General features: G+C 36.0%; 2 protein-coding genes across 9 annotated transcripts; one reads left to right on the top strand and one right to left on the bottom strand.

The window, feature by feature from the left end:
- Window positions 1-54,561: 54,561 nt before the first annotated feature.
- Window positions 54,562-104,083, bottom strand: aspg (asparaginase homolog (S. cerevisiae)). Of its 6 annotated transcripts, none has more exons than XR_016091589.1 (19): window positions 104,018-104,083; window positions 99,882-100,167; window positions 95,060-95,189; window positions 91,941-91,976; window positions 85,479-85,590; window positions 83,642-83,767; window positions 80,953-81,036; window positions 79,147-79,273; window positions 75,913-76,025; window positions 72,907-73,092; window positions 71,549-71,662; window positions 70,102-70,221; window positions 68,251-68,346; window positions 65,907-66,070; window positions 60,609-60,695; window positions 58,076-58,175; window positions 57,449-57,514; window positions 56,712-56,856; window positions 54,562-55,933 (listed from the first exon to the last, which is right to left on the bottom strand). XR_016091589.1 is itself a non-coding variant. In XM_088925358.1 (19 exons), the coding sequence occupies exons 3-19, from the start codon at window positions 100,162-100,164 to the stop codon at window positions 55,877-55,879; spliced, it is 2,001 nt and encodes a 666-aa protein (XP_088781484.1). In that variant the 5' UTR covers window positions 100,165-100,167; window positions 102,397-102,555; window positions 104,018-104,074; the 3' UTR covers window positions 54,562-55,876. The 6 variants fall into 6 exon arrangements, 5 of the variants coding, with proteins under 5 accessions (XP_088781484.1, XP_088781483.1, XP_088781485.1 ...); XM_088925358.1 differs by lacking the exon at window positions 56,712-56,856 and adding an exon at window positions 102,397-102,555 and having other exon boundaries at window positions 104,018-104,074; XM_088925357.1 differs by lacking the exon at window positions 56,712-56,856.
- Window positions 104,084-109,766: 5,683 nt separating this feature from the next.
- Window positions 109,767-143,856, top strand: LOC148828348 (C-1-tetrahydrofolate synthase, cytoplasmic-like). 3 transcript variants are annotated; one of them, XR_016091567.1, is made up of 29 exons: window positions 109,767-110,038; window positions 116,958-117,042; window positions 117,671-117,730; window positions 118,209-118,262; window positions 118,762-118,898; window positions 120,176-120,276; window positions 121,241-121,377; window positions 122,003-122,114; window positions 124,315-124,442; window positions 124,928-125,025; window positions 125,450-125,623; window positions 125,890-126,026; window positions 126,391-126,437; window positions 126,694-126,801; window positions 127,544-127,618; window positions 128,668-128,770; window positions 129,862-129,938; window positions 130,257-130,397; window positions 132,813-132,881; window positions 133,885-133,996; window positions 134,378-134,517; window positions 134,915-134,956; window positions 136,462-136,562; window positions 137,421-137,598; window positions 138,362-138,469; window positions 138,906-139,058; window positions 141,046-141,156; window positions 141,444-141,615; window positions 142,369-142,705. XR_016091567.1 is itself a non-coding variant. In XM_088925227.1 (28 exons), the coding sequence occupies exons 1-27, from the start codon at window positions 110,001-110,003 to the stop codon at window positions 141,133-141,135; spliced, it is 2,805 nt and encodes a 934-aa protein (XP_088781353.1). In that variant the 5' UTR covers window positions 109,767-110,000; the 3' UTR covers window positions 141,136-141,156; window positions 141,444-143,856. The 3 variants fall into 3 exon arrangements, 2 of the variants coding, with proteins under 2 accessions (XP_088781353.1, XP_088781354.1); XM_088925227.1 differs by having other exon boundaries at window positions 141,444-143,856; XM_088925228.1 differs by lacking the exon at window positions 142,369-142,705 and having other exon boundaries at window positions 141,449-141,508.
- Window positions 143,857-144,179: the final 323 nt, after the last annotated feature.

Below are 144,179 nucleotides of genomic sequence, written 5' to 3'. Positions count from 1 at the left end.
AAAGATGTCCCATAGAGATTTCCATCCAATATACATTATGTAGAAATAATTTTAGTGTTGTCTAAAGCCCCCATGCTGTTATGACGTGATTGCCAATTTCTTGGGCTCTACGACACCATTCGAGGGCTATCAATGCCCCTGTGTATATTCTCAGTTCATGGATGAGGTACTGTAATTGTACAGCTGTTTTTTTCTATTAAAGAAAACATTATCAGGTCTCTCACATCTAAATCACTTATTGAAAGCCCTTTTCAGGATGCGACTGTATGTGAGGTTTATACGGTGTATACGATTATGGGGATCAGAGGTCAATGGCTTATCACGCATCCAGCAAAAAGTTTTAACGTGAACCCCTTCTGTTGATACCCTGAGAGCTCTTGTTCTCTAATCCTGTCTATCCATTTGAGCTTCTTTTGGGGATCTGTTGGAAAGAAAATGAGACGATCTGCCCAGCTGTCCCTCTGTGTCACTGAAATCAACCTCCTGTCATGAGCATCACATAGATGATGTAATAAATTGATAGAACTAAGCTTTAAAGTAAACTCTGCCCTACTGCAATCTTGCATCATGTTCTCATTTTTGTATCTATAGTTTAGGGCTGCAAGGGAAAAAGAGAACAACTGAGGAGCATAAAACAATTATTCCATTATCAGATTGTGTCTTCTGTTAGAGAGAGAAAATGACTAACAGAGTTGATTAATCCCTAAAACTGAAGAAAAGCACCAGGAATTAGTATTGATTTCTTAATCCTTTATGAGAAGACACTGCTTCTTCTGGCAATAAGTGAAGGGGGTTCTTCACAACATCTTTTTCATTTGTTGTTTCTAATCCAGTATTGAGTTGTTTAGATTAATAAGGTAGTTTTATACCGATTGGACACTTGGAAGTCACTGTTGGCTAACACAAAGACAGTGATGCATAAATTCACTCCTGTCAATCATATCTGTCACCTCCTAATATGGAAAATCTTATTAAACCACCATAGTCAAATAATTAGCAAAGGGCAACAGAAGAACTAATTAATCAAAAGGAAAAATATTATTCATTGGAATAACATTGTTTATTGTTTAAATTTTGAAATGTAGAAAATAAAATGAGTAGATGATTTAGTAAACATGGGTTGTGGGAGGAGGGTGAAGAATCTCTGAATACAAGGTCTTTAGGGACCCTACTCGTAGAGCAAAATTGCAGAAGATTTAGAAAGCATAATTGGAGGTGCAGAACAGCACAGCAAACCTAAAGATATATAAACCTTACATGATAAATAAATGCAGGAATATACAATATGATTAAGGCATTATTCAAAGCTTTTCCTTTTTTAAATCCGATCTGAAAACTGCTGGTATTACCTCAGCTCCAAGACAAACATTCTGTAACCTGCTATAGAACATAACCTCTCAGTAGCATTCTCTATGAACTTCCAGCTGTTGATTTGTTTTTCAACAGTTCTATTGCCCCATAACAATAATAGCGTATGAGTAGGGTGGGGCTGCCCCAGGCCTATCCCGTTTTCCTGTGCTCAAAACACACAGCCAGGAAAAGACTGTCCTCTCTAATCCAGTTTTCTACAGAGCCCGCCAATGCACCAGCAAATACATCTCACTGTAACTGAACTTCCGCTGTTTACGCACAGTTAGGCATGCGGCATAGCTGCACTGTATAAATCTCTAGCATTGCTGGAAACAGGAATTTCCTCTTCATCTTACTTTCTCATGACCGAAAGAGTAAAGATTGATGTTGCTTGCTTGCAGTAGCTGAAGAGCATTTCACTGCTTTGGAGAGCACTAAACAGAATAACCAGTGGAGCCTTTCAATTCTTGGCCCATTCATCCTCATTATGATGTTGTGGGGAGTGAAACACAGGGACATGAAAAAGGAAACAAGAGCAAAATATGTTTAGAGATTGATCCAGACATTGATTTTTACTTATACTAAATGATCTTGATGATATTCTTAGCAGTAACTTCGGCAGCCTGACAGTCCTCAGCAGTACATAAATGCCGTCATTCATTCAAACCCACACAATGGCTATGGATTAAAGCTTGGCAAATTCCTGTTAAGAGACCTTATCTGCTGATTCTTGTGGTCTTTAAACTAAACCAGAACATTTTTTTAAAAATGGAATGTTCTGGCATCTTACTTTCTTAAATGCAGCATATAGTGTATTACACCTGAGCACATCACAGAATACCTAAATTTAGTGCATATAATTTTGCATGAGATTGTTAAGGAATCTTCACAAATCCAGTTTCTTTAATAAAAGATTATCTACTGTACACTTTAGGGTAAGGATTGGAGTACAGGGTCCACAGAATTTCATTTCAACTGCACTCTTAGTTACATAAGTAAATAATTAAATACATTATTTGGACCAAATAAGTTTGCCTGGCTCTTAAGCTACTGATGATATAAAGGGAACAGGCTTTACTGTTGACCTCCATGACTGCCACATCCCTTGCTCTAAGATATAGTGCTAAGCATCATTTCACATTTCATCTTCATACTATTAAGTGACATCTTTTACAGATGTCTGAGAGCAAACGTCGTTAAGACAGTGCATTCCCAAGTTTCAGTGAAAATGGTATGCATCTAAACAAGAAACATAGAAAAGGGCATTTATCTAAATGGAAATATACAATTTACAGTTCACTTTTTGCATTGGGGAGTACCCATACACAGCCACAATGGTTATCTACAGATTATTTTAATCAATGTAAGTTTGTCGCTACAGACAATACATATATATTATATGCTTTTTGTGTATGCTCAAAAGATAATACTGTACATTACGTTCTATCTATATCAAGGTAATTATAACATAAATAGCAAAAAAAAAACAAAATTGTCTAAGTGACTTCTAAATTAAACAAGGGCAGGAGCATGTTCAAATTATGAGTCAGTAAATTAGAATTCCACACAAACCTGGCTGGTACACCAACTACATCCTTTTTAGTCAAGTGTAGAACTTTTCTTTTTTTAACCCAGTAATTAGCTGGCTCTGTAATTAAATGTTTGTACATCATTCCGCCTATGACTCTTTAATTTGGCACATTAGTTTTGTTAAAGCGGGTCTTGATCTAAACAAATAATGGACATCAAAGACTATTCTGTGACCTTGCATCTCATTAAGACATTCTCCTAATTTCTCTCATTTGTTTTTTTATCACGTACTGTGACTGACAGATGTCTGAGCTGTAATTTTAATGGTCCAACATGCTTTTGCACAAACTGATATAACAGTTGCACAATACACTCAAATACATCTTGCCTGCTTATAAACATTCATACATATTGTATACACATCCATATTGAAGTTACCAAGGGTCCTAAAGATAGCCAGAGCACACTGGAATGATGAATAGTTGTGCACTGTGCACAGTGTGTGCACTGTAAGAAAGTGTGATATGAACAAGGAGAGTGCAAATTTCATTATTTGATCTAGAGATTATGGATAGAGCCAAGATGATATAGGGGACTTCTAAGGACCCTGGTTTGGAAGGAGTGGTCATGCCTACACCCGCAGGCATGAAAGTCCTCATGCCACTCTGATATTCCAGCTTCCAAGAAGTTAAAACATGAATCCTTTTGTTAGATCAGGGAGTTCAATAGCTGCAAGTGTGTGAGGTATGTATCAGTGTTGCGTTCCTTCTGTACCTTCCTCTCTCCTGGTGAAAAAAACAAAATTCACTCATCATTCTATTTAAGATCAAACTCCTTTCCAGTCCTGATAACACAGTCACAACATAACCGAGTTCAATTACTATATATTCATTAATTAAAATATATTAAGAACATCATATCACTATTTTTTAGTCCCTAGGGCAGGTTATGACCAGAGATTGGAGATTTAATTTTTAATCCAAAAAATGCACTGTAATGTATATATGCAATATATTTTTACTTATATTTATTATTAATATTATTTATACCACAGTATATGCAATCCTATGCACTATAATATGTCTTAGTGTAGATATTGACAATAAAAAATAATTGTTTAGCATATGTTTTTAGCTTTTATCCAGGGCAAAATAGAATTACTAAGAGGTGAATTATGCATCATTAACTACTGCTGCAGGGTTACATGCAATTGGACCTGAATTATACATTTCATCCTAGAGACAGAGCACCAGGTGGTTAGGAAATTTGCTCAAGGTAACATATAATGAGTCAGTGATAGAGTCACAAAATTTGGAGCTGCATTGCAGTCATTTCTTTGCCATACTCAGTCAGCCTTCGAGATCTAACTAAAAACATTTTCACCATTCAGTTTTTGCAAACACCCTTACTTTAGTTCTAATGTCCAGGAACAAATTCTGTCATCTGAAATGTATCCTGAATTCAAATAGGCTGCCCAGGAAATTTCTGAAAACAAAATAGCTTTCTGGTTTTAGGCCCCTTAAATCTTAGATGTTATATACAGTCTGAAGTAGTTCAGGTGGGTAGCTGCATTATCATGCGTAGGCTGCGAAGGAACAAGTAATAGGTTTATTCCATGCTAAAAACAGAAGAAAGACAATGTTTCAGCTGTGGAGCCTTCTTCAGGTGTAAGAAAGATAGGGCAGTCAGCAAAGATAACATACTGTAGCATGGGAAAACAAAAGCCAGGAGAGAGGAGGAGGAGGAGGGAGCAGGGGAGAGGCAGAGTTGCGAATCAAGTGGTGCGAGGTCGAGAGAGGTGAGGAGAGGTGTGAAACAAAACCTACAAATGAATAGAGAGAATTAGAAGAAAACAAGTCTGTCATTGAGAGAAGGGGGAAGGTGTGAACCAAGTTTAGTTTCTGATGTCTTTCTGCTATAGGAGATAAGAAACCCTACTTTGAGAACACAGACTGAGAGATTAGTGGGATCATTAGATAGATAGATAAGACTTTATTAATTCCATAGGGAAATTGATGAGAAAAAAAAACCCGTCATAACTCCGAGAGGAAAAAAAAACACAGAAACAAAAACGAAAGTAAACGATATCCCAAACTAAAACTAATATAACTACCGGTAGTAACAACAAAAAGGACACACAAATCACAAACTAACTGGAGCTGCTGCAACAGGCTGCCGCACTCACGGCGCCATATTTGATTTGATTATATACAGTCTATGATTTTCCAAACAATATGCTGTATAAAAATCCAACATGATTCTAGTAGGCATTTTCTTTTAGATCACAAACAATAACAAACTAAAATGGCAGTCATCATCATTAAGGTGGAGCACATTCCATATCCAACTGATTGTGTTTGGAATGCAGGATTGTTAAAAAGCATCAACAGCTGGAAAAAAAAAAGATTCCCCGTTTCACTATTTGGGAGGGTGATAAAAATAACACAAATCAGGTGTCCTGCTGCGGTTCCTGTCATTTATGGCTTTGTTTTTCATCAAAAAAGGTCACTGCCAGATGGGCAGGCCCTTCAGTAAACACATGTCGATATAACACTTTCCTATCCTCCCTTTCACCATTGTGATTTCCTGTTTTGACGGGAAGTTGAAAATGAGACCACCTCCTCATAAACGGAAAAGAGAAATTACTACCGACACCAGGAGAGCTCTTCTGTAGCAAGAATTTGACCTCCAACTTTGCTCGATACAATGTGTGAATGAGCACAGAGTAATGTGTCAGTGAAGCTGGTCTTTTAAGTACTCGGTGAATTGCGTCATTTCAATACCAACCAGAACTGATCAAAACCAGTTCATTTTAAGCTTTATTTTGTTCATTTCACTTCAAGTTTGCACCATTGTTAGACTTTACATATTTTAGAATTGTGTAACTTCTAGTTGAATTGTGTATATTATTTACATAAATAACACTTTTGTGCTATAAATCTTAATTAGCCTTGTTCAGTATCAAAGTGGTATTCTGGATATGATGCAAAGCCACTTGTTTATATATACTTTGGTGCAGTGTAAGGGCTTGGTGCATATTATTCTTTTTACTTTGCAATGTCGAATTAATTTCAGCTACCTTGTCTCATTGCAGTTTGCATGATAACAGTCTCCATTCTATCCCTTTCATCAAAAGTGGTCATTAGAACGACCACTCTTCACTATTTGTGTGTGAGTTAAGAATAGCAGTTGCAATGAACTATAGGTATGAGTATGAACAAGCTTTCATCCAATCACCACACTACAGATGATGGACGTGTAAGGCGCACACAAGGAGAATGAGAAGCTGCAAGTCACTTCTGTCTTCTCTACTGTTGTGATTGGAAGAAGAACTAATTCATATTCATACCCATGACGCATTATAAAAACTTTTACCACTTGAACAGAACTAGTCAATTCAATATAAGAGGTATACTGAAAGGGCCAGTCCCAGTCAAGTAATTTATGAAATCAGAAACAGTCCCCACTGATATCAAGGTTACATTTAAGAGGTAATCTAGACAAGGCAGGAACTGCACCACAAGCAGTAATCAATACCATAAAATGTCCTTCTCAAACAAAATTAAAACCTAAAAGCAACAGCAGGAGTACAGGAAAACAGCAAGACGTACATCTAATAAGAAGTCAGTGGAAGAGCAATGTCAATATCTGAGAGGTGTTACTTTGAAGTAAATGGGAGGGTGTTGATGGGTTCCGGCTCCTGTTTGAGCAATCTTGGAATGCTCTTTGTATGTATTCAGGAAGCTCAGAGCAGTAAGACACAACAAGAGAAGTCACAAGGGTATGAGAGCCTTTTGTGTGAGTGCCAGCTCCTCAGACAACTGAGACAACTCCTCAGATTTTGGTAGTCACATCTCTCTCTCCAGTGTTTATGAGCTAATTAAGCAAACGCCCATTGTTTCAGGCAAAGGAATTTCCCCTGGTGCAGCATTTGACTGCACCACTCTTCCTAACACAATTTTATAAACAAGTTTGTAAGCTTACCACCTAGATGTCAAACATTTTAAGGTCAAACAAAGCATTCACTCTCACCCCATCCCGGCTGAGTGTTTAAGCTTTTCACAGAATTGTTGTCCTCTGTTTCCTGTGCAAATAGCAAAGCTGTGTGGACTGAAAGAGGAAAGTACCATACCAGTGGGCTGTTGTGAAGTGTGTCTATTGTGATCTATAATGTGGTTATTTTTCCATTGTATGAATTTTGGTGTAGTTAAGGGCATAAAAAAGTCATCCATGAGCTGATGAGATATGCTTAAAATCAATAGATGACTTTAAATTCCAGCTGAGGTAATACTGTTTTTCAAAATGCTCTTTACACAATTACTACATTAGTAATTAGTACTAAGATCAACAGCCACCTCTTCACATACAGTACATGTGCAATATGACTAGAATATACTCTAAGGGACTGAAAGATGCGACAGGTCTTACAAAGGTCAGACAGTGCTGGCAGACGATATCCAGGATATCCTTTTATGAAAGCCCAGTTCAGACTGTTTTTTTCTCTGTGATCCTGAAGTAAATTGACTTAGTTGTTTTTATTCCACTCTGAGGCACAAGCAGCCTTCTAGCTGGAAAAGATATGTTTGTAGTTTAAATTTATAAGCACAACTGAAGGCTTGCAGTTGCATTTAAGGCAACAAAGCTGCTAGATTTGTATAGGTCTTACTGTCATTCCAGCTATGAGACATTCCTATTAATCAGAGTAAGCAAAGCTTCTACTAAAGAAAAAGAAAGGTGTAAACAAACAGTACTGCTTGGGTGAGACTGGATTTAATTGCTTTCTAGCTCAAGCTTAACGTTTGTCACAGCCTACGATGGGTATTATTTCCAGATAATGTCCAGCTTGTTATTGTGCAGTCTGCATTAAACATTCCTTCCTGTTTAGAAAGTATAAAGTCACACTATCAGCTTTTTCCCACAGCTAGGCTCATATAAACTTCAGCTCCCACTGCCTTGTAGTAGAACAAAGCAGGAGACAGGAAAAGAAAACACAGAAGCTATGGTTTCTTTTTGAAGAGTCAGCCAATTAATGAGAGCTTGTCTTAAAACCTTATTAAAAAAAACATACGAGCACTGCAGGTTAAGTTTTGCAAATAATTAGCATAAGGTGCATAAGGTCCACTGTCTTGTGGCCAGACCACTTCAGGATTTCTATGAACCTGTATTGAAGGTCTGCTTTATTGCTACAGAGCTCCATGCAAGATAACATTTTTTGTGAGATTATGTCTTTTGCCCTGGCTTTTTATACAAAACTGAAGAGGCTTCAAGAGGCTTCAGGTGTCAATTAAGTTTCTTTTCAGACAATGACAGAATATTTATTTATTAATAATTTCATGGTAAAAAATGGTCTAGAACACATCACTGACATCGCACTATGTTACAGGACTGAAAAAAGATTAACTTACAAAACACTCAGAATGGCATTTTAAGATGTTCATAAACACTGTGAAATGACATCTTTCTTCCTACGTGAATTTTACAGAATGTATTTTAAATTAAATCTTGCCCATATCAGCAATAAATTAACAAAAGACAAGGAAACTTTAGCACGGTATATTTTGTCTAGGGGCACTCACAAAAATAGCAACAGCTCAATCACAGGCCTTCATTAATGACATTCAATTTATAACCAAAACTGTAATCAAGCTGCACTAAGCTATAAAGATAAGAGAGTAAAAATAATGAGCTGAGGAGGGAGATTATAATGGAACTATTGACTGAATTAACAGGTGTGACTCACGAGCAGAGAGAAATTAGTATGATGTTCATACTGAGGTTAAAGTTTCTTTAAAAAAAAAACAGTGTTCCATAAATCATAAAATAAGGTCATAACTTCAATGGTGGCAAGACCAGAATAATACAGATATGCACTTTCGTGATGCATGGGTTCTTTCGTCTGCTAATGGAACAAAGTCGATAGGCATCTCATTAAAGTATTATACTAAATCTTTTAACCTGAGCTGAAATTTAGTTGGCTTTGGATTTTTTAATTCTTTAATGAATACAATCTAGCATGTAAAATATCAATTGCAATCAGTGTTTAACACTGACATAAATCTAATGTTTTATCTTACCTGCAATGCATAAAATAAGCACATGTGGAATGGGCACTTTATTTTATAAGTTGGTAGATGGGTTACTTAATGGGGTTAATTTGTGGTAAGTTTATGCAGTTTAACAAAATAAGACAATAATCAGTTTTGTAGGGCAAATGCACAATATGTCCATGGAAAATTATGTTTTTCATTGAATTTATTGATTGGTGTAGTTTACATGGAGCTATGAATTTACCTTAATCTTTAAGTTGTACGTATGCTAGTGCATGCAAGAACTTAAATTTTTTTATAAAATAAAAAAAAACATTTTAGAATTATTTTCTTTTTGATTTGACAATCACTCCCCATTGCTCTCTGGATCACCCTCTTCAGTTTGGGTAGAACTGAAAGGAGCTGCTTTATATGAGTCTAAAAATAATTTGAGTGAATACTAATTGGGAAACCATGTTTGAAACACAGACATTTGCCTTAAATGTTTAAAGTGTAACATGCCTGAAAGAGCATGTTATTCACATAACCCAAACAAAAAAAAACAGTTCAAAAACAAAATCTAACAATCTGCATAATGACCAGCAGCCATATCACTCTGCAACTCATGACTGGCAACCCACTGAAGCTCAGCAGGTGTGAGCCTGGTCAGTACCTGGATGAGAGACCTCCTGGGAAAAACAAAGGTTGCTGCTGGAAGAGGTGTTAGTGGGGCCAGCAGGGGGCTCTCACCCTGTGGACCATGTGGGTCCTAATGCCCCAGTATAGTGACAGGGACACTATACTGTAAACAAGCGTCGTCCTTCGGATGAGAACCCCAGCATTCTGGCAAAATTTCCCATTGGTCCTTATCAATCATGGCCTCCTAATAATCCCCATCTATGAATTGGCTTCATTACTCTGCTCTCCTCCCCACTGATAGCTGATGTGTGGTGAGCATTCTGGCGCACTATGGCTGCCGTCGCATCATCCAGGTGGATGCTGCACGTTGGTGGTGGTGGAGGGGAGTCCCCATTACCTGTAAAGCGCTTTGAGTGGAGTGTCCAGAAAAGAGCTATATAAGTGTAAGCAATATAATCTCATAGGCACAATGATAAACTATTAAGGAAAATCAAAAACTCTTAATCGCTTGCTATAATTTGTCTTCACTTTGCTGAAAATGTTTCTAAATGGGAGAGAATGTCTCCTTCTAATGGAACTTTGATATTTTGTGTATTTTTTGAATCCACAGTAAATATGTGAAAGGTTGCAGTAAATACAGATTTTAATTGTAAAGGGAAATTCAGTTTGAAATGTTCAATTTAAAAAGCATGAAACAAAGTTTAAGGAAAACTTTAAAAGAAGGAGACCATGTTCTTTAAAGGTTTCCAGCCACAACTGGTTGACTAAATTGTTTCTGAAGTGAAACAAATTCAAAGAAATATTTCAGCGGTCCATTATGAGTTTATATAGCAACATTCTGAAAGATGTATATCTCCTTCTATAACTTTGCTGAGATATTTTCTTATTAGGGAAATAAAACAGGTGTAAACCTGAGCACTGGTAAATGTTTTATGAAAATGTCTAGTGCTGCTGTAAATTTCAACAGCTCTGTCATATGTTATGTTCTATTGTACAACACTAAGAACTTTAAAAAGACAAGTCGGTGTTCTTGTGGTATTGAGGTACAATTATACAAGAATATAAAAGCAAATTAGAAGAGAAAATGTAGTTTTAGACCCCTAGTTAGCATTATCCGAAACCTGACACAGCAGGTGCCACTGTTGCAAGCAGGAAAGTAGAGAGTCAGCCATCAATGCTTGTCAGACCAACTGAGCCCCTATGCCAGAGAAATGAGTTTGTATTCCAGCCGGCATTTCAAGCACATTTTTTTCAGCAGATTGACTACACAGGTCCCTATCTGAGGAAACCAGATGATGTTGACATGGAGGTTTGCTTTTGGAGGGTAGATGGATGGGTGGGCATGAACACTGCCAACAGACAGCATAGTATTAAACCTGAACAACTGTTGCATTGATCCTTCTCATGGCCCACTTAATTTGTCATTCACTGCACATCTCCTTCATTCCTGAGTTATCTCAATCCTGGCTCACAGATAGCTTCTTGCCACCCCACTCAGAACTGTCAGGCCCTTCTGCTATTCCCCTGATAAACATGTCCAGACATCCTTTTCCTCCAGGTTAATGACAGAGGCTGATGGCACCAATTAAACACAGACATCCTTTTTGCCAGGCTCCAGCTTGCAAGTGAATAAGGATTAACTTTAACAGCTGTTGGCTTCATTCCAAAGAACATTCACTTCTTTAGCCATTACTTTCTTTTATTACTATACTTTCATCAACCTATCAATTAATAGAGATAAAAGAACTTGGTTTTATCGTGATGTTTCTCACTGTCTTCCAGTTAAGGTAAACATTTTCACTTGGTAAAATTGACAACTGTACACTCTACATCATAAACATGCAATATATCGTACCCTCAGAGAAAACTCATTTACTTGGAAACCACTTTGCATGCATATTATTAGATATTCGTGGGATTCTCATCTGATGAAACTTACAAAACCAAAAAGATTCTAATGAGGACAGATGCATTTCCTGCAAAGTGTCAGGTACAATTTGTTTTAAAGACAACAATAATAGCAAAAATTAAACATTACCAAATGTCAGAGAAACATGAGCCTCTTAAAATTCTTTACATTTTGGCCTATTAATAATCTGTAGGCAAGCTAAACATACATGAATTATTTCTTTGGCTACATACACTCTGGTACACATTACTAAGCTCTACTTACAGTTTTTAACATTACATTGTTGATGGAAAAACCTTGTGATGAAACATGAAAAATAAAGATTTGTGTTTTATAGTATTTTGTGCTCTGTTAAAACAAAAGCCACCAAGTTATCTCCAGACTCTGCAATGTTTTAAAAGGTGGAACTTGCATAATATTTGCATTGAAGGTATTTGCTCCTTCTTATCAACTGATGATCAAAATAAGTACATGAAGCATATATTTAGAATATAAGAAAAGATGCAAATAGGCCATTCAACCCATCCCACTCGTGTAGCTAAGAAATCTAAGGATCCAACCAGCCTCTTCTTAAAAGAGTCTATGGTATCTGCTTTAACAACATGACCGGGAAACTTGTTGCAGACTCATGCAGCCTTTTATGCATCTTGTTCTCAGTTTTAAATGCCCTTTCTTGTATTTTCCACTTGTGGCTTCTGGAACAGATATACCTGTTGTTTCTGAAAAGCACCAACGTATCGCCTTGGTCAATGCCTTTGAGGATTTTCAATATATGGTTCAGGTCCCAGGCACGGTGGTGCAGTGGATAGTGTTGCTGCTTTGAAGCATTGAACCCTGGGTTCAATCCTGGACCTTGGGTGCTATCCGTGTAGAGAATGTATGTGTTCCCTGTGTTCACATGTGTTTTCTCCAGGTTTCTGCCAGCAGTCCAAAAACAGTGGTAAGTTCATTGACGTCTGGGAAAATTGCATCTGGTGTGAGTGTCTGCATTTTTGTTGGAAGACGTTGTTAGAAGACGGATGAATGGATGAGGTCCCATCATATTTTTTTTATGTTAAAGACTAAATGTTCACCAACTCCTGCTAGAAAAATTGATACTTTCTTTTGGTTCCCTTCCCTTTTTTGGGGGGTTAAACAGAAGGGTGAGTGAATTGCATATCCTTCTGGAATGTATTTCTGTTATAATTACCAGCATAATATGTTTTCATCATCAGCTTTAAAGTTAAACATCTTTCCTCTGGAATTATACATAATGGCATATAATAATCCCAATACATAGTCTAAAACATGGTTGAGAATGTTTCATCACCTCCCAATGGAAAAGATCTCTGATTATTAACTTGATATATGTCTACATGAACAGAATTGTAATTCTCTCTGTAAAATGCCTGTCAGAACCACTATAGATTTTGTCTTACTGATGTACAATCCCAGGAATCCCTTTACTGCAGGCATCATAGACCATTTAGAATTTCATAAAATCCTAAATCTCGTATTTTCTCCCTGCATATATCATCTCCCTGCATATAACGGCTCCAAAATGGCCTGTTCATGGTCTATTAGAAAGCTTTACCTGAACTAGTACAGCCATTTTGTTCTAATAGGGACAAGTTCTTCTCCCCCCCTCAGTGATCACACAAATCATTTCCCATTATCACACAAATCCCCAACAACCTCATCAAGGTACTTCACTCCCTGTTCTCCATTCCAATTTTCCGACCAATATACAATACCATATTAAGAGGCTACCTTATTTGTGAACTAAAACCAATCCTTCATTCTGGTTGCCATGGTAATTGCAGTTCAACCAAAACCGAACAATATGCTGAATTGATTTCCAATTTACTCACACTGACCCCTCACGCCCTGTTGTTATGGGATCCAAAGAAGAAGCTTCAAGGATTCAAAATGTGAATCCTTGATGTGGTCAGACATCAGTGTGAGGGAAAGCTCTGCTGGGCATGGTTCATTTCTTTGTTTGAACTGTCCCTTACAAAACTAACTTAAATTAGGATATTTCTATAGAAACCTATAGGTCATTTATTGGCTGTTTTCATAAGGGATTTTTAAATAGCAGGATTTCTAGGTTTCATCATTAAAGGACACCACATTCCAATTACAGGTGACTTGAACTCCAGAAAAACAACTGTCTAAATGGATGAGTCACTATTGTTCTGTCTCTAGGCAAAGGTCTTTCACAAACTAAACACTATGAAATGAACAGTATTCATAAAAAAGCTGAAACACCAACACTTAACAGGAAAAAACATCACTATGGCTTTACTGTATTTTACAAATATATATTTTTTCCCATTTCATTCATTCTTTTGAAAGGAAACATTGCTGTCCTTTTCAACAAAAGAACTGGCTGGATGGCAGTAAAATTGCTGCGTTGGAAATTGATGTTATTTCTTATGCAGTTATGTATAAACTATGCACATAACATAAACTAGATGTAAATAAAGTGCACCAATATTTATCCTCAACAAATGTATTAATGAGCAAATGAAATCACTTTTAGTCAGCACAAGTGCATAAATTCATATTATTTCTCATTTAAAACATGTTTATCTATGCTTCTTTGTGTACCATAATTACAATAAAACAAGATCTTTTATTTGCAATCCAGCTCTTGCAATTGTTCATCCTTTTAATTGTTTATACAATATTAGGCTCACCTGCATAAACCCATATTTTTACATTTATGTCCCAGTGACACATACTGGTTAAAGGACTTTTTTGGGTCTTTTCTGGCCAGCCTGCATCATATTAGTACTGCTATTATCCTTCTGCTCTCCAGCAGCAACCATGTGCAACATGACATTAACAGAACTGCACTAAATCCACTGATTCAGACTTAGTTTTCATTTCTGTATTATTCTTTTCTAAAGACAAATTCTGCATATTTCAGTGTGTTCAGGGTGTTTATAAACCAAAGTGAAAATGAAACATTGTGTGGTGTTATGAAAATACAAATATTTACTGTGCGTCCTGTGCAATGCAATAATACGCTCTGATTGTGATGCAAAACACTACAGAAGCAGTCGCCAGCCGTTCGTGATTCGGATTATTATTTATGCATATACATTCTTTTGCATCTACAGTTGCAAATGCAACATAACGTATGACATAACGTCTTCACCGCATGTTGTGGGATGTTTAAGCTCAGAAAAGCTTCAACTGATGCACAGTCATGAAAGAGTGTTAAAATCCTGAACACAGATCAACAGAGACACTTGTAAAATGGATTATGGTTTTGTTGGCTTGGCATTTTCTATAAGTTCAGGGCCATTCCACTTCCTTGTCCATTGCATCCCCCTCATTCTGCCTTCCACTATTTCATTACAGCACATCATGCAGCATAAAGTGAGCCCTATTCGACTGGCAATACTTTGAGTGCCTCTAACATTTTCCAGTAACAACTGTCTCCTGTCAGAGGCTTTGTAGCACTGAATGTTTTTTTGCCAAGACACGAGTACAAGTTTGAATGTGTGCATCTAGAAATCCCTTGATATACTGCAGCACAGCAAGGACCTTGGGGAGGCTATGTCACACAATGTAGACAAAGTACAATTAGATTTAGATTCGGAAATTCATTTGTTTGTTTTAATACCACACAGCAGGGAATAGAGGAAAATACATCCTTGGGCTACTTTGGCACTTAAAAAAAAATAAACATAACACAAAAGAAAATCACACTAAACTTGCTAAATATAGAAAAGCTAAGAAATACATAACGAATGAGAAATTTACTGAAGTCAAAAAATGATTTAATTGCCAACCTGGGATTTTGGAAAACATGGAAAAAAATGCTGCCTCCTCTTTGTTTTACTGAAAAGTTGCATAAGGTAGGTTATGATTTTAAGAAACTCAGTTATAAAGTACCAAAACCAGCAACAAAACAGAAAGTGCACATATGTGAGCTAAACAAAAAAAGATGATGGAGGAGCCCGTGTGTCCTTTAAGCAAGCAAAGTACACTGTAATCTGCACAATTAGTGTGCAAATGTGTCACGGTGCACTTTTCTATCGGAAAGCCGATGAGGATAGTCAACCGTGAAATGAGGCACAGAGTGAACTTTGACTGGCATTTCGCATAACTCCAAGATTAATGGCCTCCATACATCAGGTTGAGCTTATTACAATACAAAATAAATGTGCATGTACCAAAGACAAATAAAAACCTTGCGCAGGAATACATTACACAGGCTGAGAAAATATTGTCAGAAATGTTCCTAGAATCACTGATAGACAGGTACTGAAAAGCCAAAAATAAAAAGCTTGCAAACAGAAAAACAAAATGTCACTTAAAAAGAGCCACGAATTCCTAGTCTCCACATAAGGTGTGCTGTTTTTTTGTAAATTGTTGCAATTCTGATTAAATAAGTGAATTTTCCTATAGGTGGAAAACAGATATTACAGATATTTGCACTTGCATAGCACAGTTAAATTTTTATAGTTCACACTATAGTCTCAAAAACTATAAGGTTTGTCATTTGAAAACTGTGGACAAGGCAAGATTTGCTAACTGTGCCAATATTCTTGTAATATTTCCATGACTTTTTAAACATGATTAGTGTCAAATAGAACCCTTTTCAGTCATTGAGGGTACCTAAATAAGTATGGTATATACATGTAAATAAACATTTGAAAATACCAAGGTACTGTAATACTTTAAGACAATACAAATAAAATACAAATTACTGTATATGTCTGAATAAACATTTTTTGGTTAGGATTTCAGTTATTAAAGCACTTATTTAATTGGTCATAGTTTCTTTGTATTTAATCAATAACAGTTTTCTGGTAAATTACATTTTAATCAAAGTCTTCTTTCTAAGTATTATAAATAAGCTAAGGGGCCTGTCAAAGCTACTATAAAGTAGGGAGAACTGGCAAGTTTTGAGACTTGTAAAAGGTTATTGGCAAGTATTTGAACAACAGAAAAAGATGTGTAACTACAGCAAATGCCAAAGTAAGCGTTCCACAACATAAGGGGGGGGCAACTTCAAGATGTAGAAAACTTTGCTTTTTACTTACTTAATACTAAAATTAGTTTTTAATAAAAGTGTTTTGCTTCACTAGGTTCACACATTTACCTCTACAGAAATTAAAGGATTTTCTCTCTGAATACACTTTGAATAAGTTTGCTTTAAGTAAATGAAAATGAAAAAAGATCAGCCTTTCCGAGCTGCATTTTTGTTTTCAAAAAGTACAAACACAATGAGAAGGACACTGACTTTTGTTCACAGAATTTGCAATAAAAACTCCTGTCTAGTTCAGAGCTGAAATCAGTTTCCTTTCTCACACTTGGCTTAGTATACTGAGGATTTCCATATATAACACCTTCTTCATTGTGATTCTCATTTCAAAGAAAGGTGTTTAGAATCAAGATATCTGCTCCTTTGTTTGCTATTGTTGTTACTCAGTTACTATTATGACAGTATTAAGTGACCACTGATTACCTGATGATCCCAAAAGATTAAAGCTGATTCAATCAGTAGCAGAATAGTATTATCTGAGGGTAATCTAGGGTTATCATCACCTCTCTTTCACAGCAGGCCCTCCCTGCCTGGAGATACACCTGGTCTATTGTGATGACAGAGGACAGGTGGGCAATGAAAGAGCCTGAGGCCATTGGAAACCCCAAACTGTACACCCCCAACACACTCACACCTTTAAATCAAGTCATCAAATATAGTCCTGGCTCACTCTCAAATTATGGGAAAGCATCGGCCCTGCAGGAAATGACCAAATGAATTGAGGACAAATTATGGGAGCATATTTATTAAATACTTGGGATGTATGCAATGCTGTCAATTTTCAAGGTTCATATCTTACAATTTTATCTTATCAAATATTCTTTTACTAAACCAAAAGCTTTTCTGGTTAGTTGTACTAGAGCAGAGGGTTTACTTTATGTCTAGACATCTACTTACATTACCCTACCCTACATTAACGTGCTGTTTAATCATTAATTCCAGGTGTTTTCATCCCCCTTACATTCTGAGAAATGCTGCATGTGAATTCCAAAATGGATTATAATCTATACCCGTACCTGACTCACACCACTTTACTACTAAGGTTTTGAATGTTGAAATTCAAGATATGACGCACAAAACTCAATGGCTAAGGCACCTAAGGCAGTTTTCACACCTACAGATTTTTTTTCCTTTTAAACAGGACAGGGACCATGTGTTTTGTAGATAATTAACAGTTGGTGGCTTCAGAGGAGTGATGATTAGGAAGCAGAGCTAGTCTTATCCTGTAAAGTAATCTGTAATACCAATAAAAAGCAAAGACTGCTATGGCAGATATTTAGGGCTAAACATTCCAAAGCTTCCCCAATTAAATCCCTTTCTTTACAGCTGTTCCTTTGTGGTCTTTTTTCAACATTAGTGCTGGGCATCTGCAGCTATGACGCTGAATAGCTCACCTCTGCTGTCACTTAAATTAGCCCTTTTCCTATGGAGCATCCCAAAATGGATGGTAATTTCCTCTTGTTGTTGCCAGAATGGAATCCAATATCATTAAGGTCATAAGGTGGGATTTTTTCCCTTATTTTCCATGCGATCTCCTGTGGATAAATTTTTATTCCAGACACAACCACAGCTGGCAAAACAGGACTGTGTTGTACTTAAATTGTACCTTGTAGTATAGTTGACAAGCTTGACAAGCATACGAGCACATTTGTCTAGATGGGGCGAGAAAGGACAAAAAAGCAAGAACACAGTAATGATTAAGATTTCAATGTAACAATTTAGATTTTAGGCATTTACCTTGAAATTAATGTACCAAATAGCTTTTCAAAAGTCTGAAGTTTTAATGGTACTGTGAATCATAGCTAGGTTGGTGGACTTGTTGCCATTTTCCTATTGACTTACTTTGTTTTCAAATAAGTTTTTTTTAATGAATGGAAAAACAATATTTTGGAATGCATGCATTTAAAGTGCCTGATAATTTCATAGGTTTATTACTGTGTTGTATGTTGATTGCTTAATTGTTATTTCCAAACCTCTCATAAAAGACAGTTATGTTAACTGGACCTTGGGATAATTTGATTTACATATATTGACAATGTTTATTTTGGCCATCAAACTAATCTAATCAGTATTTTAATAGAGTAATTGTCATTTCACAGATTGTAATGTATTTTTAGTTCAACAACCCACAGAAAATGAACAAACCTGGCTTTGTAAATTTTGTAGCTTCAAAAGAATGTGACGTATATCACTTTAATTATAAGAAACTCACAAAGCTTTAGAAGAAAATCGAATAACTCTTTTTTGGAAATCTGTGAAAACATCAGGGCATTAATTACACTTTTTGGCAATGGCTTACCACCTCATTATACTGTCCAAACCACAAAACAACAGCTGCATAACACAAAGCATCAGTGTGATTTACACTGCAATTTGACACAAGACTATTGCTTGCAAGCTTTATGTAGAGTACATGCTATAAACCAAAAGAGGCCGCTATGAAAACGCTAAAGTGTTGTGGCCCTCACAGGTGACCTTATCTTCCTGATGGATGCATTTGTACATCTCAATTGTATATGATCTCAGCCTGCTCCCTAGGGCCCCATGCCTCAAGCTCTCCGAATCAGCAGGCTGTTTTGACATGCAGATACAAGGCACTGTGTTATGCCATACTGGCTTCCAACTTTAGTCCATCTTTGTTACAGAAAAACATTGACTTTCATTTGATTAAGCACCTCCAAATTCAATTGGACTTGGCTCATATGTGTAGTCAGCAGTGTAGCTCATTATGATGACACAACTATTTTCTTTAGCTCCTCAGATTTTCAGCAAGACTGTTTCAAGACAGGCAACTGGTTACAAAACATCCAGAACAAAATCCTGCTAGAACCCACTGAATTATGTCTGTATACAGTATGAATAGTATCATGCATCATATACTAAATAAATCAAAGTCAAAGGAAACAAATGCCCAGTATTGACAAATCACACACCTGGTCTGGATATATTGCAACATATTGTGACTTTTTAAACCTCTTAACCAAAATAATCTCTTTTGTTTCAGTTAGACATAAAACATAGTGCAGAATTTACTATATTTTACCTCCCAAGCTTTTTGTACAATACACAATACAAAGGATACTACCAGAGTTGGTATAAGATCACCATGACAATTTCTGCAGATTATTTAAAGGAAAAAAAATCACTGTGTGCCCCCCTCTGGCATTTTAATACCACTACAAAATGTGACATTTTGGAGGCAAAAAGGCATTAGTTTAAAGCTAAATTGATGGAGTGTTCTTAATTTTAACAATAACTTAGCAAAATGACCCCAGAATTCTATGGAACACAGTCAATGGCTTCATTAAAGATAATTCTACACTTCTTGCTTCACACATGAATAAACCTAATTTTAGTCAATCTCCTAAATTGAAAACCAAGATGGCTTTTCTGGAACATCTTTAACAACTCATATTTCATGTCAAAGTTCTTATTCAATTGTAAATTTCATAAAACAAATGGGGGGACCTGGATTTGGAAAACTTTTACTCTCATTTCTAACCCTTTACCATGTGCTCATAGTCTGATTAATGTTATCCTGGCACTGCTGTACCTTGATAACCCTTGAAATATATCAGATCTCTCCATATAGATGTCAAGATTTGATTTTTACCTAGCTATATTTATAAATGGTTAATTACATTTTAACTTGAATTGTTCTTGAAATCACAGACTCGATATTGCCATTCCTGTTTTTCATAAATGAAAACTACCTTACAGGTAATTCTGCTTTCTTGTTTTCACACTGAAATAAAGGGATCTCTATCAGATATTGTCAATGAGATTGTCATTTGCTCACGGCAGGATTATTATAGCTATACAAGCTTCCTGGCTCCTCTTTATGTTTCTACTTATGTCTCCATTCTGGAATGCCTACAAAGTCAAGTATCTCCTGAAGGACAACATTGTATATGCACCTGTTGCATAATCTCTTTGATCACTAGGGCAAAATAAAGAAATTAGTTTACTCGATTTTTTATTACAGGCTGGGTATAAACCATTGCGAACCTTGGATCATGGACTTGAATGTTTTAGATTAAACCAGGATACCATTTGGGACAATATATATATACTATGCTGAAAAGAGAAGAGAGAAAACACAATGTTTCGGCTGTGAAGCCTTCTTCAGGTGTGACACCTGATCTATTTAAATTTTCTTTACAGTGCATCTGACCCCTCATACCCATTATCATCTGTTATCTAAAATCTGCTGGAATTGCACGCAATATAAGCAATATGAAATCTTGGGGAAACAGCTCTCTCTATTTAAGGATCATGTCATTAGGCATCAGTGACTAGGATTTCTCAAGTGGTGGCACATAATTGGCTGAGCTCTGCAGAAGGTAAGGTGGGATTAGTGGGCAGGGTTCATTATGCTCTCAGCAACACAGGAGCTCCTGTAGCCCCCACTGAGCCTGCAGGCACACAATGTTGTCAAGGGGGGTACCCCCTCCTCCAATTGGCACAGAAACTTCGGTACAGGGCTGTATTGACTGTGACATGTTAAAAGACGAATGGCTCAAATGTAGGCAGGTCAAAGGAGTCTGCCTACTCTTACGCATCTTCCCCTGTGTGTGGTCTCAAAGTCTGTATCTGCAAGTCATGACAAGAGAAATACATTGTTGGCCATTTAAAAAAAATTGTGTGGGAATAACAAAAATGACTATTAATACTTTTTTTTAAAGAAACATTTGAGAGATTTTTTGGTATCAAGGACAGACATCACTGAATGCTGTCTGAGGTGGCATAAAAAGCAGTAATCAGATCCTTTGTATAAACTAATACCAGGATATGACACCTTTATGTCAACAACTTACTCCAAACATTGCCACAAGATCAATTATTACCTTTATCAAAACTCCAGAGATTAGGGTACTTTCACTTTTTGTTTGTTTCCCCATGGTTATAGTATTTTAAAAAGAACAAAAGCCCTGCTACCATTTTTCTTACAGACAAACCTTTTATTTTTATATTGCCCTTGGCAATAAATGCGTCATAATACTCAAAAGTCCAATCCCTCATCATTCACTAAAGCCTGAACAATAAAGCAAGCATTTTGCTGCTAAGATCCATGCTGAATCAGATGTAAATGCTATCAGGCTGACCTGGGTTTTCGCTCCTCTCAAGTTCAAATTTCATGGCTATTGAGTGTCTTCCCCTGTATAACTAACCCCTTAGTCCAAAGACCACCTCTCGCTCATGACTTACCTTCTACCTGCTCTATTTCTTACTGAAATTCTACACGGCTGTAAAAGAGGCAGATCTGAAGGGAGGTCAAAGGGCAAGAAACAAAGGTGCAGGATGCCTGGAGTAAGGCTCCAAAGCCTTGAGCAAGAGACCAACACAGTGAGAAAATAAGGTAAAACTGTCTGAAGCCTTAATCTGCCTCACAGACACAAAAATATAGCAGATGCATAGGAATTTAAACTGTAAGAAACATTCCTAATTAAGATGTATAACACACATCCATTTATATTACAAATCATTGTGCTACACAGAAAAATTAAACCTGGTTGTCTAAACATGTTAATTCTAAAGGCACAGAAGGATACATCTAGCAACGGACATTTCTGCCTTGCTAGCTGGCTTAGAGTTTTGTATTTTTGTACATTTTTTAATCCTAGTTATTGGAAAGCATATAAATCTTGCTTTCAGATAACCTTGGCTCATTTTCACTGACTGCTCTGACTCACTGCCTTCAGTACACATTTTAGGATGCTCATGCATCAGTGCAGCAATTCCTTGAATCAGCTATCTAGTTTGACTACAATATTAATCTATGAAGAATTAAAGTCATTTGGGAGGGCTCAATCTAATCATTCTAGAACATGAAAGTTAATAAATGAAAGGAATGAACCTCACTGAAATAAAAAACCAGATGAATTATACACTACTATACACTACAAATGGAGTATTTGTACCACTTGTATTGTCATTGTACAGGAATTTTCTATATGGTGCATTAGCTTCACATTTCAAACTACAAATAATCAATTATCAGATAAACTCAGTCCTATTCACACATTAGAAAATTCTGATGTTTTTAGATCACTAGAGTCAACTGAAAATTATAACAGTAATGTATTCAGCTCCCCTAGTGGTTTCATACCTAATGACAGGAAGCCTATATCAGTGAGTAGGCTTCTAGTTAAGCGTGAAGACAATTCATTTTCCGAACAAACGAAAAAAAAAGGAAATAAGCCCCCAGATACATGGAGAGTCTCTAAAAGTTCACTACTCCCTACATCTGTTTACTTTAAAAAAGCCAAAGGATTAAGTAGCTCCATACCATCATTTTGTGTTTATCTCCTAAGTGACCTGGGATAGTATTTCATATAATTATGCATCACTTGCTTCTCCACGCCGGTTCCCTCACAGCACCCTTAGGAGATTGAAGTGGCTATGAATCTTAAGTGGTTTAGAAATACAAGACACATATCTGCACATTGTATTTCCTTGTCATTAACAAGCAGGAAGAATGTTTCAAACTCTCCTTCAGAATTAAACTGAAAAACAAATTACTATATACAAACGAATTCTCACATAAGGCGGACATAGTCATTATAAACAGAAACAGTCACAAATCTTTATAATGTCCAGAACAAGTTGTCATTCATTTTGGTGCTTTACGACTAGAAAGAGGATGTAGTCAACATCAAGGTTCAGAACTCTGCTCTGATATGCTTCACATTATTCTTATCTATCATTGAATACTATCAGTGAAATTTGTTATTTATTGTCTGCTTGTGGGCAAACATCAGGCTATTTTAACATAGGGTGCAAATGCTAATAAAACACTCAAAATGAGTCATTACTTAGTTTTACTGAGTCTTCCAGCATGCCTGAAGAATAAAAATCTACACATACAGATTTCCAAAGAATACCATATTTCCTTATGACCTAGGGCCACAAGGGTTAAAGGTTAACACAGAATTGAAATGTGCCTCTCGGTGACAATTACTTCCTGTGTACCCTTGCTGAGTATGTGTTACCAGGCCTCTTTACCCACAGCTAATTTAAATGACAAGAACCATACAGGGTTTAAACACTGTTTTTTATACGTTTACATGGACTAACCTCTGTGCTATTCACCATCATTTATTTCTTAATTTTTTTTACAATAATTGGCTAAATTATCCCCTGAAGTGCAAGCTGGTTTTAACAAAACAAAAGTGTACATTCTTGCAAATGTGGAGTTAACTACTGTTGCTGTGTTTACAATGAAACTTGGTGATAAGGATTAGAACACCTTTGATACTGTTAAATGTGTGATTTTGCACTTTTTACAATCTCTCAGAATGAGAATAATTATGTTTTTATGTTGAATATTTAGTTTTTACTTATATTACCAAACACAAACCCACCCGAAAGAAGTCAGTCAACCTTATGCGGGTCTCAGACACAGATTAATTGTGAAAATCAAGACAATCAACCAAATCCTTCTTAGGTTACAGAAGTCTATCAGCTAAAGCATTTTGGGTGCCTTTCCAGACACTCTAACCAGAAGCTCATGAGTTATATAACAGTATGGTAACAATAATTAAAATAATAACGTTGTCACAAACTGTCAACAATAGATCTTTTAGCAATTGACAAATATTAGGTCACACTAAAAATAAAGTTTTTCAAATAGTGAGACCTTTTGGTTTTGGGGTTTTTGCCCCAAAATGAAAAGAGCTTTATGAGTATTTCAATTAACACTAATTAATGGCACGTTAATGGGACATTCTGCTTACAAATGCCTATCTTTATGTAGAAAAGGACATTTTCTTCTTAAGTGAGTGTTCCTTCTACCCTTTAGTCATATGTCTTGCACTTCTGCACTATAGAGGAAATGCATTAGCTAATGAGGTTCTCATATTTTTCACAGGGCTGATCGGTTTCAGAAAATTAATCAATGCATTTACATTCTGCAGAAATTATATTGACATCTGTCTGTCAATGGGATTATTGTTGCCCATCCTTGAACTGGTAGGAGCTTTTTATGAGTGTCACTGTAATCTAAGCTTGCCGGGAAACACTGTTATCACTAGAATATCGAAGATTCTCCAGGACCATCTCTCATCAGCAATTACAATACAAAAAAAAAAGCTTTTTTTGTAGTAGTAGTTCTTTTTTTTTCTTAAATATTTACTTAAATGCTTAGTACAGTACACATTCACTTAGTTATGGTTTTATAGACTGTCTTTAGTTTAGGTGTAAGCGCTTTGACTTCTTGACATTGAATAGCCTTGTTCACAAACCGTTTTAAGTAAAAAGTACTAGCACAGATAAGAATCACTTTCCCAGTCTCATTACACTTAACGAGCAGCCTCTGCTCTGTTGAGAGATTTCCCCCTGCTCTCTCAGACACGTTCTCATTAAAGCACTGCAGGCCCTGGCATATGTTAATCGTGATGAGAATCTAAGCAAAGCACATACACATCACCACCACTCTGGTGAGGTAAAAAGCGTTGACGGAAAGGAGGCACATTTCAATGCTTGTCTGGCTGCTTTCACGTCTAAAGGCCCCCAGAAACCAGGGCTCTAAAACCTCTGGGTGTAATCTACCTACAGCATCTTATCTACATTTGTCATCAGCCAGATTCATCATACCAAACAGCATCCCACATTGTTCCACTCATCTGGCTGCCTCAGGGAGACAACAGTACAGATAATCAGATAAGTATGCTGTCTTTGATGGCAGAACTACCACAAAGCTAAACATGGTGGACACAAACAAGTATATCTCTCTACATACATGCCCCTTTTGTGTAGATGTAAAGTCCAGATCCATGATTCTCTCAAATACAAAGTTCTTTGCTTCACTTTCAACAGCTGTATTCTGATGTCCAGTGCAGTCCATTGATTTTTGTCTGTACTTTTCTGATATCATTTAAATCTTTCATGAATGTGCTTACAAAGCATGAAAACTACCAAAAATATATTTTGCCCATATTGAACTTACACAATGACGAATATTATATTTAAAAATGTAAATACCCCTATGTACTCCAGAAACCCGTTAATTTAATTTCAGATAAATATGTGCTTCAGGGAGGTGAGCTACCCGTAGGAGAAAAAAAAACATTTGGAAAAATGATTACAGAGCAATCAGATTATCCGTACTTGTACAAAAAGGCCAAGTTGTTTTCTCCTCTAAAAGCTTTCTCAGTTGTTGCAAGATAACCTGATATGAGGAAGATAATCATTTTAACTGGAATATCAAATAACAGATGGTCCCTTTTAAAATGCCACAGGGCTTCAACCACTCTTGCCAAAAGTAACGAATTAAAAATTTTTAAAGTCAGTTTGAAGGATAGTTTTCAGAGGCATATGAATCGCAGACCAATTGTCTGAACTGACATCCACTTTACCCAACTTCATCAGATAGCTGACAACTTCCTCCTCCCAATTCAATATATCGCATGACCACAATATAGTCCTTTTATTGAATAGTCCTTCAAGAAAAAAAAGAGTAGTCACCTTCCTTAATTAAGGGTAGCTCAAAAACCAGGTGTAGAGGGGGCTTCTGAACCTTGGTTGAAAGATCTCCTCATTATTATAGAAAAGGAATGACATGCTTTGAACTAAACCTGAGAGTTATCATCTTCCACCTGTTAAATCTTACAGGACATTTTTCTGTACTGAGCAATATAATTCCAACTAATTCAGGATTTGCAAAGATTATTTGTCATTCATCATTTCAGACATTTTTAAGATCTTAATTTTACTACAGGAAACTAAAAGGATAATCTTTTAAATTGGGGCTGACATAATACCTATTGAGCATTTAATGAGCCTGTTTACATATCTCTTTTTATAAATGAAGTCTTACATGTACAAAGCAGGTTTTGTTTAACTTCAGTCTAAAATGAAGAAGACTTCCCTTTGCAAGCTGTGTTTTCTGTCAGTTTGAATTACACTACCTCCATTCTTTTTTCAAAGATAATCCATTTTACAGAAAATATCGGCACTACAGCTATGTATCGTGCAATAAACAGATGTATTTCCACTGGAAGGATTTGGGGTTTTGAATTCTTTTTAAGTCCCATTCAGTAAGTGGTTACATCCAGTGCCTAAAATTTTCCAGATATGTAATGTGTTGACATGACCCTTTAATGGAGTAAATGTGGTTTTCTGATGGATGGATGAATGGTTAGATGAGAATTCTTTTAGAACATATACAGTATAAGGAAATAAATAATATAATATTCTTTGCTGACATTTTAAAAAAATATTCTAAATTATTTCAATATTTATTAAAGAACTTAACAATTCACAGTCTTTCTTTTTAGAAGTAGAGAGATTTATGATTTTTTAACAACTCCGATTTTTGAGCTTGTTTGACAAATGCTTATGGCATTTGTCATGTTAAAAAATACAAGCCTATCAAGAATGCAAAAGGCACAGGCATATGTAACAATGTTCACTGCTGAAAAACATGGTGAGTTTGGGACACCACAAGAAGCCAGCAGTTAAAAGCTGCAGTGAGTACAGAAATTTGCCACATTTAAATCTTCATGTTGCAGTAGACTATAAGAATGGCAGTTCTCAGCTTTATTGTTTATGTGATGATTATAACTCTCCTGGGCAAGATCTGTCACTGGCACACATAACTCAGAACTACTTTCCAAATCCTTTCATGAAAGGAACACTTTTAGAAGCACCTTATCCAGAACTTGAACAACATGTATGCTGAATATTGACAGCCCTCTAATGCAAATAAAATTGAAGATAATCATGCTTTCAGGTGTCCCAAGAGAATCTTTTTCTTTCAAATCACAGTTTCAGTCTCTAAAAATTTACAGCATTGCATGCTTCAGTAGAAAGTTAATAGCAACATTTCATGAACTCTAGGGAGGACATTCAATAGCTGAATGACATTTTACAGTCAAGTGAAGATAAAGTGAATTTGAAATTGAAGCATTTACACCCAAAGTCATCCTAAAATGGACTCAGCAGTGCAGAATGATACCCTCGAATGAAACACTTTGTCAATTTCATTTCTTATTTTAGTCCTATAAAACTGGCGGTAGAGACAGTAAAGGAGTGGGTTCCACAGTCCATATCAGCATCAACCTTTCGTGATTGACAGTAATGAGTCCTAAAGAAGATGTGATGGACAATAAAAAGGCAGAAAACATCTACTATTATTGCCATGGTAAATGGAAGTTTCCAAACTTAACATTTAAGTAATCCAACCTGAACGAAAATCTATCATTATGTATCTTTAAACTAAAAATTGTATAGAGCATTTCTCAAAGCAGAAATCATTTGGTAGAAACTAAATCAGACCCAGTCTTGGAAAGCTTAACAGATGGAAACTAACATAAATGGAACAGTGTCATCCTTTCTTAATCTACTGACCAATTCAGTTAAGAGAGATTAGTAGGCTTTTCTGATACTTTATCCAACTAAAAGGTTGATAAAAGCCTGATAAATCTGTGGTTTTGGTGCGCCTTCACCACGTACTGCAACTATATGCACTTCTTATCAGCCAAAGCTGCGCCACAGTGCTTTCAGGTGCACAGCAAGACAGCTGGAACAATGTGTCCTTTCACCAAAAGCTAGGTAAACGATACCTCATTAAACGACAGGGCACAAGACAATTCAACAGTACCGTTCACATCTAAAATTAGGGTCTAATTTAGCCATCAACGTGTGCCTAATGGAAGAAAGTCCATCCCCCCCAGAAAGACCACACAGCTCACAGTCCTCAAAGGCTCACTGTAGCACCTGGTTCAATTCCTGAGCACGATTTAGGTTCCCATGGTAGGAAATCAGGGCTACCTCCCATCCAGAAATAAAGCCCCAATTATAAATCCAAAGACACTGGCCATTGTACATGGCCAGAAAAGTCACTGTACTTCCCCTGTAGGAGTTGACAATAGAAATTTTAGCCTCCCTTCACTGTCAGAGACACACTAGCTATCTAGTGGGAGGTCCTGAAGTGGGGAAGGCTCAGTGGGCTTGTAACTCTAGCTAACTATGGGACCTTCCTCTCCGACAATATCTGAATAACCTAATCCCCGGCTAAGGTTGCAACAACAATAAAAAGTCTGAAAACTATATTTAACAACTATGGGAATTCTAGTGTTGGGCATACAGGAACACTTTCAATACGCAGTGAAGGCCAGCTGGGTTTAACTTCCTGTGCAGACTCCACTGCTTGCAAGCTTTTTTTTACAAAAAGCAAAGATAAGCATTGTTTTCCAAAACAATGGGCCACTTCCAAAGCCATTTTAATCTCCCAGACATAGGATTCTGTGTCGTATACATGTATAAAGCTACAAATAAATTAATAAAGACAAAAATATATTAAGCACAATTAAATGACATCATTGTTTTACATTCGTAAATGGGCCGGGTATATTTTAGTGCTATTTTATGTTAGAATAGATTACATGTTCTGTGCCTATAAATTGAGTTTGACTTTGCATGTTTTTCATATACTGGAAAATAAATTTTTCACTTTGATAGAAGCCGCCTGGTAAATCAGATTTTGAAGTACATAACTGAACCCAATCACATTTAGGCTAAGAGAGAACTTGCTTCACACAATATTGTTAGAGATATAGAATGCTCTGGCACATAAACGTTCACAGGCTTGCAGGCCACTTCAGCCCCCTTTACAACTATTACTTTAATAACCTGGAACCAGCATTTTCTAGCTACAAATATAAAGGATTTACATACAACTGAATTAATATAAAAACAGTACGTTTGGGGCAAAATAATTATTTTTGTTTTAGACTTCAGTTAGAAAGACATTTCATATTTCGCAGAAGCATAGACTACAAAAAGATTTCAGCACTTACTTCACAACTAATCACTACTTGTTATTGAAGGTGTGTAATGAAACCCAATCTAATATGCAGTAAAAAACTACAAGCTAAAACTTCACAGCATCATTCAACAACCTCATTTATGTATGCCTTGAAAATTAGACTCAACAATTCCCAGCCCACCATGCATCAAAGGCATCTTTTGAAATAGATTTGGTGAACTCCTATCTTACAATGCATGACAAATATCCAGAGATTGACAGAACTTGTTCTTCTTCAAGTAGTTCAGAACACAAGTTCTATACACAACAGTCTTATTTTAAAATGAGTATAAAGTATATTGTAATTAAACTTTCAAGTATAATAAACTGTGTCTATGGGTTAAACATTCTTTACATGCTTTTATGCTGTAGTTTAAAAGTCTTTATGTGATTGGACAAAATGAAAATGTTCCTAAAAGACAAAATGAATGGAAACACGCAATCTATCGACATTTACAGCTGTGACTAGGTATGCTTATACAATACATGGAGCTGTATCTTTTTCCTGCTACAAGAGCTTTTACAATCATTTCCTGAAGTGCCTTTTGTCAGTTCACATTCAGTCATTCTGTCAGCAGACTTCTAAGATGCTCATTTTGTCAACCGCCTGCACTTTAACTTATTCAGTACTCTTCCAACAGCACTTCAAAAGAAAACATTTGCTTATCTAGGTTCCAGATTGCAGAGATCAGCTAGTTGATACAGGGAGTTGCTAATAACTATTTATTGCAATATTGTTTTCAATTTGTGATGCATAGACCATAGATTTAAATCACAGACATTTTGCAACTAAGACAGTGGTAATAGCAATAACAAATAACAACGTTTTCAAATTAACAGCTCTCTTTAAAAACTTAATTTAATAAGTGAAGAAAGGAAGTACTGTAGTTCAACAAGGTCCTGATCTGGCATGTCTATGAGAATACTTTTTTTTTCCCCCACCTAAAACAATGCATTTAAAATGATACAACTTTCATAGAAACTCTCATGAATCTTTTATGGGTAGAGTATCTTATTATTTTGTTTTTGTGAGACAGACTTTTAAATAATTCTCGAAAAACTTACAAAAGTAGCTGAATGACAAAATAAGACACAGTATGTATCCAAGGGTTTAATGCAAAAATACAATCAGACATGTTCTTGTTCCACATTGGAGCAATAGAATCCTGTTTGTCCTCTTGGCAAAAAGTTTCATAAATCTTTAATTTAAAACAAAATTTTCCCTGGCACAATGCAGACATTATATTATAGCTATTATAGACATGGCATGACATTTAGTGCATTCATTATATACCAGAAATTTCTTAATCACACAGAACCTGTGGTTCATGGAGTTTGGTAATATTTAAGAAGATGAGCTATACAATAAACACAATTATGTAATGAAATTGCTATTTAGTCATGTTTAGTGTGTTTAGTAGTATTATTTCACAAACCTTAAATGATCCAGCGTCGGCTAATGCGAGCGCTTGCTTCTTCAGTTCTGCGACTTTCTGCTGACATTTTTTGCAGAAGTTGCCCTTCTCTCTTCTCTCGAAAGGACCAGACTCTGATACAGTTACAGACCCAGCTCCCTCTGGAGGCGGTCGGCTGCCGCATTTAGCCTCCTCCGCTGACTGAAGTCTCTTCCTTGGATTAACTTCTAGAGATAGCGGGGTCTCTCTGCTAGGACAACCTTCAACAACCTGCGCCACAGAGGAGAGACGAGGTTCTTTTACAATAAAACAGTGGAAATGTTCATTTTCGATTGAATGCAAAGATAAAACAACTGACCTAATCGTGTTACTGGAATTCGGGATTAACTCTTAAATCATCCGACTAAACACAGGCAGGTTAGATGGAACTACAACGCCATATATCTCGTTTTATAAAGCTTTTTGACAGACATTTTCTCAAATACGTGGGGATATATACATTACATTGCATTTTTCATACCACTGCAAAACTGGGTTTTCTGGTAAACAATTTTCAAGAAGTCATCGCAGATATTCTGAGTTTTATTCAGCTACTAACTGAACACTTACCGCCAACCTGCGGTGCTCAGTTTCACGTTTTCCAGTGGCATTCCCTGCAACTGAGCTCATCCTGTCTGGTCTATGTTTGACTGCGTTAGTTTCACCTATGGTGATACTACGCAGGCTGCTGCAGTACACAGTGGACTTCACCGTTTACAAAACAAACACATTGGCTCCTTATCACTCAGTACTTCTCTCCTTTTTATTCTTTTTCTACCTGCCAAGACAAAGTTTTTCTCCTGCTCGGCGAGACGGAATTTAATAATCCAACAGCAGCCCCTTGCTGGTTGAATCCCATGCCATGGATACAGAGAGGAGTAAAGTTTAGATTACAAATTTGTTGGAGGGCTGTAGTCTACTCGGTGAAATGGGTGGAGCTCTAGCTCTTGCACACATGGGACGGCTTGCTAGTAATACTGAGAGGACAGACTTTCAGTGCCAAAAGTTTTCTGAGATAATCCAAAAATAACAAATCCTCCCATTCCTATTTTAAAATTTTGTATTTACAAACAAGGGAGCAGCTTTGGGCTTTCAGCTCTCCTCTTGTTAATCATTTATTGATTTATTGAATATGTGTCTACATAGACTTGCGATGACAGATCCATGTATCTATTATAATATCTAATATCTCCTAATCAGTTCCTTTTCTGCGCATTTTTGGAACACAACTTTCGTTTTGTGAGAGTAATGTATTGAACAGCAATGTTGGCGAAAGTAAGGACATTATAAAGGACTACTGAACAGATTTTGAATCACAGAACCAAGAATGACGTTGTATGCAAAGTGCAAAATCCTCAAACTAAACTTATTTACTGTGTCAGGTGCACTTTCAGGATTTAGTATTGCTGTGAATTCGCGTTTTATGAAGCTTGTTTTAGGAGGGAGGGAAGCTATGCCTACATTTCGGTATTTTTGCACCTCATATCAGCGTTATCAATTCTCTTAATTGCCTTTACACGAGAGCAGACGTGATCGAAAGATAAAATAGCCAGCCCCTTCGCGGTGAATGCAAGTTTACTGGCACGTAAAGTAATGTTACGAGATTATTTGAACCAATTTAAATGTATGACGGGAATGTATGAATATACAGCAAATCAGTAGTGACTGCATTGTACAAACCCTTGGTTCACAACAAGTCTACTGTAGTATGGTATACTGTGCAACATTGACCGTTAAATGGTAAGTATGTTATAACTGGGTTAAAATGCTGACTGTGTCGGGTTAAAATACTGATTGTTTACTAGCATTGGAGGTTTATTACAATTATTGTATATGAATTAGACCGAAAAGTTCCCAAAATACCCTTTTGTACTCATACTAATTTCTGTATGTATTGTCTGTCTATCCGTAAATTGTGCCAACTTAAGTCCTAAAATCTTTGAATTCCTATCAAATCGAATCGTATATATTTCTGTATGCAACAGTATATCAAATTGTCAGGGTGCGGAAATATAAAAGACAACGAGTTCAGATTAAAAAACGCCCTGACCTTAAATGCTTTTCATTGTGTGTCTGTAACATCTCACAGGCTTTATTTAGGCTACAGTCGCAACGTCACTGGCTCTTTTCAGAAGTGGGTAAGCGGCCTTTGCTGTTTCAAAGGCTGTGCCCCATTCCTAGATAATATTACCCAAAGCCTTCATTTCTCGTTACACTGGCGCCACCATTTGGTGAATAGCTACAATTTACCACAGCAATCGTGACTTAAGATCTAGGCTAAATTTAAATATTTAATATTCAACCTTAAATATTTAATACAAGTGATGTAAGAAATGACAGCCACATATTTTTATTTCATATTATCAAAATATCATCTATTTTATCACGGAATTTTCCTTTAAAGCCATGCGCGTATCGTATAAAATAAAGAGCAACTGGCATTGAGTTAGAGATAGATGAGCGATGAAAAAATTGGATTTAAACAAGAAAAGTATTTACCTTTCACATAATGTTTAAGATAGATGTCTAAGTGAATTCTTGGCAGCTTTTAATTATGTTCTAATGAAAAGGCTTTGTGTTAAATGTTGTAGATCGTCATCAGAGTATGAGTGGAGCCATATGGAAAGGTTGTAAAAATAAATTTAATTCTATACGCCAGCCTGTCGGACATGTCATATTTACACAGTCACACCCAGATTTCACCCTGTTTTGCTCGTGGTATGGTCTTGTCAACGTCTGATAAAAATAAAAAAATAGACATTTTCAACAAGAGAATGTTTTCCTATGCAAATATTGTAAACGCATGAAACAGCTTCCCAGAATTAGGTTTAAAAATCAATAGCAAAAATATATACAATAAAAAGCAGTGAACTGTTGCTAAGACGTTAATCATAGCAGATTTTCGCATTTTAAGTAAGCTGGATATTAAATAACGCTTTTGGGAGTTTTAAAATGAAAATGCCGTTTTTCAAGTATGTTTAGATAGCGACGTACACTCTACTGACAAGTGTGGGCACTGTCGTGTAGAACTGACCGGGTGTAACAATTCAGACTGGATTACTGCGGAATAAATATGCGTACCTCAGCACATGAGTTTGCATGGGACAACCAGTAACCATATTCACGGGCATTTTACCCTGTTCTAGGTTACTTTTACTTTGAAGGCATCAGGAATAAGTTAATTTATTGTTGAATCAAATAGGTGTCCACTTTCCACCCTTTTTCAAAAAGGTCATTTCATATTACTAATTTCAATTGTAATAAAATATTACTTCAATTCCATTCTCTACATTACAACTTATAAAGGCGAAAGCGCTCGAATTGCCACGAAACGTCTCTTGAAAATCAGAAGACATTAAGAAACGTACGATTACATTGCAACTATAGTAAACCATTCCTTTCAATGTGTTATTTGCTTTATTTAATGAACTGTGGAGCACATTTTTCACAACATGATTAGACTCGTTCTCTGAGACGATGGTACACAGACTTAGGTTAAAAGCACAGCAGACCACACAAAGCAACAGTCGTGCTCCACTGGTCTTTCTCGAGTTTTGTGGAGACAGACCGTCCTCTTCCTATGAAAGCTGTGGGTAAAGTGACAAATGTCTATGTCTATATATCAGTGCACCTAGATTCACCAGTACATACAGTACGTTTACGAAGATGAACTTTAATTATATGCAATTCTAAAACCAGCACCGGTGGGAGACTGTAAGAGTACTTGACTGTTTTAGAACTCTATATACAGTAGATCAAACAACCTGTTCGCGATAATGGGGTAAGTGCGCTGTTCTTGGTACTGAAGTCTCTTTCTAGGTACCCATTCGAGAAACGAAAGATGCAACCGAACAGCATATAATACTAACCCTATATATATATTTATTTGTATTTTTTTATACTTAATACTTTAATATAGATGTACTGCAATCGTTCTGACTTATCAAACAGCATGCTTTTGTCATGCGTTCATTGTAAAGAGTTATTTTTAGTTTATGGTTTGATAAAGCTTGAAGGTACCTACCTTAGCTTTCCTTCTCAAAAGGTGGCTTGTAAATCCAAAAATAATATCAGAGTCTACGTAAAATGTCCCCAGGTCTATAAGGCTGGGATTCTTCTTGCTTGTCCCAGAAGGGTCCTGCGAGTTTTGTAAAGCCATGGCATGAATTTGTTTTTAAAATCCTGAGCCCTGGGATGCTGGATGGGCATTTATATATTCCTTCTCATGGCCATTTCAAGTCTGTTTATGTCCACCTAGCATTGCATGGGACTATATCCAAACAAGATCTCCTTCCACTCAGCGAGTCGTTCCTAATGAGCTTACGGTCTTTCCACACCACTCCCCTCAGTGCCCCGCAAAAGGCAACCTTTTCTTGCTAGGAGCCTTCCCGTGTCCAATAATCCAACCGAGCAATAAACCAACACAATCCATTAGCAAATCCCTCGAACCTAGATCATACCGCAGTTGCTGTCAGTCCTTGGAGTTTACCGGTATGATCGAGAGTCGTCCTATGCAACTGTAATGCTTGGACTGAAAAAAAAACCCCACCACTGATCACCTCTGGATGCTCTCTCTTCCTCTCTCCCTCGCGTACTCGCTGCTCAATCACTCACTCACAATGTAGCTCGCTCTTCTGGTACTCCGCGGTGGGGACTAAATACGTTTTCTGCTTGAAGCTCTGAAGAACAGTCCCACCGGCCGATGCTTATTCAACTCTAAGTAATGAGAGGATTGTACGAGTCTCATTCAAGATGCATATCCACGAAACTGGATAGAATAATCAGGTTAGCTGCTCTGAAATGAATTGCATCTTAAATGTCAAGCATCACGTTTCCATAAAGAAAGAATAAAATGTCCATATTTCTTGGTTTATATTATTTATTGTAAACCATGATTCAATGGTTTGCAATTATCTTGTTCAGTCATAGACTGTTTCATACCCGTAAATAAAAGACCCACAAATTGTGGAGTTAAATTAATTTACATTTCAGAAAAAAATAAACAAAAACGTTGTTCAAACCGTAAAATTGGGGAAATTATTTAAGGTATTTGAGTTACACATGTGAGTTGTGTAGACGTACATTCGTTAAAATACGGTTTGATTTGCTGTGAACTGTGTTAATCGCAGTCTGTCGGTACGGACACGGCAGGAGAAGAGCGCTGCTGGGATTTTGAAAAGTCACTCCACAAGCTATGGACGGCGATGAAATGACGTGACATAAGCAAGCAACTCGAAGGCAGTCTGCATCGAGTAGTCATTTCAGGTTTATCTCTACGAGGACAATAACGTTATCCAATTCGTCGGTTCTCCGTATACTGCATGGTATTCTTCGGAAAAGCTCCCGTCCCAGAACAAAAAGTCCATCAGTCGTAGAACTCAGCTACATGATCAGTTTGATTTCGGGTTTTTTTTTTGGTTTACTGATGAGCTACTTTTTAATTTGTTTTAATAAGTAAGTCCTGCACGTACAAACCTTAATGTTTTCTTTAGATCACATTATGGCAGAAATCGTTAATCTGTATGAATACTCATCCTTCCCTTATATTTGTGCAGGACTGATGCGTGCACACTGTAATATAACAAGGCAGGTACAGTACCTCCAGTGTGCGTGACTGCAGACAGTAGGAACGACTTTTCTGCTGGAGGCAGACCAGGGACAAGCTAGAGTCAATTTCCCTTTAAGAAGCACCAAAACTAAAGCCCGGTGTTTCTCCACAGAAACGGGACAAAAAGAAAATACAGTTTAATATCCCATAGTTAGTTTTGTATTTGCGATCCTAGATGCTGGAGACACTCCTGCCTTAACGCGGTACAGGAAAAACTGTTCCAGCTCCCATCCGTGGTTTGTCTTGATTTCTCCAGTCTGGGATTCCAGCTAAGGCACTGCACACCAAAGTGATTCGTTGGAGATCTCTGACGACAATGCTCTCAGGGCACTCGAAGGGTGTAGCCCATCACTTGGGGTTGCAGTCGGCAAGCTTCATTCTTTGCACCGTCTTAACGCGCATGGTAGTATTGTTTTATGCAGGGGAGTCTGTCACAGACGAGTGCTTCTCTGGGTTAATTGTATTGCCCCATTATGTCTTGTTTGACATTTGCTGTTGTTATTCTAGTATTTTTGCACTAAATGATTCTCGGGATTAATGTTAGAGTTCGTAACGGGACTAGAGTTTAAAGTCAGATTTAATCTTAGCACAATACTTTAAACGTCCCCGAGAAAGCTTTTGCAGAAACAAGCGATGAAGAAACGGGTCTTAAATCGCGTTTGGAGGGTGACCGTTCACAGTGCCTTTCACCGATCATCTTTATCAAGCAATAGAAAGTATATGGGTTTTATCCTTCATTTGCTTTAAATGATCCATCAAACCCCATTATTCGGTTATCACATTCTTTCAAGAAAATATTACAATACCCTATAAATGTATATATACAAGTGTTAAAATCAAGATATTGAAGTTAAAGCCTACTTAGCTTGCGTATGTCATGTTAAATATAGACTTTTAACAATATAGGTTTAAACATTTTCTCCCCTTATTAGCAGAATGGTCTGATAAGGGAAAGCGTAAAAAATATACAGCTCCCTTGTTTAAAACTTACTCCCAAACGAAGTACCACTTTTGAGCTAGAACTTCTAGTAGAAGCTGTATAGAATACTTTTTATTTCTCTATATATATATTTCTGATATAGACACTTTCAAACTATCAGATTGGAATAATCCTTTTCCAATTATCTAAATATAAAATAAAAAATACAAACTTTTGTCTTTTCATTTTTGCATTGAAGTATGTTCTCCAAGTGGAATACAAAACTAAATGAAATAAAACATCTATGGATTAATGATTTGGCTCAAAGTAGGGTAGATGAACAGAGATCGGCTAATTTCGCCAACCGTGGTTTTAAACTATTTTTAAACAGGCTGTGACGTATTGAAGAAATAGCTCCAGCTGTCCCGCCGATAAACCAGGATTGTAAAAAACTTATTAAGACTGCCAAGCTTTCGCTGTCTGAAAGAGAGTAAAACATCAGCGAACCGATTGAGCACAAAGCCTAATAGAGTAGATAAAGTCCATTATTCTTGTGCGCTTTGAAAGCGAAACCCAGACATTAACGTTAGTCTCTTAATAAAAATCTTATCTCCTGGACACAGAGGACAGCGTTCTAGATAACCAGACCACCATTACCCTCATAATAAACTAATTTCTGTCAAACGGGCTTTAAAGGAGTTTTTTTTCTTAACAGGCATCTCAGAGTTTGGCCCGGTGATTGTTTACCAGCTTAAGGTTTGAAGGACATTTTTTCCATATAATGGCAGACTTGATTGTATTTTGATTAAGTAAAAATCTATAACACAAAGAAAGATGGGTATACCTCTTTTTCACTGGCCAAAGAGGAAGAAGTGAATATTCAATGTAAATTGAAACAGTATTGTATATTTTAAAAGCACCACTGTATAAATCCTTAAATTCTGCAAATTATAATTCACTTTAATCATTAATAAATGACCAAGACTGCATTGCTTAGAATTAGAGTTCCTGCATTCAGTTACTGCTACTACTACCTACAATCACCAATACTACTAATAACAATGATATTGCTTTCAATATTGTATTGCAATATGAAAAATCCATTTACCAAATATGTAAGTAAATGCATAATCTGTGGATTAAAAGTGATGCTAGTTCATTTGGCTTGACATGACTGTAATTCAAAAAAAAGAATAAATGTTCCATTATCACCTGATATAACAAAATAAAAAAAACATGGTTACTACTCCAATATCTTGTGATTTCAAGATCAAATAAGCTGTAAAAATTCTAATTATCTAAAGACTAAACCTTGCAATAGACCTGCTTACTGGTAAATATAATTTTGTCTGTGTTTTGTGGATAGACTAGGACCTAATGCCCCCTTCTAGGGTGGGTGCATAAATGACAGTTTTGTTTTACAAAATCATGTAGTTTCGATATAAAAATACAGTTTTTCATCCAAATTGTCTTAAATAAATATTTTATATTTTGATGAGAAGACTAGAGAACAGAATAGTAAGATGATCATGCATATAGCTGCAACTTGTGCAAAATGGGTCCTTATGTATTATTGATCTTATTGATTCTAGATCTTAATATCAATTTTATAGATAATGGTTATTTACGAGAGACTTGGTTACAAGAATGCCACCTACTGTATATAACTGTATCATAAGGAATCTGATGAGCATTACATAGCATTTACTGATAATCAGGGCTCCACCTAGCTGAGCCAATGTATGGAGCAAAAAAAAAAGATTGGTTTAACCATTGGTGGTACAGTGGTATGGCAGTACTGAAAGTTCTCATGTCCAACATTCAGTTTCAGACAGGGACACCTTATGTGTCGAGTTTGCATGTTTCATTTGTGTATGCATTTGTTTGCTCCCGGTTCTTCTTAACACCTGAACGCGAGCTGGTTAGGTTAGGCTGCTAAGATAAAGGTTAAGTATCAATCCTAGCGGGAGACAAAAGCAGGCGGTACAGTACCAGGATGGTCTAAGTTCCTCACTGCAGCTACTGTACAGAACACTGACCACAAAATCAGTAACCACAGTAAGAAAGTAACAACAGTAATGAATCAGTAACAAAGACTGGCCACCTCACTTACAGAGTGTAGTCCAGTATTTACAAATGTTTAAACCATGAAAAAGGTTTTGAAGGTTATAGGCAGAAAAGCAAAGATATGAATAAATAAGTTAATTCACTGCAAGTAAAAGAAAATTATATGGAGAAGCCTACAAGAGTTCTCATTCAGGGCTGAGAAGGTAGCAGGCATGTACATTGTTCTCCATTTCTTAAGCCACTGGGAAGATGTTCGATTTATCTGGTATGGACAGTCTTTTTATTGAATCAGGTTTGTGCTACCAGCTTTCTGAAAGGCAAAGTATTCAACAAGGATTTGTGGCAGTCATTCTCATTCTGCCTTAGGTATAAGAATTTCAGTAAATTTTTAATTTAGGTCACAGGTTCAGAGTATAATGAAGATATGACGGCATTAAAAAAGGAATAATATTCTGACCAGAAAGTTGCAGTCAATACTTGTGAAATAAGTCAGAACGTACTATAAGAGGAGCAGGAGTCAGAGCTTGTTCGGTTCCAGCAAAAATGCATCATTATGTTGTGTCTTCTCACAGACCCCCAGCTACCAGGGATAGATAACAGTTGTAACCTAATTTTAAAAGCAGCTGCTGATATACTTCCCTCCTTGTTCATTTTGACCAGTAAATCTACTCATGCCTGTGAAGTAGTGAGCACTAGTTTCAAAAGAAAGCCATCTCTCAGTAAGAGAAAAGAGGGTCAATGTGTGACACACCTGTTCTAATTGAATAATCAACATCCAGAAGGAGTGAGATTCTACATGCCAGTTGATCCCATTGCTCCTGACACTTTCTTCTGGAACGCATGGGGAAGTGGCCGATCCTGTCTGCTCCTTCACTCTTGTGGAATCTCATTCCCTCTATATGCCAATTATTCAATTAGTCCAGGTGGGTCTCATTACTTCACAATGCCATTTCTGAATCAGGAGAGACTTTCTCTTGTATGTGGACATGCTCCTTGAGGAATGGAACCTCAATGATCCTTGAATGGACATGGTCCTTGAGAAAATGGAAAGCCAACCAACAGGATGAGTCATCAGCATCTCTCAACTGTCTAAACCCATGAACGAACAGTTTTTAACATCCCATCAAAGATCAGTTACTATCACAGCAACGAGGCAAATGAATGACAGTAAATGTAATGCTGATCTTTTCTCATAAAGCAGCTGGAATTAAGAGCGGGATCATGGTGAACAAGAGATCCTGCAGCTCCACTCTCATGACACTGATGCAAAATACTTTTATAGCTGGGATGACCTCTTTCCACTTACTACTATTGCAAAAGTTATGGCACTTAAAGATGATTCATTCAGACTACTCAGTGCTAAGAAATTGGGCTACACAAGACCTCACTTTCTGTATTTAATCCCACCCGTAAAAGGAGATACCTTTGCCAACCTAGTCATTTAAAGTCTAATGGATGGAATGATCTTGTTGGATGTGATCAGAAAAAGATCATCAATGCTGATTGGCAACACTTCAGAAGACTGCTGCTTGGTGCTAGAAACACAACAGTTCCACTCCCTGAAATAGTCACACATGGGTTTTCTGCTTTTCCTCTTACATTGTCTTCACTGTACCAGATTGCCCACACCAGAAAACTGACAGGAGTACTCTCAAGACTCATCTGGAGGAGTTAGCTCCTGACAACATCTTTTAAATTCTACCAAAAATATTCAATAACCCTGCTATACAATAGATAATACAGTATATGCCATAAAGGTAATTCACATTCAATAGCCAGTAGTGAATATTGTTTTTGAAGAGTATTCCAGATACATTCTATAGCACACTGACAAGACCCCTGCATGTCATCAAAGGCTACTTTTTTTCCATTTTGAATTTGGAGCTTATATAAAAATGTTTACCACCTGCATATATTTTTCTGTCTACATGAAATATTATCTGCTATGTTTGCTGAACCATTAACTCTATATAACTGTATATAAACATTTTTGAGGTTTCTGCAGTTTTTCACAATCCTCCCATTTTAGTATCATTTGCAAACTCCACTACTTTACTCACTATACCTGAATCTACGGGAATTCCTTCCACCTTATATCTTGGGAGTTAATCTCTTAACAGCTACTTCATCAAAACCTTCTGGAAACCTAAATGTACCTGTCTGCTACATTTTAAATTAACATATGTTAATTTTGCATATAATTCTGTTGTTTTTTGTTCAGAGAACTTTAAAACTTTAAGTTGGTTTGTTTTAATAATGGCATCCCTTTAATTATTCAGACTATTCAGTGCACTCTGTTGATATTTTTTTTTATTTTAGTAAAGAACACAAAAACATTTACATTAATAAGAACAACATATTGAATTTCTCCTTAAGTAGAAGTCATAGATTACCATCAAGCCTTATAGAGTTGTTGATCTTAAGTGATTCTAGTACTGTATCTGTAACGCCCGTCTCTCCTTCACAGAAACTAGGAGTTAACAAGTAGACACACATAGATATGAGCTCCAGAAGAAGCAGAAGCTTCCATTGCGAAGGGTGAGCTGTCAGAATGCCTTAAGAGCCAGTAATACCTCTGCAAACTTCCATCACTAGCTAGGGATGGATGGCACTCGTGGGCATCTACTGCCTGTCTGCATGAAGCAGGAGCTATCTCCAGTTGCAGTTATAAAGCTCCTAACTTGTGAGCACCAGAAGTGTATATCAGTGCAAGGCCAACAACCACTCCTGTGTTAAGTCTTGTGTTGCCATGGGACCAGAGGAATGTTACTTGTTTGAAAAATCCACTCACTGTGTGGGATAATGAATCACAAGATGTTGTTTACAGTACTGATGAAGAGGAGAAGAAAGATTAATATGAACTCTGCTGCTATAAAGTAGCAGTAAAATGATAGTAATGTACCTCCTATATCTTGCACATTATTGTTATTAGCATTTTTATTGCTGATATTATTTATAATGCAAAAATAAAATATTTCACTAAAAATCTCTTTTAATGGTTTCTTAAATAGTGATATATTTATTGTTCTTTGGGTGGCTGTTTGTAATGAACTATAATGTCATGTTACAAAGAGTATCCCATAGTAACAGTATATTCAGAAAAAAAGTCATATAATATCATAGTGGCTGAAATTATTTATTTTTTCACTAGGGAAGCTTATACACTTTTCTCTGTTTATAAGCCAGTAATATTATGTTTGAAGGATAAAACAAAAACTGTTAGAGCTCATACAGTACAATAATAGTCATTTGAATATGTGTTTTACATAAAGGGAGGGGAAAAGGAGGCATTTTCCAAAACATTTAAGGAATATTTTTAACCTTCTTAACTATTTGTAACTCTGACAGAACACATTCTAGAGGCAGTTATAATCATAAGGTACACCAACAGTAGAAATATTGACTCGGAGTGAGCTTTGACCTCTAATAATTGCACATAGTTTTTTACAACCACATTGTGATATGTTAAAGAGCATATCTTCCTTATTGTTCTGTGCAAGTCAGAAAAACTAAATATGTTCTCATCATACTGTACTGTTCTCAACTTAAATAAATATTAACTATAATTGTCTTGAAACAACTTTACCATTTAAAAAATACCACATTGTGGTAAACAAAAAATATGTCTATCAGGTGGTGATCGTTTTCCAGATTTAAAGCTCCTTTTCAATACAGATGAGAAGATTATACAAGAAAAATATGATCAAACTTTACAGATACAGACTATGTAGTCAAGGTATTACATTAACATCCAAATGGACTTGTTGGTTTAAAGATTTACATATAGAGGACATTTTATAGTTAAGTCCCATAACACAAAAGAGGCTAAGAATGACAGAAGGCTGCTTACCCAGCCTGCTTGTTGGGTTCTTAGTAGTTAATAGATCCTATAAAATACTATTTATTTGTTTGAAAGTAAGTAAGTCACAATTCTGTTGACTTTATTTTGTTTATTTTGTATTTCTTAAATGATTAGGAATCATTCTACATCTAATTTACAAAGAATACAATAGGTTCTGTTGTAGGGGTCCCCAGGGAAATCTTGGTGACAGAGAGCAAGAATCCATTAAATTCAATGTATCACACTAATCATGAATGCATTATAGCATTAATTGCTATGATGTTATGTTCTTAATCTCATCACAACCAGCGAAACATAGCTTTCTCAAAGGTGAATTAGATTTCGTTAGATATTTCCAGTTGCTTAATGTAATAAGTGTGTTCCAATAGTTTACAGATAAACCCTGATTTAAGAGACACTTCAGTCCTTCAAGACTAGAATACACTATATAACTGAACAGGCATGCCATGAACTGCTCCCTTTTGCAATAAAACAATCACAACCATTGAGACATGTTGGGATTTTGATTTTGGGGATTGGCACAGGTCACAAAAGTGATAATTAGAATTTGTTGTAAAGATGATTTATCATGTCTATCATTCTGCTTAAAGGAGTGGGTCACCCATGAATGCTGATGAAATTCCAAGGATTTGATCCCTTAGGATTCGTTGCATCTGCTGCCCTTATACATGTAGGAAATTGCTCAGGGCAAACATCTCATTAATAGTGCTGAAATATTTTACCCAACTTCCTAACCTTTATCAGCAACACATTAAAAGTCTATTTAACAAATGTGATGATTTCTAAACATACTGTTGCTGAGACCAAAATGAAAGGATGTACATTTTTGTAAGTCTTTCTTACTGGAAATAACGTATAAAAAGCTATCTGTATGCCATTGGGTAATTTAGCTAAGTACAATGAAGCTGATGCTTTTCTACTGGCAATATTAAAAGCGTTTTGTGATGTTAAATAAAAAAAATTAAAATTGCTCATGGCGACAAATGAAAAGTTTATTGTGGTTTAGTCTATTTAAAAACGCACCTCTATACCGATATGATGTGTCTCGTAAAACAGTAAATCCGAACTTGACTAATGAATGACATTCCAGCCACCAGTGAAAAATAAACAGAATTGCCACCATTCCATCCATTCCAGGACGCTCCACTGATGCTCCACGAATTTTACTATGTAGAGGATTTGGTGTATAATCAGAAATAATGGAAGCTTTATATCGCAACGGATTGTCTAAGGCTTCATTTGTTGTTACTAAAACATCTACAAGTCTCCATTTCCATTATTATTCCCACCAGTGATCCGCTCCAAAAATGCAATTTAGTGTTGAACAAACAATTGCTGAAGGTCGGGGGGACAGAAGACTGACATTTACTAATGAAAGACAGTTAGACGCAATAGTTTGCTCAGTTGCCCGTGTCCAGGCAGCGTGTGGATCTCCGCAGTTAAGCTTTTCAATTTCCATTCCGATTTGCAATTCATGAAGAGGAAGCCTGTTTGCTGTCCACGAGCCTCCATTCCATTTCATGTCACCCTAATCGCATGGTTTTAACCCACCACTGCTCGGTTGGTTGCACTCAGTGCTTCACTGCTACTGGCATTTAAACATGGCAGCTTAAACATCCCACACTTATCAACAGCGACACTTTTACAACGTTATATTGGCATGTTCGTTTAAACTGTTGAACGTTAATAATAGCAAACGACCTCTGACCGTATTGGTTTTGCATGTGCATATGTCCGTGTAACTCGTATATCCCATTTACATCTCTTTCCTTCCGTTTTAATAAAACAGGGTATTCACATACAATGAATTGTCTTCCACTTTTTTAGTTGTATTTTTCACAACCCGCATTCTTTACAGAGCAGTATTCTTAAATGTAAGGCACAATTCCTTGTCAGCGCTGTTGCTTTCCGAACCAGAGAGTGTGTATTTTACACGTATTTAACAAACCAGATGTTGACGTGTGCTGTTTTTTTCAGCTTTTAGTTCCTTGTGAATAATTCTGTTTTGTTATTGAGCAAGTTAAAAACGATAGTTTAAAAACTGTTGGTAGCACCCACTTGTCAATCATTCAGAAAACTCTTCTCTCACCACGCAGGGACGTGCAGGGTCACGATCTGAAGTGCTTTATACAAACATGGATAAGCGCATCAGATGGTCAAAACACCCGAGTCGACCGACGTTCCAGCACCAAGGACAGCGGTCGAACCCCAGCTTCCATCTGTCTCCTTGTGCCTAGCACCTAACAAACTGCCTGCCATTTAACACTACATCAAACTTTATTGACCCCTTGACACGAGGAAGCTAACCGTATCCAAGCGATTACAGGCGATTAATTACTTCGCTTCGAAAAATGGGTTTGTGAATTAAAAACTGTTCATCCATTGAGGATCACTGTTTTCAGGATTTATTAAGAGAAATGTATTTATTAAAAATTAACTAACCTGTTAATAATATGCGTATAGAAATAAGACCAAAGCTAAAGTAGGTCGAATTAAACATCACTTTGTTTTTTAAAGCCTAAATCATTACAGTCAGAAGTACAATAATTACAAACCTGCCCATGCAGCTCCAAGATCTTCATCACTACAGCTAGACATTTAAAATGCTGTGCTGTTCTCAAAACCCTGAATGGCAAAAATGTATTAAATCTCACTAACGAGTGTTTTATTATTTATTAAAGAGAGAAAAACTGAGACAGGTGGTAAACATCGTTAAGAAGGCAGAGCATTGGTATTAGAATTTTATATTTAGGGTTTTTGTTTTTAATCAATACCTTCTTAAATCCTTAAAATAATGCTTCATGTCTTAGTTTGTGGAAATCTTTTTTTTTTTCAATTAAGTAACTGAGTGCTTGAGCACACACAAAAAAATGCAAGACCTAACGCTTTGCTGCTTGAGTTCACAGCAGGACTTGAAAAACAGAAATATCTCAAACAGAAGGGGGCGCCCTAAACGCAACATAAACGTCCGTTATAAATATTGCCGATTACATTTTGTTTTTCGTGCAGTAATCAGTACATTTTTAAGATTGAAAGTGTTGATTTTTTAATATATAAAACAGCAATAAACAAATCAAAACTGTGGATCTTATATAGAACTCGTACTGTGTGAAAACGGTTGATGACAAAAAACGACTTTGTATTTATAATTATATGCATTTATGTAAATATTGCGTTATATACATTACAACCACATTGGAATTGTAGCTCGTATTTTGCCTAGATATTGACAACAGTACTAAATAACGTTTGCATCTGTCCAACCTGTTTAAACACTGTTATTAGTAACGACCTATTACACAATGCAGAGGTGTATTTATGTATATTAATTTGTATAGAGAAGTCTGTGTTTGCAATTTCAAAATAACTGTTTTCCCCACTTTTTTACTTAGTTCCGAATCATTGTAGTACTGTATGTTCAAGATCTCTTCTTGCTTTATGACAGGCCCTAGACGGAAATGCGCAAACCACCCTGTTTTCAACACCGTGTCAGTTTCTTTTACTGACAGATATTATATATGTTGCACTGCACAACAATATGAAAGTTCTTCTATATTTTTTTGTTCATTTCGCTGTATAAAAACTTATAAACGTCTTCCCATTCGATTAATTTCATAACCATACTATATCGCAGTTTGTCTGGAAATAGTGATTGGTGTTTTATTTACACTATACACGATACATTATTTATACCAGTATTCCTTTTTTTCTACATCGCTTTACAGTGAACGATTTTATAAGACAGCTGCTGTGTTAATTTAAAGCCACAGGTTAAAGAGGATTTTCATGTACCCTGTAAAGGATACACAACCATTTACAGATTTCCTCAAGTAATAATGTTAGCATCAATTAAATAATTTTTCTCTAAAATGGTAGGAGGGCTTACATAATTCTGTCTGTGGCTGTAAGCTAAAGATAGTCTATTTAACTAAAACAGAATCTAAGGAAATGTTACAAGTCGTTTCAATGATTATTACAGATGTAAAATATAGAATTGTTTCATGCAAAAATATAAAATAATAAACAATAGCTTTCAATACTTTCTAAAATACTTTTCAGGATAAATCATTTTAAATGATTCTAAAAGGTTATCAAACTAGACTCATATGAATCCTTCTTAGATATTATAGAATGATAGGACTGTCATATCATTTTTGTTTTCATTGTTAGGATTGAGATTTTATGAGCGTGAGTGTTTGAACATGTAATACTATGAATGTTGGAATACAATATGAGAAAATGTCTCCATAAAGACAAAAAACCTCTAACAGAGATATGGGGATATCCCCAAGAGGAAATAAACCAAATTGCATCTTATTTTAAATATTAATAAATAAATACAAATATGTGTTTCGGGTATGTTTTCACCCAGAGTGGAGTTTCATTCAAGAAGAGTTTGGAATGTTAACTAAAATCAACAAGAGTCAATGGGAAGTCCCTACTTCTTATTTAATCATAGGAGTCATAAGTTCAATTGTAAATCACAGCTTCGCAATACTCTTTTTAAAACTGTGGTAAAAATGTATTTATTCTTACATGAATTTCGGAAAGAGGATATGAAAATACTAAGGTAACTATTTCTAAAAATACAGGAATTAAAACAGTGCAACAATGCAACCCAAAAGGTATTGCCTTGTCTGCTTGAAAAGTATGTTTATACTTCAGGACAGCTGCCAACATTGAACTTGGAGGGATTCAAGTCCTGTATGTTTTGTATACTATATTTAACATTCTTCTTTGAAGTCTAATTTCTTTCAATTCATCATAAAATTAGTTCATGTCCTTCTTATGGAACTACTCACCACTGCTTTAATGATAATTAAAGCCAAACCCCAAAAGTGTATTTTTCTGTTCACAGAGTACAGGAGATGATAAATATCGATTGATTAAATGATTGCTTTTGCCGAAAATGGGATATGTGATGTTTATCATTAGTCGGTAATATGTAATTCGATTATTGTTATGGATAATTGAAGATTTCGATACTGGAGAGGACACACCTATCTACACACAAGCAGAAATGTAATTTAAAATTGAACGTCTCATGGCAATTACCAACACTATTTATAAGCAACAATCACTAGCAATTAGACTGGTGTTCCTAAGCACTGGTCCTTAACAGCCGCATAACCTTCTAATTTCCATACCACCTGAGATTTTAATTAAGAAATCGAATTAAGCTTTCACACAATTAAACCAGTTAAGTCCTTCCCAGTTCTAAAGCAGGTAATATTTCTAAGAGACGTCAGAAATATCAACACATTGTGATAACTGTGGACCTCAAAAACCAGAGTTAAGGAACATTGTTAGTCTAAAGCCCAAGTATATGTAAACAAAAAGAAGCCTCAATTACATTTAAGGGAAATGATCATTTTGAAAAAAAAAAACATTTCAGAAATGGAGCTGTTACCCCTGCAACATATTGGGCTATCATGTAATGTTGGGTAATTGTATACAAATATTCCACAATTAATGCATAAGAAAAATGCTTTAAACTTATTTTTTTATTTTTGACAAATAACTTTAAGAAAAACAAAGGTGAAATTTGTCAAGGAATAATGAAATTACAAAATTATTTCAAGTCTTCTTTTAACTTCAGTCATTTTGGTGATATTTGCACTTTTCCACGGTTAACAGGTTATCTGTGGTATTGCAGATAACATATAGTACTTTGAACACTGTGAATTATTTTAACAAAAATATATACAAATGATATCAGCCAGCTACATTTTAAAAAGCACACCATAAACAGTTTTATGTTTATAAGATAATACTTATAACGTCTTTCAGTGAGTATCTCATGTTAAACAGACGTTTGTTCTCTTTTCCTAAATTTGGATTTTTTTTATTTTAAAAGTGTGTTACAGAGGCTTGAGTTCACATTCATTTTCCATATTCCAGTTAAAATACCCTTAAAAAATCAGTCCAATGGTTCTCAGTTTAGCAATCTTAAGGAATATTTAAATGGAAACAAATACAAAAATATACTTCAATTCAAAGAGCAACAAAACACATTTATATAAGACAGAAATGATATAGATATTCATGTACAAAAAGGAAAGAAATCATGCCTTGAAACTGCAACTAAGAAATCCTGCATGTCCTAATTGAAACACAGATAGCAGATTTATTTAAAAAAATGTTAATATCGAACTTTACTTATTTCACACTCGTTGTTTGTTTGCAGTGTAGGCACAGATTTCAGTGACATCACAAGCTTAGTCAGCTTCTGTACATTTTCAGAGGCCTAACAAGGTTGTGCTAGAACAAATGAGCTTTTAATTCCATCCAGAAGATCATTTATCCTAGATCCTAAAGAACATGTAATAAATCTAGGTTTGTTTCTGTTACATAAGATTGCCCTGAAAGCAGCATAAATTCTGTTAAAAGTGCCTGGATTAAAATTTCTTTTGATTCAGTGAAGCAGACTTCAATAAAGGGATATACCACAGATTGTATTGTTTAAAATACTGTAAAAATTTAACTGTTAATTCAAGTATCAATCTGTAAGAAAATCTGAACCACTTTCAATCCAAAATCAATCCACTTTTTGTTTATGTAAACCTGACCCATCTTTCTCCACAGTCCATCGGTATTTGCAACATGCTGGAAGGCAATGACTGACCACCATGCCCATAACAGCACCTAAAGATAAGGTCTCCTAGGTGAATTGCTTTTCTTTTTCTTCACTTTCTGTCTTCCCATGTTGTCTTTCTCATTTGAGGCTATCATCCCCCTGATCAAGTGGTCCTAAACATTTCACAATTTTGGTAAGAACTGTTGAACTGTTTAGAACCACTGCACCAGAGAGACAGAAATCCAGCTACTCTGGACAGACTCACAGCTTTACGGTCTAGGTTCCACTTCGAAGGTCCCTGGTTCAAAACAATGGTTTGAGCGAGCGTCTGTTCAAAGAAACAAAACAACAGAAGAAATGTAAGCTCATTTTCAGGAACTAAGCAGGCCCAAATCTCCATTCCTTCCTACAATTGAGAACCTAAAAGCTTCGCATGCAAGCAAAAATAAATTGTACAATGAAGAACTCTGTGCTCTTTAGTGAATAGAAATATATAGCCTTTCAGAACTCTGTGATTAAAAAAGAGTTTTAAGGTGTTGCTTTCCCCCAACAACTTTTTTTTTACCAACTATTTATAGTTTTCTCAATCTTCAAATTTATTTAAAGCATTTACCTTGTGAAGCAGAAGAAAAATCTTTTTTGTGTGCTCTCTCATCTTGCTTCTGCTTCTTGTCCCTGCAGCTCTTCTTTATATACAGTATCCCTGTTGGTAGGCAGAACACTTTACTCCTGTGATCGGGGAAGGAATGAAGTTCTTGTCCAGTTGGACCAGTTCTTCGGGGTTCCATTTGAATTGAGGGCTTCTTGAGGGGAGCTGGGAGCGGCAGAGCCGAACAGGTGAAACCAAACAACTTAAAGCACACCCGTCGGACAGGTTTGGAGTGAGACCGCTCCTTTGCCCGGATAGGCCCAAGACAAACTCCACCCATGTGGGTGGCATCAGAGGGTGAAAAGACTGAGCCAGATAACTACAGTTTTCTAAATACCACGGAGGAAAAAAGAAAGAAACTATTCATTTCTAAAAAAGGCCCCGCTCATTCATTAAAACAGAAAATGCAAGAAGTCAACCTGGAACCGACCGACTTTTCCTTTTCATTTTTATACATTAACTTTAGCTGACCACTTCTATATAAAACAGTACAGGCCTAACTAGAACTTTACGACATTTTATTTATTTTAGGGTGTGTTATGGCTTGTTTTAACACCTGGAATAAAATCAATTACATTTGACATTCAAATAATTATTATTTGGGTGCTAGCTTACCTTTATTGATTTGAATTTATTTGATAAATAAAGATTGTTTATCGTGAGATTTTTGGTAATTTACTAGATCATTCAGTCTTTTACACCAGGACAACACTGATGAGTATCAGTAATGCTGTTTGATTTTCTTTAGAAGCCTTTTAACTATACAACAAGCAATAAAATATACAATGAAAGCATTATGATTGCAGAAAGTCTTTCATCTTTCAATTATCAGTGCTAGTCAATAAGGATGCATTCCAAGTGTCAGGGTAATTTTTTAAAGTAGCCAAATATTATTCCTATGGACCAGTATCAGAAATGATGAATACTTACAAGAAAAGAAACATTTCCATATGATTTCATTTGTCCAAATGTAGTTTTCAACCATTAAATAAACAATTGAAGATTTTTGAGTAATTGTGTGCCATTATTTCAAGAAAGGTGTTCAAATAATGTCTTTTTTATTCACATTCAGAGTATTTTACATTATTTTTAAAATGGTAAGCTTTCCCAGATGCCAGGCAGGTACGTACAAACAGGCTCTTTGTGTCATACCAGTCCAACTTCCAGGTTGTACTGAGGAGCTACTAAGATTTGTACAAAAAAATAATTTTGCAGGCTTTTGCCATTGGGGAGGGTTAACACCTACTGAGAGTTTGTATGGCATTCTATAGTTTTTTGTGCTCTTATGTGAAGATGCTGTACATTCTCAGTATACCTGTCAAACATGATTGCAGCACTGTCAGGAAGCAGGTGCATGAAACCGTGCCTCTGTCATACACATTTTTTATACATTATGCTCCATGTGTCATTCAGTTTTATCTCTGTGAATTCTGCATGATCCCTAAAGAACCACATGTATACTTTATATATACTTGAAATCATTAAAATTCAGTGATCTCTGCTGGTTCAAATACTCATCTGTTACATTTGAAGGCCTCTCGGTTTAACTGTACATATTTGGATGGCCACATTTTCTTATGATATACAGTATGTTCCAAAGTTAAGCTTTTAATGATTATATTATAGAAATAACTGTGATGAAGGTTGAGAAATCTCCTCTAATGAGTTCTTGACCTGTTCATATCCATTTGAAAGTGCATCTATAAATATATTACAGAACAGGAAATGTTTCATGTATAAACAATCAAACAATCAGTCCTACAGCAATGTTCATGTGAATTAATACATTAAAATGATCAACTTTGCTTTCACAATAGCAAAGCATTTCATATTCATAAAGCTCTCTGTGCCTGTGGATTGTTGTATTTGTCTAATGGGTCCAATTTTAGGTTTGTCTGCAGGTCACTGTAGTACAGAATAGCAGAGGGTTTTATATTATTCAAACTGACTATCTTACACCAAGCAGTAAGGGACTTTAATAAGCTAATGAAACTGACCTTCCAAACTGGAATTTAATATTAAAAATCAGGATTGTTGTTATTGGATTCAAGTATTATTCCATGTAACATAAAATGCATTTCTCTGAAAATGTAGTTGTTTTGCATATAAATTGTCTTGTAATGATTGATTTCAATCATTTATTTTTAAAAATCAAAGCTCATAATTTTTAAATAAATCAACACCTTTTTGTAAAAGTATATGCTTCTGTCATGCACATAGTCACCGTAAGCTTTGCCTAGAAATATCCAGTGTTGTAAATAAGCAGTGACGTGACAACTAATTTTGAAAATCATACATAAAAAGATATATATATATATTGTATATAGGTTAAGAAATTTGTGTTGCTACCATCAAAAAAGAACCAGGTGGTGCAACTTAAATAGTCATGTTTGGATATCCACTGAAGCACAGGACAGAACTTTAGAAATTCTGAGCAGGTGTCACTCCAAGTACCAAGGCACTTTAAGAGACCAATAGTAGGACCAGGTCAAAAACAATTCCTGATAATTTAACAATGTAAAATTGAAGCATTATGTGTGCATTTGGAAATAAGGCCTACTAGCCATCTTGTGAAAACTATTCACTGGGATCCTTAAGAAAAGAAGACTGAAGAAGGATTGTTCAGCTGCTAGTAACCGCATAAGCGAGATAATAAATAAATCAATCATAGAACTAAGGACTTGTCTGAAACGTCTTGCCCAGACGCATACTGCTTTTTATTTAGCTGAAAACACCAAATAATTGTAATAGAAATCTAGAAATACCTATAAAAACTAAGAATTCTACTTGGTGACTAATCGTTTTGCAGCAATGTGAACAATCATGACTCAAAATCAGAGAAAAATCCTATGTGATGTTAATGGCCAAAGAATATGAGGGTTCTATTATTTTTTTTGCAGCTGTCTCTCTTGCTAACTTATGTCAAAATCTACATGAATGACTACATTACATTCCCCGGATTAGTATGCAGAATCACTGCATAAAAAAGGTTCTCTTTTGTAATATATATTCTCAAAGATTGCTGGTAAACTGCAGTTCTAGGAAGTCTGAACTGCTTCTTCAACTGCCAGGAAGTGATGGCAGTAAAGCCAGCTTCTCTCTCAAAGGTGACATTTACAGGGTTCTATAAAGGAGAAAAGTAATTGATTTGTTATTGAATTTCAACTAGACTTCAGATTTCTAATGGAAAAAGCAAATGCATTCAGTATTTTAATTCAATAAAAAGCCTGATGCTTGTTTGGAAATGTCAGGGATGGTAAAAGCTCAGCATATTTCTGGTGTTCAACCCCTGTACTGTATGTTTGGATTTTACTTTGAAGCAAAATAAGGAAATATTTCACAGTTTATTCTACCAGTTTCTTTTGTCTCAAAAGTATTATTTTCATTTGTGGTTATTATTTTCTCTATTTTCTAACCCTTTGTTTGCAATATATGAAATAAATGATTGTACTATTGATTTAAATATTTATCCAAATAGATGACTGACAACATTTTTTGTAAGTTAAAGTTATCTATGGTTAATACATTGATTGTATGGGTACTTAATAACGTAACATACAGTACATATTTGCAACTTAAATGCAACAGTGAACTCCAGTAGCCTCCAACAGGCAAAACTAATAAATCTCAGGGGTAAAACCTAAAGTACTCCTGCCTATATTCTGGGTAAAAAGCAGTCCAAAAACCCAGGAAACAGCTAAAGCTAGGGGGTTTAGGAAAAAAAAAACTCAGCACCCAGCAGGAGAGCACTGACTGAGACACCATTTTCTCCCAAAACGTCACTGGATGTGGCAGGTTTCCTAGCGGATGGACTGGACTGACTTGTTTCGCATACAAGAAGATGAACCTTACTTTGATAATACTTTGAACGTATACTTTGAAGTATCGGTTGTTCCTGTCTGTTAAAATGATTTCCCTGTCTAAACTATCACTTCAGACAAAAAAGCAAAACAATGAAAGAGGAACAGTACCTTTGAGACCAAATGCAACTTAATTTCTATCATTTGTGATTTGTTTAATCACAAACACACAAATAATGGGTTAGGGGATACTCAAATCCTCAATTCTAAGTGCTTACATACATATTTTTGGAGGCAAAAGAAATAATGATACAGCAAGGTATGGGTCATGATCTTGTCTTTATTCATGAGTTTATTCACCTTGTGAATACATCATAAACATATTAATGCTATTACTACATAACATACACTAATATGTAGTACTTAGATAAAAAGACAGATTGTTCCTTCAATATTTAGTTCAATCTGTACTGAATGTAATATATCATATATACAGATAAAATAATAAAATAATACAATCATACACTCCAAATGTAGTCCTGCACATCAGAAACAATGAAGTGGGTAATACAGAAAATTAACAGGAAGTTAACAGGAATCCCCAAAACAGCCATGTTGTAGAGTACTTGAGGAGACACACTAGAAAGTGTAACGTTATATAGTATATAATACAAACAAATGAGGTTTACTTGTTCGTTTGTATCTATAAAGACCAAGTTATTATACTGTACATGTTCAGTTCATTGAGGTCGGTAACATCGAAGCAGCACATTGACAGTACATTTAGTGAATAATACTTTCTATTTTTTTATTGGACATAGAACATGAAAATGCTTACTTTTTTCACCTTTAACCTCCAATAACAGAACACGTTTTTTTTTAAAAAAACATTTCACTTTTCTATCTTCAAAATGATAGTTTAAAGAGTTTGCCGAATTGAAAAAGCAACCTTCATTGTATATATACACACTGTATGCCACAAAAAAGAGTAATTAAAATAATGACTTTAAAATAATCTCTCCAGTACAAGTGATACCTAAAAAAACATTCTAAAAACAACATGTATAATTAATTAGGGGAACGTTTTATGAGGATTCAATATACTGTACTTTCAAATCAGAAAGGGTACGTTATTTAACTAAGAACACTAAAAAAAGGAAACATTACAGGGCTTTTGCACCCAGGAAGTAGGAACAAAACTAAAACATTTTTAAAGGATTGCTATGAGGAATTCCTTTTTATTCACCCAGAAGTGAACTAGCTAAAAAGACTCAGAAAAATATTATAAAATAATATGATGAAGTTTTGGGGGAAAAGCCATACTTATGTAGCAATACCTTTGACTTACATAGCACTTCTAAAAATATACTGAGACCAGCTGTTAAAATGTGTACTGAACTCTGAGTCTCTTTTCAAAATTTGTATGAAAGTTAGCATGTACTGTACGTGGTGCAGGAGTAAAAGGTAGGACTTTATCATCTAAATATAATGTCATACTATATTCTCAAAAACAAGCTGTGGTACAAGAGAGATCACAATACACATACTGTAAATCACTGTGGTATGAGGAAGTCATACTGGCATAATTTTGGTTCAAATGTCTGCAGTACCCTTTTCCCTAAGAAGTTTACATCTGATCAATGCTTGAGGTCATTTTGGACCCACCTTTCTATCACATCTCCATTGGAAAGAACCTAAGTGGAAACAGAAATAGAAAACTGTAACAGAACCTCATCATTTTGCACAGTTTCTCCACTAAACTATTATAAAGTGGTATAAGTCTGGATTTAATAACAATAAAGATGATGATAATTATCAACATCAATTTTCCATATGCTGACACTTACGCTATACATTTACTAAACAATATTCATCTGTTATTTCCACATCCTTCAAAGAAATGCACAAAGGTGCAAAATAATTAACATTAATCAAACACATTTTCAACCAAATGAATAACTCCTTAATAACAGAAGTATACAAGCACAGCAAAAATGTAGATCCCATTAAAGAAAGCTAAGTGAAAAGTTTCATTCACAAAAATTAAATGAATCTAATATTACAATACTACATAGCATAGTTGCCAAGTCAATTTAGTTTTATGAACACCACAACACAAGAAGCAAAAAAAAATATCCTAAACCTTTAATTACTATTTGAAAAAAGCATATGTGAGACTTATTGCACTCTTAAGCAAGACTTAAAACTGTTATCATTCATTCCATCAGGTTCTTGTAATTTAAATAACGTTTCTTAAAAGGCCACAGTAACATGATCAAATACTCTCATCAGTTAAACTCTTGTTTACTTAAATATTTATTTTGATAACATATGCAGAACCCTGCCAATATATACTGTATAACTAACCCAAAAGTGGTATGTATGTAGCACAGCACCAGACACAAAACAAAGATGATATAAACAGTATAATATTCTTGTACATTGTGCAGTGCCTCATGCAAAAGCTCTTACAGAAGGCTGATATTTTTATCCACAGTACAGAAGAACAGTGGGTACAAGTGGGCACACTCTTTTTGGCATGGAAAGATTCTGTACGTTTCACCGAAAAACTCCAATTGCTTTATTTTATTAACTCGTCATTTGCAATTCATAGACGCTGAAAACAAGAACAAGACAAAGTAATTTGAAGATATCTTAACAGATTTTAAGATTGGATTTCAAAACGTTACTTGCAAGAAGGTTAGATTCTGTCCAGAGATGGATCAGACAGGACACATAAATTAAAATATTTATTCCCTTAAAGATAATCATGGACAAAAATCTTGAACAAGTGAACTCATTCCCTGAAACTCTCTTTCAGATTTTTACATGGTTATGTCAAACTATAAAATTTAAAGGAAATTCCAAATTAGCTGTTAATACATTTGATTAAATATCGTACAATTTAAAATAACTGAATTTTATGTACATGATAAAACCTAAGGTGTCTTAGAGGCTGAATCTTAAGGCTTTGAAGCTTGTGTGGCAATAAAACCATTTCTACTTAGGAAATCTATCAATGTATCAGAGGATTACAACATTGCTACACTGGAGCAACACAAGATCTTTGGATTTTCAAATAGTTCAAGCTTTCAAGCTTTGTTTCAGTTCCCTTTTTAATAATTAGAGAGGTCGATATCACTGTCCAAGGGTTGAGCGCTATAGAAGTAACTCTAAACCCCACCAGCTTCCCAGATGCATGTTCTTACTTGGGGCTTGAGCAGGTGTGCCTGCGTCAAGAATTCAATCACTTCCTTGTTTCCAGTTGCTAGAGCCTGGAGAGAAGAAAGGCAGAACAGCAGACAGAACACTGAACCTGACTGCAACATCACAGATTCAAAAAATTCTCAAAACATTCCAGACATTTAAGTGAGTAAGGGATAAAGCTTATTTGACAATCGTAAGCATTAAAAAAGCTAGAAAAGACCTCAATGAACAACTGAGTTTTTTAACAGCTTTTATTTTTGCAGTTCAAGCCCAATTAAGTCTCTTACATATTTTTTAAAATAATTAATTTGCGTGCTTCATTTTATGTTTTACTTGTAATGAATAAAATAAAATTGATTAAAAATGTTCAATTGTGTTTCACAAAGTAAGGTGTAACATTAAATATTTGGCAAGAGTATAGCTACTGGTAGATGGGAGTTTTGGAATCATAGGACCAGTTTAAAGACCACTGACTATTTCAGAAGTTTAAAAATCTATTAATCACATAAACACATTTAGTAAGTGTTTTTTTGTGCAATGGGAATTCTCTGATTTTAAGAGTCTATAAATATAGTAAGGTAGATTACACACAAAAATTACAATTAAAACAGGAAAAAAAAGAAACGTACCACTTCCAGTGGGGTTTGTCCATCATAGCCTGTCAAATCCATGCTAGCTCCAGCAAGACTCCAAATATTTAGCCCATCTAGGTCTCCACTAGCTGCCAGGCTGATACAAACACAATTGCTTATTTCATTTACTGTTCTGCTGTACTTTTGAACAACATGCACATACAACATAACTTCAAACAGATTCAACCTTCTCATTGTAGATCTGACTACAGCATAAGCAAAAATTGTATTTCATAAGGCAATACTACATTTCATTTTAATAGGATCCAAGACCTGCAGCTCCTTCACTTGCTTCATTTCTTTTAAACAGAGAAAATATTGCTAAAGCACTCATGAATGAAAAAAAGGAATCGTTTTTACAGTTAGCATTTTTGGAAACAGTCAACTGTGAGACATATTTTATTACAAGATATAAGAAGGATCAAAAAGATATTAAGAGACTGAATATTGTAGCGCCTTCTGAAAAATTCTGTTTTCAATTAGAATTTGAGAAAGACATGACACATAAAAACCCAATCTTAACAAATCTGTCTACACTGGCCCTTGCCGCATGGTTGGGAGGTATGCCACAGAAAAATTCTTTTTTTTTTTTAGTGTTGGATACTACTTCATATAAGATCAAGACTTGCAATGCAGCATGGCTTGAAAAGCCACTTCACATACTTGGCTTGAATAAAGAGATACAGATGAAGCAAATATTAGGATTTATATACTATATGTATACAATATACTGTACTTGGTGACCTTGTTATAAGTGATCAACATAGGCCCATAAATATAATTCAGCACATTAACTTTACACTCTAAATTTTATAGGTATAGTTGAAGTACAACTGCCTTTTTTGGTGAATGCATTGTACATGAACAGATTAATGTGTCCATGTGGTCTCTTAACTATGCGGTATGACTGCATTCCATGGTTTACAAAACAGGTTGAACTAGACTCTACACACAAGGTGGGGGTTGGGAGGAGGGGTTGGTATGGTTCAGGTCTGGCCTTTTGCTTGGCTGAAACAGAATTACACCAACAGAGAAATCTTCATTGTCTGGTTGGTCACCCGCACAGACCTTTCCTGTTTTACACAAACCACAGAATTAGGGTCTGTCACGTCTGTCCTACTTGTCTATCTTCCTTTTTGCTTATCTCTTCTCAAAACCCCCTTTTAAGGTTAGTCCTTAAAAGATTACTGAAGATCTAGTTACTGCTGTTCATGCTGGCATAAATCGTACACTTTCCATAAAAAATGAATGCAAAGAAACAAACTGAAGAGAAAATCCAAGTCTTTGGTTTACTCATGGATCTTGTCTACACCCTGTAAAGATGAACTTTAAATATAATATGTGCTTGAGAATGTCATGTACTAAAGATGAGTTCAGCTTTCTGAGTGCCAAAGATCTAGAGGCAAATATTTACAGAGAAATTTAAAAGAACATCTAAACTAAAATAGAAATAAGGACATTCTAAAGAAAATCTGCAAAAGAAATATGCGAGCAGTAGAGTCAAAATGGAATTCCAAGGGAAAAGAAAATATGAAAGAACCAGATAATTAATTGCTTAAACTTAAATGTAAGGAGTATTAGGGGAAAAATGCAATAAACAGTAATAAAATTTAATTGGAACCACAGAAACATAGCAGAGACTGAAGTATATAGTTTTTGTGGTTACAAAGCATTCCGAGAGAGATGTGAAAGACGGAAGAGATGGAGTTGTGCCACTGTATACTGAAAAGAAGCCCAAGAATCAGAGGTCATAAATTCTATGTTACATGCATCAGGCATTTAAAAAAATATTCAAATGGTTAAGTAATAGGAGGGTACTGCAGGAACACACAATTAGATACAAATTATAATGCAGCATTCTAAATTTAAATATTTAATGTGCGTGTAAAAAACAAAGAAATATTTATAATGGGAGATTTTTATTTTCCTCACATAAACTGTAAAAAAGCATTCGAAACATCAGCAACTGAAACATGAGAGGTATGGCTAATGATTACTTTTTATTCAGGTTGTCAAGGCTCCTACAAGAGCATTGATCTAGGAATGATAACATTTTGAAGTCAAACTGCCTGAAAATCAAAACGGAGGCTATAAAGCAGTAGTCTTAATTATTTTATTTATTAGCAAGAAAGTGAGGAAATGGTACAGCTACAAGATGAGGTATACACCTGCTATGCTGAAAGAACAAATGTAGCAGTGAGATTAACTGAGATTTGTGAATTCTGGTTTGGAACTTCCCAGGTGTTATTAGTATTCCCACATTTTGGGGACTGAAAATTGATAGAAGTTGCTTTTACCAGAGCATACCACAGTCTCCTTTTCCTGAGGCCAATAGATGCCTCTCCTTATTGTTGGCTTGTTCTCCTTGAGTCAGTACATGAACAACTTCAAATGACTGGACAGACGAGAAGAAAGATTATGACAAGGCCAGGCCACCGTACTCTTATCTGCTTTCAGGTTCCTTCACTTAAGAGAAGGTGGCAGCAATAAGGTAAAGAGGTAAATGCAAGAGGCTTATTTCCCCACTTACCTACACAATTCTGATCCCATGTCTTCTAGTTCTTCTCGGGATAAGTGGGCCCCCGTCTGTCTGAGCAGTCTGATGACCTCCCTCTGTCTACCAAGAAACAGGAAGGACAACTCGAACCATCACAATACAACTCTGGTCCTTAAAAACCTCATAGACACGCATTTAGTTATTTCACCTGAGCTTTTAGTCATTTAGCTGTATTAACTATATGCTATGATCACTTATTGTGAAATTTAAGGACTGGCAACCATTTTCTTTACAACTCTATATTTCAGTTTTCTGCCATGTCAGACAGCAGGTCATGCAGAATATCTAATCTGAATAATTTGAAAGCTTTTGTGCAGGATATCAACAAAAAAAACTGAAGAAAAATACCTTTGCAATGTCCCTACCACCTCCACAGTGGTGCATTTTAAAATGAAAAAAGTTTTTCCTGCTTTAGTTAGTGTTCAAATTACATGCTCTGTGCTCCTACATGTTTTGCCATAGATAAATAAAAGTAGATTTGATTTTTTGTGGATAAATCTTCCCTGGCATCCCTTATCTACTCACACTGCAATGCTTTATTATTTCCAAAGGGAAAAATGTCTGTCACATGACTTGGACACAGGATGGATTTTTCTTACATTCAGAAACTTAATGAGAATAATGAGTCCTGAGCACTGATTTTATTTTTTGAACATTTACATAATAATAAACAGTAATAATTACATAAAAAGAAAAAGCTTTTGTCACATGTTTTGAAATATGTTTAACAAATAATAAGAATGCAAAGTTCAAGATAATGGTGAAGGCATAACCTTTACCACATTTTAATAAACATTAAATTCAAATCAAGAAAAGATAATCAAAAAAATAAATTTGAAAAAGCAATCTTTTCAGATAAACTACCAGTTTCTATACAGAAATGTTATACATTCCAGACCTCCTTTAGTAAAGTTGTAGTTTACTTCTGGCATATACAGTCTTTCGGTACAGCCAGTCAGAAAAGTGTTTTCATCTTCCTCAACAAGAAGATTCAATAACACAAAAGTCCTTAAATAGGCAGGTCTTTCAAGTCAATTTGTATAGTCCTTACATATAAAAAAAGCATTGTAGCAAGAGTGTCATTTCTAATAATAAATACCACGAGGTTGAATGTATATGAATCCTGATTATGAGATGTTAACCTCAAGCTGAATATCTTAATTTAACACAGTTTTCTTTTAAGATATTTTTTTAAAGTATGAACGAAGGCAAAGAATACTCATTGCAATGATAAGTGATTGTTATGCATTTTATTTTATGTTAAGATAAGCAAAACACTAAAACCTTGAGTGATTACAGTGCCTTTTTTAGTAGGCTCACACTATTTACAGAGGAGCAATGTATTTAAGATAACATAGGTCTTCACCTTGGATTATCATATTGGTGGATTGGGATTTGTGCCATAAGAAGAAATTTAAAATAGCTTCATGGAAAGGAATCGCATAATAGTGTCTTAGCTAACAGAACAGTGTATACTTAAAGCAAATGTCATGAGTCATGAACTCAAAACAGTTCTTAGCATTGCATTCATAAGGGACATTAAGCAGAAAGTGCTTTATTAAGTAGAAAGTGTTGAACAGTTCCTAAGGCAAGCAGGGACAAGTCAAGACTGATCCTCACAGAAAGTTTGTGGTTTCCAGAAGAGCATTGAAAATAAAAGAACAACTATATTCATACAATGCAATCATAAGCCTTATGAAGTAAAACCTAGTGTAAAATATTTTTGTAAAAGCATAAATAACCTAGGAAAGAATCACCACAGGCTTTATTTCAATAACCAAAAATAGGGATGAGCTTCTCTGATCTTTCAGCGCAGTGAACACATGATAAAGAACAGTAAACCACAGCAAAGAACAGTGAAATAATAGTAAAGACAATACTTTCTGTGTTTTATCAAACAAATTTGATATCAAACAATTTGTGCCCAGGACCTATTTCATTTGTTGATTAAAGACATTTTTATGAGCAGCTTCACTTACTGGAAGAAAAAACCACATGATTTGTTTTGCCTTAGCTTGGAATTGTACACCCCACTTCAAGGCTTGCTGCAGAAAGGAACTCACTACCAATAAGCAGGTAAGTCTGGTTTCAAAACAGTGTCTGTACATTTACCTAGCTCTGCTGGCAGCAGCATAAGATGGACGAAAACCTTGTTTTAACATAATGTACGAGCTGCAGAAACTGCAGGAGGAAATCAGTGGAGAAAGGAATAATTCCTAAAACCTTCACACTCATGGGTGTGGTATACAAAAGAAAAATAAGTCTATAGGAACTTATCTCCCTAATGAGTCTTTCCACATACTGAATCTTGAATCTTGGGATGATTAATAATTTCATGATGACAGTATTTCAGTTGTTTCATCTTTCTTCTTCCATGTGTTTGCCAGTTTTCTCTGAAAGATGCCACTCATTACAACTAAATGTACAGATATCCAAAGGCATGAATGTTACTCCATAGCTTACAAAGAAGCATCAAAGTGTCGTTTGTTTTACTTCATATGCATCAAAAGGGCCATGAAAAGCAGAAGCTCAATGCAAGACATGGTCTTTCAGCTTTCATAAGCAGGTCTTGAGGACATAAAACTACTATCTTTATGGTTGCATATTTATTTTACATCACCATTAAAGTGATTCAGCGGACACTTAGTAACAGCATATACATTAAATTAATTGCAATTAACATGCACTTATTGATGCTCATTTGCAACAAGAGAGAAGCACTAAATGACAAATATGGAATGAAAACTTTTCTCCACCTTTAACATTTTACCTTCCGGATTTCAGTTTGTCGTTTGGTAGTAGGCGATGCATCTGGCATGTTAGCACATGTTGCAGAAGATTAACTGAGAATCACAGTTCCTTCTCATTGGTAATAACTCTTGTTGTTGTCTTTCAAGACAGAGTTAGCAATTACATCAGGCAAATTCAGAACAATAGAAGAGTCACATTCAACCTGACTCTTTGAGCCACAGAGACGGTTTCTTTGAGAGACGTCTCTCAGTCATCACCTGTCAGTACTGATATTAAATCATTAATATCAAAAGTAACAACCCATGTATACAAGGTCAACGAGGCTAAATTTGGAGAAATGTAAACTTCCTGTCCTGGTGAGACTAAGAAGGCAGATCTACAGGCAAAACTTTGCTTTTTTCACTTTTCAGAGAGATCAACCTGCACTTGTAACTAAGCTGGAGCTGCTTTTAAGCCAGATTGAGCTTGTCTTGGAACATGACGTACTTTCAACAGGGAAGGAGAACATTTAAATACACAACACAGCAATCACTGACAATCCTAAATCAAGAAAGACTGGTGGTATATTCCTTGTACGAAAACCTCTACATTAAAACCCATCAGATGAGAGTCACAAATTTCCCTCCATAAAAGTGCATAACTTAGCATGGCTTTGCACAACACAATTTGCCTGTGATAAATAAGACAGAGCCGTACAAATGCTTCATGATCAGGACGAAAAGAAAATTGTGGAAATTGCTTGCCATAGTTTTAGATACTGAATGTGTAATTCAAAGTGATAGCATTGGTATAAAGAGACATACAACATTAAATTTTATTTGACCTAAAAAGTGGAAGAATTCACAATACACTTTACACAGTGACATGAAACCAGTGCTGCATTTAAAATTTATTTTAGTACGTACAAAGACCTATTCTACCTTTGTCCATAGGTACATGGGAAATCAGGATGCACAAAGAGCTTACATTTAAGCATTTGAACCATAGCTGACAATAAGCAACAAAAGATAAACAAGAAAAGCTATCAGAAGCCAGCATGACATTGTGCTTACCCTGAGAAACAAAAAGCTTGGCACATCGCCAGACAACACATCTCAAAAATGTTACATAAAAGCTGTTTAGTTTAGCAGTAGGCTGACCAGCCATCATCACTTAAGAAAAGGATCTTTTTATATGCTTAATATTGAAAAGTCTGAAAAAATGTAGTTGACCGTCTTTCATAAGGCTTACTGCTTCTTCTGTAATCAAGAAAATAATCATAGGTGCAATTTACTGTGTGCCAAAGTTATGGTTATACTGTGTTCAGGGGTCAGGCTGTAAAAGACATACCGGCTTTAACTAATTTCCATGTGCCCTATGAAATTTGTCTTATGAAAGGATGACATTCATCATGAGGAAAGCACTAGTACTCGTTTTTTATCTTGAAAACACACTGCTGCCACTCTAGGTGAAATTAACAGTAACATCACAAATTAAAGAGCTCTGTTATACTCTCCCAATATATTTGTAGGCAGGCATTGCTACAGTCAAATTAATTTTAACAAAATGACAGAAATTGATTTCTAACAATTAGCCTAATTAAGTATAATTAATTAAATGGCCTCTGAACTCCATTAGTTTTCCCCCATGATAAACCCAGAATGAGAGTCTAAATCCCTACATGGACATTTTTCCAAATTGTAAAGCAGTACTTTGGGCAAAAATAGTTTACCCCTAACATTTTTAATGAGCTCACAGCAGCTTAGTTTCATCTGGCCCCTATTTGTAGTTAATGTTTCCACTGGAGTGGGACCAACAAAGCTCACTGTGGAATTCTAAGAGAAAATTAAAATTCAGGACTTGTCCCTTTTGCCCATAGCAAAATGACCAATTTAAGCTTGTGTTCCTAGAATTTAATCATCTAAATTATCTGTATTGTAAACTTAAGTCAAGATGCTACTTTGGGGGATTGAATAATCCCTGAATTAAGGAAAAAAAAAGATGAGAGAAGTTGCAAAATAAAGCCTTAGTTTCTGGTTACAAATTAGTGGGCGATATTCACTCTACAAACTGAAATTACCAAAATGCAAAATCAAAGTTAAGTTTTCAACCCTTGTTGAGCAATACATCAATGTTCACTGCAGTATTGGTTTCATTTTTGAATGTGAATTTTAACATTTGTGCTTCAATGCAATTGATCATCTCAATTAATCTAGTCTGTACATTCACTAATCTCTGTATATTCCATGGATGTAGGAAGGTCATTTTGCATTTATTACAATTAGTGGGTCTTCTAAGTGCAATATTATGCACGAACCAATAAAGTATTTTGAAAACATCACATTTTATTTATAACCTGTACTACAGAAAGGTATTTTACATCTGATCTAATATTTTATTATTTATTATTTAACTGATTTGAAGTTGTTAACTTGATGCTATTTGAAATAGTCATTGTCTTTGCTCCTAACCGCCTTATGTGTTAAACTACTTAAGGTTAAATGAAGTTAAATTGCTAAATAAAAAAATCTGTGACAGTACCTGAACCTGGTTGCATTCTTCAGAGGTGTGTCGCCATAGCGATCCTTGGCGTAAACAGTGGCTCCATGGCTCAGCAGATACTGTACCACTTTCAGATGACCCTCACAGGCCGCAACATGAAGTGGAGTCCTACCATCATAGTCTTTGCTATTCAGGTCGCTTCCCTAAAAGAAAGTACAGCTGCAGTATTTTACCATTACACAGACCACACGCAACAAAGTGACGAAGGATAATTCTAACTCTGAGAACATACAGATAACAAGGATACAAGCAAAAAACGTTTTTTTAGAGTGTTTTTTCACTCTAATATCAATCGTTGTTCTAATATTGATGTGTTAAACAATCGTCTTATATTATGGAAAATGTATTAAAATATTTATTATTCTACAAAAACCTATAAAAGCTACCCTCAGGTCTTTTCAAAAGAAATTACAGTGTATTCTGTGCATTTTCTCTGTCCCCCAAAATACATTTCCCCTTTCCAAAGAACAGATGAGACTTAATGATTAAAATAAACCTGTTAAATTAAAAAATCATGTTCAGAAAAATTAGGTTAAAGGGAAGTCATACTTGATTGAATCAGAAGAAGCATTTCTCATTAGTACATGATTAGATAACACAAATGGCAAGTTGGGTATATTAAATCGCAGAAACAAATTTTACTCACTGCTACAGTAGATGTCATTTATTGAAGGTTTGCTTTTTTTTGCTTAAAGTGTTTATATTTTTTCTTGGTAGAGTTATAGACAGAATATTAACAATTTCAGATTTATCCCACTCCACCAAATACAGCATGTGCTGGGCATGTTTATAGCAGTGCACTATTTCTTTGTCTAATAATTGTAGGCCACCCAGCCATAAATCATAGATAATATCTAGGAAGCATTGTTGTTTTAGCAAGAGAGAATATCTTGAACATTCTGTCTAAATATTTTTGGAAACCTTGTGAGATTTACTCCTATCTACACCACCAGACTGAAAGTCAGTTACGTGAGAATAAAAGTTTGCATTTGTTGCCATTAGCAAATCTCCCAATTATTATGTGACTCTCTCCTTCGGAAGGTGTGAAGAGTTCACCTTCCCTCATTCAAGGAACCAAAGATGACTTTATCATCATAGCCAGTCTCTGACCTAAAAAAAGACTTGTACTCCACATACAAAGTGCACCCATGTCAAAACATGAACAAGGAATCTCTCTTGTCATCTCCTGGGTGAGCTGTGCTTCAAACTGGTTTATCAGGATGAACCTGCTACACTGTAATGACAGGGAGCAGCACTAGAGAAACCCAGGAGAGATACACTGAATCACAAAGTGTGCATTCTTCCTCCTCAGGCTCGTGACTGTCGTTCTCCCAGAGTGATGTTTTCAGTGAGTGGCCTTAGGAAAGAGGTCTAACAAGTCCGCTCTGTACTCAGAGCCCTTGTAAACAAAGGTGTGCACTATCTGGTTTGATTTCCTGTGTGTTTTGTTTCTCTTCTGTGACTATTTCAACTGTAATTTTCAAATTTTTGTCCCTTAACAAACAGTGAAAATTCGGACTGAATGTATTGCAGTGTAAAAATGTTTTTTGAATTTTCCCTCTACCTCACTTCACTGCACTCTGCATCATACTACCTTAATCACCACATATAGATTTATTACAATTTCCATATGCTCCCATTTCCGTTTTATCACCATCCTCCATTTTCTTTTCTGCTATCACATTAATTACAAGTGCTTTCCAGTACATGGCCATATTGTAATTAAAATTCATGTAATCATTAATTTAAACAATTTCCTCTGCTATCAAGCATTGAGGTAATTCCATTATTCCATGGACATATTTCAGGTCTTCAAGGCCTAGAAACAAAACAAACAGGATGGATGCACACTCTTGACCACATTACAATGTATTAAAAATATACAAGCTTTTAGCGGACTTCATCCTGTATTTAATCAATTTCTGTTAGACAACACCTCGTTAGCCTTGAGTATAAAGGTATACAGTTTTAGATTTTAGATTTTGGATTTTTATTCCCAACCAAAAGCTTATGAAATTACCCTGTGAATTCACTGTTCTTTATCACGCAGAATGCTGTGATTCTTTAACTGTACGGTTTTATAGTAACCAATATAATGATGTGCCGGCCATCTGGGTTATAGTCACAATGCACCTCATAAAAATTTCATAAGTCAAGATTCTGCTTTGGTAAAATATGTGAAATATAGCGAGAATGTTATTAGCCTTTTTCAGATGTGGAGCAGAAATGCAACAAATGTGAAAGTTACACACTTTGTGAACATTCTCGTCATGTACCTTCTGCAGTTAATACTAGTATAACATAATGGCAGCAGGTAGCTTACCATTTCCCGAATGGCTTCCAAAGCATTTATGTCCCCAGTTTGAGCAGCAGCACAAGCCAATGAAGGCGTCAGGGCATCACGGATGGCCTCCAGCTCCTGAAGCAGAGGAGCAGTTAAGATGACAGACCTATGACCTCCAGACTCAATGATACCATTGTGATCTTTAATAAAGTCATCAATATCAGTTAATCACAGGGGGAAATCTACATACTGTACAGAAACAGAAATATTGAAAAGACAGGCGAACAGGTCTGAATGTTAATACTGGCCACATGACAAAGGGAGCGTTTGGAGTTCTCTTTTGACAAAGAAGTACCAGTATCAGAATAAATTAATTTGATGCTGGAAGAAAACGGATATTGTTCACAAGTTGTAATTGGGGGAAAAAACAGCCATCACATTTTGGAAATGTTATGAGACGGAAGTTATAATACATGCATACTTCCCAGGTTATTAAAAGAAGGTATAGCATTATTATTCTGCAGCAATACATATAAAACATGAAGAATTGTCTTCCGGTTAGGTGGCCTGGTCACAATTACAATTAAATGTTTTTCATGTTCATGTACCCTCAACAGCTCACAACACTCTTTACCTGTTGCAGAAATAAAGATTAATTGGAAGGGAAAAAAAACAGTTGGGCCCTACCTTTTCAGGTTCTGTTACCATGTCAATTATATGCTATAGAAAAGTTTGCCTTGGCTCTAAAAATCACTGTAGCATTACTAGAGAGGAAATAAATGTGTGAAGTGAAAATTTGAGACAGGACCTTCATTTTCATCCAGATCCCAATGACAATGCAAATTCAGCATTAAGATATGTTTCTGAAATAGTAATATTCCAGCTGCATTCACTAAGCACTTTCCTGACTCAGATTATCTCTCTGCAGTCACCTGCTAACTTGTCCTGTCATTTAAATTTAGGTTCCCTGGTGAAAGGGCCTCTTCAAGTGGTAGTATTTGGTAAAATATGATATACAGCAGCAGGCGTATGTGGGCGGATCTAAAGACAGAGAGAAGTGGAGCACTTCTTTGAAATCAGACTTTTAAAGAAGATGCTTATTTCTGTGAATTCTTTCATTGCACCTTATGGTGACCATAAATTCTATAAGCGTGTATAATACACAAACCCAAAATATCACAACAAAAGGAGAAAATGCCCTTTGGTTTTTGTTTTTCTTTAATACAGGTACCATAGAATGCTGGATATCTTTATCAGATATCCACCTGGCAAGAAGGTGCTGGATTGCTTGAGTTCTATATTGTTTGCCAATTAAGCTATAGTAGTAACAAAAACAAAATAAATAAAAGAAGACATAATATTACAAAAACTTTATTAGAGACCCCCATTTTCTTCTGTGCTTTTGGTTTGCTGTCCTTGTGCCATACTGTACATGCAGTTTATTCAAAATATGCAGTAAAAATAAGTCACAACTAGTTACTAAGCAGTAAAATATATGGGACTGCTTCCTACTAGACTATACTATATACTGAATACTACATGTTTGGGTGTGTTGGTCTTCAGAAAACACAATTTTTTTGTTTTTTAATTAGTATCTTCTAAGACAAGCTGGAGAAATTAACTGTATTATAATTCATCCATACTTATTTCTAAATTTAACTTTAAATTTAACTTAAATATGTGTTTAATGTGAGTTCACATCACTGCATTTACTAAATCCTGATATGCTCTCACAAATGTCTATGCAGATGTCTAAAACTCATCTTAGCTACGAGCAATGAAACGAGATAAATGGACCAAATGGCCTTCTCTCAGTCGTAACGTCCCATGTTCTTAAAATACCTTAAAAAAGGAAAAGAACCAGACACTCATGAAAATCGTGCTTCTCACCTCTTTGCAGCTGATGCTCAGTGACTTTGCAACGACCTGGATGAACCTGCTGTCTCTCAGTGACAACTTGGCTCCCTGAAGCGATGCAATCATCTCCCCCCTTAGGTTTTCACTCAGCATCTGAGAAACAGTGTGAATAGCCTTACGCTCGTCCAGAAGCATGAATACTGAGCAATATTACAGGATAACTACTGTCAAAGCACACTGTATATAAGACAGGAAAATATAGCGTATAGCCACATATAGATTTTATCATGAAAACTGATCATTAACGCAGATTTAGTTTCTGGGTGAAAACGTGATCACCTTATCAGAGATAAAGCAGAGAATTGTGGTCATAAGAATCTAGCATCAGTTGTTACAGGAAATTTGTTGAACATCATATCAGAGACAAAGGCTGGGATGCATAGTATAGATTTTCAAAAACTTAGGAAAAATCTGATTTGTATTGCCTTGATCACAGTTATTAATATTTATAATATCATTAAAAATTAAATCTGAATAAAGTGTTTGGTCTCCAACTAGAAGCTAATTTAAATGTTTGAACCACAGAGTCCAAAGGATTTCAAGCACAGCAGATCTATGACCGCCAAAGTAGGGTTGTTGGTTGGGTTTAAGGAGGATATGTTTGAATACATTTTAGCCAATACAGTGAGTGTGCAGGAATATAAAATAGCAGGCAAATATAAAAAAAATTCATCTACTACTATAAATCTTACTGGATTCTCGTCCAGGGTATCGACCCACCTTGTGACCTACACTTCCTAAATTGGTTCCAGGTTTTCCTAATTATTGGGAATTATCATCATTCTGATAAAGGATAGATGGACTGTGAATCTGTAGCTTGCAATCAATAAAGGACCATTTTACAAAAGCATTAATGAGCAACAGTATTGTTTTGCAAAATTCCAAATAAACCATTCAATGCCCAAAAGCTGCAGTATTATTTGGCCTAAGCTTTGAAAACAGTTGTGTAACTCCTATAAAGACAAGGACACACCTACATGCGTAGGCTGAGAAGTAGCAAAGATCTGCACTACAGTCTGTTTTTACAGAAAATATAAAAGCAAATTAAAAGCTACCCCTTCAAATGAGAATTTCAGTACGTTTCTTACATTCATACCAATAGGCTTTCTGTTAATGGTGTACATGAGCAGGTGAAAACTGTTTTAAGTGTTTACATTTATAAAGTTATAGCCTAAAAAATCATAAGAAATGTTTAGCTGCTAAATGTCAGGAAACTAGAAGACTGAATTGCAAATTTCTACACCAGTGCTTTAATGATAAAAATACAGAATATTGGTGTAATATTATACCAATAACAACTTAACTAATGTGAAACTGGGAACTTTACAAATGTGAAATATTTCAGATTACTATGGTATCAGTACTTGCTGTACTGATGGTTTGTGCACTGATGCATTTTATTTAATCTAAAAAAATGTACCTTTCTTTTCTCATCCAAGCTGAGATGCTGTTTTGCCAGTACATATGACAGTTTCGCAAGGGCAGCTTCTGGTGTCATGTCACAACCTGCTATCAAGCCTGCATTGCTCAGTGCCTGTAACAAAGTTTACATATTTAAAACAACAATTACAAAATGACATGAAAATGAAACTATGTTCTGATGAGAAACCAATCAAAAACGGCAAAACTTCTGAAAAAATCAACTGTTACAAAGGTACTAGTCGTGTTCTTTTTCTTGAATGCCTTACTGAATTCATAGGTAAGTCTAGATATCATGTTACCATTTCAGAAAAAAATGATCTTCTGGTAATGTGAAATAGTGCAATCTGGGAGATGTGCCATTTTCACGAGTGCTGCACATCTAATTTCAAGCCTACATATACAGCACTTAGTGTATGTACTGTTATACGTCACATGTAGGGAAAATAACAAGTCTGGCATTAGATACCATGATGGTTATCTAATTTGAACTACTTTAAAAGCAGATATGAATAACAAGCACAACACAAGCGCTACATTATTTTAACTGTACTTTTCAGTAACCTGACTACCACCACACCTTTATTAAGGTAACCCATATGTGTATTGATCAATTCATTGGCTAGAGGCCCTTGGTAAAGTACCTACTGGACAGATGATGCAGTATGGGATAGAGGAAGGTGTTCTGTTACCCCCAAATAATAATGGAAATCTGACTCTTGATGTCAAGACATAAGTGGGAGACATCAATATAAGTATGTAAGCAGATAAGAGATAATGGTCAAATACATGATCATTATCACAAATACATTACAGCCCACAATACAGTATTTGCCACCAGGTACCTACAGCACAATTGCACCAGTACAAGATCTGTGTGTTGATCTCCAAGATGCCTTGGGGGTGACATGCTGAGTGTCCCTACTCTAGACAAACTAGTCTGCATATAAAGAAGCTCGATGTGACCATTTTAGTTTCAGAGGCTTCAAACAATCCCCATAAGGCCTTTGGTGGGTGAGCAATCGGAGATACTGTTTTGGCTTTGCCCTTAATGGCTGAGAAATTGACAGTTTAAGGACAAGGTTGAACCTCCCACTAGGTAGAATGAAAAAAAATCTTATTTAAAGGTAATAGTAACTCAGGCAGATGGAGGGGTACAACGTAACTGATGCAGGAAATGGGTACTTAATGCTTATACATATACTAAGGTTCACATAGCTAAGGTGTACATGCCTCCTTAAAAAAACATTTTGAATTCTACCCAGTAGATACTGTATATGTGTGCAAGCAAAGATATTACATAAACTGTAAAGTGCAGATTTTAATCTTCTAACAACATATCAAATTGCACTGGCATACCTTGCCGGTGGCATAGGACTCTGTGACTGAACCCCGTAAGCACTGTGTACAGTTGATCATGATGACACCCCTGTCTGTGGCCTTGCGGAATTCTTCTAGCAAATCGGCTCGATTGTCAGGGGCATTTCCACTGCCATATGTCTCCAGGACAATTCCTTCCATAGGGGGCTGCAAGAAGGCACGCACCTCAAGGGACAAAACAAGATTTATTTAACCAAGGTTGCTGACATGTACCCATCAAAAAATGTGATTATATAAATTGCTGCAAATTTTGAGGTGGTGACATTGCTTTTTTGCTCTGTATCATTTTAATGATTTTGGCATTTTAATAAGAAAGATTTGTAAAGAACCGCATTCTTATTGTGATGAGAAAATGAAAATGGTTTGCATACTATTCTGTGACCCATTGAATTCATATTAACTTTCCAGAAGCCAATTTACCTCCTACAGGGTCCTGAACAAGACAGATGCTGAAGCAAATATTATCACACAGATTTACTTAGCAGATTCATTTGTTTTGCCCTTTGACTTGTTCACAGATCAGGCAACCAGCCACTTTTTCCACCATCAGGAATTTAAATTTGAATTATTTTGGAATAATCATTTGGTATTGAATCCAGCTTGTTTCAAGCATCCAAACAGATCATGAAGGACTGAAGAGATGTGAACATTCTCACTGACACATACTTTGCACGGAACTGCCAAATATGTGTCAACTGAGATGACCATCAAAGGCATTTTTCCTGTTTGCATCTGACATGCTATTTATACAATACCACCAACAAATAGAAAAAAAAAGTTTAAGAATCTTAAACTAAGAACTTCTTAATACCCTTGTCCTACACTTGTACACATCCAGGAAGACTTAGGACTTTTTTATTAAAGAACCCTTTGCAACTCAAAGTCCTGAACCCCAAAACCCTTTAACCAAAAAACATAGGCAACATATAGCACATCCTAGTATTCTCGTCATCCCAAAAGAGTAAAGAAAATTGGAATTTTTATTAAAGATGTGTAGCATTGTAGCTAAACATTTTACCTGTTATCCTGTTGGCACAATAATCTTTGTTATTAGTAAGCAAACCGGTATAGATGGGTACACTCATAAATGAGACAAGTTTCAAATGACATTGCATTCCCAGATGCATGCCATGCCAAACCCTCACATCGGGGAAGCTGTGAATTCCCCATAAGATAGGTGCACAACCTCCGCAGTGCCCACGCATTATGGCAGCAAGATGATATACCCACATTCCAAACAAACATGTACCAGCAATAGGCCCTCAGAGGAATATTACACAGTTGGAGCTTTAATAAAACAAATAATCTGTTGCCCACTGCTCTTCCATCTGTTTCTACTCCGTGTGTCTAGAGTATTAAAGTCATTCATGTGCACAATTAAGATGTGCATCCGATTCCGTTTTGGGCGATAGCTTGCATCTGGAAATTAAACGCAATTTTTACGATACATATTCATATGGCAGTCAGGTCTTCTGCAAATTGTGCCCTGGCGCTTTCATAGATCACCAGCTGGCTGGCACAAAGACATTTACTCTTAAAATCAACTTAGCATTAAATGGTCACCACCACCTCCCCCCTGCCATGGTTTAAAATTGTAACATTCATTGTGATGGTGGTACAGAAAGAGCGCCATCAATCCTGGCAGACAGGGTAGCCTATAATCCAAACTCCCCAAAGGGTGGTTCTGACTCACTGCTATACTAAACAATCCCAGGCAAGAGATCCACACTCCAGAGGTTTCTGTGGAGAAGTACAGATTCTGATCATATCTAACCAATACAAAATGTATATATACAGTATATGAAGGTGTGTGAAGTTCACTTTCACTCTTGGAAGACTAATCTAAAAGACATATAGAAAATAAGTTTAACTTATGAACATCTCATTCCAGAACATGAAGTGTAAATAGTAAGATATAGAGGTTGCCGTGTGAGTTCTGGTAACATAGACATAGCAGTGACAGTGGGGAAACTGTAGAAACTGGATTAAGAAGGGGAGACTAAATTACCCACTGCTCACAGATGTTAACCTAGGACGTTTGGTTAAATTCCATGCCTAAATATCCCAGAAGGACTTGAGAAGTAAGGCTTTCACATTGACTAAGTAAGTTGTTTACCTGGAACAAAGGCCTGGCTATTACATTACAGTCGAAGGAAATGTACATACTGTAGGAGGAAAACAATGGAAAAATAAAATTGTCTAAGGCAATTAATCATAAGACTATAAAAGCCATAAAACATGCAAAGGGATATTAAAGGAGCACAAATTCCAGCTTTGGCACTAAAGCATTCTCCCCCTTTTTAATGGCTCGCATAGTAAGTGTTTAAATTTCAATGCCAACTCCCTTGCTTTTGTTGGTAATTAGACATGCTCCATAATTCTGTCTCATTTTTCACAGCATAAGTGCTCCTAGCAAGCGTAAAACCTGCCCTGTGAACTAACATGGAATATCTCTAACCAAGCAAAAAAAACAAAAAAATAAATAGGTTTTGCCTAAAGGTACTTGGTCACTGTCAATACACTTGGAAATCTAAGTACACAAACATTTTGCAGTACAAATGCTACATAAATGTTAAAATTTGCATTACTCCTGTCTTATTGCTCAGCAGCTCCTTTTATTTGCCTCTTTTAAAAGAACAAGATTGTGGTTTTGGGTAAAACACTAATGCAGCATAATAATGGTCACCAGTAACAAAGTTGACTCTTTCACTGTTGGAATAATCAAAGGTAGGTGAGAAATAATAAAAAGTAAATATTTTCCACTGGATACATGACATCACTTCCACTAAATGCCTGTATAAAATACGAGATACTGCGCCTTTTTATACATATAGGGTGCTACATAAATACAAGATGATTTCTATATAGAACAAAAATAAACAAGTACATAAACCCTACAACATATGAAGTAAAGATTACTTTTGGGGTGGCTAAAATCTTTGTTTTCCCATATTGAGCAAGTGGGGGTCATTGACATATGCTTACAGTCTCTACAGTGATTCCAGGGAAGAGACGCAGGAGTCCCACATTCCTGTTCATGCTTGTCTGAGTAAAAAACTTGGCTGTGGTGTTGGCTCTCCAGACTGTGTCCCAGTTAACTAAACGGGATAGGGGAAAAAGGACAAACATTATTAGTAATCCCATTTTTATTTCTCAGCATCTGTTTCAGAATGTACTTCTGGAAACATCACTAAAAAGGCAGGTCTTTCAGAAACACAAAGAAGCAAGTGAAAACACAAAGTCTACTCAAATATCTCTATGAAATGTGGGTCGAGTGCAGACAATATTACAGAGCTTCAACCTCTCCTCAGGAAAACTTGAAAATTTGAGTTATCAACAAGGGATCAGAGTTCACAAAGCAACCTTCCTTTTATACATCAGTTGCAATGTTAGGACATTCTGATCAACACTAATAAAACATTGTCTGAAAAAACATTATTCAAAGTTAATATACTGTATGCTTCCTGAATGTTCATTGCACAACCAAAAATATGATGGATATCTATTCTTGAAATTGTTCATCTCTTGAGTACTTATGAGAACATGTTTACATTGACACATTATTTACATGTTTTTGAAAATGTGGAGAAGAAACTAAAATGAAAATGCTAGGATATATTGTACAGTATAAAGCGTAGCATTGAAATCAAGGGATGTTAAAGTTATACAACACACTAATAGGGCCTCATTCAGAATACTGCATACAATTTTGGTCACCATGTTATAGAAAAGCTAGCGCTACTCTGGAATCAATTGAAAAGAAAAAAGATAGCATTCAGGGGTTTAAGGGAACAGAATGTACTACACTGAGAAGCTGAAGAAACTGAACCTTTTTTTTTTAAAGCTGTGAACACTACGAGAGGACCTGATTCAAGTATTTATACAAGGTACCGATAAAGACCACCCAACAGATATCTCCACAATGAACAGTGAAACAAAAAGGGCATTGGTGGAAACTACAGGGAAGTGCATTTAAGAAATGGCTGGGTGAGAGCCTTAGATTAATTAACAACTACTAAATGAGCTAAATAGGTTAAATGGTCTCCTCTTGTTTGTAACCTCTTAGGTTCATATGTTGCATCTCAAAGGATAACTTTTTTCTATTTTTAATTCTATTAAGAAATGTGGTTATGCAAAATTTCTGATACTGAATTTTTAAAATGGTATGGATAAGTGTGATTGAATGTATTTAACCTTTAATACAGTGCTAAAGCTTAAATGAGCTCAACACTGTGTATAGCAATTGCTGTGAATCTCAAGACTCGCAAGATCTCAGAAAATCATTGAGCAATTTACCTGAACAAGCATGTGTTCAGCACTGTTTTATAAACTGACATGACTTATGTAAATACTATTTAAATTTGTTTTCATTATTCAACATCCCAGTATGACAAAAACAATGAGTTGGCTTTCCAAATGGAATGCGAAAAACTTGCCTACTTCCCTTACATCCGCAGTTTTATTTATGGCATTAGGGCTTATAAATCATCTGTCTCGGTAAAGCAAAATGCTAGCTTCCCTAGATCTCCCAGCTCTAAAAAGTTCATTAAATCACAAGAATTTCAAAGAATGTATCACAGATTTTATGCCTGGAATACTGATGTCATGTTCTTTTAATTACAGAAGACGTATAGCTAGTAGCTCGTACATTCTGCATTTACATCTGTCAAATATCTTTATACATTTAGTGCCATTATGGTGGATTTTTACTTCACAGTACATTCTCATTAATTTCTCTGTTTTGACTCTTTTACGCACTTGATAGGATGTGCATTACCACTTCACGAAATGGGTTTCTTCTGCAATACTGCTGAAATGGGTATGGTCTCATTTAACTGGGTCTGCTCTCCCAATGTCAGGCTTCTTTAAGGATGATTCTCAATGTTACGTTTTTATCTTAGAAAGCTTAGAAAAAATTATGGGACGAGTCAGCAAGACCAAATTTCCCAGAATCAGGAACAATCTGAAGAATTTTTCACAGAATGTCTGGGTTTGCGAACAAAGGTCACATTCATTCTTCAATGATAATGTCACTCTTATCCCCTATGTTCAACACTGAATTAGAAAGTGGACAGAACTGTCCCATTACCATTTCTATCCTCATCTCCATTCTCACACCAGACAGGCACCACAGTAAGCAGAACAGGACACATTTTGTGTTGACTAGCTTTCCTTGGTTTACCAAAAGCCTACGAAAATTGCAGTTTTGCTTTCAAATTAAATGGTTTATTGCAAAACCAGCAATGGACATACACACATTTTTACACCGTGATTCTACTTTCGATTAAATAAATGAGGCATTAAAAAGAATCTGAAGGAAGAATTCCTGTCTGAGGTGTGGTTGGTGAAACTAAGAAAGTATGAGACCAAACAAGAAGAGGCGCTACTAATGAGCGAAGGAGGAAACGTACAAAACCTGAAGGGCAGCACAAGGAATAACACACCACAGTGAAGGTGCTCTTTACATTCACATTGCTTTCATACAGTAGCTACGTGGCTATAGCCTTTGAAGCCACACACTGATGTTTCCACTGTTATCAGCTTCGGTTCTATTTAGCCATTTGAATTAAGCAGTTGTTTACGTGAGATACAGTAGATTGAATTATATTGGTTTCCATGAGATCTGTACTGCAGGTTTATATTTTTCACATTTCTTTGTGTATTCTAAGTCTGCCAGGAAAGAATTCTTATTCCAGGATGTTTTGTGTTGTGATGACCATTCATGTGACACTTTCTTCTTTAGTGGAAGATAAGTTTCTGTTCCTACCTCGTCTTTTTCAAAAGAGAATTAGGCTTCATGAAACACACGGAACTGTTCTTTAGTATTTTTGTACTTTGTCTTTTCAATATTATTACAGTTTCCAAAAATCATAATAAGACAAACCTTCATTTAGCAAACTAGTTAGAGTTAAACTAGCAAGAAGAATAGGTTCTTCTTCATATGTTTTTAAATATCAATTTATCACATATCACTTGTTGTTACTTGCTAGATTAACATAGCCAATTCAGAGAAACAATTGACCTAGCTAGGTAACCTGGCTAGGTTCCCATGTCTTTGGAAGGAAACCAGAACACCTAGAGAAAAACCACATGAACACTGGGAGAACAAGCAAACTCTACATAGATGAAGCCACAGTCTGGGACCAAACCCAGAACCCAAACTGTGATGAAGTAGCGCTAAGCGCCATGTCACTGTACAACCTAATTAATAATATTTACTTTTTATATCAACTTCAGCATTGGCTAGTGGCGCAAGGTTAGGTGAAGAAAAGGCGTTGAAACTCCCAGCATCCACCTTTGTCACTCGGTTCCCTCTGTAGAGCTTGTGATGAAAATACAGACAGACCTGAAAGATTTGTTGAAAGTTAAAAAATGTAAATATGATGAAACTCCAAGGTGACTTAAGTCACTGCATAAGTAACGGAGAAGTGTAAAAAAGTTATTAATATTTAGCACGTCTAATTTCATAACATAATTATAGTGGATAATTCAATATAACCGTTTATTTTTCTCTGCAACGTTACATGTGAAACAAAGAAGTACAGGTTCACATTGTAATTTGTTCCTATAATTCTTTTAGGCATTAATTTGTTTAGGTGTTCTGCAGAAGACATTGAATTAAAATAAGAGAAAGTTACAGAGAAAACTGCTTCATATCCATGAAATTTCATGTACAAAGGAGATTAATTGTGACAGATACAAAACAAAGAAAATAAGAAAAAGTACTTTTCACACATTGTTCAATATTGTTTCCTAATTTTCCCAGCAAACATTTAATGCTTTAGAGTGTGTTTAGTGAAGGCTGGCAAGTGGCTTGAAGTTCAGCATCTAAGTTACATACAGGTTTTCAGAGGAAAGCCAGACATTTTGGAAATGGCAGGAAACATAGCCACTAAGAAATTATTAAAGCATCAGTATTGGCAAAGTATCAGGCCAGCAGTTTTGAAGAGTAGACCTCACTCATCAATCCTCTCTCTGGCCTCATCAGACACTCACAGAAGAAATTCAAAAGCAACAGATAATAAATAAATGAATACTGTTGGAAACATGTGGTTTCAGTTTGGATCAAGTCCGAGATTAATTAATTTTTTTTTCTATTGTGAAATCACCAATTCCCCCCCCCAACAGAGCATCACTAATTAATTCAGCTCACCTCAGCAACCTTCATTAGAGGGAAAATAATTTCTTGGACTTGCTCTCAAAAAGTTTGCTGTTGGAGGTACTGACCAGTTTTCACTCCTACACCGGAGTTACCAGCTGGTGAAATTAGGCATCTCTCATTGCCAATACAGCAAGTTTATAGAATGCCCAGCAAATGTGATTTTCCCATGACAAGCCAAAGGTACTCAAGCCCACAGATGCCCAAGCAGCAATCTGCCATGTGTGCACCATTATCTGGCAAATCCACATGGCAGGGGGCTAATGATATAGTCAGACTCAAAAGTTTGTATTGGAACAGAAATACAAGCATTTTATATGCTGAACTCCCAGGAAGCCTCACAAGTGGTATGCATGGAACACAAAATATTGACAATAGTAATTCTGACATACTTCATACTTATTACATACTTCATTACTTTTTTTCCCCACAGCTTAAAGAGTAAATACAAAAACTCTCCACTTATTAAATAAGTGTGACTAGTTATAAAAATTGTTCATCATTAGAATTACCCCAAAGCAATTAAATAGCTCATTTGCCGGTGTGTTATTAATTTGAGTTTCTTTAACATTGTATATTACTTGCTAACAAGACTCAAATAAACTGGAAAAAGATCTACGTTTAATCAGTTGTGCTGGCATTTTATCATATATAGCATATCTTTAACATTACTTTGCTGAAAATGTATTAATAATAAGGATAAAACTGGATTTCTATAACTATCAAAGTTATCAATATTGAACAGTGTGTTGAGAACCAGTGTCTGTCACAGGTTATGGCCAGAATGGAAACATCACGCAGCATTCCAACAGGAGCAAAATGCAGAGGCTTTACAGTTTTTTCTGCTGTACAGAATCATCTCTCACCTCAGGAATCACAAACTGTCCAGCAATCAACAGCGCCCCCAAGAGGTTGTCACGACCATCATTCCTCATCTCGTAGATAGGAACCTGAAACGTTAAAAGCAAGCTGGGCATGTAAGAACTTGAGTATTTCTCAACAACCATGACCTTTTCCTGTAGTGGGTGAAGTTAAGCACCTGTAATTCCTCCTTCCGTATTTAACAAAAACCAAGACCCACTTCCTGGAGTGGATGAATTTTAACAATTATAATAATTCAGCTGTATTCAGCAGAATACAGGCATTTAGCATCCATCTAAACCATACAGCATGAATACCAATCACCTTGGTCTGTTTGTGGAGGTGCTGAGCATTCTTTTTCATAAACCTGCACTAGGGACCTAGCCCTCAGCTTAGACAGCACTGGAAATGAATGTAGTATTAGTTGCTATACAGTGCTTATGAAAGGCAAGATCAAAGAAATGGTAGGGCAACAGTTTACATTTAAATGGCCCAGTGTCAGGAAAATGTAAATTAGTAAAATGCTGTGGACTTTTTATGGAACAAACTCAAGAATGAAACCTCAAGCAGTTTAGCGATAGGAGTACGTTACAGACCACTCCTCTAATAATTTGTTAGCAAGCAAGGAAGTGAGAAAGACGGAAGTAAAAGAAGCATTGCAAAACTGTCACCACAATATTTGCACATTTAAGGAGTATTGTATGGCAGCCAGTTCTAGAGGCTGACATGGTGCCCAGGCCCTACCTACTGTGGTAATGTAATTAATGACAACAGCAGCAGAATGAATTCTAATTTTTTTGGATTTAGAAATCTGGATTCAGACTGGACTGAGGTCATCAGCTGATCATTACAAGGAAGAGTTCTAGGATCAGACAGATCATACATTAATGACCCAGAGAGACTGTTATTGTCAGACTGTTATTGTCATACGGTACAGTACACACGTTTCAAATAGTGCAACAGCAGCACAAGCAAGAAGGCAAAATTCAGGATAGGGTCAGTATTGTTAAGTTGTACAATGCATTACTTAGACATCGCTTGTAATAATAAGTTTAGTTTAGATCACCACACAACAAGAAAGATATTACTGTTCTACAGGCAATACAAATGAGAATGCCTGCACTACTTTCTGGTCTATTTGAAGTAAACTCCACTAAATATTTTAACAAATGAATTAAGCTACTAGCACTAAGCAAGATGATGACGTAAAGATGACTCATTAGTATCTATTCTTGTGTTCCACATAAATCTCAAACATGTGGTTTTATTCTTTTCTTTCTCAGACTGTATCTGCAATATTTGTAACTAAAACCTGAAAGGATTTTGACTTAAATATACTGTACAAGTATATAATGGTTTTGAATAAAATCTAGCTAAAAAAAAATTTGAAAGGATATATGGTAACTACAGCTAAACGGAAAAAAATAAGAACATCTTTGTCACAAAACTGTAAAACTAGGTGTGGGGCACTGTTAATCTGGGAGATTTGAAAGTGACACTGACCACACATCGGTGTGGCTGTCTCTCCTACCTCTAATTGCATCTCTTACATAAAAACATGGATGACTCAAAATTTCTTTCATCTAAACTATGACAAGACTGAAGGTATGTATATCAGCACACCCCATTACCTATCTAAAGCCAGTGCAGTTACCCTAACTGTGGATTTTACTATACCTGAGCTTCAGTCTAAATTGAAGAACTTGGGATGATTTTTGACCCAGGCCTGACATTTGACCCACATGTGAAACATAGTCAAAACATCTTTCTTCCACCTCAGAAATATTGCCAGACTACGTCCTACAGTATGTTGTCGCTTGTAGAAAACCTGGTCAACACTTCCTGAACTGACTACTGTAACGCTCTACTTGCTGGGGTTTCTAAATCCACATTAAGAACCTCAGAATTCGGCAGCCACAATCCCACACAGGTCTAGTGCAAACAATCACATTAACCTTATACTAGAGTCCTTGCACTGGCTATCAGGTTTCACGTCAGCTTCAAAGGCCTCATGCTCACCTATAAGGCTCTGCATGGCTTGGCACATCAGTAGCTGTCTGAGCTATTATTGTCCTACCCCCGTACCTTGCAGCCTTCAAATTCTGGTCTTCTGTCCCCCTACCCTGTTTTCACTCTATGGGAGACAGGGCCATCTCCTGCTATACCCCAAAGCTCTGGAACTCTATTCCAAAGCATATCAGAGAGACACCTTTGCCTGAGCGGTTTCAAATAAAGACTCAAAACCTTTTTTACTCAACTGGTTACTTAATTTATTCCCTACCCCCTTCCACTACCTCCTACCATTTGCATATTCCTCTATTTTCATTTTGTTTTATTGTTGTACTGTAAAGCACTTTGAGAAACCACTTTTAAAAGTGCAATATAAGCATATTTATAAGTGTGTACATACTGTATAGAAGCATAAATAGATACAAATATATAGTACTACCTTCCAATCTACTGAACAAAAAAAGTGAATAATACTGTACTATTAAGGTAAACTGTAAATCTTGACAGTTGACCTTATATAACATTCATTAACTTTCAAACCAGGTGCTTTCATTCTGTCATGTTAAATATGTACATACATTACTGGAATACACATTGATCCTGCAGTTTCTGGTGAAGTTCCCAGTCACTCAGAACATAATATCGAACAAGGAAATGGGAGGACAATAAGTAAATCTGTCTTACCTGGGAACCTGTCAGAATGACAGGTTTGCCTAAATGCTCACACATAAAGGACAGTGCAGATGCAGTGTATGCCATGGTATCTGTCCCATGCAAAATTACAAAGCCATCATACTCTTCGTAGTGTTTCTAGGGGAAAACAGAGAGGAAAATATAGACATATAGAAAGTTTAATATACCTCAGTAAGTATTTACATATTTTAAAAATCCCATGGAAGTCAGAAATTAACTCATTAGGAATTAGTAGCATTGCCATTCAGTATATTCTAAACAATCTTTCTGTTAACCATCATGCAGTCATGACAGACCCCCAGAATAAAAAAAAATAAAGGTAAGGGTTGAATTGTCTTTTTTAGGTATTACCTAAACGAAGCATACCTCTGCTGGTGGTGTGGCAATTTTTTTATAAATTATTTTCCTACAATGTTATTTTATTTATAATGATGTGTCAGTTATGTACTGAGTATTAAAAGAAATGCATCACTTGCATCAGAAAACAAATTCATTTACAGTAGTATGACTTTAAAAATACAGTGCGTCCTCTGACATTCATATTTAATTTAATATTATTAATACATTCATATTAATATTTAATAGACATGACATTGGTAAATTCATTACACTGATCAAAATATTCATCAGCAGGAGATCTGTTATTAAAGTTGCAGGCTAATAATGTATATCACCACCATGGGAAACAATAAAAATTGTACATCTTGCAGGCTGCAAAAGCAGAAGCTGTTTTGTGAGATTCTGCCACATTCCTCTCTTACAGTCTGGGCAAGCCTGTCTCTATTCACTGATCTCTGAGCCATAAACAACACACGTCATCCCTGCTCATACCACAAATGGCAAAATGGGTTAGGGCATTCACAACATAATTGTCATATTCTAATCTTGTAAAAAAAGTCTCTGTCACAGAACTATTGTAGCATGAGGACATGCATAGTTTTGTAGAAATGTTGACACCAGGAAGAGCCCAGAGGAACAGCAGCAAGTGAGGTTCCACGAATTCATCACTGTAATACAAATCATGTCAGGTTACAAAAGGTGAAGTTCTGTAGCAACCTGACACTTCATCTTGGAGCATTAGACTGGACCTCCCCATCAATTGGTCACTTGGACATCAGAAATGAGCGTATCATTTGAAATGTCAATGCTATGGTTCAATCACTGACTTCCATCCAGACCTCAGACATCAACAGAAAACCTTAATCCATCACTAAAGAAGAGTTGGCACCACTTCCAACTGGTAAGTTGCTTCCTGACAGCTAAAGTACTGACATGAGAGTTGCTACAACTACATTGCAAACAACAGGTTGTAATGACTTTAGAATATGATGTGCTAATCCTGGAGAGAGTTGAGACCCATGAACCTTGAAATTCTTGGCCTGTTATTAATGGAGCCATCGGGCTGTAATCTCTTGATACAAAATGCTGTACAGTAAACAAGGGTACACTGACCTATTGCATCTTCCAAAATTGCAAGAGCACAAAGGTGACATAATCTTGATAATACCAACATATTGCTTTCATTCAGTGCATTTCTTTTCTTTCTGGTTTTCTCCAGGCTTGACATTCAACAGGTTTAATCACCTCATCACCTGCGTCCAATCTTTCAATAAAAAGTTATTTAGTGCTTCTGCTACAGTCAAACTTTTCTTAGCAGTATCAGTCATGAATAATCAATTATGCCGAGAAACATTTAATCTATATCTGAAATCCCTATATTTTCTAGAAAAATGCATGCAGAAATAGATTGTGTTTATCTTCAAAACACTTTGAAGGATGAAGGGATAAATGGACATGAAAAATTACATCATTGGAGTTCTGCAGGTACCTCAATATCTTTGGCAATCCGCGCCCAGTCATCAGTGGTCATGTTACAAGAATCCAGTAAGGGAGAATATTCCAAAACTGTATAAATAATTCTCTTGTTCTGTTTTGAAAGCCTAGAGAAGGAAAAATAAATATTATACTTACAAGTGTATAGCAAATGACAACAACAATGCACACCACGGGGCACCATATCTGGTTAAATTTGGTTAATCTGACAGTAATTGGTATGTCCGTGTCATATGGAAAGTTCTTTCATTGTCCATGGGAAAAATTTCCCATTGGTTTAATTTTTACGTGCAACAAATTGTATTTCACCAAAGTGCATAATTCTCATGAATCACATAACATACATCCAGTATATACACATTTACATGCATAAATTTAGATATACAGTATATGTATACTCAAATAATCATGGAAACCAGAAAATGTGGGTATATGAAAATTACACATTAATGATTTAATACAGATTTTGTGTAAAAATAAATATGAAATGATGCCATATTACACTGACAAGCTCAAATGCCATTTGTTGTCAGTTGACCATAGTTATACTGTATGTGCCACAGTAAGATCCTATTCGGTTCTTCTTCATACCAATATTGTTAAATTGCTGCAGATGAACAATATTGTTAATCTCTCTGATGTTACTTCTAGAAAAGTAACCCCTGTAGTCGTATCAATGCTGTCCTCAAAAGTTTCACTAGATCATCTCTCATTATAAATGATATTTCTTCACTTTTGGATACTTTTCAAGGGGTGGCCATTCTCAGCCTCATCTGTTGTGCACAGTAACAGCTGAATCCCATCTCAAAATGTTGTATACAGCACATGGAGCTCTAGTCTGTTAATAGGAGCCTTTGTTAGCTAAAACTTTAATTTCTATGCTTTTGTCATGTGATATTTCCTTACTATCTCTAGTGTTCACTACATATTTGAAACTTTACAATGGTATCACTGTCTACCCTTAGATTGTACCTGTGACATCTCTGTGTTTTTTATGCCTTGCCTGAGAACTAATGACATTGCAGTTGAACCTTAATTTAAAAAATTGCATCCACATGAATTTCAAGATCACATGATTGATATAATGCAGAAAACTCCCTTGTATCCTGAAGAAATAGGGGGAAGGGGTTCCAGATAAGAGGATTTTTAGGATAGATGACATTAAAGAAAACTGATACGCATTAACACCTAGCCTAAAGCAAAATGATCGGGACAGCACCACAATCATAAAAAATGAAATTAAGTCATGTAACAGAGTAATGTAATGGTAAAAGAATTATGGTACTCAACATCACCTGACAAATCTTCAGTCACATAATGAAGTAATCCTGGGCACGTAAGTATAAATTAACATCTAACATGAAAATTAAAATAAATCATAACACAACAGTCCTTAATTTAAGTTTTTGTAAATTTATACTTAAGTGCTCTCAGGTTCTGCCTTGTCATGGGTTGTCAACAGATGACAAACATGAAGGCAAAGGTGAAGTGTGTTCAGCAGCTGGAGGTGGAAGAGGAGAAGGTTGAGTTGCGGAGATATATGAGAAATAGCTTAATAATCTTTCTGATTTCAGCCTGCTTGGTGGAATGGTGCTGTTGCTGGAGAAAGCCATTATTTATCACATTTAGCCTGGTGACATGTTATGCTGGCCTCGACAACAAGTGTTCAGCGAACCGTAATATGTGTGGGATTCAAACGCTAAGATTTTTTTAAAAGATTATTTTGCCTTTATTATTAATCTCTTTGATTTGGGGGGGGGGGGGCAGGTGTTGCTTCAGGTTTCTGGATGCATAATTATCGGATACAAGGGACTTTATATAGAAAAAATGCCAATCCATTATTTAGTTTACCTTCCTACAAATCTTCCAAGATTTCCTAAATTTAGACATAGGATCAGATTACCATGTCAAATAAAATGGCATATTACCTCATTTTTAAAATTTTATAAAACTGTTGAATGAACATTTGGGCCTTTAGTCCTAATTAATCTATATTAGTAATTTTATCAAACATTTATAGATCCTAATGCATTAAATTGAACTGGATCATATTAACATTTAGATATCAAGACTGAAGGCAGTCAGGTTTATCCAATGACCTTATTGTAACCAATTCAAATGCTCCATTTTCACAAGGACACAAATGAATCAACCACTCATGTTATAATTTAAATGGCACTCAAGTGTTCATCGTGTACAGTGAAGTACAGATGAAGGCATGGCTGCCATAATGCATCTGCTATTGCTTGCTGATTTTCTTTTTTAGAAAGTGTTTATAGAAAAGTCATGTCATTTGCCAAACCACTTTATACCATACGGTGTCATGGGAAGCCAGAGCGTACCCGGCAAGCAACGAGCGCAAGGCAGGGTACACCCTGGACGGGGCGCCAGTCCATCGCAGGCCAAGTGCAAGAAAAGTATTTTATAGAAATAAATATTTTGTCTTAAGAGTGTTGGCTGTTTCTTCTCTATTTATTAATATGATTTACAGCTTCTGCACCTGTATAGTTTCAAGTGAGATGAGTATATTCTATATTAACTGATTTCAAATATTCCATTTTTACACAAAAACGATAAAAGGCATAATTTGCTTTAAATATTTTCCCATTCTTCTCAGTTTCCACAATTATGTCAAATATTGTATACACATTGCATTCCATAAAAAGAAGGAACACTATTTTGTACTAACATCATTGTCCTTGGGCTAAAAATTAAGATTAAGAAGATCCGCATGCTGAATAATCTCATCACAATTTGGGAAGTCAGATTAGGATGTCAAAGAGCATTTCATGTATACAATGTCCACAATTTGTAATGTTTTGAAACAACATGATGTAATCAATTTTATAATACCTATAAAATCTATACTTCCACAAAGAGACTGCAGTACATAAAATGTTAAATGGAATTTCATTTTAAGAAAATATTTCAATATAGATAATTAAAAAGCATGGAAGCACCTATACTAACTACAATGTTTTGTGTACGTTAATACTTACTATGGTGTTATGCATAATTCATAGTCTGCAACAGATGCATAAATAGTAAAAATACCATGGTAACTTACTGTATTATTTTATGGGTTGAGAAAAAATATTTCAGTTAAAATGAAACGTTTGCAGTTTTTTCCATCAGAAACTTAATTAGTGTTTTTTGGTACCTCACATGCTCTTTACAGTCAACAAACCACAGTACATGTCTAACATTTTGATATATTCACTTGATTGGGTATGCTTTCATCTGAATTAATGCATGGACAATACACACAACCCACTACAGCATGCTGATGAAGAACCATGCACAGTGCAAATACATGCCAAAGTCTACAGTCAAGCACTTCAGTATGAAAACCAAATTATTTTAACCTCAAATTATTAACGTCATCAAAACCCCCTGCAATATTAAAGTAAGGAAATTAACAGATAACTTGATTCATGGGGTAGAAACCATATGACAAGTCAAAAGCTAATTACTACCAATTTTATTTTAATCACTTATTTTTTTTTTACTTTTTGTGATTGCTAGCATTACATGAATCCACTCCAAAGAGTTAATATACTATTGCCTATAAAATTATATTTTTGTAAAACTAGCTCCGGAGAATAAGAGCTTTTCTTTTTCCCTGTAAGCACAGGTAGGTTTTGTGCAATTATACATCACACAAAACAGAAACCCAGCAGCACAAAGCCCTTCACTGGTACCAATAACCACATGACAAGGGATAAATAAAAGAACACTACTTTAAACACTTATTTTATTTTACAACATGTCATGATTTCTACAACATTCTGGCTCTACTGTTTGAAATGATTTAAATTAGGGAACATGGTAGCACTCGGAAATGAAAATCAATTTTGCTGACCTTCTGTTTTAACAGCAGGGTATGTTTTCAAAGCAAAAGGACAAAAATTATTCAGGTATTGGGAATTAGCCCCCATTTGGATCTTGTCTTGGTGAAAAAGCAGGCACCCGAGTGCCAGCAGATTCTTTGTCTTTGCTAGCAGGGTGGAAGCGCTAATGAGACACAGTGTTCAGATCAAATCGCTGCTCACCTCTGCTTCCGTGTCTGCTATGAATATTCATGGTTCTCTAAGTAGTGTTGAATTTGATGTTCTCCGTGCACTGAGCAAATCACAGTTAAGTAGCTACAAAAAGTTTTTTTTCTAAATGCTTTTTTCCCCCCCAAAAGCAGCATCTTTCTCATTAGCATAGTTCAGCATACAAACAAGAAAAGGACAACCAGTCTTTTTAGGGTTTCAATGGAGCAGCAGGGGGTACACGTATAACCTCCACCCCCTCAACTCCAGGAAAAACACAGCAAGCCGAGGCCGCCGACATGCTGTTAATTAGTCGCTGCTCGCGAGACGACCCTCCAGCATATGTTGTTGATAATATTAGGGCAGGGGTGGTGGTGCAAATGGTATTCAAATCACCAATTATTTATTTACCTTCCAGTGCTGCCGCAAGTGCTTATAGTAAACGAAAGAAGTAAGGATATTTGCATACTAAGTCTGGGGCGCCGTTGCCGTGGTAGTGGGAGCGGGGGTTATTCTAAGTAGATATCGACTGCTGTGTCTTTCAATGATGGCACTAAATCCCTAGTGAATCGGGTCAATAGATTTGCATCTCACACTTTCTTCTATCTAAATGCAAAATATAACTCTATGGGTTTGCGCCCGATTTAAATTAATTGTACAAGTTCCTCGCGTCTGCACAGAACATAAACTACATTACAACCTAGCTCTACTAAGTATCTTGTTCTCAGTGTAGCAAAATACGTCTGTGATTTCTAATGTCAAATTATGACATGAATATTTGAATACCTGTACTAATTTTAAGATATGTTATTATCATCTTGGGTCCTGATCTCAATATTTACTGATATGAATACAATAATATCTAGTCCTGAAAAGAAACAAGATTCTTTCCCCCCCGCATTTGACAGTTCATTTCATTGCCAGCAACTACTGCTGCATGCTGTATTGTTGAGCATTTGACAAATAAACTTTGATTATTGATTTGAACTTACTGTATAACTAATTTGATTTTTGGTTCACAAATAAGAGGTTTTTGCCAAAGTTACAGGAATGTAAAGACAATTTCTTTAAAAATTAACTATTTTTATATTCCTCGAGAGATTACATCATGAATTTCACTAAGAAGAGGCATGAAAATGTATCTATGACTTCCCTGCATTTTTACAATAAAACACTAAGTTTAATATTTTTTAAAATACCGCTCCTGCTTTCTAGGTGGAAGACACTATAGTGCCATACCAACGTTGATGTGAAAAAATAAAATGGAACAGAAATGTGTCGAGTCATAAAAGTGTTGTACCTGTAAAGGCTATTTGTGTGCCGCCACTTAATTGACAGCAGCCCTGTCTAAATTAGGTGACATGTGGCCATTATCAAGAGGCTTTGCCATTAGCAAAGGAGGCACAGTGTTAAGAGAAGAAGGTGAAGTGTACTTGTATGAACAGGATGCGGAACACATTCACTCGTACAGCATTGCCCTCTTTTAATTAGAGAAACAGTTTGGTGTCTCCTTATCTGTACCCCCTGTGTGCTTTTCTGTTCTTGGGTTGGGGCCTTCTGGCCTGCCTGGAGCAGCCTTAAGCAGACAGGACACAGTCTGCACTCCAGGCCTCCTCTCTATCTCCCCAGATTAGTATGTGCAGGCGCTTTCTCCACCCCCACGCTGTGGAAAACAGCATGGATTGTGTTATATCAGAGGATAATGCTCAGGAAGCTGCCACAGCTGCTTCTGTCCCATATGGCCAGGAGATGCTTTGCTCCTCCGTGGCTATTGGGGGTTATATCAGTACAGACGCACACAGGGCCATAGTAGAGATCAGCAGTTTAAAAGACTCTCAACCACTTCACTGTTAACATAAGTCAGACTGTGTTCGCTGCTTTTCAATTCAAGCTTTACAAATCTGTTTTATTTTACTATTTGAACATTTGCAGGAGATCAGAAAAATTCAACATGGACAGCTCTAGCATAACTGCTACTGTGTGTAATACTAAGTCTTCATACTAAGTCTGAAGTTTTTCTCCATTACAAATTTAGGGAGTTTAATCATTTGGAGGAGATACAAGTTTAACATCCAAAGACCAAATATTTTTGCCATTGAGCTCAAATCCAGCATCAAAACACTTCCCATATTGAGAATAATGGGCCTGCTGGCTCTTTTGAAAAATATAATAAAAGCTGTAAAACAAAAAAAATAATAACACATGTTTAGATTTAAAACACATTTTAAGTGGTCATCTCTTTAATGCTCATTTAGAGTTTATTTTAGATCAGTCACAAATCTACACAAAATCATTGAAAAAATCTCCACTCATCCTCTTGCAAAGCATTAAGGTATATCAGGTAGACACAAAGCATTGCATCTCCAAGCCAGATTTACACAACAGCAAGCACATAAAAACTACCAGTAATACAACAGGACCCTTTTGTAAATCCATCATCATGGTGTACTGGACTCCTGTTAAATAAATACATGGAAAATATTTAAGATTTTGTGTCAGAAGGAAACACACTTTAGAATATTTGTTTCCAGCAATTGAAGTAAAACTTTACCGTGTACCTGTCAGATATTGACAGTCTGTGAACATAAAATTTGTCTGGATGTTCCGATTTTAACTGCTCTTATTTGGGTCAAATATAAATCCCATTAAGCACTGGCAATCTATAAAAGATTTCTTATGCAAGGAAGATAGTCTTCAGAAATCAAGTATCTGAGGATATCGTCTTCCATATGCTTGACATGTAGGTGTTGCATTAAGAAGGAAGTTTAAAAGACTTAAAAAATTGGCTCACTGATTGTGAAACAGAAGATGTTTAGAAGAAAACCAACTATAATCTATGAAACAGCTTCCCTAAAGGTACAAAGGGAATTCAAATGGAATGATCAATGCATATTAAGAATGGGATTCAAAGCCACTTAATGTACAATTTTTAATTAAAGATCTTACTGCGTACTAGCTAAAGCACAGCTCTGAGTGTATTATATACATTATAAAATGGCTTTGTGCCTTTAATAAAAGGTAAATAATATGATTAAAACAAAATCCCAAGGTGCTCAATAATCACATTAGGAGGAAAACCACTCATTGAGGAATAAGCGGATATCATTACATCTTAATGTTTCTCAGAAAAACTATAGTGTGGGGGTGATCAACCATGGTCCCAAAAAGCCACCATTTAGGAGATTTTATAGGCCACCTTGTACTCATCATTTTTTAAATACTTCTGTTTTTATCTGTTTAATTAAGATGTTTACAGATAATTTGAAATGAGATTACAAACAGCCTATAGCTTTTAGGGACTACAGCTGACTGTTCCTGACTTAATTGAAGCAAATAACTTTCTACTTGTATCAAAACTTTATAGAGATTGTTTATCACAAGCCTTTGCAAGCTCTTGATTTAAGATTGTGGCTCTCGAGGATGATGGATGACCACTCTTCTAGTGAAATCTCCAGTGGTGATTTTGCATCTTATATAGATGGGAATTTAGTAGTTTATTTTCCATACAGATGCCCAATAATTAAAGACCCAAAGGTTGTAAGGCAGGGGTGTCAAACTCATTTGCTATGGTGGGCCACATTTAATTTTAATGTACTTCACATGGGCCATACGTACCATAAAATTTCAAAGTACTAAGCACAACCATTATATAGTAATTATGTGCAGTGTTCTACATTTTTGGTCATTATATTACAGCACCATAGCTCCCTTTAAAATGTATTCAGCATCTATTGTGTCTTCACTAGTTATACATTTAGCAGAACTTCAACTATACCCACTGAATATGGGAGTTTAAAAACTTTACAAAATGAAAAAAATTAAAAGATCACAATTCTGATTATCTTACACTACATAAATATCTGTTCATCAAAATAATATAGCCAGGACATTTTGTTCAACAGTTGGCTAAAATAAATGCACAGCTACATACACCCCTTACTATACAAAGGCTTGATTGCAAATTGCCAATACATTGAAGAATTTTTTATTTGCAATTACTTCCCTTTTCATATTGTTTACTTATTGATTTTTATCATTTAAAATAATAATTTTAAAGTAATGTCAGCATGTGCTTCAGGAGTTATAAAAGCAAAGAAAATAAGCATCACCAGCACATTCTGCTTGAGTGAATGATAAAACTAACATAGCTTATCAGTGAGAAACAGCTCGACTTGTTTCTCCGTAATTAGTGGAGTTTTAGTGTTTTTAACAAGGAACCGTAACTGGCAAAAGACCAGATTAAAGGGATGTACCATAACATTATGAAATAACTGAAAATGTGGAACTATTACTAGATAACTATATTAGAAAAACAATATATTCACTTCTATAACTACTGCTATTGCTCTTTGGCAAGAACAAAACGAGCATGCCCTATTTCCAAACCGTATTATTTGTTTCTGTTTTATTCTGTTATATAACAATAACAAGGCGATTATTATGTTCAAAATATCCTTCTGACATCATAATCTTAAGTACAGTTTCAGATAGACCAACAGGTGGATCAGGCAATAAATTGGCTCCAAAAATTGAGTAGTTTAGAGGAAGTGTGTGCGCAGGTCCCATAGTGTCAATCATTTTTTTACGCACTATTTAGGTGCAAAGACACACCCTTTTCAAATGCTATGTATGACAGCATCAAAGACAGTTACCACAATTGGACAAAGGCAGAGAACCACAAGGGGTGTGTCTTCTTGGTGTGTTAGTTATACACATTCAGATTAGATAAGAAATGATTCCAGGTCACTGACAGCGACTCCCATATAGGCCTATCCAATGGGGGTGGTCCCAGCCACTGAACTGTACGGTTGACACCCCTGCTGTTACACTTTCAAACACAAATATGAAGGTTTAAAAACTCAGAAACAGAAACTGAAACATACTAAATAATGTGCTACATTGCAAGAAAAGTTTAAAATGCCTCAGATTTGGCAACCCTTCAATCATCTTAAAGAAATTAATTACTATTTACAAATTTAGGTAAATGGAAAACAGACACTGACCAACTATAAAATAACACCTAAGGTTCATATTGGGCATCCTTCCATACGACTTCTACTTCTGCAGTTTTGTTAATATTAGTTACAGATCTTGATAATGATACTCAATTTAGTTACTGTGTTCTTGCATAGCTAATAATGTGGAAAAAAACATTACACCAATGTAAAATAAATATTATAAGAATTCAGCGCTCATACTGGTTAAAAAATTGAGAAAGGTCCCTTTCTTCCATATGGGAAAATTATTCAATTAAATAAATGTGTTCAGTGTAGGACAGGAGCCTTGAAAGACAAATTTGTTTTAAGGTGTACTGTTGTAAGGAGGCTTTTTTTTTAATTACTGCCTGTCTATGGCCTAGCAGAAAGGTTGATAAACAATAAGTAAAATTGACTAGATGAGAGCAGATCAGATGGCCTGAAATCTGTAAAGCCCTGTGTCCCAGAAGGAATGGAGCTAAAGAACCCTGTTTCAAAAATTATTTTCCACCACTGGAAAAGACTGATAATCCAGCTTAAAGGGTCGAGAAATTTATACGTACGGCAGGACCATAGTGTTCTCCGGGGGGTCATAATAGTCATAGAGACAAGTCTGCCTGGCGTAGGTCTCGTCATGCAGGATGAGCAGCTTGCGTAAAGTCTTAACAAGTGCATTAGGTTGAGGGGCCAGCACTGCAAAGAGTGGAGAGACAGTTTAAAGATGAGTGCATTCTCCCAGACACTTAAAAAAGAGCTGATGCACTGAGTGCAGGACAGATTAAATTCTAACTAAAGCAAACGTGCAAGTAGAATATTCAAAATAATACTGTATGTGCAAAGGCTCATATACAATACATTTTCTGGCATTCTCACCATACCAAATTCAATAACTCCTAAAACATTCTCTTACAATTTAATAGAGGTTAGAAATATCATATCAATGTGATATCAAAGGATAAGTGAACCTTTTGCAATGCCCCAGAAAAGATCAAGGAAGATTTGAACGTTAGAACTCAAAGAAAAACCTTTCACCTATTCACGCCAAAGCTGATTAGGTGCTTGTTATTGCTGATGTTATTTCTCCCCCTAGTGGAAAGAAAAATGTGGCTTGGAAAAAAAAATAATGATTTTTTAAAGGAATTCCAGATCAAGCCTGGATTGAAAGCAGTATACGATTGCATAGTTTTTTGTTATAAATTCCGGTTTATTTCATTATACACCTATGACATGTGATCTTACACAGTTTAAATATGTATTTTTTTAATAAATTGCATCATTGTATTTAATGTTTCCTCCATCACCTAGGCTGTGAAAGAAATTCCTTCCTCTAAAAAGGGTCTACTGAGATTTTTTTTTAACAGTGGCTGCTAAACATGAAATCTGTTGTTTTTTTTAAAATCAATTGTGCCTCTATAAGTATCGATCTAGCACAAAAGACAGTAAAAGTGGCAGGACACGTTGCCTGTTAGAATATGAAACAGAAGGAGATTATGAAGTAATATGAAACACAAGCATGCACAACCCTAGGATTAAAATGTTACCAAATCTAAATATAGAACTGTCCTCGTGTCGTCTCTGTAGCAGCAGTTTGAAAATCAAACCATCTCACTCACAGTGCAAGTTCATTGCCAATGTCTTTTTTCCAGCACAATACATTACAAATACGCCTTTTAGGAAACAACATTTTAAAATTATATTAAGCCTTAAACCTGAGCCAGTGGTTGTCTACCTCCAGCTTTTTAATAAAAGATGTTCAGCAAACTCATCATAGTCCAAGCTTAATCTTTAGTCATTTCCATTAGGGAGATAAGATTTCCTACAGCCATTGAAAGAAATCAACCTCAACTGATTTAACAAAGCCAAAAAGAGGAAAATCCCATTAATAAATGCACAGTCTAGTACTGTCTGAGAGGACAGTAGACCTGCATGTTATTACTTTTTTCCCTCTCTATGTATAGAAAATACCCTACATTTAACTGTAAGAAATACCAAAATTTAACTCTAAGGCAAAAAGAAAAAATGAATATTTGCTCATATCATAGTAATCACAAGAAAGACTACAAATGTAGTACCGTCTAAGAAAACTGTCAGTGAAAACAGTTTTAGGGTCATGTACCTTTGACAATTAGTGATTATTATTGTGAGCCAGACAAAGCTATTAATTACTCACAAACTCTGACTGGCAGATTACAAAAGGAAATTCAAATAGTTCCATAAACGAACTACTGTATAAGTGGTCAGAATTATTATTAATTTATCAAGAATATTTTAATAACTTCACATTTTTCATTATTTTCATGACTGACTTTAATAATGTTTTATATATTGTTCAATTATTTTCATTATTGAACAGTATGCAAATTTGGAATTTGAATAAAAGCGTTTTTATGTTTCCTCATATAATCTGAATTTACTAATTACGTAATGGGATAAGAACTTTTTTAAGCTGCCTTCAATTCCCCCTGTAAAGTTAATTTACAGGCTTAATTTAAACCCCATGAACTTTTCCCAAGCATCTTCAGCAATTTCTATTAATGTTACCTATCTTCATCATTGATTCACATCTAAATCGTTTACAAAACCACAGGGGTTGCTGAAGCATAAAAAGCATGAGGAAGCGTGGAAATGTACAAAAAATGAATGGAAATAAACTATGAATCCCAAATTCTCAAGACATCTAGGAGACATTAATAGTTTTTAGCAAATCAGGCCAGAGTGGTCAGCCTGATTAAACAGAGGAGGAGTATTTTATTTAGGAACACCAGAAAAAAGGTTCCAGAGCAGTAATATTGATTCAAATGTAGACTCAATCCCAGATTCTTTCCCTACTCCAGTTGTGTTTGGCTCCAGTTATGTTTGGCTAACTAAAATTAATCAATCCTAAAACCTGGCTTATGTCCAGAATTAGCCTAAAACATCATCTGAGTCATCTTATGTCATGTAGTTTTAATAACAGAGGTGAGGAGGAAGTGACCCTCCAAAACTGAAACAAAACTCAGAGAATCAGTTTCAAATATGGATGTAAAACACAAAAAATAAAAAATAAAAAAATAATTTCCACAGCACAGCAGTATAATCCATTTCAGATTTTGTAAAGGTGGGATCATGCACAAACTGCATTTATGTCCTTGAGAAATTATGTCAAAATGATCATAGGCAGGGGATAAATGATAAAGGCAGGGCTGAAATATGGAAAACACAGAGAAGACACTTGAAAGGATTGGCATCAAAACACCATGCTGTTTGCTGAAGAGTTTATATATAAAGAGAAAAGACAGATGCACCAAAATCCGTGTTCTGTCCTAAGCAGCACCACAGGTACTGAAAGTGTGATTATAATCAGCACAATTGGGTTGGTCGTGTCATCAGGATGTCAGACTCTGGGTTCCCAAAGAAGGTTCTATTCTCCAAGTTTAGCCAGGGCAATTACAGTACATCAGTCAAATCCAGAAGAAGTATTTCAATTACACGGTAAAACAAACTTGAAAAAATGTCACATTAATACAGTGCCTTGCAAAATGATGCAAACATGTTTTCAATCTATAATAAAAAAATATTAAATCTAAAATATTTATTAATATTCAAATTATATTTAAACCCAAATGCTCAAACTGAGGACTAAGGGCAAGATAACTTATACTAAATCTCAATAAAAAGATCTGTGAACTCAAAATTTGGTGGAAATACCTTTGGCCGCAATTACAGCCACAAGTGTTTTTAGGTAAGCCTCCAAAAAACTATACAAATTGGCTTGGTGCAATATTTGCCTATTCCTCATGCCAGATTTGCTCAAGAGCTCTCAAGTGGTTTGAGGATTGCTGTTGGACAGAAATTTTCCAGTCTTTCCACAGACTTTCTCTTAGATTCAAGTCCGTATTTTGACTGAGCCACTCAAGGACATACCTTACACACTTAAAATTGACATACTTAAGTCTTGACCTGGTGATTTGGTGATCATTGTCCTGCTGAATAATTACTAGTTTTAAGTCTTCAGCAGCCTTAAACATGTTTTCCTTTAGCTTTTGCCTGTACTTTTCTCTGTCCATTCTTCCTTCAAGCCTAGCAACCTTTGTAATCTTTGGGGAGGAAATGCATTCCCATAGCATGATGCTACCACCTGTATGCTTGACAATAGAGATGGGGTTGACTTAAGAGATGTGCCGTATTGGGTCTTCACCAAATGTCAACGCTTTGTCTAACCTGACCACAACACAATTTTCCAAATTTTTTTTCAAACTCCATCAAACTTGATACCAATTTTACCTTTTTCCCCCCACATGATTTAGATCTGGAGATTGTTCTGGCCAGGGAAGGTGGTTCAAATGAAAAAAAAAACTCTCCTAAAGTATTACAGTCATTCCTCACAGAGAACTAATTTGACTGAGGAAATTAAGTATGGTACTTCTGTCGGAAGTATGGAAGTCAATGATGGGAAATGTTTTAAAGTATAAACTAATGTCTTTCTGTAGAACCTTTTCTGCTCGGGGACTATAATAGTAAAATAAGCGAAATAGGGTGAATGCAAATTATGACGAACTTTTAAAACCTTCAAAAGCTCATATACAGGATTTAAAATACTTGGAGAGAAAATGGTGCAAGAAAATGTCTGACTTTTTTTTCTTTACGACGTAATAAAAATACCCACCAAAGTAAAAAAAACTGACCAAAACTCTGTCAACAAAACATAATTAGGACATTTCTGTGCTGTTTATTTTAAACAGCGATGAATATGTAACAATTATTTCATGATAAAGGATGTGAAATAAACTTGACAGAAAATTTGAAAGAATACTTTTCGGCGTTTAATATAATTAATTATTCATCCTAATCCAGGTCTAGCACTATTTCAAACAGAAGTTTGAGAATGCAATGTAACAGTAGCGACTTCCTTTCATCTTAAATATCACAGGAAACAGCAACAAAAGGAGACTCTTTCACAAGTCTGGAATCCCTAAAAGCCTAGTGTTTCGCGTTTGCTTACGTTTCATTTGAGGGTAGTTTGGGTTTACCTTTGCAAAACAAATCGATTGAACCAGGAAAACAACCATTTAGACAGCTAGCCACGTGCTACTGTACATACCAGGTTTGACAAAAAAAAGATAAAAGCAAAAATATACCACGTCACCATTTTATGTGAAAGAGAATCGCAATGGAGATTGTAGCAAATTCAAAATGCATTCGGACACACTATGCTTTTTGATACCGACTGCTTTAAAAAATACACTAAATATCGTAAATTGTGATCACACTTAGAAGGAATAAAGAATTACTGCATGACTAGAAAAAAAGGCTGGTATTTTCATATTATTTGCATCTTCAAATTTTAAACTCAGCTGTTTTCCTAAAACCAGACTGCAGGTGTAAATAAGTCCGCAACTGTCTTACCGTTCTCATGGTACATCATGCCGATAGTCCCTCCTGTGTTGATGACCAATACCCGAGCTTCTGTAGCTGGACTCACAGGTCCTTCCAAAGAGTCCGAACTCTGCGCGCTAGACAGCCTCCTCCTTCGGCAAGTCGAGGTCCCACCAGTACGAGACGGGGCCGCTTGGAATTGCAATCCATCAGACTCCAAGCGATCCAAGCTGGTGTGCGACAAAGCCTTACCGAGAGAGGATATCTCTGAAACTGGAGATGAATCCCCGCTAAACCGCTTCTCATCCGCCATGATCTGAAAAGCACGCAAGTTAGAAAAAAAGGTACTTCTTAAAGGGACAGAGACTTTCTTTCTCATGTCATGATGTAGAATAACCAGTCCTACTCTTCATGAGTCATCGTCCTTACAGATCTCTCTTTTATCATCACCTCGTAAAGATTTGAAATGCAGGTTGTGATCAATTTAGTAGGTTCATTGGTTTACTAAAGCGAGAAATGTCCACCTGTGGTCCTTACAGGGTATTGTTGGTTTTTTTCATTGACCTACCTAATTAAAGAAAATACCCGTTCAAGTGGTCAAAATGAAATTATTTATAAATTGGTTTAAGAAATACATATAAAACCCGCAGGACTGTGACTTTCTGGGTCAACGATACATCAACATTTCTCCAAGAACTCTGTCCTGTGTAGGACAAATCATTTTTTTAATAATTTATTCTGATTCGATATAAATAATTAGTTCTGTTCTTATGACAATGCGGTATGTATTCATTCACCCACCTACTATACATCCTTTAAGAACACGCATCTTGTATTTAAATCCTAAAATGTCATATTGTTATTACTTCAACCAATATATTAATAATATATACATTTTTTATGTTCAAATACATGTTATACAAATATTTTAATTCTTTATCCAACACTATCTTGTTAGGTTGTAAATGGGAGTACCACAGTGATTAATTTCTTGGACAGTTTGAGAAAAGCCAGACTGGAGCCCTTTTATTCTATAAACACCTCTCCTCCCCTTTTAATGGTTCATGAGCTTGATTTTGTTTTCAATTATACAACAATTTTACATTTCAAAAATGATTATTTAGGGTGGCATGGTGGCACAGTGATGAGGCCCTGGCTTCACTTTCAGACCTGGGGTGATATCTGCATGGAATTTGTATGTTCTCTCCATGCTCATGTTTTTCTCAGGTTTTCTCTAGGAGCGCCAGTTTCTTCAGTCTACAAGCCAAAGACATCCTGGTACAGTAGGTTACAGTAGGCCTCCAGGAAAATTGGCCCTAGGTGTGAGTGTGTACATGTTTGTGTCTGTGTGTCCGCCCTGTGATGGACTGGTGATCTGTCCAGGGTGTATCCTGCCCTGAGCCCGTTGCTCTTTCACAGCCCTTAACTGTCCTTTCACAGCCCTTAACTATCATATTTCCTTTCTTCCATTTTTTAAAATGGAAGAAAGGAAATATGATCATTTATATTTTTCATTGGGTGTGCTTGATAAATATGTAGGTACAGGCATTATGAAAAAAAAATACTTAGGTACAGTATATATTTATAAACTATTCTGTTCGTTTGAACCAATGATTATTTGAACGCTACATTTCCAATGTCTACATATTAACAGGGAAAATTTTCACTTAAATTACTCATTTTTGTAGACATATTGTACTATAAAAAGCCATCTACCAAGAAATAGCAGCAACCCAAAGAATAACTCCATGTTTTGGATCTACAGATAGCACTACAGAGCGTACAGAATGTACAGAGCCTACAGAGCGAGAAGCAGTTCAACTGATGCAGCTCTGGAAATAGTTCATGAAGTAAAAAGTTCAGGGTTCAGTGATTTACAAGGTCTCACTCTTCAGATCAATAATCAATAAAAATAACACCAATGTGCTCAAACCTCATAGTACACAGTGTACAATCTAGAACATAGTTAAATATTATTGAAACAAATAACATAGCATAGCTACAGTGTCTGCAGGTTTTTTAAAGATTAACCTGTTTCTGAAATGAATTTCATACATTGGAGTAACAAAGTCATCAGCTGAGCACAACTGCACATCAGTACAGTGAAAAGAACAGGAGTGTGATGCACCTTGACAAGTTTACCCTCTTTTAAATGTTTTTTGTTGGGTGCATACTGCACTGCTCTAGTAACTGATGAAAACAGTTATAAATATACATTGAGAATATTAATCATACCAAGAACAGAAACATTACAATACATTTAGATTTGCTCCTTTTAGAACGTGTGTCTAGCTCCTGATCAGAAGGTCCCGGGTTCAATCCCAGGTAGGGGCAAGCGATGTATCTTGCTCTAATTCCTTCCAGATGGCTCCCAGGTCCACTCAGCCTGCTTTCCAAGTGAGTACCGGGGGTTAATCCTTCCGGGGTTAATAGGCCGGCCGGAGCGTGATGCTGACCACATCACGTGGTTGAGAAAAAAGGTGCCCCTTGCCCCCCATTCCCCCATGGGCCTTTATGGCCTGAAAAGGGGACCTTACTTACCTACCTTTCCTATTAGAACGTACTGTAAGTGGTGCTGGAATAAGGAGGCTCCGTTTCACATGTGACTCTAAAGAATAAGATACACTGCTGATGTCTCTTTTGCCACCAGAGGATGCTGCTGGTACATTATTTTCAGCCTGTTTCCGATAGCAAGGATGGGAACCTGTGGGTAAACTATGTAGGTCAGAGCACAAATACACGAATGAGGATGAAAAATGCCAACACGGTCATCTTCATCATCTTAATCACCATCACTGGCATCATCCTACCTCCACGAGCAGGAGGGAAGGAGTGAAAGTAGTCCCTTAGTCCCAGTAAGAACATGACAAGCCTGGAATTTTGGTGTCTTCCATGTCACCCCTTTGCATGATGATAGCTGATGGTAGCCAATGTGTTTGGCTGCCCTCTTTTTGTTAACCTGGGGATGTCTGCCTGTTGGTTGCCTATTAAACTATAAATGTATAAAACTAAAGCCTGTGAACATTGTGCTGTGTACTTCATTGTTAAATTCTTTACTGACATATTTAAACACCACAATATTCTAGAACCATGCCATTGTACACAAAATAAAAGTATTGTTGTAAGTCAGCATCAAGGCACTATCCTTGATCAGCAACTTCAAGACAGTCATGGTTGCTAAAGTAGACTACACTGTACTTTAAAAGGACTCTGATAATCTGCACTGTTCTCCTTGTATTTTATATAAAAAAGTAACTGCTGATTGCAGCTACAATTGATTTTCTGGCCATAGGTCAAACCCTTTGTAGAATATAATCTCTATTGCAATATTCCATTCATTGTCTAATCACTTTTTTCCAATTGCAAGTGGCAGGGGAGCTGGAGTCTATCTCAGCAAGCAACAGGTGCAAAACAGGATGCCAGTCCATTGCAGGGCACACACAGACGCAAACAAGCACTTTCAAACTAGGCCAGTGTTCCCAGAAGCAAAGTAACTTATGTGTTTTGGCTGTGTGAGGAAACCAAAACATGCAGCAGAAACCCACCCAAACATGGGAAGAACATAAAAAACTCCACACAGATAGCACCCTGGGAATCGAACCAAGGACCCCAATGCTAACCACAGCACTGCTGTGCCGCCCTATTGTGATATTGTATAACTAAATAACTGTACACGGATAACCGAAAGTATAATTAATATTTATACAAAGCGAACTTCTGAGCCTATACAAGTTCTTGAAGTTCTAGGTTCTCGACTAACTCTGCTTGAGGGCACATTGCAATAAATGCACGCTTTTCCTTTTAGAAACTATAACGCTATTTCTTGTGAACAGAAAATGAATATAAAATATTTGTTATTAAATTTACATAATGTAATCCATAGCAAATAAACATTATCTCTCATAAACAGCGTTCTTACAACGCAGAGATAATTTTCTGCAATTCATGTCTATTGCTAAACCTGTTCCCTACTGAGATTAGCAGGTTCATTTGCAACAGCTATCGAGGTTTAAATGTCGTCCCATTTTAAGTGATAACTCATAGACTTTAAATTGTCAGTTGTAATAGGAAATCCCCTTAAATGGCAAATATCACAGACACCACGGTCATTACCTATCATAGGGTAATTACAAACACAAAAAAAAAAATGTAATAGAAGGACCCACCACAACACAGGAGGTTCGAATCTGTCACGGAGATCTGTGGGTGTCAGTGTCGTCCCTATATGAACTGCAGAAGACAGTGTTTTAAATAAACCTTTTTGTACCGTGTTCTATTCCAGGGATCCTTCCACCCTAGACCTATGAAAGTCTAATGGGAGTTGCACTGTCGACCAATAGGACTGCTGCAGTCACAGCTGTATTTCGCAACGCTTATTCGAGTAGCGACGCATTTTCGTTTTTACGACAAGGCAGAAATGTTATCAGTTTAATAGTCATTTTTTGCCATACGTTTATAGTAATATGAAACTAATCGACTGGAACGGATTATATGTTTATGCTTATGAAGTGTTTTTAACAACAACATTGGAACAACAAAGTTCTAACATGTAACCTCTGTATAATTATACACAAACAATAAACAAATACATTATCGGTCATTCTCAGCAACAAAATTAATACATACAGAAAGCTTTTCAAGGATGTGACCTAAGAGTACTTTTCCAACTTTTCCAAAAATGAAACTCCAATGTTTTCTGTCATTTTGGAGGATTGTATATGGCAACATACATTTTTCTTTCTTGGCATAAATATATCGAGAAAGTAGAAACTTTGAAAGAATATTTTTTATACAGGAACGATTAAAAGATTTTCCCTCGGGAGGGGGATCAGAATACCTCCTGGGTATCCCTGCCTGTCGTAAGAGGCGACTAAAAGGGTTGTGTCAGGAAGGGCATCCAACGTAAAACCATCTTGCCAAAACCATGGTTGCAAAGAACACAAAGCAAGCTGACCCCAGGACAGTCTGGGACTAAGGCTGTGAAAAAGAAGAAGAAGAAGATTAAAAGATTACATTTATTGTGTGTACTGTATAAATGAATCCCTTAAATGCCTCCTCATGTAATGGGTCGGAATGAATGTATTTCAAAAGAAATTCAGTACCTAAAAAAATATTTACCAAAACTGAATTTGCCATGTTTGTCTTCTTAACTAGATACATTTGTTTCGAACGAACGCCCGAAAACTTAGGAAAGCTGAAGTAAAAAAAAATCTTTAATAAACACTCGTTATGTTTAAATATATTAACCTATATAATCTCGGACCTTAAGTAAACAGTCTTCATAATGTAACATGCGTTAATATAGCACTGAAACAGTCTGGAAATATGCTTTATATTGTTTTACTTAGGAATATACAGGTATTTTTAAATCAATTTATGCTAGGTTTCTGTCTTTTATAAATAATAGAGGTTCAAAGTATGAAACTAAACAACGAAGCAGGTCTTGTTGATTTAACTTCAGTTATGCAAGTTTCACCCATGGTTGGGGATATATTGTGCCAACAGTGATTTTTATGCTGTCAAACCAAGGACATGAATGTCAACACTCTTGGGCTTTGTCTTTCAGTCTATATGACCCTTACTCTGTGTTTGTCTGTTCTACTTTGTAAGTACCTGTGATATAATTCACACAAAATGTAGTTGTTTTCCTAAGAATACTCTTAATTTGTGTGATTGTGATTTAATACTGACGTTTTAACCCACTGTAAATATGTAGGTTGCTAATCGTTCATATGTCTCTTTTACATTCTGTTGCATTTGTCTACTTTATATGCATCTCTAGGACATGGAAGTAAATACTCCTCCCTCACAGGTCCAGGTCCTTGGGTTCAGTTCCATCTTTGGGCACTTGACAGTGTGGGGTACTCCCAGTTTTTTGCTTGTTGCACTAGTTTCCTTCCACCTCCTAGAAACATCATTTTGAGTGGTTAGTTTGATTGACAAAAGTGCCCCTTTCCCGAGGATATTTTATACTTGGGGATCTTGTTTCCAGTACAAACATTACAGATTTCGGGGTCATTAACTAGTAGACCCAAATGATTGTAATGGACTCAATGGCTTCCTCTCATTCAGAACCTTTTTGGTATCCAGACCTCAGAGGAAAAAACAAAGTGGTGCCAACACATAAGGCTGCCTCTGCTTTAACTTGGTTAAAGTGGTGTGAGTAGCAATGGCTACTCTTCCTACTATGCGTAATTGTATATTAGTGCTTCACAAAAGGGTTAGGGCTCTGTTTTGAATTTGAAGCAAAATGGGGTCTGTCTGTGCTAAAACACAGTGAAGATTAAATCCCCAGCTGCTGGATGAGGGAAGGTAAAATAAAAGGGGACAACCAGTGGCAGACTCTAACAAAGACTCTAGGGAAGTACCACCATGAAGGGGATGTCTTCACACTTGAAGCAGAAATAAACAAGGCCTGGCACAATAAAACATCTGACAACTACATGTTGTAACTTATCAAATGTATCTTTTCTCACACTCTTCTCTTGGTGATCTCTGCATGTAAAACTTAAGTGGTAAAAAAAAAGACATCAAATATAAACAAAACATTTAATCCCCTTTCTACACCTTGGGATGGGTTGATAAAGATAATCTAATTGAAGAATTTAAGGGTATTTAATAAACAGGCTAAAGCAATAGCCGTATGAGGCCTTAGCGGCATTTCCTCATTTGGCAAGAGGAAATATAGAGATTTAACACCTGGCTGAGAGACTGGTACAGAAAAGAGGGGTTTACAGTTATTGGGAATTGAAGGTCTTTCTGTAACAGGTAAGACCTGAACAGGTTCAACTTGTTTGATAAGCATACTGATGTATTGGGGGAAGTATGTGTAGTATAATTAAGGAGTATTTAAACTAGGGAACTAGGGGGCAGGGATCTTAAAACTGGTCAGTTGTAGTGGGATCAGAAAAGTCCTTGGGAACACCAAGAAAAATTTCTAAATAAATAATCGATTATGATTACTGTAGCTTACTGTATGGTGAGATAATACAAGAGCACTTCCAGTCTTCCAGTGCTACAGCAGTAAAGAACACTTAAAATGGAAGTAAACAGTTTGCAAGATTTAATAACATATACATATTCAGTTTATAAACAGAAGATAATACGCATTTCCTTGCATAAGCATTCCATTGCACTTGTGCAAATGTAAAATAAACTGAACTGAATATTATTGCACTGTGCCAGGCCACTTGTAAAAATTGGCAGTATTTTTAGCGATCTGACACTAGAGGCCGCCACATGTTTTCTAAACTGCTTGTAGATAGCCTCAGTATGCATTAATGACGTTATTATTAGTTAACTGATTAAGAGTGTAGTAATGCATATTCTCACATGGGTGAACTTAAGTCTTGGTTTGGTATACACAGTGTAGACATGGAGATAGGTGAGCTGGGTGTTTTTGTGGTTGTTGTTTAATGTCTTAAATAGGCTTAATAAACGAAACCTCCTGGGCTTTACTGTTTTCAGTCTTTGAGCTTTGTTTGCGCAGACTCTTGGGAATGTCCTGGCAGGGTAGGATCTGACACACATTTTAAATGACTACACGAATACAAGGCAGTACATTTGGGCTGAGGTTTGAGGGGATGTTCTTTATCTTGCTATATTATATCGCATCTATTTTTATAGTTGTTTCAGTATTATTGAAACAAAATGCTGTTCTCTAGTGAAGCAGATATTGAGTTGATTCACACATGGGTCTTCAATTGGCAAGGACGTGGATGGAATGATGCAGGAGCCTTCTGCTGCACTTAAGGGACTGTTCAACAGAAAAGCTCCAGATATTAACGGTCAACCAGCAGATTTCTACTGTGCTTTTTGGAGATGCTGGATTTTTTTTTCCGCTTCTCCACGCTCTTTGTGTAGTTGCTGCTCAGTTGCATGTGGGCAGTGGTCACTCTGCTGCCTAAAAAAGAGGACTTTTTTTTACATTGAGCCTCTCCTCAATCAGTAATTCCAGGCCATCAAAGGCAAACTTCAACATATTTAGGAACTGAAAAAAGAGGTAAAGTTAACCTTATTATTTTCACATATTATTTGGTGAAATAAGGGTTCATTTATATAACTGGAATTCAAGATAGCAGGTGTGTGAATCCCTAGAACAAGACTGGGGACCGCTGCCTTAAAGACACATTTGAATTGTATTTTTATGTTTTATCTCTAGATGGCAGAAGAAACTCAAATAATCTCTCATTTACCCTTTTTATCTCTTACATATTAAACTGAAATAGGAGGCTTGGTATAATTCTGATCTGCATTATTATATACTGTATATTTAAAATTATATATATGCTTTATGATAAGCATATTGTGTAAAGCAACTATAATTTGCCCTTTATTAGCATCTGCAATATACTTATCACTTTTAATAAACCTAAATCTAAATCCTGCACATATATTTCTACTATAAAATAGCAGTTTTATGAATAACACTGTAACTGTAAATGATAGCATATAGACCTCTATTTAATACATAAAATTGAATAACTGGATTGGGGAAGATATGCATGCCCAAAGAAAAAAAAAACTTACTCAAGAACACATTTTCTAATAACTTTTTATTTATTTAATTTATTTAATTGTATATCGTTCCTGATTTCTTGATTGTCTATCAATCCATGTTACACTAATAATCCCTTTAGCAGAAGAGTAGATGAGCTAGCTGTGCCACAAGCTGTCCATCCTGCCAATCTTACAGTGTGACATCTACTTTCTAGAGCCCAGAGTCTTGCACACCTTCAACATGAATAGTGCAGAATAGGACAGGCCAGAATAGGATAAATCAAACTGTAGCCTTTCTAACGCAAAAGGTTTTGAGTGTGGATTAGACGGTGCTGATGGAAGGTGACTCTCTGATATCCTTGGGGATAGAATTCCAGAGCTCTGGGGCATAGCAGGAGAAGGCCTTGTCACCCATCACCCATGAATGTGTTCTCCTCCCTTTTGTGCTCTACTCCACATTTTAAGGTGAATCCACATACTGTATGTGCCACTGCCTCCAAGGGAGGGGCATTTTTCTGCAGCACATTTCAATCTATGATTGTCTTTATTTAAACCTTTGAATCTGTTCCCCCTGTAAAAGACTGCTTTATTATAAGGTACCAAAGGGGTATTAAGTCACCTTAGGACATACACACAATTTTGTTAATTTCATCAAATATTACTAAAAAGTGACTTGTCATTAACACACTTGTTTGGTTACTTGCAAATCCAGAACTTAATGCAAAATGTTTTTTTTTTCTTCTACAGTCTCCCACTAGTGATTAAATAATGGAACTCAGCACCCTGTCTTCAAGAGTGCTATACATTATTCGTTTCTGTCTAAATACTCCAAATTATAATGACCTGCACTTACCAAAGTTTAAACAGTACATAATGTACATAATTGACCCCTGAAGAAGGCTCCACGGCCGAAACGTTTCGTTTTCTTCTCTTTTAAGCATGGAATAAACCTATTACTTGTTCCAGTACATAATGTAGTCGTAACGTCTGAACTACAGTAGCTACTGTTTGCTCTTACTCGTCATTTACTCTGGTACAGTATATGATTTCACGCCGGAGGGTTCCATTCTTAACCTTTGCATAAAATTTCTAGATTAATTTTTGTTGAAGTATAGAGAAAGCTGTAAAACCTCTTAGGAAATTATCATACAACAAATTTTTAAGCATTCCTTTATCGTCTGTTATTTATTTTGAGAAAAACCCATTAACTATAAGTTTAATTATAATCACAAACTCCATAATCACGTGGATGCACATTGAACTTGGACACGCTATGGTTTGCAGAAATTACATTTATCGCGCTTCCTCAAACTTTTGCAACACCCCCGCAAACGCTGCGCTCTGATTAGATGGTTCACTTCAAAGTATTGCGTGACAGGTATAAACTGACTCCGGATTGGTTAAATACAGATCATCTACGCTTTGTCCCTCCTTCTTGGGGGTTAGAGAAGTAATACGTTTCTAGCAATTCACGAACTTCTTTAAGATCGTTTACTGTAAAACCCATGTGCTTGGGAGCATTTGGCTTGATTTAAGAATCAAAGACTTTTTGCGCAGAAGTTCGCAAGTGACTTTGGAGCGAAGTTAGCCAATTTCGACTTCAGAAAAAGTTTGAGAAGTGTTTACGGCGAACAAGCGTAAGGATCTACAATGTCTGCGCAGATAATTAATGGCAAGGATATTGCAGCGTAAGTGTGACTTTTTATTCAAAGTATGTTTTTCGTACTTTTTATTTTGAAGGACATGTATGAGTTTAGGTAACCGATTGCAGCCGTCATTGCACTGACGACTTGAATTTATGCAATCTTAAATGTCATGGATTTTATGTGCTGATATCTGCAAAAGACATATAAAACAGTTTTATGCCTAACTATGTTTGAACCCGAGTATTTAAGTGCACAGTGTGTAAAGGTATTAAGCCACAAAGTATGCAAGAAGTTTTTGTTTATTGAAACGATATAACCGCAAATTATTTTCTTTTTTATTGGAATGTACAGTACGGCCGTTGCAAGAATTCTTGTTTAAAGCTTTTTTCGACACTCATGGACTTGGGGGTGGAATTTTCGCCTGGAGCAATTTTTTTGTTGCTGGCTTTAAACTCGAGGTTCCAAGCTAGCTAAACGCTTGCCTCCTTAAAAACATTTATTCGTAACCATACATTAAAGGATCTTTATTGTATAACATAAACGTTCAGAATGGTTTACAGGGCCTTCTGTACGTCAGCTCATTAGACATATTGAAGTTACCGTAGAAAACTGCAGTTGGGTAAAAAATCCTCTTGTTCATATCCTTACAAATGTTTTTGCAAATACAGTAATTTAAGTACAACAATGATACTTGTTCATGGCTAATGCTCTGCAGAGGCTGCAAAGACTTCCTCAGATCCTTATGCATATGCTGATTTTGAGTTGATTAACATGACACAATTAGCATTTTGTATAAGATTTTCTTTGAACAGTTTATGATCTGACAGTAAAGTCTTTTATTTGGAGATTTTTTTTTCTTAATGGCAGCATCTCCTATCTCCTAGTCTGACCTATCAGAAGCCAAGCAAAACTGGGCTGGTACACAGTACCTCCAAGGAAAATCAGGGTGTTACTTTAAGTCAGGGGTGCACAACTCTAGTCTTGGTTGGCCAGTGGGTTTCTGAGTTTCCTCCTGAGCCTGAGTGAAACTTCTTATTTGCTTAACAGGATAAGTTGAAGCCTTTCCTACTTCAGAATAAGTTGGAGATTTTAAAGAGACATTAAAAAATGTTGGAAAGCAGCCCTTGAGGACCAGAGTTAGGTGTCCTTGCTTTTAGTGGTATTGTTGGACCAGTAGGTGACACTCTTCTCTCTTTATCAGAATTCCAAAAATTCTTATTCTTAGAGACCAGGGGCACTGATGTAAGTGGTACTATTCTTCATATTATATCGAAGCCCCAACTACATGTTTATTAAAGAATGTAAGAGACTGAGTGTTAACCCCATTGTCCTGGCTGAATTCCTCTTTGAGCTTGCATAATCTGACCTGAAGTTCCACCTTGATTTAATTAATTACTTTTTCATTCTTCTATCTGATTTGGTGTGTAGTAGTGACTTTCAGGGTGAAAATTAATGCAAATGATTATTATTCAGTAATGAACCAAAAATGCTGCAAAGCCAATACATTCTCTGTGTTCTACTCTAAATTTCTCTCTTAAATACATCATTGTCAGCAGTCAACAGAAAGCTTATAGAAAGCACAACTAGCATGCTCCTACTGACATTAGTGTAATTGTGTGCTTAGTTCCATATGATCTGGGTATTTAAGAGGTGGCAAAGCTCTGTTAGAAGTGAATGTTATTTTTGTAGTTACAGGCTGCTCAGAATGGTCTCTAAGCTTTGATATTTTAAGATGCCCCATTGTTTTCTTCAGTACACTTCATCTTCCTTTATAATTGTAGTTTTGTGTAAAACACAGGTATTCATCAATTTGGGCGTTGAAACTTATAGAGTCATTGCATATTCATAATTGCACCCAGGTGTGGAATTTCTTGAAGGCCTAGGTACTTTTGTTCTTCTATTGCATCGCCTCTTACTTTATCTCAGTGGCAATTGTCAGCTGTTTAGTGACTGGACATGAGCTGTCTATATCCTCATAGAAGATTTGTAGGAGTTCAAAGATTGACTACAGTACATCTATTCGTACCAATCTCAAGCACCTTGGTTCTAGGGCATCCAGTTTTCCAGAGACTTTGGTCACTGTGTTCCGCGTTCATGGTCAATTCTTGATTCCAAAACCAAGAATAGCATAGATGAACCGTTAGGTCACTGACTCCAAGGATGTTAACTTTATTTGAGATTTTTTTTTGCCAGCAGCCGGCTGTGTTGATCCATTACACACATTAATAACAGGCCCATACCTCTCCATTTTAAATTTCTTTATATATCCGTGTTCTCTTTTTAATCAACTGTGAACTGTCAACTTGAAGTATAGTTTAGTGTGTTGTGACTATTGTTGTGCTTCTGTTTATTGTCTTCTCAATAAAATAATTAATGTCCTTGTGACAAGTTTCCTGCATAATGTTTTGAATGCAATCGCTGGCGATTGTAAGAAAAGAATGAGAACCCAGGGGATTTGCCAGATGTTCATTTATTGATGAAAAACATTTAGAAATAATCATCATTAAGTAAATTTAGTCTTCCATCCATTATCAGTAAGCAGCTTATTCCTGGTAAGGAAATTGGTAATCATGGGCCTACCATGGAAACACAAGCACAAGGCAATGCTAAACACTGGATGAAATGCCAGCTTGTTGCTGGACAATTTCGAAACTCAATTTTACCTTGCCAAAATGTCTTGGGGAAAACTGGAAGACCTGTGTACCCATGTGGGGAAGAACCCCTCTCGACTCCAACCCAGGACGCAACAGTGGTGAAGCATCATGACACCTGCCCTCAGTTCAGTCTTATGACTGGTAATTGATCTCTCAAGGTTGAAGTCTCACAGTACCTTAGAATTCAGTGGTTTAAGACTTCAACAGGCTGCACCTGCACAACATTGCTGTTTTTAGGAGAAAAAAAAACAACATTTTTGAATCCAAGAAAATATGGAAAGTAATAGATATTTACTCACCTCTTATATCACAGGCTTTTTTAACATTGTAAAATCCACCATAAAGACTAAACATTTAAACATAATCCTTTTCATTAAAAGACAGAAATGTCTGAGGGTGTGGTTCTTTAAAATGACATATTCAATAATGTGTACAAATGTCTACTTTTGGTGGTTGTCGTGGAATTTTATCAAAGAAGAGCCAGGAGAGGTGTTCTCATTCCCTCAGTAAGGTCTTTATGGGGAAAAAGTTCACCCGTCTGTGCAGAGAAGTAAAGGCTGATTCAAAAGCAAGCAGGGAGAGCCCTTGTTTTATATCTTTTTTTTTAAGCTGATATAACACTTCAAGGACAGGCAAAGCAGTAATTTTCCCGTTCTTATAGGTTTTTGCTTTAAACAAATAAGAGCAGTTATTTAAATAGTTTCTCATACTCCCTTCTTCAAGCAGCAGAGATAAACATTATTAAATCATCCCGTGTCCTTGACGAGTTGGGTGCTATCGCACTTTGTTCTAAGTATCCAGCTGCTTCTGCAGCACAGCTCTGTCCGTAAACAACATTTTTAGGATAAAACACTTTTTCTCAGTAATGTTCCATTACATGGTTCCTTTTTTTAAAAAAAAGGACAGGGTAATATCAGAAGCAGTACACAAGAATCCTTGATCTGATCTGCACTTGATCAACAAGCTCTTGTAATGGTTCAGTACTGCTAACAAGACACTGAAAAACCTTTTTCAGCACTTTATCTTGCTTTATGCTCAATATATAGCTAGAGGCATAATTTGCATACATTAGAGAAAGAAAAATACATTTTTAATTGTTCTGGATGATGCATGTCTTATATGTGTCTCTGATGTAATGGAATGTAACATCCTGCTCATTTAAAAATGGAGTTGACTATACTAGAACACTAATGATGCTTCTTTGTGTGTCCAGTGTCAACATATTGCTGGTCAGTGTGGATGAGTAGTTTTTTAGCAGAACCAATGAAAAAGAAATGGTGCAAAACAAATGTTATGTATTGGATTCAGAAATGAAAGTTTTAGGTTTGAAAGCATATTGACGTGTGCCCCTCTCTTTTCTGGAATATGTTGTTCACAGGCCTGCAGTTCATGCTGTGTGCTCAAGCTAAGATTGCTATGGAGTAGGTTTCTTAGTACTCAGAAAGTGGAGGTCTAGAAGGTTTAGCCCCCAACATGGCTTCTTTTAAAAAATAAAATAAAATTCTCAATTCAGGCATTGTGGATAGGGATCCATAGTCTATATTTTTCTTTCAGATGGTTAAAACTAGTATTATGGGTGTTTTAATATTATTGTATAGAGATTGTTTTACATACAGTACATCTTGTAGCACATGATTGTCATAGGACTAGGCCCCTGCTGTTAATCGTAGACCTGCCATTGCTCATTTACTAATTTACTTTTTCAACACAGGCTCTGTATTGGGTATAAGGTTCTTTTAATAGGAATAACATGACATGTCTCTTTCAATTTTCAAATTGTGCCTGTTAATCAAGACTAAGTTAATTTGGTTTCTTAATTATTATGATTATTTTAAAGCCAGAGAAGATGAAGTATAAGTTGATGCTGCTGTTTCCTGGAGTGTGAGTTGACCTCTGTGTATTATGCAGCTGATATGTAATGGAATTAAATGATTCCTTCAGGCTACTCTATGGGATTTTCAGACCAGATAACTGATTTTAATATATTCTCTTAGAAGTGTTTTAAATTATTAAAATGATGTTGTTTCTTTCAAATTGATTGAAAGTACCCGAACTTCATAGTATACTGTACATATGTACTTAAAAGTGGAAATCTCCACTGCATCACTAAACAAAGTTATTGGCATTTGCCTGTTCGCTTACTAGACCAAAGCAGTGTTCTGCGGTTGGCTTAGGTCAAATTTAAAATTCTCTTTCCCTCTCTTTTGGCCACAATAGAACCATGCAGAAGCTTTGTTTTGTTTGCAATAGTTACAACCGAAGCACAGTTCCATAAAATGCTTTGGAAGCTATCATTAAGGATTGATTTCTTCAAGATATGATACTTTTCCATAAAAATAATCTTTGAATGCTGTGGTAGGAGAGTTGATGATGACAACTTAAACAGAATTTTACATGTAATTTTTGTCTTATAGAAAAAAAAATCAAATAACTCTTTTGGAACTTTGTTTTTCATTCTCCCTCACCCATAAATTGCTCATAAGTCGCATAAATCAACACATTTTGGCAACAATATGGAAGTGATGTTGTATTCTTCATTTCTAAGCATTTTGCTGTGTGTATCATGACATTTTGTATAACTAGCAATTAAGGGATTGACCACTGTGCTCTGAACTCCAGTTCCAGGCTTGAGTTTCTTGGTAAATATGTGGAATTAATACTGTACTGTATCATATACTGTATTTACCTGTACCATCATCTTAGCAACAATGAGAAAACAAGTGCCTTGAACACCATGATAGTCCCTGCAGTATGATAGATCATGAAAGTTATCCTCACTTTTTATTACTCTGTACGACAGCATTAGTGTAGTGGGACTGGTAACTGACAGCAGTTGTGCCTTGAGTAAGGGACTTGAATACATTTTGGTGGACTGGAGTAACTGGGGTAAACGTCCCAGTCTTTTGAGTCAAGGGGAGTCCGCTTAACACTACAGTAACGCGGATGAGCTCTTGCCCTTTGAGCTGCTGTGCTTTGGTACGAACTTCATCTATGCTTTATTATACAACATGCAAAGCATTGTTTTGATTGCTGAAAGAGAAATGTTGTCTAGATAGTCTTCATTAAGCCACATTTGCTTAATCTTTCTTCCTTTTTTAAAGTATTATTCTACTGCAGCTTTTAATGTCCACTGTGTCAAGGTACTGCTTATTCTGGTCATGAATTATTCTTAAAAATCTGAAAATGTTGTACATGCCTCTTTCACTGAAATAGATAGCAATGTGTTTTTAACATGAGGAAGTATGCTTTACAAGAACCATACTTGTAAACCCTAAATTTTTAATATCTACACAAATCACAGCATTAGGTGTTTCATTTTCCCGTATATTGTAATTGTCATTTTAAAATGAATGTTGCAGTAGTCATTTTTTAAGTTGTAGATGGAAGACAAAACCCCCATCGTTATCACATAAAGCCTTTCCAAGTAAAGTATTTTAGCTGTCTACATTATATCTTTTTAGTATGTATAGTGCTGTAAATGGTGTAAAAACAGGCTTTGATATCTTGAATAGGAATGAAATGTAAGAAGTTTTGCCTCATTTCCTACAGATACACTAAAGCAGCTTTTATAAGGAGTCTGGAATTAAACCACTTGTAAATCTTCACTCCCATCTACAGAGATTGCTGATTGGCTTGTCATCGCTCTGCCCCCTGACAGCCTATGTTCTGGTTACAGTTTAACCACACAAACACTGTATTTTGAAAGTTGCAGAATCTGGCTTCATGCTAATCTCTTAACCTTGACAGTGTTTCACTGACCTGATTCACAGTTGCCGTGAAGTCTGCAGCACCACACATTAATCCATTACTATGATAAGATATTGCTGAAAAATGGAGCTGCCAGTGTGTTCTGTAGCCAGGAACTTTAGAGTACTGCAGAGAATAGCTAGGTAACAGACTGGACTTTTCCACTGGCTGGCCCCCAGAGTGCTTCCTCATTTGGTCCTGTTAGGTGCCAGCACATTTCTTTCGGAACTGTGGCCAGACATAGTTGGCCAGCTGTGCTGTGTTCCGCCATTTCATTAATACGATTGTTTGGTACTTTTCAAAGCAAGCCCCTCTCTGCCCCCCTTTTTGTGGGGCTCCCTTCCAGCTGTGTGCAATGTTTTCCTGTGCACTTCCAACGCTGACCCATCTGCCAAGATGCTGGGGAGTGAGGAGGGTGATGGCCATGGTGGTTTCAGGATCAAAGACGGCCTTGTAAGATCTCTACACACTTGCAGAATCAGACTCAAATTTCAATTGTCTTGTTAATGCTCATGCTAATCAGTGCCACCTTACTAAGCTCCTAATTCTTGTGATTCCAGGCAAGTGAGGGAGAGGCTAAAGAAGGAGGTAGAGGAGATGAAGGAGCAGTGTCCTGGATTTAGACCAGGGCTTGTCGTACTGCAGGTATGTATTATATTTGAGATTTAAAAATTATTTTCTGCTGCCTTTCTTGCAAAAGCAGATCTAAATTTCATATTTTGACTTTCTTTTGTTTCTCTTTTCATACAGGGAACATGTAATAAAACTGTAGAATTTGTGTTTTCGATGTTTTGCCATCTAAGAAATATCTGGTGTGTCTTGCACCACACTGGCGTAGACTTGTATGAGCAAGACTGTTAGTATGCTGTCATTTATTGTAATTTAAGTGATATGAGAGATTGCTTTTGTATAGCATTTTCTCGTTCATGTTTCTGTAATGATGTTTTTAAAATTATTTTTAAATATACAGTAAGTCCAATGTCCTCCCAAAGATATGCTGAAAAGGCAAGTTTAAAAGTGATGAATTACTACCATTTATCACCATGGAACTATTGTATGTAATGCATTAAGTGAAGTATTTTGGGGAAAAATATTGAGGTATCGAGGTCATAATGTCCCTAGTTCTTTGTATATCTAACACAATTTTGTTATATTGAGTGAGTTATTATGTCTGCTCAGTTCACGAAATAAAATGTCACATTATATGTTGTATTGCAGGAGAGTGAACTGAAAAGTTGTTGAAGTGAAAAGGTGAATTGCGCTTCTTTTTTAGGTTGGAGACCGAGATGATTCAAACCTCTACATTAGCATGAAGCTAAAAGCAGCAGCTGAGGTAATTATGTAAATTAGTTGCTAAATACCATGGTGCTGTTATTCTGAACGTTTGCAGTTGATAATTTTACTGATATATTTTACATCTTACTGGCACTTCCAATTATTTATTGAATAAAACATATTTTGCACTCATTTGTTTAGTGATTTTTGTTTTAAAGGAATTGTTTTTTTGGTTTCTGTCATTGAATATCCACATTATATGCAATCTTATGCCATATATTTGTCACTTGAGTGTTTAGAAGTCCTTTCCTTACAGATATTAAATATCAATTACCCAAACTAGACTTGGGCTCATTTTGTACCTGCTTTTTAAGATGTGTGGACCAAAGTTGGAGTCATCCTTTTTTAAAGCTGAGGTGACTACTGCTTCCTAAAAAATATTAAAGGTGGAATTTAGCCCTTTTTCATCCTTTGGAAGTAAGTTACAACACCATTAAAATGTACAAAAATGTCTTAATCCTGTTTGTGTTTTCAAGATTGGGATTAATGCCAACCATGTGAGACTGCCAAGGACTGCCACAGAAGATGAGGTAAGTAATGAAATGGGATTTTGCCAAGAATCATCAAGAGTCTGGTGTTTTGTGCTCTCTCATAATTTGGATTCTTACTGTAAATTCTTATATAAAAGTAAAAGTTGCTTATGTGTTTTTTTTGTGTTCCAAGATGCTTTTTTTTTTAGCGCTAAGTATCCGTTATTTGAATCATAAAAGACACCTTGCATATTCCGGAACTAATAACTGTTTAAATATCTTGTCTTTTTCAACCACACAAAAGCACCCTTAGCATTCTTTTGTGCACCCCTTAACAGAAAGCCTCTTATTGATAAAATTCCAATGCAGAGATCAATGTGAGTCTTTGTACTCTTGGAAAGTTCAAGTAGCTTAGGTGACAGATCCAACATCCTCATCAGAATAAGAGCCGGGGTTTTTTCCCTGATCTTGGCATTCTTCCTCTTCAAGTTGTAGTATGGTAGAAGAAACATAGGGTACGACATCCAAGTGATCCACATTAATACCTTTTCTATTATAGGTTTTAAGAAACATTGTACAGGTGAACGAAAACCCCAATGTCCATGGCCTTATTGTGCAACTCCCATTGGATTCTGTCAACCCTATTGATACAGAAAAGGTGACCAACACTGTTGCCCCCGAGAAGGATGTGGATGGGTAATTGTTTCTTCATATAATGCTGTCTTGTGTTTGCTTGTGGTATCTTCAGCATTGGAATACTTTTAAAATTAACTGAAAAATAACTGTTTGCTGTTCATCTTATCACACTTTCAGCTTAATCCAAAGTACGTCATGGAACTGAATGAACTGGCATACTGTTCATTCAGTTAAAAAAAATACTGTTAAAAAAAACTTTATGTTAAGTAAATACAATTTTTTGCAGTATGCTGTATCCTGGCTTTCTCCATGCTTCAACCTTTTTTTTTTCTTTTTATTAATCATAGATGTTAATGTTTTGATTCTCATTCAGTGGCATGTGGCCAGATAGCTAATGTTTCTTTCTTTGCAATACAGGCAGTCTGGTTTTAATACCTACTACTTAATAAATATCTAATTTAGTTGATTATGCTTAAATATTCGCTTCATTTTTTTAGTGGACAGTGTTATTTATAGATGGCTTGTTTCATGATGTGCCGTTGAAAATATGTTCTGCTTGACGACAACCAGCCTGTTGTACTTTTTTTTTCTTGTATTTAATATAAGCAAGTCCAAGTAAAACGTTTTTTTTCCCCCAAAGTAAAGTGTTATTGATATTTCTGCACAATGGTCTGTGCATCCAATGAAAGGTGACATTTAAAATTAGTTTTGTTTGCCTTTCTTTTTTCTTGTTCCTACATTGTGGTGTTCTGCCATAAAAAATGTTTTTCATAAAAATAATTTTCATGCCCAGTTCTCATTTGAACAGATGCACAAAACATGACTGTACTAAAGTCTGTGTTCTTAACAATGTATGATGTAACCATTTGCAGATCATTAGAATCTACAATCAAAATAATGTTTTCATGTGATTACATCTTAAAATGACAATCTAATAAATTAATTTTTGTAGTGTTCTTTAATCTATCAGTTTGTGGCAAATCAGTAATTAGGCTTTTTTATTGGGACTGATAATTGTACAAGTGTATTGAAGTGGCTGGTACTTGTAGTTGCAGTGTGATAAAGGTTACAGGGTCAATCAGCGTGAGACTTCAGATTAGAGAAAATACAATTTTCCAGCCTTTGAAAAATCTAATTGTATGGGATGTAGAATGAGACCAATGCTAAACAGGTAATCACTGATTTGTGACAGCTAAGATTAAATTATGTTTTGAAAATGCACTTGAGCTCGGCAAGCCATGAGTTCTTTTTATGCCTCTTATATACAGTAAATGTAGCTTTTGATAGAAAACAGTTTCCTTACTCCTGCTTTTTTTTACCTCCTGTTTTGTTTTTAGGCTTACAAGTATAAATGCAGGAAAGCTTTCACGTGGTGATTTGGGAAACTGTTTTATCCCTTGTACTCCAAAGGGATGCATGGAGCTCATCAGACAGACAGGTATGTATTCAGTAAGTAAAAGCCAAAGCTGGTGTGAGTTTGGGTCGTGTCACTAGCTGACTGTTACAGGGAGTCTTTTATCAGCAGAGAGTGGGGATAGGCTGGGCATTAGATGGTCAAGGTCCTCTTGGTTTTCAGAAAAACATACAGGAGCTTGCAAGCTTTCAGTGAAGTTGGTGAGAGTAGCGCCACACCTCCAGGTGGCTTTAATCTGTTGAGACACTGTGTAGCTCCAGCACTGACAGGTGGACCTGGGAGGTTCATGCCTGCAGGTCCTTGTTTTAACCATTAAGTACAAATAGTGTAGCTGTAAAGCCAGGTACTATTGGCACTTGCTTGGCTATATAATGTATATAATTATACATATTATATAATAGTTATTTTGAATGACAAAAAAGCTTCCTAGTCTTTTGGTACTGGGATTACATGCCACTATGCTAATGGTTGAAGGGTATCTGTGAAAATATGTATGTTAATACAGTATTTATATCCATATTTTTATTAAATGTTTGGCTTTTGCAGAATGTTCTGGTTGGAGTTTTGGAAGTACATGCATATTTATGAAGCCTGCCTTAATAAGTCCCTTCGTGTCACTGTTTTAGAGCTACACAAACACTGCTTAGCTTCCATTCTGCTTTTCAGTAGTTAATTGGTTTTATGAGACTATTAAAAAACAATTAAAAACAAACATAGAACTGTATCAATTGAAATCTGCTTGAATTTCTCTGGCATTTAAATTTTGTTCTTATTGTGCTACATCTTTGACCACTAGTTTATATATATACTGTATATTAGATTTCTCTCCGATTTCTATGCCTATTTTAGGTACCAAGTTGGAAGTGTCTTGAAAAACATTGCCTTTTAGCAAATATAATGGGATGCTTGAGAATAATACTGTTCTTAAGTCAAAGTAAGGTAGTTGAATTTGTTCTCCACATTAAAAGACTGCTTTTGTGCTCTCAAGGTATGACGGTTGCGGGCAAGAATGCAGTGGTTATTGGCCGCAGTAAGATTGTGGGAGCTCCCATGCACGACCTGCTGCTGTGGAACCATGCTACAGTCACAACGTGCCACTCCAAGACCACCGACCTGTCTGCAGAGGTGAGGTCGCAGTGTCCATGTCTGGGTTCTGAAGAACCCAAGAAATAGTGCAATGCCTTTTCATTTTATAAAAAGAATCTTCTCTTTTTAGAAACTTTTCTAAAGGATTCTTTTCTGTAGAAAAGAGCTATCTCTTACAATGGTTTCATCACAGTACTGTTTAATATGTAATGCCAAAAAGGTTATATATATATAATATGCTGTATCTTGGAAACAAATGCCTTATTTATGGATTATGATGTTAACTGGAGCATTTTAGCATACTGTCTGTGTTTTTGCTCACTTATAAGGGCACTATAAGAACATTGTTAACAAAACTGCCAATGTATGTAATATATAAATATTTAAGTATTGGTTTGCACAGCTTGCCATCTATATATGCATTAGGCCTAAAGAACTGCAAAATTTGAATAATTTGTGAAGTAATGGATTGTACTGGTGTTATTAATTAATTAAATTTCATTGATTTAAGCAGTAGGATATTTAAGCCTTTGTCCATATTTCATGGCTGTTTTCATTGCCTATTAGCTATTGAAAAAAGTTTCATACAGTATATTGATTTTAAAAACTTGGTTAATTAAGATTGAGTGCAATTAATCCCCTTACAATTTTCTGTTCTTTTCAGGTTGGTAAAGCTGATATTTTGGTTGTTGGTGCTGGCAAAGCAGAAATGGTGAAGGGAGACTGGGTGAAGAAAGGGGCTGTTGTCATTGATTGCGGCATCAATCATATTCAAGGTGGGCGATTTCTAAAACCTAAAAGGTCAGCAGTGCTCAGTCACCTCATTAGCCCTCTTCATGATTTGCTTTCATTTGGTTATTAGAGCATTTAGTCCATATTTCTCATTGATAATGTGATATGTCCGCCCCCACTGCCGAGCAGTGGGGCAATCTAGCTGTGACACGGCAGCTGGTTACTTCACCATCAGCCCATCTTTCTGCGCCAGTTGCCGTGGAAACCAGGCACCTGGAGACTTGGAGCACGTGGAGAGGGTTTTTGACCACGCTCCTTCCAGGTGTTTTCGACATAAATATGGACCTGACAGAGCTTGGGGTTTGTTCAGAATACTGACCTCTGCTTCCTTGGTATCTTCACATTTAGGTCACCTCTCTGCTTTATCTGTAGTGCGTTTCTCAGCTCTGACCCTTGCTTGCGTCTTCTACTTCTCTCCTGGATTCCCCACAGCGTGATGCATCCATGTGTCAGCCTGGCTTTGGATTTGTATTGAAACTTTGACTTCAACTTCTGGATTCACCCTTCTGTTTCCTTGTCCTGAGTCCTGAGCTCGCTCCCTATGCAGTTGCCCTCTGTGCATGCTGCCCACTCAGCCCAGTCTCCAATACCACTGCTCTCTGTACTGTCCCTTGCATGCTGCCTATGGCTTTCACCGACTCAGCTGCTTCTCACTCAGCACTTGGGTTCTCTCTTTGCCCCAAGATCGCTCTACTAGTCCCATTTCAGTAGCATAGCATCATATGATGTCTGTTCTTTTTGGAACTTAAAACAGCTATTTGTATGTTACAGATGAATATATATTTTTTGCACAACATCCATTTTGATATTTCACTTTTTTGAACCTATGAGTCTCTAAACAGATTTTTTTTTTACCTTTCAAGAGTACAAGCGAAACGCAACATGTTCAAAAAGTGGCAGCTCACACACAAGAGAAAAACCAGAAAAGGGGGGGACAGTTAAACAGGTTCTTAAGATTATGAACAAGCATCTATCCATGTTATCTGGTACAGTGTTATTTGTACTGGCAAAATGTAGAAAACCTGTGTGGACTTTGTTTCCCCCAAAAAATTATGAATAGAGTGTGATGGCAGAATATTTTTAACTGTAATGGGTTTTGCTGGCTGAAGTCTTCATTTGATAGCTGTCTTTGAGAAGGAGCAATTTGCTAAGCAATTGCTGAATCTTCGTGATCTCAGCTTACTTGCAACAGTCCTTGTACTTGCACAAAAGAGATGAAAATGATCCAGATATTTATTAAACTGTGCACGTCTCAGGCCGTACACCTCTTTATACTCCCAGTGATCCCACTGGAATGTGGAGAAGGAATTCAGCTTCCGCGCTTTCAATTAAGACCCTTGTTTCTACAAGTAAATCTTTTTCCCAGGGTACCATTGTAAATGGTACAAAGCTAAAAGATTTAATTTAATTTGCTAAAGATTTTGAATAGCATGGATGATTTGGATTTAATTGAATGTGATGAAGAGCACCCCCTAATGATGATGAAAATGTAGATGTTTTATGAAGTCCCATTGAACTTTTACGTAATTACAGTATTTGGCTGATAACGCCACTACATCACAGAATCTATTTCTAACAGCTACTAATCATCATGCATCAGAAGGGAGCCATTTATAGCAACACAGCCTGAGAGCTGTTGCCATTATACTTCGCTGCTGGTAGTAATACAGAGAAAGCTTCTCAGGGAGCTCTGTTTATTATGTAGACTTTCAGGCCAGAATGTCTGGGAGCCTTTTGTTCTTGTGAAAATTATTATTTTCCTTTTGTTCTGCTCTGACAAAAGGACAAAAATCTAAAGTTTTTCTGTAGCTGCTAATATTACCTCTGTCCCAATTCATCTCTGCATTGTCATGGTGAGGGCCATTCTTAGGTTATGCCTATGTCTTTATGACTCACTATCAGTTATGTAAAGCATTTCTTAGAAATGGTGATGATTGAAGTTCTTTAACGCGTGTATATTTATCAATCCTTTCATAATTGTGACTTAGAACACTTCAGTTTTTTCATGCAACAAGTGCCTGTTGCTGATTGCAATGTTATTGCTTTTGTTAAAGGAAACCATTCGACCTTTAAACGCTTTATTTTGGAAGGTGAGGTAAAAGTGTAGTCACTGGATGCATTTGAATGTTAATGTGTAAAAACGGTAGTGTTCTAATCTTTGTTCTTTCTCTCTTTGGCTTTTAGATAGTACAAAACCAAGTGGAAAGAGGGTAGTAGGAGATGTAGACTACAATTCAGCCAAAGAAAAAGCTTCTTTCATAACACCAGTGCCTGGTGGGGTTGGACCAATGACGGTGGCCATGCTAATGGAGGTACACAGGTCGACACAGTGCTTGTACCATTCTCTTCAATATTACCCCTATTAGGAGACATTAGATGGCAAAATTGCTCTGTAAGTGTAGTGCTAGAAATACAATGAACTGTCATGGTTACTAAATATCATTATAGCTTTAAATTGTCCTTTTTTTTGTAACACATTTCTAAAGTAAATCCTGTTACAAAATCAGGGGGTGGATTAAGAATTTAAGTTCTCAATTAGTATGTTCCTCAGTGCCCCATTAGTTAAAAAAAAAATCTGAGATGTGATTTTGTCATTTGGAAAAAAATGGAAATTCAGAGTGTACAGTATGATTGCTAGTAGTTCTACTCCATCATTTTTAAATGGGGGGAATTTAAGCAGCGCTTTTTAAAAAATAAATTGCTCTGTGTAGTCTTGGAAAAAGGTCTGTTATGCTCCCTGCAATTTTGTGATCTCGTGTTTAATCACGGTGTGTAATTATTTCTTATTCATTACCAGAATACAGTCGAGAGTGCCAAGCGCTTCCTAAAGACCTTCAGACCAGGAAAATGGAGCATTCAGTACAACAAGCTGAACCTGCAGAATCCTGTACCAAGGTATAAGAAAATTGTATGTGTACATGTCCGCTTCTCATTGTGTGTTTTGAGTGTGTACCTTACATTTAATATACAGAGGCTTTTAAATAGTTTTGGTACACTATTAACTGCCAAAGTTGTTTACTTTACATTTGTTTTTCAGCATTTCACCTTTCATTATTGATGCAAGGATGCAGCAAGCTTCCAGCTCTCTTGTTAAAGCTTAAACAGACTTAAGATAACAGCTACTGCCCTGAAAGTCTCCAGTGATTTATTTGTTGTTTTACTGGTAGAAACCTTTTCCTTTTAAGAGTGTTTATAACTTACCCAGAATCAAGATTTTAGTTGTAGTGAGCAGGATTGTTCTCTGAGAAAATATCTTTCTCGGAGAGTAGTAATCTTATGTTCCCTTGTGCAGCTAATTGGTTTTTCTTCTTGTTCTCAGTGATATTGAAATCTCTCGATCGTGCACTCCCAAGCCTATTGACAAATTGGCTAGAGAAATCGGCCTGCTTTCAGACGAAGTGGAGTTGTATGGCACAACCAAAGCAAAAGTCCTGCTGTCGACAATCAAAAGACTGGAGGCACAGCCCGATGGGAAATATGTTGTTGTAACAGGGTAAGACCTGCTTTTTAGCACTTCTGATGTTCAAAAATCATATATGGGCTGGTGCCAACTGTTATATTTTGCTTTTTTCAAATAGTTAAAACCTCTGTGATGAACCTCTTGTTAGGGAATTGGAGCTATCTCTTTGAAACCGATTGACTACATGTCTATGCTGTCTTTAAATAAACCTGGAATTTTGCTTTTTGTGATGCACTGCAGGATCCCTCACGATTACCATTGTGCTCGTTGAGCTCATGGGCTATCATCTTCCTTTCCAGCATTACTCCCACACCCTTGGGCGAAGGGAAAAGCACAACTACCGTGGGTCTGGTTCAAGCCTTGGGAGCCCACCTTAAACTTAATGTCTTTGCCTGCGTGCGACAGCCATCCCAGGGTCCCACTTTCGGAATCAAAGGCAAATACCTACTTCAGTGCTTCCTGCTTGTTTACATTTGCTTTTAAAGCTAAAATAGTTCAATTTTAATGCATGATCATGGCCAGGCAATAGTAAATAACAGAGCATTTCTTTTAAAATTGTGTATAAAAATCCAAAAGCTGTTTTTTTTAAATAACAAATTGACAGTAGACATTTGGAAAGTTGTGGAATGGCTTCAATTATCTGATTTCTGATAGAGCTTAGTTGATTATGGTATATATCTTTAGGATTGTAACGTTTCAAATTTAAAATGCACACAGTTAAAACACAAGGACCTTTATTTATATTTCTATCATAAATATTGAATATGATGAAGAATGAGTACTGTTTTTGTTGTACACAGGTGGGGCTGCTGGAGGTGGATATTCTCAAGTGATTCCTATGGAAGAGGTATTATATTTCTTATATTGTAATATTTCATTTAGACAGCCAGCAAACTTAAAAACCTGTTGCAGTTTGAAAAAGTTTTCTTTTCATGTTTGTAATCCTTGTTTGCAAGGATTTGCACAACAAAGTTCAAATCCATGCAATCAAGGAAGTCCAGGAACCATATTCTACAGTGAACTTTTACAAATGGTTGATTGCCCATTGTTGCAGTGCTCCTTTTGCCTTTTGCTAATAGATGTCTTGTATGATATCCCTTTAGTTCAATCTCCATCTCACTGGGGATATCCATGCCATTACTGCAGCTAATAACCTGGTCGCTGCAGCCATTGATGCCCGTATGTTCCACGAAACCACTCAGTCCGACAAGGTAAAAACAATAAAAAAAACACATCCCTTTCAGTCTCAAAATTGTTATATTTAAGAAACACAAGGGAGTATTAAATATTGTATTAAAAGATATTTTCTGCTATCTTGCTTTATCTACAGGGTTGAAGTACACAAATTACATGATGGCAATACATCTTACAACAATGTACTGTACATTTCTTTAACTAATCAGTCTGTCACAGAAAATAGGTTGGAGTGGGCATTTTCAGAACGGTTTTGGTGAAATATTGGAGATTTCTAATTCTTAATTAAGATCAAATTTCAGCAAAGTCCTGATAGAAATGAGAAAAGAATTGGCAGGTTTTTTCACATGTGTATGAATTTTTCCGAAAGGCAAGCTGCAAATATTTAGCAAGGTAATGTTAAAAAGAGGTTACTATCCTGTGCATGAAAGTCCTTTATTTAGTTGAGAATAAATTGCCATTTACATTGATGACCTGTGATGTTAATTTTGACCACGGTGCATGTTTGCCGGTGCAATCTGAGAAAAGTGTCTTGTACAAAGATACAACAGTAGAGTTGCACCTAAGATTTTGAACCTACATCCTTTCCATTACGAGGCCAAAATTGCGCAACATGCAGTCGCCTCATTGCTGCATATCCTCGTTAGATTTGATTTTATTTTTGAATGAAATAGCGGAGTAATTCATTGTTTTCACAAAGACGTCAAAAAGGATTCAGAGCATTTATTTCTACTGTGAAGTTTTTCCTTCCGCCATCAGGCGCTGTTTAACCGCCTAGTCCCTGTGAGTGGTGGCCAGAGGAAGTTTTCTCCGATTCAGCTTAACCGACTAAAGGTATTTGAATAACCAAATGGTTTTACAAACTAAGCTGGAAACTCATAGAGTACTGTGTAGGTTTATTCCACCCGATTAAACCATAAGCTTGAGACACCAAAATCTGTGTGTAAAATATAGAATGAACAGAGAAGTTTATTTATCCTGCTTGTTAACTCGGCATTCTGAGTAGCTTTTTTCAAATGGTTCTGCGATGGCAAATAATGCATCTCAGTATTGCATGTTGATAATATGCCATGAAAATCTCCAGTCATAAATTCCTTTGCCTTTCAAGTGATCCTAGAATATTTTATGAATGTATTGTACAGAGCATACTTTGAATTAGCTGATAAGCATGATGAGGTTGTGCTCCTCATTTCTTAGATCCTCTTAGATAAAACCTGAAAGGTTAGCAGTTTGCACTGAATTATGTTTTGATGTGAACAAATCCACATGCAATTTTTCCACATTCAGGAAACATTGCTTCTTTCTTACAGATGAAAGACAGCAATGGGTTTTATTTATTTTGTTATTTTAATTTTGAATTGTTATATCTAGTTTTTAGTCCTACCCATTTTAATCTCACTCAGGCTTAATCAGCTCTCTGCGCTCTACAACCATATGATTTCATAGTGAGAAAGAAGATGCTATGCACACTCTCCCCAGACCTTAGTCACAGCCACTGATCATTCAACACAGTGTTCGATCCATAGTGGCTTAAAGGAAAGTCAGGACTAACTGGAGGAGCAATATGTCATTCAATTATGCAATTACAAGCTGATTAGCACCCAGATGGGTCCAGAAGATTACTGGGCTACAAGCTGAGAATGCTTTAGTGAACTGAAGCCTACCCATCCAATTCAGAGCCACCATTTGGGGAGAAACTTAGTCACATTTGCTTAACGACACAATTCAGTCAAACCAACTATGTTTGTGTTCATTTAATGGTTCTTGAGTCTCAGTCTCTGTTGCTTAAATTTAGTTATCAATAAAGAGTTGTAAAATGCTGGAAAAACATCACAGGGAAAACTTACAAATACATGATTTGTTTTTCTTGGTGTTTTTTGTAGAAACTAGGGATTGAGAAAGAGGACCCTGCCACTTTTACTGATGAGGAGATAAACCGCTTTGTCAGGCTGGATATTGACCCAGACACAATCACTTGGCAGAGAGGTACTTTCACATTTGTTTTGTTGTTTTCCTTGAAGCAATTCTGCTATAGAGCAAACAGGTTCATATAATATTTAAGTGCACATGTTGGCATATTCATAACTTTGCAAATAAGAGATTGTTTATCTTTACTAATATAATTGCTGGTATTAAAGCTCGGATAAAGATCTTAATATTGTCCGTATATTATCTTGACAAATCTAGTTGTCATACATTTCATCTTGGAGTAACATTTGGCTTACAATGCTAGACTTCTGAGTACTTCTTTTTTGCGCACTGGGTTAAAGGGTTTTAATTATCTGATCTGGTTAATTTTAAATCTCTTTATGTGAACATGAAAGCAATAGAAGTTATTAAAAACTCAAATCGAGTTCACATAGCTGATAAGATATTTACTCTTCCACTGTCTATTGTGAGCCCTTTGCCCTGCAGTCTGAGTGCATCAGTCATTTAAATGAAATGCCAGTAGAAAATGTTAAAATATACTGTACTTCAACCAACAAATATAGTTGTCCCAGACTTCCATATTAATTTAGACACATATTACCTGCAGGCACAGCAATAAAAGGGTCTGTCATCTGTAAGTTCAGATGGGAGTCTGAAAAATATGGATCTATCAAGTTCAGAAGAAACTGTTTTAACAGTTTGATTTTGTTGTTTTGTTGTTGTATGTCCACATTGAGATACCAGTCACCCCCATTTGCAAAAAACAAGATGGCTACATGCAGTTTTGCCATGCAGTATGTAGACAAAGTTGAAAACCTAAGAAGATTGTATTCTGTGCAAATGACTAAATTATGTTGCGTCTTTAAATATAAATGTATGCATTTTTTTATGTTGTGGTCTGTAACTGCTCAGTGGTGCTCAGCCTATTTTTTGGCCATGAATTGGGGAATTCTGGTCACAGCTAATAACAGAAGCCAGACCTGGACTAGGCTTGGCTCCAGCTATGTTGTGGTCCAGCTGAGATCCTTTACTGCTTGAGCCACTTGAGAGCCCTTACTTGAGAGTTGCTTAACTACAAAAACTAAATCAATATCTACAGTCTGTCACATAGTTCTTTTTCTGAGGTCGGTGTTTCCAATGTATTGCAGTGATGGATACCAACGACCGCTACCTCAGAAAGATCACCATTGGCCAGTCTCCTACTGAAAAAGGCTTTACAAGAACAGTAAGTACAGCCTCTGCCAAAAAATAGAATTGGGGAAAAATAAAGTAACAGAGTGCATTAAGGAGGTGAGTTTAAAATGTATACACTACTAAGATTCATCTCCTTACTCTTTTACTAATTGTTACTTATAGATTACGTATGTTTTTAATTAGTACGCAGTACAGTAAATATAGTTTTGCTGTACTATGCATGTTTTACTTTTGCTCATAAGTAAGAACCATAAACCTACAAAAGCTGAAACTGTGTAGTACAGTCACAATTTAGTATTTGTAAAGTGAGAAATACCTGCTAGACTGAAGGTATCCTGTCTGTCCTTAGACTCAGTTTGATATCACAGTGGCCAGTGAGATCATGGCAGTCCTCGCACTGACCAGCGGCCTGGAGGACATGCGCAGACGTTTGGCCAAGATGGTGGTTGCCTCCAGCAAGAAAGGCGAGCCCATTACTGCAGAGGACCTGGTCAGTACTAGCTCACAAATAATTGGTAGCTTACCATCAGCCTGGCATTAAATGTTGACAAAATTTATATTTAAAAACTAACAGTTGAAATTTGCATTAAAATGTCCTTTTGAAAAATATTTATTTCTTCTTTACTATATATATGTGTATTAATTAAAAAGACACATGCCCTACCCTGTGATGTTGGGGAAAAGTACAGTAACTATAGAAAACTACACATCCACCGTTCATTGAGGACAAGAGGAGCCTGACACCCAGCCAACAGTTTTAGGAGATCAGTTGCTATCGTTGGGGTCATAGATGCAGAGGCAAGCCCGTCAAAAAAAGAAAAAATATATGATTTTCATCAAAAGGGGGAAACCTGTTTTTTGTTTGAATGTATTGAAGACAAATGTCTTTCTTATTTGTGGTGCCCGAGATGCAGAAAAAAATATGAGAAAGACTTCCCTGCAGGAAGCAGTCTACGCTCCAAAAAACAAGTTAATGACCCAGGAGCATACGGAGACGGCAATTTTTTGTTGTTCAGTCAGTGAGGAAAGTCAATGCCCTAAAAGTGACATTCATGTTATAACCAATAGAGCAGTTTTTATAGACAACGCATGCTTGTGTAGAGTATGGTGACAGTTATGGCTGAATCATTATTTTAAAAATTCCATAACAAGTCTGAAATGTCTGTCACATCCAAAGTGCAGTTAGGGGTGCATATCATGACTAGAAGGATATCCACATTATCTGCCAAAGCAATGGAACAGTTAGAGAGGTAGCGGTTTACCTTTGAGTGGTGTTTGACTTCACTTTTAAGGATTTATTGACATTGTTGCCTTTGAAAGTCATAACCAAAGCAATAGATGTATTTGATGAGATTAGGAATTATTAAATTCTGGGGAAAAAAATGCCAATCAACAAACTAGAATCATTAACAATTGCGCTCCTGCAATGGTTTTGTGTCATGCCAGTTTCAGTGCATATTACAATGCAGACCATGATTTCCCTTGTTTATTCAACTGCAACTCGATCATTTAGTGGCAGGCAATTTGTAGGGAAGTAATGGGGTTTAATCATATTATGATGCCTAGTTATTAAAATTATTAATTCAATTTGTTCAAAAGCATTTTGACACGGTCATTTTAAATCACTTTCTGATGAGTTGTCATGAGTATGGTGATCTTTTGCTCAGGCCCATTTTGCTTGGAATATAAAAAGTATTGCATCGATTCCTTTAAATTGCCTAGGAAATCAATTCATTCATGGCATGAAGAAGCGAAAGTATCACGCAAATAATAGACATTGTGTGTATGCTTGACCTGGCATTTCTAACAGATATGACAGAAAATTGATTAGCCTGAGCTGTTAATTCAAGGGTAGCAAAAGACAATTACATACAGTACATGATTAGTGCACCGAAAATTGAAACTTAACCTCTAGCTACAAGTTGAATTTTTAAATCTCCGATGGACGTCATACAGTGTCAGTAATCACATTTGAAATTTAGGCAAGATCACTTTTCCTTCATTATATATATATATTTAAATCAAATTATAATAGTTACTGTACCTTAAGCATATGAATTATTTTTCAATATACATTTTAGTGGCTTGAGATATTTATGGTTAATGAAAAGTAGCTGTCAATAAAGAAGGGTTTGGAGACCAGTACTCAGTATTTCTCATTTGTTTTGCTTAAATTACACTGCCTAAACTCTTAGCTTCCTTTTAGAAACTTGAAATGGGTTCTCTTTCTACCGCTTTTAATATTACTGCAAATCACATCGTATTTTAGTTCATTTTTACTTTGTTGTCATGTGTATTTTATTATTGAAATCTAAAGTCCTAACTTGCTCACTATGAAAAGGAACTAGGTAAAATATAAAGAGATTTATGTATTGTACAGTTGTCTGGATATAAACTGCAGATACTGAAGATAATTGAAGTAATTTATTACAAATATTTTTGTAAATTCAAACTTTGAAAGACTTTTGATTTATACATAATTTCATTTATCCCTGGTTAGCAGCACTGAAAGAAGAGATTAAATTAAGCTTCTGATTTTGTACATTAATTAAAATATTAAGAAATAACTGACATTTCAACAATACCTCTCTTAAGCCACCCAAAGTAAACTCTCCTTCAATAGAAAAACAAACACAGAACATGTTTATGATTGTTTGTGTGTTTTTTTTATCACATACATTTGGCATTTATCATTACACTTGGTTTGCCACCAGAACAATTTGTTTCTCTTTATAAGATAAATGGTTTAAATGGTTATGAAAGATTTATTCAGAAAAATGTCACTCCTAATATTGCTATAGGAAATACTGGCAGTACTGTTACATTTTTGAAGGCACTGTATGATTAGTAGGGATGATGCAGTTGAATTACCTCTTGTGTCTAAGAGTGCTTTCTCTCTCCACAGGGTGTGAGTGGGGCTTTGACAGTTCTAATGAGGGACGCAATCAAGCCCAACTTAATGCAGACCCTAGAGGTGGGTGGATACAGTTCTCTGATTTTGTTTTGAAGAACAATATTGACCCTGTGTTCTGATCCAAAGAGCATTGTCTGTACCTGAAGTGTTTGAACATTTTAGCCAGAGTTTTATTCACTGTGGGGAAAGAGGTTTTAGCATAATATTCCAGCGATTCTGTGGAGATCACGGATACTAATTAGTCTTAATTCCATGTAGATGTGTGGGCAGCTCTGCAAAATGTCCAGTAATTGGAAATGAAGAATAGTCTAAAAAATTGGACTTAACCATTTAAAGACATTGGGCAAAATAAATCTAAAAATGCATCTCTTCCTACTAAGTTTACATGTATTCTTTCTAAATAAGCTTTATATGGGTTTTTTGTATTTGTATTAAGTACCTAAGGTCAGAGTTGAGGGAGAAGAGATCTTGTTTCCCTATCCAGCAGTTCTATAGATAGACATTAAATCATCAGTCTCTAAAAACCTCAGACAAATTGTTAAATTAAGTAATTTAGAGATCTTTTGGGGACAGAATTCCATATAATCCTCAGGCATATCAGAGTACTTGATTAGATGTACACTATTCCTTCCCTAAAAAACAGGTATTTTAGGATGACCAGTAAGTCTAACTGGGGTGGGGTTTTCCAGGAACAGGGTTGGATTACTGGATAATTTTTCCTTGTATCCTATCCAGATTGTACCATTGAGATGGTTATCCCTTTGCCTTGTTACATATATATATACCTTAATATTATCACACTTAAAATAGTATTAATATTGTGTAGTAATCGGTAGTAACCATATCAGGTAATTGTTACATTTTAAAACCAACCTGCAAGAATAAATTATTCAGTATAACATAAACACATAATTTTAAAATTTTAGTTGAGTTAAGAAATAAATAAATGCTATTTAGCAGCATTGTTTTTTGTAAAACATGCTGTATTTATAAGATTTTACACTGAAGTACAGTAGACTGTTGTGGTGTGGTTGTTGATTTACTGAGCTCTCCTTCCCTGTAGGGAACACCAGTGTTTGTCCATGCTGGTCCTTTTGCCAATATTGCCCATGGCAACTCTTCCATCCTAGCTGATAAAATTGCCCTGAAGCTGGTTGGTCCAGAAGGATTTGTAGGTAAGTTCTTTTGAAGTCTGAACTGAGTAGACGTAAACAACTCTTCTGGCATATTTCAGAAATGTCAAACGGCAGCGAATGGTTCTGTTCTGATGTTGTAAATGACATAAACTGATTAAAGTTTTTGATTAATGTCTGCAGTACACCTGTGTATATTTTATGAATGTATTTTATAGTATAGTAGTTCAACAGGGAATGAATTGGCCTTGTTGTGGAACTCCATAGTGAACATCTTGTTCCTTGAGAAACCCTCTGTAGCAGTATGGCCTGACGTGTTAAAAAGCATTTCCTTTTTATTTTACAGTTAGTGAGCTGATGTCTACTTTCTTAGAATCCTATCCTTTCGGTGTATCTGACATCTGTTATTGCTTTCTCTCTTAGTTACTGAGGCAGGATTCGGAGCTGACATTGGGATGGAGAAGTTTTTCAACATCAAGTGTCGCTATTCAGGTCTGCGGCCACATGTTGTGGTCCTGGTGGCCACAGTTCGAGCTCTTAAGATGCATGGAGGAGGACCCACTGTAAGTCTTATATTCCATGTATGCTGCCACCTCTTGAGAAGTAATGACATTCTTAAACAGGATATATATGTCTGTTTTCTTAATGTTATCTTACCTCTTTAAATGCGATTGAGCAGTAATTAAAGTATATGCTTTAGAGTGCATTTAGTTTGCTATGAGTCCCTCTGTTAAGTATGTGCTTAATTGCAAAGTCACAGATTGCCAGGAAGACAAGTAGCTCCACATTAAAGTTTTGTCAGATAAATTTGTGTTTCCACGTATGTTACTGTACTTCATTTTCTTCATATCTTTAAAACAATTACAAAAGGACATTTGAGCGTAATAAGGATATGAAAATAGATTTAATCTTTCACTAGAAATTGTAGGCTGAGTACGCATCTTTCTTCTGCTGTTTCAGGTCACAGCTGGTCTACCATTGCCAAAGGAATATACGGAGGAGGTAATTTTGCAAAGCTGTGAATTGATATTTATTGTTATGTACTAGGCTTGGATCTGGCACTAGGATTTTTATTGCAAGCCCTGGGAAACAATGCCTGTCGGTTCTTTTTTAGGACATTAATGCATTGACAGAGGTATTTTATGTTACTTTTGTACAAGCTAATACACTGGCTGCTTTATTTTTAAAATTTAATTCAAGCTGTATTGTAACTTTAGGAACACTCTATATTTAGGAATATTTATGTACATATTCTTAGCCTCAAGACCATTTTTAAAATTAATAAAATGGTTTCATTTGTATTGATGGCCTCACTGACTCAAAGGTATCTTAGATAAATAGATAAATTCTATTCCTTTCTCTTTAAAAGCAAGGAGGCCAGATTAGGGCTGTCAATTTGAGTTCCCAGAGGCCTTCATGGTCTTCTATTTTCCTTTCCAGCTTCATCTATCAGTTTGCTTAATTGAATACATTTCTGGTATATTCTGGTATACAGTAGCTGGACATAATCAGATATAATACTGGCATAATCGAGATCTTTTAAAGTCAATGATTTAAAAGATGTATTTGATTCAGGGTACTGTAGCTATAAAACCTTTCCAGCCCAGGTTAGATGGGTTTATTTTATTGTAATTAAGTGAGTAATTAGACCAGTTAAGCAATCAAAGTTTGAGGGGAAAAAAAATCTGAAGCTCTTAAATGTGTGTTATACAAGTGTGCCTTGTATAACAAAAGTACTTTTCAGACCTGTATTTGTAAAATCTAAAATCATATCCACAAGTGATATCCTATTCAAGTTCTATTTACTAAAACAATCTTAAAAGTATAGTTATTATTAAAACATGCTAATTTATAACATTTATTGAGCTACATTTGTTTGTCAGTGATATCTGCTTTGAATTTTATTGAACTTCTGTATTCTTTGGCCAAAAGACACTCATGATACCTGATGCAGAATTCCATCATTTTTTCTGGGCAGAGCAATATCCAAGCCTCATCCCTGCTGTACTGTATATTGTGTGGAATGTGTTAGAGGTGCTGAACAATCCCACATAACTGACATTATTAATGGGGCTGGGCTTCAAATCTGTCCAAACCTCATGAAATACTTGCTAGTCCTTCTGAAGCAGTAACTGCTACACAGCAGCCCAAGATGTTATTGGGTACAGTGTTCAGAATGTATTGGCCTTTAAATATAGTAAACATTTAATGTAAATGAACTACATAATTCTGAAAATTAACGGGTGTAAATTAATGCAGGAGGTTTAAATGAATTAATGAATAACCCTGTTTCAAAGAAAGGCGCTAATGTTTTCGGTTGTTACTAATTTGTGTTTGGAGTTATGGACAGATATATATTTTTAAAAAGTTAGGTAATAACAATAATGTGCATTTTTGCATTAAAATAACATTAATCCAACTATTAATAATAAAATACACGGGAAAGGAATTTGACTAAATTGTTATTGATGCAGGAGTAATTAACCACACGTTTTTCCCATCTCCAGAACCTGGAGCTCTTGGAGAAGGGGTGCAGTAACCTGCGGAAACAGATTGAGAATGCACAGGCCTTTGGGGTTCCTGTGGTAGTGGCTGTCAATGCTTTCAAGTGAGTAGTGTGTCCTTATGATCAGTAGACAGTTAATATATAATTAATGACCTTATTCACAGATGGTCATTTTTATATAGTGTGTATATTCTTTCAAAGGCGAAAAGTCTCTTGACACAGGTTCAGTATATTCTGACTAAAATGTAAAAAAAACTAGAACTCTTTCTGCTTTCTCTTATTTTTAAGATTGCATTGAGTGCTAAGGTTTCTAATGTTTACCTCTGATATCAGGACCATAACCTTTATCGATTATAACAACACTTGGCTGTTGAGTATAACCATAAGTTGTATTGATATCAAGTATACTGTCTTATCAGTAGAAAGGTCTGACTGTAAGGTGTTATTATGGTTATTGTTAATTCTGAATAGTTAAGTGTGGCATTCCAGGGAACAGGATTCTTATAATTGTTTTGATGTTGAAGCTACAGTACTTATAGACCATGCTGTCATTCCTGCAACTTTCAGAATGCATTTAAGCTTTTCTGTTGCATCAGAAACTCTATTGCTTCAGAGTACATACTGTACAAGATGGCAACAGAGACAGAAGGAAAAAAAACACTACCCACTGATAGCCAAGGTTCCAGTCCAGAGCATTGAAAATATTTTGGCTTGTGCTCTCTAGCACATGGGAATTTGGAAGCGCAGATTTGTAGTGGGCAGTAACAGAGCACCATGTTGCTTCTTTCTGTTTCTTGAGCTCTCCTTTTGAAACCATCCTCCCTCTCTCTTGAGCCCTACCCGAAGGGTTTGTAATCGTTTCCTTTTGATTTCAGAAGTCGGTAAATGAGGTAGACTAGGGGACAAGCCCTTTGTTACTCCCTATGCTGGACTAAAGCAGAGTGTCTTGTGTGAATGCAGGACAGACACAGGTGCTGAGCTGGACCTGGTATGCCGTTTGGCTAAAGAAGCAGGGGCCTTTGACGCTGTACGGTGCTCTCACTGGGCCGAGGGAGGCAGTGGGGCTGTGGCTCTTGGAGAGGCAGTGCGGAGAGCAGCAGAGGCACCCAGCCAATTCAAATTTCTCTATGATGTTGAGGTAAAGACGGTAGTATATGAGAAACATACCTTTAACATGTTGCTAGACTGGTTACATTTGATTATATTGTTTGTATTCCTTCAGTAATGTATAAGTTCTTTTCTTGCATTTGAACTAAAATCTTAGCTTGACTTATTCAAATATAAACAACTATGGATTACATGTTTCCTTATAATTTGAATTATGCAATTGCATTACAGTAACTTCTGAGAAACAACCTTTTTACTGTATGACTGTGAAGGTTGACAAATTGAAGTTAACCCTTTCCTTTTGGTGAAGTTCTAAATGAAGCAGAAATATGCAATTGTTAAATGTTTCTAGTAATATAAACTATTGAATTTTTAACTGAAGATAAAAAAATGCCTGTAATTCTTACACTAAAGTGAAGAGTACCATGGAAATGAGATTATTTAATTTATTATTCATAAGTAGAATAAGTAGAAATACAAATTTTGCTATCTTTTCTGCCTATTCAGTGTAAAACATGAATCAGTTTTGTATATATTGTGACATTAGTGGGTGTTAAATTGTGTAGCTCACACATTTACAAACCTGTTGTAAACCCTTCAACAGGATGATGTTCTTGCATTAATACTGCCTAGCATTTTTGGAGTGGAAAAGTGTCATTTATTATATAGTTTTCATGGTAATTGTATCAGTAGTATGCATCAAACACCAGTTGCTAATAGAAACATGAAGGGTTTTTGTGTATTATTTCATATTTGTGGAGGAACATAATGGATTATGAACTTTAAACCCACAGCTGCCAATTGTTGACAAAATCCGAATTATCGCGCAAAAGATCTATGGTGCTGATGATATTGAACTTCTCCCAGAGGCTCAACATAAAGTTGAGGTTTACACCAAACAGGTGAGGATGCTCTGGCTTTTGACGGAACCCAAGTTCTGTATAGAACAGAAGCACACAAATTCATTCATGGGCAAGAGCTGTATTCTAATTCAGAAAGCTAAAATGCTGAAATCTGTTTGTGAAAGGTAATAAATTTGATGGTCTCAGGTTAATTCTTAGCTGCATAGAATAAAGTGCAGATATATGTATATTGAATTTGAAAATGAAACGTGGGTAAGTAAAGGGCCTGTTTATTTATCCAATATAAGGATCACAGCGTGAAAACAGCCTTGTCATGACAACCACTGATGCAAAACTCTTAAGTAAAATCAATTTGAATTTTACTCGGGTATTGGTAATGATTAAGTGTTTAATACAGATTTTTTTTTTTCTGGGAAGATTTTAAACCTAAAAAGGAATCTGTCACACTAATTCCTGTTTTGATATTTTTCTGAAGGGATTTGGGAATCTGCCTATCTGTATGGCAAAGACTCACTTGTCTCTCTCCCATGACCCAGAGAAGAAAGGAGTGCCCACTGGGTTTATTCTGCCCATCCGAGACATCAGGGCTAGTGTGGGCGCAGGGTTCCTCTATCCATTAGTTGGCACGGTAAGGACTCTGAAGAGAATTGCGTGGTACCAGTTTTACCTGTTAGTTGATTTCTTTTACGTCCTGTGCAGTTCCAGTTTTGTCCGTTTTATTACTGCAAAATTCAATTTTATTAATCCAAACTGTACATTTTGGTTAGGTCTGTACAGTGCTCTGCCTTCACAGGAAAAAGTGTTGTAACATGGACAGGTAACATCTCTTTTCGCCCACATTCATCCTTGACATCTTTTTGCACAATGTTTTTTTTTGCTGGGGATGTCAGTCAGATTGTAACATAACCTTTTGCAGGAACAGCCATTTCGAAAACGAAAATCATGCACAGAATTGTGCAACAGGAGCAAGCAGATGTAGTAAACCAGAACTTGAGAAGTCTAGTCCAGCGAAGACTGTATTTAGGTCTCTATATTTGCATCTCATAAATAACTAAGGAAAGATGTTAAATGGGTCCAGTCAAACCAATAATTAGATCAGTTATGTAAGACAGTGTCACCTGGGATTGAAACATGCAGTGACAGCTGTCACTGGGACCGGAGTTGTGCACAACTGCAGTATAACTTTGTAAGAAGTGTATTCATCATTAAATTGAGAGTTTTTCCAAAGTTATTGGTTCTTTATCACCTTAGGCATTAGGGGAAGAAATGCTTCTGCGTCACACTGCAGTTATCAAATCACCTCTCATTGATTCAGTCATAGCCCATCAGTTGTCCAGCTGTATTTTATACTCTTCAAGCAAATTCTAAAAAACAAAAACAATTCTTAAAATTAAGTACTTCACCACTACCCAGTCAGAGACAAGGGAACCCAGTTAACATACAGAAAACGGTGAGAAAAGTAGAAGTGAAATGTTACAATTAGGTGTTAATTTTATTGGCTAATAAAAGCACCTTTGTCTTAGTTATGCTAGTTTCACACTGTTTGAGACTGCTAAGTCAATTCAAACCCCTCTGTGAGCTGCCTCACAGCTGTAAGATTGATTGATTTGAAGATTTGAAGATTGATTTGAAATTGTTATTGCTTGTAGACTCTTTAGCCCTGGTTGTCAAAAGATGGTGTTAAAGGAGCAAAAAAAAATCTTGTTCAAAGCATTCCTATATCTGGGTGAATAATCTTCTTTTTAGAAGTTCATTGCAGTTGGTACTGATGAAGCAGTTGATTCAGATTCATTGTTATAAGTGTCAGGAAAGTGCTGAAATGTGTTAATTAAGAGAGAAGTTAAGCTGGCATTGCAGAAATTAACAGTAGGAAGATTTTATAAAGTGAGCAAAAGTAGGTTATGAGGTGGCACTGCATGGGAATGTGCTTGAGAAGTATTGGCCTTTATTAGACCTTATTTTAGCATTTTTCCCATCTGCTTTCATATCAACCCTCCACATTTTCACTTCTCACCCACAGAGAGCCAAAGGCAGCACTTTTTGCTCTTCCCAGAGCTTAAAAATAATACAAATGAAAATGTTTGGAACATCTGTGTTGTTGTTACAATGTTACATTTTTTCAGTACTCAGTGAAAAAAGTATGTCATTTTCATGTGCAGACAACTGTTGCATTTGTAAAAATTGAAGTTAATGATTCTGTTTGCTTTCTTTGGTCAAAGTGTCATTTAATCTTTTCTGTCCCCTCACCAAAAGAACAACAATTGAATGAAAATGGTATTTGATGGTGAGATCAAAAGGATTAAAGGAATAGAAAAATTAAAATCTGGGTCCTGTCTAAAATGATTTTTGACCTCTTTTGGCTAAAATAAGGTCATTAAAGGAAGACTTTTCAGAGGGGCACACAACATCTTGCCTTCAAGACGTTGCAGTGACAGAGGAATAAAAGTAGTGTCGATGAGTTATTTCTAAGACTAAACTATTACACTGGACAGTAATTTAAGGAAAATATTAATACTTCTGCAGAGCATTCTTATTAAAACACAGACGATATTGCCTCTGCTTTGCTTCTGTGGAAGCTGCTGATTGTCAATATTTTTTCTTTTGCTTCACACAAGATGAGTACTATGCCAGGGTTACCTACTCGACCATGTTTCTACGATATTGATCTGGATCCTGAAACGGAGCAGGTGAATGGCCTGTTCTAAAATGACAGTATGCCATGGCAGGTAAGTAAAGTTTTAAAAAATGCTCTTTTATTGCTGATTGTTTTCTTGGGATTATTATATGTCAAGATGTAATAATGATTTACACCACCTACTTCCAGAATAACAGTAAATGTATGTTTATGTAAGTGTATAACACACCCTACTGTCTTTCAGCATTTGATCATTATTGTGGAAAGCTAATTTTATGCTGATGATAAACTATTTGCTTTGCGTTTTTGCTAGTCTGCCTCTGACTCAGACTCAGACCTCAGTCTGCCTTCCTTATTTTGTTTTCTTTTCCTTTGTAGAGCAGAGGTCTTCTTGAGTCTACAGATTTCTAATGAACCACAAAAGAGTAATTCCTGAGTCATGATTATGGAGCCAAAGCTTGATGTCAACACTGTTTAAGGTTTTGTTGTTTTTTTTCACCTGCTGAGCGTTACTTCTGTACTTCACTGAGGGGGAAATCAATGATTTACTGTAAGTGTTTAAGTCGCTGTAGGGCACTAGTTCAAAATTCTTTTCCTTTTTACATTATTAAACTATTACATCCAAAACTGTGATACCCAAAATCAGAGACGGTGGATGGAATAATAAAATACCTAAGCACCTTTATAAAAGAATTTGCTCTTAAATATCATTTTGTGGTTTGTCTTCCAAAGCATTTTTTTCCTGTCTTATCTGCTTTTTTTAACATCTTCAGTGAGATCAATTAATGTCATTAAATAAAAATAAAAAAACATGGTGATAGTAGAATGGCATTTAGGCATGAGACATGCAAAAGTTCATTTACTTGAATTTGTTGTCCCTAACAACTAGCAAAATAAACATATCTTTGGGTGTGTAGTTTTTTTTATTAAGGTTAAAATACTGTAAGATCATTTTTACTGCCGCCTACATCTGGTGTGGGAATTGAATTAGAAAATATAACTGTGGATTTGTTTCATTTCACATTTGCCTGTCATGTCTGTTATTAATTTAAAAAAAACTCAAATGTTTATAACATACATGATCAGGTCTGCAGTAGTATTTTGTACTGTACAATTTTTGATAACTGAGTTTAAGTTTTGGAATGTATTTTACACAGATATGAAATCTGATCTTCTGTCTCTCGCGCTGTTTATAATTCTTAAACTGGAATTTCTAAAGTGCAATTCTTGCCATGAAGTAAGAAGTGTTTACGCAGTAGATATCTGAGCTTACTCCAGACTTAACTAAAATTTCTGCCCACAGGCACAGAGAGGGTTCCTTCATTGCCATTTCTTCTTGGAGTGAAATCAGCTTAATTTTTAACAGTGTTAAGATCTTAATTAAAATGATGCCTAATTGTTCTGTTTTGGAGGATTGCATATTTGTTGTTTTGCCTTTTAACGTACCATTAATGATTCATTGGCTACACTTTTAACTGGACAGTTTGTCTGCTAGGGCACTCTAAAAGTCATTTTTGAAAACTATGAAAAAAATAATTGTAACTTTTTGATCTGTGTTGAAATATCTTTTGGGTTCTGTTTTTTGATTTTGGAATGTGATAAACTGATTAAAGTCTGTTTGAAGTTGTTACAAAATAAAATGCTTCAGAGTTTTGATTTAAGCGTAACACTGGGAAAACAAAGTGGGCCATGTAAAGGCTTTTTTTGCTCATACGTTGAGTGGGCTACATGGCATTTCAAATTAACTGACCTCTGTGTGACATCCCTAAATTGTGTGGAACAATCTGAAGTTCTCCTTGGACCCAAATATTCCCTTTGATATAGCTAAGTGTGTTTCAAAATTTGCAGTGAATTATGCAAGGCTTGTTCAAAAAGCAAAGGCAATGAATAAACCAAGTGACCTGGTATCATATCTTGATTCTACCCGTTCAATATTCAGTTCCAGTGTTCAGCAGCATGTGCTGTTCTGCTATTGCCATGTTAATACTGTACCCTCCAGATGTTTTGAGTTATTATTGCAAACTGGACTTTCACCAACCTGAAAACTTTGATTTTGGAGACCATCTTTCAGGGATACAAAGAGATGTGAAATACAATGAGCAAGACTGTATTAATAAATCGACATTTGATTTCACAAGGTCCAGTCTAAAATGGTGCTGAAGTTAATGAAAGATACAGCATGCTGTAAAAATGTTTTTAGGACCTCCATTTTATTTTAATCATGATGTTACTGTAGTCTGACAGTTTTTTTTCCTTTACTGGTGGACAATCAAATTGTTCCATAACAGATGGCTGAGGTGCTAGGTTGCATTTTTATTTAAATAAATCTTTTCTTATCTTAACAGACCATTTGAGTTGCTATGGCACCAAGCTTAGGTATTTTTTTTTTCAGTCTTAATCCTGGATACCCACTGTGTCTAGTAGTTTTTATTCCAAATGAGATCATGTTTATTTTATTTAACTCTCTGTGGCTCTTACTGGGAATTTGGTAACAACATTTGCATTTGACATTACTAGGTTTTATTAATGTATTGTGCACTTTTATCATTTTGCATTTTTTATTTTTATCAATATTGTCTTTAACGTCTACAGATGTGCAGGAACAGATGTGAATCCAGGTCCAATTAATTGTAACTTTGTAACTGTGATTTGGGTGCTTTAGATGCAATTTTGTTCAAATAATAAACCATCCCAAAGTGGTGGGTGTAAAAAAGTGAGTAGTAAGTGTCAAGACATGCTGCATATAAATGTGTATATGATTGCCAAATAAAGTGTACACAGTGGAAGCTCTCAGAAACCGTTTTCTATTTTTTGTTGGAATACACATCTAAAAAACCCACATACACTTAAAAACTCTGACATGTTCTAAAGCCTCACATGAAAACGCCAACATATACTCGAAAAATCCACAGCTTTCCACCTCCACCTCTGATGCACACAGGCCTCTGCTTCATTTTAATTTGCTTTTATTAAAGCTTTAATAAGACTAAAACCAAAGATGAAGGAAAATCACGTCTATCTAAAAACTTATCTTTAGACCAGATATATTATCGCATTCTCCCTCCTCACAAACTAACAAAGGTTTGTTTTTGTGATTCAGCGATTTGGAAATAA

The sequence above is a fragment of the Atractosteus spatula genome, chromosome 9 (genome assembly GCF_055471065.1).
Source record: "Atractosteus spatula isolate fAtrSpa1 chromosome 9, fAtrSpa1.hap1, whole genome shotgun sequence".
NCBI classification, from domain to species: domain Eukaryota; kingdom Metazoa; phylum Chordata; class Actinopteri; order Semionotiformes; family Lepisosteidae; genus Atractosteus; species Atractosteus spatula.
The sequence above is the reverse complement of the archived record's forward strand: the minus strand, read 5'-3'. Positions and strand labels throughout refer to the sequence as shown.

Excerpts from the sequence above, each read along its gene's own strand:
- aspg (XM_088925360.1), bottom strand. The coding sequence starts at position 100,230 with ATGAGAAAGAAAGTCTCTGTCCCTTTAAGAAGTACCTTTTTTTCTAAC. Across the intron at positions 73,093-75,912 it reads CTGGAATCACTGTAGAGACT|GTGCGTGCCTTCTTGCAGCC; the intron begins GTAAGCATATGT and ends TTGTCCCTTGAG. Across the intron at positions 66,071-68,250 it reads TGGAAGCCATTCGGGAAATG|GGAAGCGACCTGAATAGCAA; the intron begins GTAAGCTACCTG and ends ACTTTCTTTTAG.
- LOC148828348 (XM_088925227.1), top strand. The coding sequence starts at position 110,001 with ATGTCTGCGCAGATAATTAATGGCAAGGATATTGCAGC. Across the intron at positions 125,026-125,449 it reads CTGCAGAATCCTGTACCAAG|TGATATTGAAATCTCTCGAT; the intron begins GTATAAGAAAAT and ends TCTTGTTCTCAG. Across the intron at positions 136,563-137,420 it reads GTGGCTGTCAATGCTTTCAA|GACAGACACAGGTGCTGAGC; the intron begins GTGAGTAGTGTG and ends GTGTGAATGCAG.